Source organism: Dipodomys spectabilis, unplaced genomic scaffold, assembly GCF_019054845.1.
Source record: "Dipodomys spectabilis isolate Male_0828 unplaced genomic scaffold, ASM1905484v1 ptg000009l, whole genome shotgun sequence".
Classification (NCBI taxonomy): Eukaryota; Metazoa; Chordata; class Mammalia; order Rodentia; family Heteromyidae; genus Dipodomys; species Dipodomys spectabilis.
In genome coordinates, this window is record NW_024870686.1 from 22,532,804 (window position 1) to 22,676,982 (window position 144,179).

The 144,179-nt window shown below is 36.2% G+C and overlaps 1 protein-coding gene and 1 non-coding gene across 2 annotated transcripts; one reads left to right on the forward strand and one right to left on the reverse strand.

The window, feature by feature from the left end:
- The first annotated feature begins 15,334 nt into the window (after positions 1 to 15,334).
- Vegfc (vascular endothelial growth factor C) lies at positions 15,335 to 111,922 on the forward strand. The gene is made up of 7 exons (XM_042700638.1): positions 15,335 to 15,524; positions 76,722 to 76,935; positions 78,310 to 78,500; positions 90,317 to 90,468; positions 106,730 to 106,836; positions 107,235 to 107,568; positions 111,411 to 111,922. Exons 1-7 carry the CDS (start codon positions 15,378 to 15,380, stop codon positions 111,523 to 111,525), a joined length of 1,260 nt encoding a protein of 419 aa, XP_042556572.1. The 5' UTR covers positions 15,335 to 15,377; the 3' UTR covers positions 111,526 to 111,922.
- A 2,128-nt stretch (positions 111,923 to 114,050) lies between these two features.
- On the reverse strand, positions 114,051 to 114,127 carry Trnaa-ugc. Its single transcript has one exon. It is a non-coding gene; the product is annotated as a tRNA-Ala (tRNA).
- Positions 114,128 to 144,179: the final 30,052 nt, after the last annotated feature.

Consider the following 144,179-nt stretch of genomic DNA (forward strand, 5'->3'; position numbering starts at 1 on the left):
AGACTGAGCTGAAATATTACCTCTAAACAGAAAGAAATTCAAGAAAAATATTCTAAAGTCACTTTTCTAGAATTTGATGATTGATTAGGTGTGTAGAATGAAAGAATAGAGTTGTAAGAGGATACTCTTAATTTTCTATTCACCAGATATGTTAGTACTGACATTAAACAAAGAGATATGAAAGAAAATCAGGAGACAGTAATATCTAGAGAAATACAGTAAGAGAAAGGAGATGTGAAAACTAAACGGATAGCACAGAACTGCAAATTCGTACTGGAGCTCAGAGGGTATGCATGCTATTTAAAACCAGGGAAGCTAATAAAATCACTTAGTGTACAGAAGGTTGCCACTGGCAGTGTTGAACTTTGAAACTAACCAGATCTACTCCTAGCACATAGATGGGTCTGAACACCTTTGAAGTGTAATGGCATCAGATAGGTCTATTATAGGTCTGCTGGGTTGGAGAAAGCAAATGGGACTCTGTCAAATATCTCTTCTAAAGGGCTATCCTATTAGAAGAGGCAATTTGAATTCTGCATGACTTTAGGTACTTAGACCATCTTCAGACCTAGTTCTGTGAATTTGTGTCATCCATGCTCAATAAATTAATGCAGTCAGAAGAAAAGAGAGGATCAAAGGGAGAAAGAGGAGGACTGGATGGATTGTACCCTCATTGTGACCAAAGAGCAAAGATCAGGGACAGTCCAGGCTGAAAAAAAGGAAGGACACTGTAGTTTATGAGAATTCAGGGGTATAATTTCCACTTGAATGAGAGAAAAAAGTATAAAAGATGAAAGATGGGGAAAGGGAGTAGAATGGGAAAATAGTAGATGTCTTCTTACTCTGGTGTCTGTGTATGTATGCATGTATGTATGTATATATGTATGTATCTACATACACCTATATAATTGCATATATATATATATATATAATTTAGATGTAAAGGAGGCCCAACACTAGAGATGACAAAGGGGCACAGAATATAAGAAGTAGGTAGAGTAAGCTACCAGTGAAAAAACAGAGGACAATAAGATACGAGGAGGAGAAAGAAAGCAACTCTGCTTTTCTAATTATTGAGGAAGAGATTGCCTGGCTCTATCCTCAGAGTTGTCTGGCCCTTCCTGAACCAGTTCCTAGAGGAATCTCGGTGGGTCTAAGTGCTCATCTAAGGGGAGAAACACGTCTCTGCTTCTTTAAACCTCTCCCTATGCCCTGTTCAGGTTGTTCTATGTGAACCTGAAAGTGCTCTTGATAAAGTTTCTAGCATCTTTGCCTCTGTGCTCTCTCTCTCTCTCTCTCTCTCTCTCTCTCTCTTTCTATGGTATGCCACCAGGGCTAGCCCTGCAGAACTGTTGAATCTGCTGCTGGATTTGCTGTGGATGGAGGAGGGTTCTCTGTCATAAGTTGTGTTGGAAAGTATTTCCAGAAACATAGTACTTCAAGGAGAGTTGGCATAAGGCTCTCTTACTTTCTATTGGAATTTTCTCCTGGATTCACACACACACACACACACACACACACACACACACACACACACACACACACACACACACATACACACACCTCTGTCCCTCTTAAGAAGAAAGGAAAGAAAGGAAGGAAGAAAGTAAAGAAGGAAGGAAGGAAGGAAGGAAGGAAGGAAGGAAGGAAGGAAGGGAGGGAGAGAGGGAGGCAGGGAGGGAAGAAGAAGGAAAGAAAAAGATATTAAAACAGAAGCTGTCTAAACTCTTAAGAGAAGCTTAGAAAACTGTTAGTAAGACTTGGTGCTCTTATTCTCTAAAATGGGCAGTTTCAAGGTGAAATTTATTTTGAATCTGCTATGACTGCTTTATATGAATGTAAGAAAAAATTCTATTCAGAGTGGTGGTTAATTAATACTTACCTAGATTGCTTTAGAGACAAAGTATCTATGTATCTAATTTTCAATAAATTTAATATAGATTTCCCCCCAAAATTTATGTACCTGCATAACATCTTTTCTGTGTTTTCATCCTATGTCTTATTTTTTTTGTTGTTCTTAAATGGATTTAGGAGCTTAGGCCATTTAGAAAACAAAGTGGATTAATGGATCAAGAAAATGTGGTGTATATATCTATATACAGATATAGTTATAGATGAATTCTATCCAACCATCAGAAGGAATTATATTGTACCATCATTGATAGGGAAATGGAAAGACTTAGAAAAATTGTATTAAGCAAAGTAAGCCAGAACCAAAGAAACATTGGTTGCATGGTTTCCCTCATTTTGGTAGCTAGAATGTGCCTATAAAGCTACAAGAAAACACACTGAATGAGCGTATATATACACACATATATGAGAGTATATATTAATTATACATATGTGTGTATACATGTATCTATCTATCTATATATATATATATACACACACATAAATACACTGGGGCCTCTAGACATACATACATTGAGGTCAGAGGATGTTAAGCATAGGAGCCGATCACAAAGGCTCAATAGCTGTTTGCATATGATCTCTAAAATAATATTTTATGAAATGGATTCTAAGAAAAGGAAACAAGAGATTTCTTTTAGTTGCTCTTTTGTTGTTGCTCTTTTTGCTTTTGTTTTCTATTGTCCTGTTTGTTAGATTGTCTTTGGGAGGGTAAGAGGGGGCACAAAAAGGTATAACAAATATAACAAAGGTGAACAAATATAACAGTGGTACTCACTAGATACTATGTGGAAAATTAACTGTACATCTTGTGGGTGGGGACAAGAGGGAAAAGCTGGAAGGGAGGGAGGAAAGGAGAGACATGATTCAAAAAGTATTGTACTCATCACCTGATTCATGTAACTGTAATCCTTCTGTTTATTATCTCTATAACAACAAAATATTTAAAAAAAAAAAATAACATGAGAATGCTCACCCTCAAAATTAATTCAAAATTGTAAAATTCACAGCATATTTTAAAGTTAACCAACAATTTTAAAGGAACTTTTACATCAGTCAAACCTTTGTCCAATCTGGTTTATAGATATTCATAGATATTTTTCCTTTTTTTTCCTTTTTGTGTATGACTATCATTCGAAAATACTATAATGTTTTGTGAATTTCTCTAAAAATAAATGTTATTTTTACCCAACAATAGATTAGTGTAGAAAAATAATAAGGTAACAGCAATTATTCATATATTCTGTCAGCTGTAAATGACCTATTCAATACAAACAGCAAGTGATTTTATCTATAGTGTTTTATGGTGTTCTTTCAGAAAAGAGGCATTTCCTGTTATTTTTTTTACTGCTTATCTGCATCCTAAAACATAATAACTATAGATGGGGTCATTATAATTTTCAAACAATTACATTTGTGCCATTTTGTTGCAATGAAATTTCTAAAAAGAACTTTATTTAATAAAATTTCTAAAAAAGAACTTTATTTAATGCCTCAAAAATAACCTGATAGAAAGAAGGGCAAATACGAAATACAGTCATTATAATCTATGTTAAAACAGAACATCTATATGTATGTATATACACTTAGAAAGAGAGAAAGAGACATACATATATATCTTAATGTAAGATGAACATGTCAGAATTTGATTTCATTTCCCACTCTAGTTACCCCTAACTCTCTCTTTCTATTTGAGTTTATACTTCCTAAAGCATTGTGTCTATCTTATTTTCTCTTTTTTTTCTAAACTTACAGATATACAACTTGAATTTCATACATTACAAGAAAATATTTGATACATTCAAGTAGCAAAATCCAGCACCAAAACTCCTGTGTTCGTACTGTACATTTTAATTTATGCAAATTTCTAAAGAATACAAACTTACCCAAAGCACATAAAACATACCAATGGTTACGTAGAGATGGAAGCAGCAGGGAGCAAAAGGGGGTGATATTGTTTGTGGTGATGGCTTTTTGGATAGCTACATAAGTCATATAGTTACATTATACATTATTTTTATACCTAAAGAAGGCTGCTAAAATAATAAATGAGGAAGTAAATTTATGTTTCAAATGACTTGCTCACTTTTAATTAAGTTTAACAAAATACAGTGTTTGCCACAGTGAGGAAAATGATGATAAATGCTATTTAAAGTTAAAGATGAAGGCTAAGATAGGGGCAGAAATTACATTATGAGACTGATAGAGAACAATGAGTGACAGAGATGGAAAAAGACGGAAAGGAAAAAAAAACACGTATTCACTGTTACATGATTGACTAAGTAATATGGTTTGGATATGGTTTGAATGTGTATTCTAAGGCTGCATGAGTTACAATTTATTCTCTCTCGGGAGGTTTGATGGATAGAAAATTATAATCTATACTGTTGAAAGTTGGCATATTTAGAAGTGGTTAAGATTAGAAAGGTCATTAGCCCTCACATTTGACTCCTAGCAATTTCATAAAGAAAGAAAGAAGCAAAGACCAGAAGATGCACAAAATAAATCTATGTGCTCTATGTCTTGCCATGCCATGTCCTGCCTATCTTGGGACTCTGTTGAAGGTCATCACCAGATGGCATTTCTCAATCTTGATGTTTCAGAATAGTCCAAATCAACTTTCTTCTCTTTTATACTAAAATAGCCTGCAGTACTGTTTTGGTAACAGGAAAAGAGACAAAGTCTCTAAGAGCAATACATATGGCACTTGTTTCATCCTTGAGTAATACTCTCAAGTAAACCATGAAATAAATACACAAATAGAACATGAAATACATTGACATACTCTGTGAACACACAGGAGGGAAGAATTCACTCTGGTTTATTAGTAAAGAGTATATAACCTTGACCTTAAAAAGAAGTATATCATTCAGTGAATTGGAAGAGTAGAAATGGAAATGGCAGGAAAAGTTACCAGAAGTAAGAATGTTCCCAATCGTTGGAGAATAATTAATTTTCTAACCATTGTTTTGGAAAAGGATATGTGTAGAAAAGTAATAACAAATTATACTGGAAAGGTGAGTTGTGATCCTGTTGTTAAAAGACTCCTTCTGTGTACCACAGTAAAAGGTTTGGAATCAATTTTATAAATACAAGGACATTTACAACAGCAGAAATTGTTGGATTAGTTATGCAATGGCTCAAAATAATGTCAGTTATTGATAGTATTGGTAAGTAATATACTTTAGAAAGCTGGAGAAGATTTTGCCTACAAGGACATCAAACCTAGTTATGGATCTTTCCAATATCTTTTTTTTAATTTTTATTTTCAATATTTTTCTTAAGTGTGAGGGTTGGTTATAAAATCACTGTGATGAGGTTGTATAATTTTGATAATCCTTGAAATAATTATGGCATCATGTCAAAAGTGAGTGGCCTAACACTGTGTGCATTGTAGGAGAAAAACTGCACTTGAACATAAATGGAAAAAGGAATTATTCTTATAAACAATAGGAATTCCAAATCAGGCAAAAAAAAATCCTGCAAGGCCTTTGGCAAGGATAAAAAGATGAAAAAATATACAAAATGTTAACACATTTTAAAATAAAGACGTCAATATTTACATGTTCTAGGAAACTATAATATGAAAAATAGTTTGTAGAAATGAGCTTGGAGACATCACCAGTGATTTCCACAGACATTTCCCAGCAGTAAATTGAGTCTAGTGTGGTGATTCATGCTCATGTTCCTGTCCAATTGGAGGCTGAGATGAGGAAGATCATGGTTGAGATCAGTCTAGGCAAAAAGTTAATGAAGCCCTGTTTTAATGAGCAAGTTGGTATGTTGATACATATCCATGAAATCAGCTATGAGGGATGATGTACTTAGGAAGGTCAGGTGTCTTCTGGCAAAAAAAAGCAGGAGAGTTTGCCTGAAAAATAACTAAAGCAAAAAGAGATGGTGTTTGTTTGTGATTCAAGTGGGCAATATCACAGTGAAAATTCTTTAAACAATCAAAATAGAAGAATCAAAATATACCTCAAGCAAAAAAAATGATGGGAATGTAAAACAGGTCCTGAATGGGTGGGGTAAGGACACTCGTAAGAAGAGAGAGGATGAAAGGAGACGTGAAATAGGGTGGAAGTACTTCATATACACTTATCACAATAGAACGCTAAAACCTGTTAAAATTGTTTTAAGAAGGAGAAAAAGGGGGAAAGAGAGAAAGTAATGGAGGGGATGACTCTGATCTTGGTACATCGTGAGCAAATGTGCATATGTCAAACGATGCACTAAGATTTTGTAAAGGATATTTACTTACTCCATAGTTTGGTTACTTCAATTATATAATTAATCCATGATAATTTCCAAGGCATAATATTTTAGAAGCACTAAATATGACAGAATACATCAGTCTGACAAAAATATAACCAGACATACAATAGGAACTATAGAGATCAGAGATAATATTATGTTCAGATATCATAGTAGCAATTATTTGATGGAGGAACACGGTCTAAAAATATCTGCAATTTGTTCAAGAAAAAGTTGATGCTCTTTTCTTATATCCATTTACACAGTTAAGCATTGCAAAAAGTAGAAGAAATAAACACATAAGGAAAAGTATAGATAATATATGAGATATTTAATTAATAACACACAATTATATATTAATGAGTAATTATTATTAATACTCTATTCAGAATTTACTGAGACTCTTAAATGTCAAGCATCATTTTAACTTCTTCCCTATATTAATTAATTTAGTGTTTCATAAACCCCATGTGTTCAAAGAAAGGTTCATGAAAGGTCACCTAAGAGAACCTGATATCCCATCAGTTACCTATATTGTAAGCCCTTCTTTTTAAGGTAGGTCCTAAACATAAACCATCTGTTTCTTGTTCCTTTCGAGTCTTTCATGAATGTTTGTTTATAAATGTTATCTCTGAGCAGGAGTGCTTGAGCTTTCAGTGGAGGCAGAAACTACTTTTTTTCCTCTAGAGCTTTAATTTTGATTACTTGCCCTGTTGTGTCCTTTTCCATATAAAAAGTCAATTAGTACATGATTGCAATTATGATTGCAATCAAACATTTTCAGATAAATGAGTGGTATTAACTGTGTGGTGCTCACAGGAAAATGTTTGCCAAAAAAACACAAAGCTTTACTGTTTGTGTTGGCTAGATGATGTTTGCGTTTTCCCCAGTATTTGAGTCATACCAAGGAATGGGTAAAGATTCAGAATTCAATTGTTAATGGTAAGTCTGAGTGTTGACCAGTGAAGCTAAAATATCCTTGGATAACTACCCAGATCCTTGAGTCTACAGGGATGAAAGGAAACAGCTCAAAGGAAAAACACAATAAAACCATGTGTCATCCAGTGTCATCCCTGTGTTCTATGTAGAACAGGCAAAGGTAGCTCATGTCCTTCAGGCGCTCTCTGGAAATAAGGCATACATACACTTAAATGGAAACATGAAACCAAACATCTATGTCCTCAAGTCTAACTGCTGCTCCAGTTAAACTTTCCTTCTGTTTCTCCCCAGCAGTACTCTTGGGAACCTTTTTCTCTGCTGTTTTTCATGAAGACAAATCCTTGGATTTTCCTAATAGCAGCTATGATGAACCTGCAAACCCTTATCTGCTGGTGATAGACTGAGTTTGTTGTTTGAATCTCTTGTGGTGCTTTTTCTTTTAATAGGAATTTCTTTTCTTTCTTTTTATTTATTTATATTTTTTGGGGGGTCTGGTCGTGGGGCCTGAGCTCTGGGCCTGGGCACTGTCCCTCAGCTCTTCAGCTCAAGGCTAGCGCTCTACCACTTCAGCCACAGTGCCACTTCCGGCTTTTTTTTTCTTTTTGCTTATGTGGTGCTGGGGAATTGAACCCAGGGCCTCAGGCATGCAAGGCAAGTGCTCTACCACTGAGCTACCTTCCCAGCCCCTTTGTGGTGCTTTTTCATGTCTGCCTACAGTAAAGAAGAGACTGCAAAGGCTTGGCAATGTCCCCTAAAAGTTCATGAGAACTTCATCCTCCCATTCAGATGTCAAAAATAATTGATGGTGAGATCTTTGGGAAATTAAAATTAGACTTGGAAGAGATCATGAGAGTGAGAATCCCATTATGACTTAATTTGATGCCAAGAGGAAGACACACCTTGCAAGCTGACCCCCTCTCTGTCCTGTGAGGCCCTCCACAAGGAAACATCACACCAAGAAGTATCTCACCAGACACTGGTGGTACTGGCATCTCTTGAACTTCAAGTCTTCACACATTTGAGCCAAATAAGCCTATTTTCCTTATAGATTACTCAATCTGTGCTATTCAGTTATAGAAATAAATAGACTGAAACAGATCCCAAATTAATGGAGAACATTCAACTTCAAAGGGAGATGTCACATTTTCTTTGGGTGAAAGTTACTGAATGCTCTGATTTGACTTTTTTAAAAACAATATCTATCTGAGGTCTCTAGTGTCTATGAAATTCTTCCAGGTTGAGAGCACAAAATCAGAACTATGATATTCCAGTAAAATGGTGTGTTCATTATGGTCAGAATGATACTATTCTATCTGGCAAAAGTTTCACCCTGCTTTGGAAATTTGAGATATTCAAAATCCACGTCAAGGAACGAGTAAGCGGTGTCCAATATGCAACTCTGACACACCTCTGTAGACGTATAAGAAAAGATGATGGTACAGATGAGACACACCCCCACACCATCTCCTGTAACTGCGATAAAGTTTTCCCACCGTAGGGATAAATATACAGTGACCATTTATTTCCTATGGATGAATAATTTCATGAAAATTATTTGCAAGATTTCAGCTCAGCACCTCTGGTAACAGCAAACAGCTATTTTGAAAGTAAACCAGATTATCTTTATGTGATTTTTTTCCCATAATACTTTTCATACTGAAAACAGGTGGAGTAACACACACACACACACACACACACACACACACACACACACACACACACACACATTCCCCAGGAACGAAATAAATATGACAAATCTAGGGTAAAATGGAGGTCAGCCTGTGGATTGTTTGATTGCTGCCACATGAGCAGATGGAGTTGAGAAGGAGGTACTATGCCAATAGCAGCAGGGCTTTTGTTTTGTAGTACAGAGACACTATCAACCAAACATTTACAAAGTACCTTTCAATGATTACATTCTCTGTGGGAAGTTAAGGGTTAATAAAACCTGAGTGTTTGAATCACACTTAAATTAACTTCATTGATTGCCTGCTTCCTTGTTTATGCGTGGTTTTGTTCAATGAGAGTTTGGAGTCTGGCAGTAGGCCAATTTTCCATTCTAGTTTTACTTGTTTATTAAGTCAATTTCCCTGACCTAAAGCTATTTGGAGAAAGTCAGATAGGAGCTGGGCTACCAACTATTCCAAGGTCTATATCTGAATATTTTCTACAGGTATGCAAAGAGCCTTCTCCTTAAAGTCTACAAGGTAGCCATTGTGTCTTAGTGCACAGCTTCCAAAGTTTGCCTACATTCCGCTGATTTTACAATGGATTTTGAGGTCTTCTTTGTTTTTAACTACGGTAGGTAATTGCATTGCTCTTTCCCTCCCATTTTATCATACATGAAAGTTCTAATCACATATAAATCAAAACAGAGCAAGGGACCTTGAATTATAAGTTCCTAGAACCAATGGAAACTGCTCTGTGCATTTTTACCTATGCTTCACAGTATTGGAAAGTCTTAGACTATACCCAGGGCTTAAAATCAACTAGAAGGAGTTTATTCTAACTTGGCTGTTTTAAAGAGACATTTGGATTTTCAGTGTTTCTGCTTGATAGAAAGAGAAGGAAGGTACTCAGAAAAAGTGCTGCTACCTAGATGGCCCTATATGATGGGAGAAGAATGCTAAGATTCAAGACAGAAGATGTCCTTCACATCTTTCATTTCTATCTTCCACGGAAGAGACATTGGAGCAATTGTGGAGTCTGGATTTCTTTTGTTATTTGGCTCAGATGAATCATAAAATAGAGGGCATATATTTATTCACTTTCTATTCTAAGCCATCTCTTAAATGAATAATTTTTTTTTATAAAAGGTCCTGACATGTACACTAAAATCCTAAAATACCATTGGTAAAATGATACAGTTTACAAAGAGTCAAACGTTAAAGTACAAATACCGACCGGAGACAGGACCTGGCCTGAAGCAGAGATGAGTTTGTGTACACCTTGTGTTCCGCCCCCTCCCTCCCCCAGTGGTCACGTGATCTGCAGTGGACAATACTGATAAATCTGTAGGTTTTGGAAGGTGGAAAGTTTGTATTAGAGATCACTTTTAAGCTCATTGTTTCATAGACTAAACAAGGCTCAGAAAGTTTTATAAGCTTTTGATAAAGTGAATGTCAGACTGAGGAGACACTCTGTGAGCATCTAGCCCTCAGGGTGAGCTCAAGGAATTGATGTAACAGGGTTTATACTTTAGTCTCTGTCTTCTGAACTTCCTGTTACCAACTCCCAAAGGAAAAAGTAAACAGAGCAGTGACAAAAAGCAATGCTGTTGGTAATGTTTCATATCTGATCAAATAAGTCAAAAGATCCCTGAATGGTATCTTAAAAAATAAGGTACACTGATCTTTTGGTAGCTTGATGAAAAGGATTCAGGGCTAATTTTAATGCAAGATAAATTCCATCCTTGAGGTCAAAGAGTTCCAAATTATTGAATTCGTGGTCCTGACTTTGAGCAATAAGACAAATACTGACAGGATCAAAGTGGGGCATTTCCAAAGTATCAGCAGAAAACCTATCAATAAACAAAATTCAAGTTTAGTAAAAGTTACAGCAGTGACAGGATATACCACTTTAACAGTCACACCACTGTCTCAGGCACATCAGCAGTAGACTAACCGAAGGCTTTGGGGTCTGGACTTAAGTAGTTTTAAGGTTGGAGGAATATTTGCTATGGTCTTTTTAGGGCTGGTTGACAGAGTCAAGGGAAGGTTGTAATAAATAAAATGGTGTCAATAAGCGATGAGAATATTATTTTCTTCAATACTTCGATTTGCTGGCATTTCTTGAAGCAAATGGAGAATTTCATTACTGATTTGAGTTGTATTTTAGCCAGAATAAAACTTTAAATCATGGTGGTATGGTTTCTAGTTTTATTTAAGTCACATTCACCAACCATCTCTCCTCTGCAAGCCTAAAATTTTGACATCAGAAAGAAACCTATATTTTTAAAACTGGAAAGTAAAAAGTAATAAAAAGAAAATCAGATCAAAATGACACAGCATCAAGGGGAAAATATAATCACAGACACTTGAAGTCATACACAATATTAAAATATTACACAGTACATATCCAAAATTAATACCTAGCAAAAACCACACACACACAATTAGTCCAAACGTTCAGCCATGTATATGACCACAAAGAAAGCCTCGTTATATTTTTGAAATCTACATCATCGTAAGCATAATAGAATCACAAATAATTAACACAACAGCAAAATTCAATATCTGCAAAAGCCTCTCCATGGCTGAAGATGTTAAGAGTAACTCAATGGATTCAAGGTTACAGGAACAGTATGTCTTATAGGCAGATCAACCTGTGATGGAAACTGTCATGGCTGTCACCCATGAGAGAGCTATCCTCCAAAATGGCAACAGAAGCCTTGCCCATCCTAGCTCCAAAGTGGAAGCAATCACCTCATGCAGGATTGGAGGGAATTGAATTGCTCCTTGTTACTGAGTTTCCTGGAGCCTGCAGGATGAGAACTCCCCTCCTAGAGCCTGAGCTATTACCAACCAGATCTCAATTTGACTAAGACTTCTTGATTATACTTGAGGCTCTTCTCAGTACCCTGAATCCAGGTCTTAGGATTCTGTTTCTCCTCTTTCTCCCTAGAATGGCCATATTGAATACATTCTGTTCTTGCTTTTCTATATCTTACTCTGATTTGGCTCTGGAGGCAGCAGGCAGCGGACTCAAACAGTATCCAGTAACAAAAGGACCAGATTCTTTTAAATATTATTTTCAAAAAATTAATTGTCGAGGTGATGTACAGAGGGGTTACAGTTACATAAGTAAGGTGATAAGTACATTTTTGGTCAAACTTGTTACCCTTTCCCTCGTTTTTCTCCCCCCAAATTGTACAGATCATTTCCAACATATTGTCTTGTGAATATCGCTGTTGCATTGGCTGCTTTCTCTTCTGTCTCACCATCCTGTTGTTCCCCTTCCCTTCCTAATTCAGATAAACGTATATACACTACCAGCGTACCAAAATCAAATACAGTGACAACAGGGACTATACCATAGGGAGAAGAATATACAAAAGAAACAAGAAATCACATAGTACATTAAAAACAACAACAAAGAAAAACCTCTGTGTCCATGTCTTGGAGCCCTTTTCGCTTAGCATCATCTTATATGGTCAAATGTATGTAGCTATTGAGCTGTTTTGCTAATTTGCTAAGGTTATCCTATACATAGACAATTTATTGCAAATAAGGGAAACCATGGGACCTATGTTTCACTTAATATGATTTTTCCAAGTCTTTCCATTTCCTTACAAATGGGGCAGTGCCATTCTTTCTGATGGACGCATAGAAAAAATTCCATTACATCACCTGATGTACAGAGGGGTTACAAATACATATGGAAGGTAATGAATACATTTCTTGCCAAACATTGTTACCCTGCTTTGTTTTTCTCCCACTTTCACAATACCCCCACCCCACCACAAGTTGTAAAGTTCATTTCCAACACAGTGTCTTGTGAGTATTGCTGTTGCATTGGTTCACACTTTGAAGGACCAGAATTCTAATGGTGCATCGAGTGTTCAAAGCTGAGAATCTGTTTTGTGGCAGTCACAAGGGAACTCCAACTTCTGTATAAATCTTATCCCATTGCCCTTGGCTGTTGCCTTTCCAAAGTTTTACCAAGGTGTGAAGACAATAAATGTGGCAAATTGATAAATTTGCATATGACAGGAAGACAGAGAGAGGAACTCTATGCGGAGCATGTGAAGAAACAGAATAATCCCAACAAGCTGTGACAGACTGAGAGGAGAGGATTTCCAAAAGACAAATACAAATCTCAAACTTAGACACAGTGAGCCAATCCCACAAATGCAGAATAATACTGATGTGAGTGAATAACAGCACACATGAAAAAATTATGCTGGAGCTGGGCACCTGTTGATCATCCCTGTAATCCTAGCTACTCAGGAGGCTGAGATCTGAGGATCGCAGTTTGAAGCCAGCCTGGGCAAGAAAGTTCATGAGACTCTTATCTTCAATAAACTGCTCAGAATAAGCTAGAAGTAGAGCTGTGGCTCAAGTAATAGCACACTAGCGTTGAGCACAGAGAGACTCAGGGACAGCACCCAGGCCCTGAGTTCAAGCCCCAGGACTGGCCAAAAAAAAAAAAATCTAGTGGAATTTAGTTGACCTAAAATTGGTTTGAGTCAACATTGATTTGGCTGCCAGAAAATAAACTTGATCCAAGACTACATCAACAATTGTGTGCTGTCTGTACAAGGATGATCATTCCCTGCATGCTTCGGTGGAGCACATTAAGCACTGAGCCCTGGTCTTAGCAGTGTACTTTATGAATATAAACATACACTATGACTGATGAGGGGAAACTGGTCTGTCCTCATGTGGAGAGAAAAACATATTTTGGGGGGAAGAAAGCTAACACAGCGAAAACGTGACAGAGTTTTCAGGGCATTTGAGGAACTCATATGTGGAAGTAAGATTAGATGAAGCCTACAAACTGTAGAAGTCAGAAGCAGTGGGAGAGGTGGAAGGAAATACTTTTCAGCCAAGCTGACAGTCAATAGACTGGACAGCCTTTAAGCTGCATATTAGTCTTCAAAAGCAAATACAGGTAAGAAGAGCTCTGAATTTTGTAAAGATCTGAGTCGGATAAAAAAAATCTCTTCTCAACCTAAAGTTTTATAAACGTATGGGACTTTCCATGTTCTAATTTCATAAGCCCCTTATGTCAGTGTACGTAAAGTGGTTTGGGGGGTAAAAGTGAGACTTTCCCTGTTCTCTTTACTCCAAGGATGCCACCAGTGCCACAGCACAATTTTTCCAGCTGGGAAACAAAGCTATTTTTCTGCCAAAGTCATCTCCTTCCTGGAATATGCTTAACACATGTCATTGTCCCTGTTTATGATCTTCTTTCTCTTGTAAACTCAACTTCTTGCAGAAACTTGACCCTCTGTTTTCTTTTCTCTCCAGGAGCATTCTAGCGCTGCTCTTCATCTGCAGGAAGCTGAAGATTCCAAAAGGGTCATTCGCATCTGTCCCAACAGGCAGCATTTTATTCCCACAAGGCTTGTAGCTCTGGCTTCATCCAGCAACTTCAAGTTACCCAGAGGGAGGAAGAAAAGAGATGGGGGAGGGGATGGGCGGGGAGAGGGGAGGAGGGGAGGGGGGAGAGAGAGACAGACAGACAGACTTATTCTATGACTTGATGACTTTCTCTTGAAACTTTTAGAGCTCAAGGCAGTTTCTAAAATGTTCAGGGCGCAGAAGGCGTGGCATGCCTAGAGAGCCCGGGGTGGCCAAAGACAAAAGAGAGAGCCCTCTCCCCCCCTCCCTCTCCCCCTCCCCCTCCCTCCCCCCCCTCTCCTTCTCCCTCTCTCTTTCTCCTTAACCCAACCATACCAACTCTTTCCCAACTTGGCCAAGCCTGGTAACTGATGGATCGCCAGCCCTGAAAGTGAACTTGCACCCCTCCGGCTACCCCCAACCTCCTCACCCTCCCCTTCTACCCCCCTCCCTCCCCGCCCCGGCCGCCCCCACCACCATTCCCCGGAGGGGGGAAAGGGAAGGAGGGAGGGAGGGAGGGAGGGGCTGCAGGGGAGGCGGCGAGGGAAGTGGGCGCTGCAGGGAGAGCTTCCGAGGGAAAGTGCGCGGGGAGGGCGGCCGGGGCTCGGCACGCGCCCTCCCTCGGCCGCTTTCTCTCACATAAGCGCAGGCAGAGGGCGCGTCAGTCATGCCCTGCCCCGGCGCCCGCCGCCGCCGCCGCGCCGCCCCGCGCCCAGCTCCCGGGCCCCGCCGCCGCCGCCGCGCCGCCCCGCGCGCTCCGGAGGCTCCAGCCCCGCGCGGGAGCTCCGGGCCCCGCCGGCGCCCCGCGCCCCGCCGCCCTCCTCCCGTCCCCGGCCACGCCGCCACCGCTGCCGCTGGCCCGGCTCCTTTCACTTCGCGGAAGGGGAGGGCGGAGGGGGACTCGGGCTGCGGGGACTCGTCGGGGAGCGGGGCCGGCCGGCTTCCCGCGAGGCTCGCTACCTGACGCCCGCTCGCGCCTCCCCTCCCGGGTCCCGACGGCCACGAAGACGGAGCTTTGCCAAAGTCGGGAAGCCGTCTCCGCGCTCCCGCCGCCTCCGGCTCGCCCAGGGGGGCGAGGGGGCGCCCCCGGGAGGAGACCCCCGGGGGGGTGGGGAAGGGAACCTCCAACCTCGCCGGGTCGGCCACGCCCCCCCGCCCTGCCCCCGCCAGCCCACCGGCCGCCCCACTCATTCCCCGGGCCCGGCGTCCACCATGCACTTGCTGGGCTTCTTGTCCCTGGCGTGTTCGCTGCTCGCTGCTGCGCTGCTGCCCGGTCCGCGCCAGGCGCCCGCCGCCGCCGCCGCCTGGGAGTCGGGACTTGGCTATTCCGACGCGGAGCCCGACGCAGGCGAGGTCAAGGTAGGTGCTGGCACCCCCTGCGGATCGGGTCACCCCCCCCCCTCCCCGGCCAGGCCCACGCCGCACGAGCGACTGTGGTGTGCGGGGTGCCTGGGCACCGGCGCGGAGCGAGGGGAGGGTTTGGATTCCCCGTGCGCCCTGGATTCAGAGGCAGGGCAGAAAAGCGGTTTCTTCTTTTCTGTTAGTGGGAAGTTGTGACTAGATGGCCAGTTACACGGATGAGAAGTGACACGGGAGCGAAGCGAGTGACACTGTGTCTGGTGGCTGAGATCCCGCGATGGCTTTCAGAGTGGCCTGGGGTGGGGTTGGGGGGTCAAGGGCGCCCTGAAGCCGGCTCTGGAGACCTCTCCGTGCTGATCCAGAAAACAAATGCTCGCGTTTCTTTCTTTTCTTTTTCTTTTCTTTTTGGCTGGGGTCTCAAAAGGTTTCTGGGACCACAGGGATGTTGGTTGAGTCAACAGAGACTCTTTCCTGGGGTGTTCAGGCTGTGTGAGCACCTGGAGCTGGGTGCTGTTTGATCCAACGCTTAGGGAATCTCGTCACTGGGTTTGAGGGCTTTCTGGTTGGTCACGCATAAGCTCTAACTGGAGAATTACAGTCATTTAACTCACCATCAACCCGGGGCTTTTATTTTTCCACGTTGTGAACTCAGCATTTGTAAACTCTGGTAAAAAGAATAGTAACAATGAAAGCAAAAAAGCCCTCAGGCATACTTCTTCCAATTTGGATTGCTGTTGGTTTTCAAATCTGAGGTGTGTAATTATTTTGCATAAAAACATGGTGTTAAGATGCTTTTGAAGACTTTTGGATTTTCAAAAGGAGTTCTCTGTCCTATCTGTGTTGCTTCTCAGCAGAGAGTATGTATTTACTTCCAAAGTTCCTATCTGACTTAGCAATGCATAGTTGATTTCCAAACTCCTGAAGTTTTATATTAACACATGGCGAAGTCTCTGAGTTTAGATACTTGCAGTACCCCTGGCTGGAACCAGACTGCAGGGATTTATTTAACTGGTGGAAAAAGTGGCAAAGTGCCAAAGTGTGTGTGTGTGTGTGTGTGTGTGTGTGTGTGTGTGTGCTTGTGCGTGACACTTGGCTTTCCGTTGACTTTACTGATGAACATATACCGAATGTGTAGAAGTCAATGGCCCTCCTAGTTTCATTTGAGGGATGCACTTTAAACCTTTAACTTAAATTTAGGGAAAATTTAAAATATAGGGATGTATAGCTCAATATAGGGAGTTGAGAGGGAAGAAAAGAAGCCTTTTGAGTAAAAACAACAAATTGCAAAATTTAGTGCGTTATGAGAATTGTAACTTTTTTTTGGGGGGGGGGGTCCGGTCGTGGGGCCTGAACTCTGGGCCTGGGCGCTGTCCCTCAGCTCTTCAGCTCAAGGCTAGCGCTCTACCACTCGATCCATAGCGCCACTTCTGGCTTTTTTTTCTGTTTATGTGGTGCTGAGGAATCGAACCCAGGGCCTCCTGCAGGCAAGGCAAGGGCTCTACCACTGAGCCACCTTCCCAGCCCGGAGAATTGTAACTTTTTAAAGACAGATATGTGGGTATAACTGTAGTGATGAGGATCTCCTTATGTCCTTAAATAGCATAGCAGTATAGTGTTGGGCCCAATAATACTTGCTGTAATTTGAGTCCTTATGCTATACTCACTCATTCACTTTTTGTTTCTGCAGTCAAGCTAGCATGACTTAGTAAGACAAGCTAGTATGACCTGAGTATGACTTAGTAAGGCAACACTGCTCCATTGCCTGGTGGTAACTTACTTGGCACTTACCAATAATCAATGTGGATATTAAGTAAGTCAATAATAACCAGTAAATAAAATAATAAAATAAAATCAATAATAAAATTCAATAAAATAATAAAAATAAAATCAACAATAATAATCAATGTGGATATTAAGTAAAAAGAATTTCCTGATAAGTCTATCATGGATCCACTCCTAGGTAATTCCTGAAGGGATGTACCTCTGAAGTGTGTGTGTTTGGGGGGGGGTATGTATGAGATTGGACCAAAAAAAGTTTAACAATTGTCTTCATTACTGATGCAATCAAGTTTTATCTTTGCCATGCCAATTTTGCAAATGTGGTTTTCGAAATTTAACTGTCTACTATATGCTATAATTGATTATGGGTTGATGCTCTGTAGATGATCCTAGTCCCCCTCCATATCTTGAAACATTACTTACATTTCTGAGTTCCATAGACTACAAAAGAGTGTACTATTGTCAGAGTAAACTTCTTCAGTGAGTAGAACTTTAATAGTCCTCAATAAAATCACTTTGTCTCTCCCTAGTGGTCTATACAAGCACTTCATTTAAATGTAGTAATGGAGAACTGGGAGGAACCAATGGCTGATCTTTTTTAAGGGTCATATTTTTACTCCTTAAAAATTGTGAAATAGCTCATATGCTATAAAGCACGATTAGCCATCCAATGCTTCTTGTGGCCTTAGAGCCAATCAGATAAAATTGGAGCAGAAATCATAGAGTGATCCAATAATTTGCAAAATGAGTTTTGGTAGAGACTCCTCTGGAAAGTTAGAGTTGAAGAGTTTGATCTTCAGTGAAAACCTGGTTGTGACCAAAAAATTAAATGAAAGAATTACTTCAAATGAAGTATAAATATGGAACTTTTTATTCTTATAAGTAGCTAGACTGAGAGTATTAATACCAAGATCCTTATTTATATATATATTAGATTTCACTACATTGGATTTTCTTTATAATCAATAATTCTATGTACTTTTCTACATGTTTTATTTAGTTTCAATTTAACCACTAGCAGAATTTCTTAAAAAACTACATGTGCCAAGTATATACGCGTTGTCTAGATGGCTTTAATTTTTTTTCCCCCTACTCTGAGACCACGCAGATCTTTGGCCTTGGATCTAAGGTTTAAAGATTAAACGTATATTTAGTAGACATTTAAATTAGCATCCTAAGTTCTCCTATGTAATAAAAATATAAGATACAGTGATCTAAAAGCTAATGATTTTTGTTTTTATCATTTGACATAATTGTTTAATTTGCGAAGTAATCTAGTATGCATGGGGCATCTTGAAACTGTACTGATTTTCCTCTCTTCAAGATCACATCTTGGGTGGAAAACTAATGATTTATGAATAGGAATACTCTGAGACTTAATTACTCTGTTGATATGGAATTGGTATTGATGTGCTGGTTTCTGGAATTTGAGTGAGAAACGTCTGCATGTGGATATTTTTTTTTCTTTGAGCTGGAAACCTTGTTGTGGGAGCAGAGTTGTTGTATTGGATGTGAGTTCCACATGAGATGAATTCATCAAAACCAGAGGTCTGATTGTTCTCCCAGATAAAGTGACAAGACAAGCAGAAAAATAGACATTGGGAAGAGTTACGTGGAATAACAGTGAATTACTACCTTAAGTTTAGAGAAGTAATTGGAATGCTGTTGCTCATAGACTGAGAAAGTTTAAGAAGGCTAAATGTCATTTTGTCATGGAGGGTCATGGAGAGTGATTCATAATCTGAGCTGTTAAATCACATAGGTAATTAAGACAGTATTGAGATCATGAATTGGATTGGTTAGAAGTCAGAAGGACTTCTATTGGGCTGGAGTCTGATTAAGAAGCAACAGAGATGTGGCTTAGTGGTAGAGTACTTGCCTACCATGCATGAAAGCCCCAGTTTGATTCCTCAGTATCACATGAACAGAAAAGGCTGGAAGTGGCGCTGTGGCTCAAGTGGTAGAGTGCTAGCCTTGAATGAAAAGAAGCTCAGGGAAAGTGTCCAGGTCCTGAGTTCAAGCCTCAGGACTGGCAAAAAGAAGAGGAGGAGGGGGAAGAGGAGGAGGAGGAAGAAGCAGCAGCAACAGGAACAGTGTAGATGGGAAGTGATGAATAGCCCTGAGAGTGCTGTCAGTGGCACAGATGAAGGAGCTGGAGCTGTTACAAGTAGGAATCCATGGATGAAGATTAACCTGAGTTAATGGACTAGGAGAGAGTTACCCTGGTTTACCCAGAGAAAGATGTTGGTGGTAGTTATTTGAAAGATTACGGTATTTCAGAGGCAATAATGGGTGTTAATGGCTCATCATAATACTCATTCCATGGATCACTTAACCTTTGGCTAGACATAGGACATTATTTGAGAAGCAAAATTAAGCTTTACAAATTTACATCCTATTAAAAGATGAGGACATAAACTGTATAAAATACTTTATGTATTTGAATATTTGACAGGTGTTACTGTAAGCCACATGAAACAATTAAAAGCATCCACATACATTTTATTCAGATAAAATAGGCACCACAAATATAACTGTAATGTTTAATCATTTATTGGTAGCTTTCTCTGCGTTTTGTATTGGGGTTCCTATATGTCTTGGTATTACTTGTCCTGCCCCCATTCCAAACTCACCCTCTCAGTCTTGGTTATGATGTTCAAGATTAGGAAAGGAAGCTTTTAAATCCCTTCACTTTAACCTGCATCAATTTATGTTAGAGGCTCAGACTTTGACTTCCACAAATCCCCTTTCTGAGGAGAGCAAGAGTTTGCATAACCACAGACTTACATCCTTGTCCCCCTTTCCTAAGTTACCTGATTCTCCTACTTATTTTTTTTAAGAGCATGTAATTATTTTTCTCAGTTGTCCTTGTCAACTTCTTTCCTTAATTCCTGACATTACTCTGAGTGATATTGGCTATTTATGGATTTGGACATAAAATGTTCAATTTACCTTCCAGTTTGCTTGCCACTTCTTTTTTAAAGTTATTGATTTTTTTTCAGGGGAAGATGTAGGTCTGGGTGTGAAGTCCTGGTTTCAAGTTTGGTAGGCAAGTGCTCTATCACTTCCGTAATCCCTCTAGCCCTTCACGCTTTGCTTATTTAACAATAATTCTAACATTTCTGCCTTGGCTAGCCTGGAGCCTCCTACCTCTTTTTCCTGTCTACCTGGGAGCTTAATCTACCATACCTGACATGTTCTTTGAGATAGGTCTTAATTAACAAAAGTTTTTGTGGTCTGAACTTAAACAATGATGTAGCTATCTTCATCTCCCAAGTAGCTAGGATTACAGGCATAAACCACTTAGAACTTGATTTCTTGATGCGTAGCCATTTGTTCATGAGACAGCATCAAACTGCTTTATGAGGCAGACAATTACTGACTGAACTCAGAGGCAATTTTTAAAAATGACCCATGGGCCTCTGTTCTTGTCCTTTTAAGTTGATTTGAGTTGAGTTAAGGTGGTAATTTAGGGAAATCTCCTTCTGGATTTCCAGTTCAGGACACTTGAGAGGAAGGTCTTGGTTTCCCAGTTTTCAATGTGAGATTGACTGGGAAGCTTTTCTTAGCTCATTATCATTGGGGGAGGGGGGACAGGAGCTAGGTGCTTGGGATGAGGTCTTTCTGTAGCTACAGCTCTGCTTTTGCCACTGGCAACTCCAGATGCTGTCAAGGTTCAGCTCCTCTTCCATTTTTCCTCTGCATATGGTTTCACAATAATCTGTGTCATCCTAAGTACCTGTGGGTGTCCTGCACTCTGCCAGAGCGTTGGGACTTTATTTTATTTTGGTTTTCAATGCAGCTGTATAAGATGGATGTTGCATTTTAAGATGTTACATTAAAGCTGAGGTACTTAGGATTTAAATAAATTAAATAGGAACAAAAATTGTGGGGGTTTTTTGACTTTTGAAACATGTTCTAGGAAAAACGTAGGAATGGGTTTGATTCTTTGGGGTTGATGAAAGCCTGAACAATCCCTTCTTCCAGAATCTTCCATTCTCCTCTTGCACAATGGAGCAGTGTTCAAGAAAGCACAGAGAAGTATATTACTTTGTAGTTAGGCCAACTTTTTACATTTATTGAGGTCCTAATTCCCCATAATGGGATGAACTGAAATGAACACGAACTTTTCTTGCAAGCACTAAAGATAAAGCGTAGTAAAGTCCCCTTGAGTAAAAGGTAGCTTATAAATGTCCTAATCTACAGAAGTATTGGAAGGAAAACTGGCTACTTGGTGGCCTAACAAGAACTTCCATTTCTATGTCTTTCTTTTTCCCAGTTACACTATTCTTGGCAGAATATATGGGTCACCTTATATGGGCTTACTTTGTGACACATCTATAAATTGTCAATTAACTTATCATTGACTTTTGCAAATGAGAAACTACAAAGACAGCACAGAAATTTGCTAAAGTTTATAAGTTAAAGTTTAAAGTTTATAAGGTAGTTTAAAGTAACCTTATACATTTACTCAAAATACTTTAGGTTTCCATGTGTAATTGTTTATTCTGAAAATTATTTATATACATACATACATACATTATTCAGGTTATTTGACTAAGAAACTAGAGATTTATTGGTTTAATTTACTTTGTTGGGCATCTATAGCAGATGCCCCAACATACATTAAAGTATGTTTGGCTGAGAGATCCTTATTGGTTTTTTGTACCCTGTTGGCTTTTTTTTTCAGTCGTGGGCCTTGAACTCTGGGCTTGGGTGCTGTCCCTGCACTGTTCAGGTCAAAGTGAGTGTTCTACCACTTGAGCCACAGCACCACTTCCAGTTTTCTGGTGGTTAATTGGAGATAAGAGTCTCACAGCCTGGCCTGCCCTGGCTGGCTTTGAACTGTGATCCTCAGATCTCAGCCTCCTGAGTAGCTAGGATTACAGGTGTAAGCCATGGGTGCCTGGCCCTGTTGGCTTTCAACGTCACCCATGATCCTTTCATGGTAATTCTAAAATCCAAAAGCTCGTTTTCATAAGTTATTTGATGGTATCACCCTAATATGAACTGACATAGTTTGTAGTCACTATTCTCTAAGTTTCAATATCTCTGAACTGAAATGCATTTTTTTTATGAGATGTCACCATAGATAGTGAGCTAGTAGATATTGACGTGTATGTACATTTGGTTTCCTGACAGTTTCTGGAATCTGAGACTCATACTCTTCCAAGGATTTAGGATAAGTGATTACATTCTAGAATCTTTCTTGTCCAAACACCTTCAACTGTCATATAAGTCTATTGGTCTGCCTGGCAAAGGCAGGGGAAGGAAATTGAGGATACCAAGTTAAATTGGGAAGAAGTGCTCTTCCTACTCTACTCATTATTTCTGTGTGTCCTGGTCCAAATTCTCATACTCAATCCAGGAGCATTTTAATTATTTCTCATTAGTGTCAGCTGCAACGGAATGCAGGAAACGACCACAGAATGAGGGATGCAGAGGATATAGAGTGGTCTTGTTTACGGTAAGTGCCTATAATTGCCTTTGAGAGACACTGCATACCCGAAATGAGTGAAAGTATGAATGTAGGCAGTTTAAGAGATTTTTTGTGAGAGTTCTGTGACCACTTGTTGGGATAGGCTTCTGAGGTTGTGTGGCAGGCCTGGAAGAAGTAGGACTCATAGACGAAATGTGAAAATGTGTAGATGTTAATTGCAGACACGGGAGACCAAGTCATATTTTGAATATTGAAGAGTAGCAGCGAAATACGTAGGTAGGAATGGCCAAGGATGTTTGGGAAATCGGGACAGAGCCCTTTAACGAGAGAGACAGGAGCTTGAAGGGAAAAAGGAACATTGTGGAAAGTATGAGAAGCCAAAAAGCCAGTCTGCATTTGGGATAAAAGTAACAGGAGCCGCTAAGAGCCCTGAATGGTATGCTGTAAGTGAGGTTTTAGGAAGTTTGATCTGCGCCAAAGTGTCTAAAGACACTGGAAATTGGTCAAAAACTCCTTAGACCCATTCCAATTGCCTTTCTCATTCTGTGACCACCCGTGTGTAGATTTCTGCTGATTTCTGATGATAACAGTGCTGATCACTTTTGACTTATGCGATCACCCATTACTCTGCAATCTGAATACATTTATAAAATATATTAATAACAGACCATTTTGTTATTATGGTTTGCATTCCAGACAGAGTAAGCAGTGTAAACAGTGGTCATGCTAGCATACACACACACACACACACACACACACACACACACACACACACACACACACACTCCTCTTAATAGCATTTTGAACTATTGAGCTTCCTTGCTGGGCTAAATAGTTCATACAATACATTGAAGTGGAACCTTAAAGAAAAGTTATCTGCATACAAGCCTGGATTATCCACAAAGAGCTGTAGGTTGGCTATCAACTCACAAAAGAGAAAGAGGCAATCCTAAAAATATCTTGGGAATTCCTTCTTTTAAAAACCTGCTCGTGCCAGGCGCTGGTGGCTCACCCCTGTAATCCTAGCTACTCAGGAGGATCTCAGTTCAAAGCCAGCCCGGGCCAGAAAGTCCATGAAACTCTTATCCCCAATAAACCACCAGAAAACCGGAAGTGGTGCTGTAGCTCAAGTGGTAGAGTGCTAGCCTTGAGCTGAAGAGCTGAGGGACAGCACCCAGGCCCAGAGTTCAAGCCCCATGACTGACAAAAAAAAAATAAAACAAAACAAAACAAAAACAAAAAAAATCTGCTTGAAAATATCTCTGCTAATTTTAAGATTAGAAAGGTAATTTGAGGGAAGAGGAGCTAAATAAATGATACTTTTATGGAATGTGCTGGTACTAGGGCTTGAACCCAGGGCCTGTTGCTATCTGTAGGCTTTTTTTTTTTCTCACAACTGGCACTCTACCACACAGTGTTTCTTGGACAATGTCTCTTGATCTTTTCTCCTATCTAACCTCGGTGCTGGCTTCAAATCACAATCCTTTAGATCTCAGTCTCTTTAAGTAACTAACATTACAGGTATGAAACACTGGTGCCCAATTAAAATATTTAAAGGTGGGAAAAAAATCACTGTAGCTCAGAAGCTACCTAATAATAAAGTGTACATACTATACTGTAAGAGGAACATTTAGATTTGCAACTTTGTTTAAATAGCAACAGCAAAGCATGGAAGGGTCAGAATTTTCTGCAAGTTGATCTTCTACAAGTTGATCTTCTACAAGTTGCTATTGTTTGAACAGGTGGGGAGTATTTGAAGTGATCAGAAAGACATGGTTTATGGTTTATGTGACATCTATACTTATAACAGTTCTTTAGGCATTTATTTTGTAGTTTATTTTACATTAAAACTTTATCCTCAAGGGACCATTTTCCTTTTATGTGGCATAAAAGCTTGCAGTCCTAAGTGGAGAGTCTGGGATCAAAGCTAGAGTGGGTTTGTTTATTTATTTATTTATTTATTTATTTAGGCACAGCTTCTGCAATTTGATTATCTTTCTATAGTAGGATCAAAAGAACTTGTCAGGGCTGGGAAGTTGGCTCAGTGGTAGAGCGCTTGCCTTGCATGCCTGAGGCCCTGGGTTCAATTCCTTGACACCACATAAGCAAAAAGAAAAAAGCTGGAAGTGTCGCTGTGGCTCAAGTGGCAGAGCACTAGCTTTGAGCTGAAGAGCTGAGGGACAGCGCTCAGGCCCAGAGTTCAGGCCCCACGACTGGACCCCCCCCCCCCCAAAAAAAAGAACTGGTCAATGTTTGTGCTCTGATTTCAGACACAGAACTGTCAAGGAGTCACATAAATGCAACTTGTGTAACTCTTTATATAGATATTCTGCACAGTTGAGAAAAAGGCAGGCTCTAGAGCACTTCCTATAGTCACTGGCCTGCCACGCCTACCAGTGCCACTGAATAAGTACCTGTGTGACCTGATACATATTACTTAGCTTTTTTGTGCTCCTTGACATATAAAGTGAAGATGCTAATTACTGACTATTTCATAAGGGCATATTGTAGAAAGAGAAAGAGAGAAAGGAAGATAAGATAGAGACAGAAAAGAGAGAAGGTGAGAGAGAATATAAGTAGTTAGGACTGTCATAGCACAGTTAGATTTCTATAAACTTTTGTGCAACAGATAGGCTTCATGATGAGAATAAATGGTATGAGTTATACCCTAGGCACGTGAATGTAGCTGGTTCTGAAACACCTCAAAAATTATCCATCGTTTAAAGATTATAAATGATGAGAGTATTTAATAATATTGATGGCTCATTTTGAGATGGGAAACCAGTGTTTAACCTTCAGTGGGCAGAGGGTAGGTTTTATTGTAGTTCTGCTTGGAGCACTTTCCCACTTCTCCTGGGTATTTGGGTTTATGTTCATGCCTCATCCTGTCCATCGAATAATAACTCAGAAGTCTAGGATGATGTACAGCTTCCCACTGAGGTCACTTGAGTAAACACACTTGAGTACACCCAGGACCTTCTAATACCACATCATTTCACATGAGCTCATCCTGAGTACACTCGAAACTTTAAACACATTGAAACTTACAATGCTTATCCAGGAAACATGCTAATGTTGCCACTTTAGTCTGTAACCATCTCAGATCTTCATTAAAGGAAGATATACAGCCTGAATCAGATATGAAATCTTTGCAGAGTATCTACAACATGGAAAATGTGCCTTCTCTGAAGAAAGACGGAAAAATGCAGTGGTACAATGTAATGTGTTAGAAGCCCGCTGTTTCCTCCTTGGTTGCTGAGTATGTGCCTTTCTGTGCTGTTATTGCCATGAATCATGGTGCAGACTTTTTCCTTCTTCTTCTTCTTCTTCTTTTTTTTTTTTTTTGTCGGTTGTGGGGCTTGAACTCTGGGCCTGAGCGCTGTCCCTCAGCTCTTCCGCTCAAGGCGAGCACTCTACCACTTGAGCTACAACACCACTTCCGGTTTTCTGGTGTTTTATTGGAGATAAGAGTTTCACCGACTTTCCTGCCCGGGCTGGCTTTGAACTGAGATACTCAGATCTCAGCCTCCTAAGTAGCTAGGATTACAGGCATGAGCCACTGGTGCCTGGCTGACTTTTTCCTTCTTTATGGGTAAGTCTGGTCTGCTTGGATATTCTAATTTGCTCCAAACAATGCAGTGGGCTTTGTTTAGTAGTTCTATTTGTGATTTTACCAGTCAGGTACTGCTATGAACTGCCTGGTCTTTGTGTGCTGAATGGAACACTGAGGCAGGTGAAATGAGAGAATTCAAAATACAGGACAGATGTATACGTTAGTAGGTCTTGAAGAGTCCACAGAGTAACTGTTATTAAGAATCCTCTTGAAAGTATTCACTTCATAAGAACTAGTGGGAGTTCATTTTGCTTAGCATCATCCTACAGTCATATGCACATAGCTAGTGAGCTATTCTGCTCATTTGGGAAGATTATCTATCCTAGATGTATACCCCCTTTGAAAATAAGGGAAACCTCGGGACCTATGTTTTTTGGGGGTCTGGCATATCTCACTTAAAATGCAAAATGAACTCCAAGACCTGGACACAGAGGTTTTTCTGTGTTGTTTTTAGTACTATATGATTTCTTGTTTCTTTTGTGGGTTTTGTTCCCTCTATGGATTTATCCCCTATTGTCACAGTATTTGATTTTGGTACCCTAGTATTGTATATATGTTTATCTGAATTAGGGAAGGGAAGGGGAACAACAGAATGGTGAGAGAAAGGACAAGGGGGAACCATCGCAACAGAGATATACACAAGACAATATGTTAGAAATGATCCATACAACTTGGGGGGGGTTGGGGGAAAGGAAAGTAGGAGAAAAATGAGGGAGGGTAACAAGTTTGACCAGAAATGTACTTACTATCTTACTTATGTAACTATAAAAATAATTTCAAAAAACCTAGTGGGAATATTTAGGATTTTTCTGGCACATTCTTTTTTTTTTTTTCTCTCTCCCTATATGGACATTTGAACTCAAGACCTCACTCTTACTAGGCAGGCATTCTATTAGTTGAGCCACGCCCTCAGGTCATTTTTTCCTTGTTTTGTTTTTGGTTGTTTTTTTTTTTTTGGACAGGGTCTTGCATTTTTACCTGGGACAGATTTTTCTATTTATACTCCCACAGAGCTATTATGATGGGCATGAAGCATTATGTCCAGCTTGTTTGTGGAGATGAGAATCTCACTAACTTTTCTTTTCTTTTTCTTCAATTTGCCATCCTTCCACTTTCCATTTCTCTAGTAACTGGGTTGACAGGTGTAGATAAACAGGCCTGGCAAGATTTCATCTTTCTACACAAATATTAACAGGCCAGATGTAATAGATACTCGTGTAATATATGAATGAATACACATTTAGTACTATCTTTATATATACCTATATCCATGAAAATATTGGGGTCAGCTTCTTTAAGTGCCATTTTCATCTATTTCAGGATCAGAACTGTATGTAATTATATTAGTGTACATTTCTATCTGTCCATGCTATTTTATTTTCCAAGTTAAAAATTTATGTACTTATGGAAAATATTTTCTTCACAGAAATTTTCCATTCTCATACTAATTTCCTTTTCTGATAAAAGTGCTATCCTTTTAGAGGTTTTTTTTAAAAAATATTTGGTTAGAAATGTGATTAAAGTAGCATGACTTATTTAATATTCTTTCCTGTGTAGAGAAAATCTTCATGAACTTGATAAAACTTTTGGTTCTAACTTACTAAAATGCTAAAAGAGATGAAAAATTAAAACAATAGCATGTGTGATTGTGTGCCATTCAAAAACAAGAAGCACTTTCTCCTTGGAACTTGCTGGAAATGTAGGAAGCTGACTGTTTATCTGCCTCCTCAAGCAAGTTTAATGTCTTTGCTGGAGTGGCAAACCCATTTAGCTTACTTAAAAAGATGTCGTAGTAGTAAGCCTCTAAACTTTTGCCAAGAAAATAGTTCCCATTTTCTTCGCTTTCTTTATCCATAAATCAGGTCAGACCCCTCCCAGTTGCTTTCTCCAGTTAGATAGAGGGAATAAATTTGACACATCCAATCAGTCTGACATCTTAAAGAAAATGTCATTTAGCTGGAGTGATTACACATCTGCTTTGCATCCTGTGCCTGAGTTTCTATCATCTTTGGAAGGCGAAGCTCTTTCCTCTCAGTAAGAGTTCTTTGGAAGTAGCCAGTTCATATCAAATACCAGATGTTGGCCTGTTTAAAACCGCTATGGTTTACTTTACTACAGTATCATCGCCTGCATGGAATATTTTCAATTCTTTCCCTTTGTTTGTGTCTGTTGTGTGGATTTAGTTACTTGATCCTTTGTTAAAGTCTTTTTCCAAGTTTATGTTTTGAAAATAGGACATAGATTCATGTTTGCTTATGGGTCATGACATTAATGACATCCATGAAAAACAAACTAATCCTTTTGCCTCCAAGCCAGATTTTAGTTTCAGAGATGATAGTGATTCATTGTTCTCTTTGAGTTCTTCCAACTTTCTTTTCATGTTGGTATTTGTCCATGCCAAATTAGAATTTTAGGCCAAAATTGCTCATGAGTCATGACGATCACAGTTAAAATTTGGGTAATTTGAAACTTTAGATATACAGATTAGAGCAAATAATGATGTAATATCATAGATTTGAATGCGAGATTTTTTCCCCCTTCACTATTGGTAGAGGGTAGGCCTGCTCTGTTTGTGTCAGTTCCTATTTTGCTGTAGAAAAAACAACCACGTATCTTCCTGCTATTTCCATGTGAGCACAGCATCCTTGTTACATTACTGTATTTAACACACAGTGACCCGTGGCGTAATGAACTTATTCACTAAAGTGATAGGCTCTTTCAGATCTAGGGACTTGTAGAAGGTTTGTAGTTTGATTGGGGTTTGCCTCTGAAGGAGATATTGGGATCATGGTCCTTTCTCTTCTGTGTCTTTTTTCTGACCTCCGGGAGGTGAGTACCTTTGATTCACCATGTAATCCCGCTTCATTACAGGCTCAAAATAGAAGAGCTTGTTGTCCAGGGACTGAACCTCTGAATCCATGATGGCAAATTAGTCTTTCTTTTTTTTTTCTAAGTCAAGATTACCTCAGGCATTTTGTGGCAGTCATGGAAAGTTCAATCACACAAAGACAAGCTTAGAGAACCCTCAGTCTCAGGCTAACAGACAACATCTGTAATTCAGTTTGATGCCTTCTTGGCTATTATTAAAGGCACCATTTATGTTGATTGTATTATATATCCTTGTAAAATACCTGCAATGTCGTAGTGAGGAGGAAGGTGTATATATTCCTGTCAAGTTAATATCCCTAGCCCTCAGAGCATTGGAATATCTTCTTTCTTAGGTTGAGTATAATGATATAAACCTAATATAAAATATAAATATAATTTATTTTTTAACTCTAGAATTGAAATGATCACCTGATGCTAGTGACTCACATCTGTAATCCTAGCTAATCAGAATTTTGAGATCTGAAGAGCTTGGTTCAGGATCAACTCTGTCATAAAAGCTCATGAGACTCTATCTTCAAAATAAGCTAAATCAGGGCTGAAGGTGTGTCACAAATAGTAGGATGCCCAAGCAAGCTAAGGGGGTGAAAGGTCTTGAGTTCAAATCCTCATGACCCTAATGTTTTCCTTATATGAAATGAACTGAAGAATTGAAGTGATATATAAATTATTCATGCGTCCAAATTAAATCTGTGATATTGAGACAAACTATGCATTTTGCCATGTGTCCTATGCAATGCATGTTAGAACTAAATACTTGTTTAGTACATAGGATGCATGTGAGTTTTAACAGATACCTCTGTAAAATGCTCATAGTCAGTTGCTATGAACTTTATTGAATTCCATTTGGTGATATTTATGTTTAAAGTTTTTCATTTTTTAATAAAATATCACCAAAACATCTTAAACATGGAATTTAATGTATTTCTCATTCTAAGTTAATGAATGGCATATGTATCTCTTAAGCTACATAATTTCATTGGAAAGGTACTGAAATGCTATTTTCTGTTCATATTTATGTTCAGTTTTTTCTAAGACAGTTTCTAACTTTCTAAGTGTAAGAAATCATCATTTTATTTAATCAAATCCACAAGGATTGCTTTTTTAAATCTGACTGCCAATAATACTACCTGCCTCTTTCTGTGTATAATAGGAAAAATGAATAGTAATTCCAGGATTATTATGGATCTTGCAGGTTAAAGGCATTCCTAATTTAAAGTGCATTGTTTTACCCTTGAGGAAAGTTTCCCATTTGGTGATGAACTTCTAAGAATATTTATAGAGATGATAGCATTCTTTTTTAATACCAAAATATCAAATACAGTTTGTACAATCTTACTTAGAAAGTATACATTCCAATCTTTCTTTTTATATATCATTGTACTGTAGCACACCGTTCAGTAATTAATTTGGGTGTGTGTGTAGGAGATGGTTCCTGCAATATGAACTCAGGGTGTGGGTGCTGTCCCTGAGCTTTTGTGCTCATAGCTAATGCTCTACCACTTTAGACTCAGCTCCACTCCTGGCTTTTTGTGCCTAATTGGAGATAGGAGTCTCAGAATTTTCCCTGCCTCTGCTAGCTTTAAACTGTGATCTTCAGATCTCAGACTCATGAATAGCACAGGCATGAGCCATCTGTACCTATCTTGCAGTTAAATATTTTTAAGTGGGCGCTCAACCTAATTAATTACAAAATAACCCCCATTCTAACAAAAATATTTGTTTACAGTGTCACATACAGTACACATGTGTCATTTTACAGAAGCACATTTCAATTCAAGTTCAGACTAGATTTCTGTTAAAATTTAAACTTGAGATTTCTTTTGGAATCAGACTTTGCAGACAGTTTGTCTTCATCTCTAATGTATCTGTCCACTGTTTTAACTCATGAAATATTTTTGAAATATGAGAGATTTGATTTTAACATATTATTATGTAGTTTTGTGATGTGAAAACTTTACAATAGTTGCTATACTCCAAAATATTCAATATCACCACTGTATGTGGCATATGCATGAAATATAAAAAAAGAACTTCTCTACTTCTTCTGCATTATTATTATTGTTATTATTGTTATTATTTTGGTGTAGCTCAAGTAGTCAGCCTTCAATATCTATAAATTCACTAAAGTGTTTTTGGTGTTTTTTTTTTGTTGTTGTTGGTTGTGGGCTTGAACCTCTGGGCCTGAGCGCTGTCCCTTAGCTCTTCAGCTCAAGGCTAGCACCATACCACTTGAACTACAGCACCACTTCTGGTTTTCTGGTGGTTTATTGGAGATAAGAGTTTCACGGACTTTCCTACCTGGCTGGCTTTGAACAGCAATCCTCAGATCTCAGCCTCCTGAGTAGCTAGGATTACACGGGTGAGCCACTGGTGCCCAGCTAAAATTTTTCTGACTGAGTCAGTTCACTACTACAGTTTGATATCAGTGGTTTTTAGGGATATCAGGAGTTAAGAAAGACAGAAGTTGAAATTCTCAGGAAGTTGAGAAGGCTTATTGCCTATGTGTTGAAGGTCAGGCCAAAGGCTTTGCAACAGAGGATTTGAAGTCTTTTAAAATGTATCTGGGTCCTGTTTAGTTAGCACATTTTGACTTGCATTCTGACGAACTAGTAACTAAGAGATAGTCATCTTTATAAGTCTCAGTTGTTTTATCCAAAAAATTTAAATAGGTAATACTCACTCACCATTAGATTATAATACATGTATTGGTACTAAATACTTGGGGTTCTTAAGGACTTTTTCCCTTTTATTTAGGACATATTAAAGAATGATTTTCTCTCCAATAGAAGAGCAGCCTATCTACTTATTTGCCCTTTACCTAAATGCATTTTGTCTTTGATTTTGGCCTTGTCTTTCTTGCTTCCAATTACAATTCTTGAGTGTTTGGCAAGAGAAAGCTTGTGTAATCCCTAGCATAGTTTAGTCATGAAACCTTGTCAGTGATTGGGTCGACCAGAAGAAAGTTGTTTGACTCAACTAGACCAGCAGCATGTGAACCACACCATCCTCTGTTCTTCAGGAGTTTTTCTGTTTATCTTTTACTCTGACTAAATGTTAGTGCCCTGGTTATTATAACTATGAACAAAATTAAAACCATGTTTTAGAGTTTCAGAACTACTTTCAAGTTTGATTGGAACTTCAAGTGAAATAAGCAAAAGAACTAGGTTTATGGGCACATGCTTACTATAGAATTAATACACATGCAAAGAGTAGCTATTAATGTGTTCAGTAAATAGTTACTACTTCCTAAGTTCAGGTGTCTAGGTGTTGAAAAGATACTACGTAAAACAGCCTGCAAGATGCCAGTTATATAAAGTATTCCCTATCTTCAAAAGTTTCATATTTGTATGAGACTCATTTCTCAGTGTACACCTCCTAGAAGACAACATCTGTAATTCAGTTTGATGCCTTGTTGGCTATTATTAAAGGCACCATTTATGTTGATTGTATTATATCATTGTAAATTATCTGCAGTGTCGTAGTGAGGAAGAAGGTATATATATTCATGTCAAACTTGAGTCAATATTCCTAATCCTCAGAACACTGGAATATTTTCTTTCTAAGGTTGAGTAGACTAATGCAAACCTAGTATATATAATATAAACCTAGTATAAGTAAATAAATATAATATTTTTAATTTTAGAGTTAAAATAATCGCCTGATGCCAGTGACCCATATCTGTAATCCTAGCTAGTCAGGATGCTGAGATCTGGAAGATCTTGGTTCAAGACCAACTCTGTCAGAAAAGCTCATGAGACTCTATCTCCAAAATAACCAAAATCTGTACCCCCCAGGGTACATAAATATATACAGCATTGAAACTTAAGCAAAAAATAACGTCTGTGTATGTGGTTAATTACAAAATGTATGAAGTTGTTTTTAAAATTCAATACAATTAAAACCCATATGTCCAGTTATGCTAAATAGTAAGTATTAAAGTATTAAATATGTAAACAATACTAACTGGGATATCTATCATTGAAGATATTAGGGATAAATACTTGAACAAATACAAATATCAACCCATAGGTAAAACTTTACATTTAATGCATCTAAAGTATTTATTTTGATATATACAGGGGGGAAAAAGCCAACCTAAAATTGTGCAAATAGTAAAAACTTTCTATTTTTGATGTAGTTCTTGTCTGGAGTGTCATCTTTGTGTCATAGAAAATAGCCTTTGTGCTAGAGCCAAACCTGGAGAGGGGGTCAGGGTCAGTAAGAGATGATTCCTCTCTGTCTTCCTATGTTTTTCCATCCCCATTTCTTCGGCTCTTTTGGAATGTTAGTCTGTTGGAGGCTTTGGCAAAATCCGTGAACTATCACCAGGTAGATGTTCTGCTTTCTCTCCTCACAGAGTTGATTTTATATTGTGTCTTGTACCATGGGTCTGTTGGCTCCAGTTAAATTATTAGTGTAATTTAAGGTATTATTTTTTTCTTTGTCGGTCATGGGGCCTGAACTCTGGGCCTGGGCGCTGTCCCTCAGCTCTTCAGCTCGAGGCTAGTGCTCTACCACTTGAGCCACAGCGCCACTTTCATTTTTTTCTGCTTATGTGGTAACTCTGAGGAATCGAACCCAGGGCCTCATGCATGCAAGGCAAGCACTCTATCACTGAGCCACATTCCCAGCCCTTAATTATAATTTTTAATATGCAGCTGGACTCAACCTGTATTTGGGTACATGGTACCCAGTTGAAAAAGCTCATTCCAAGCTGCCTTTGCAGCTTGTATTGCTGCCATAGGCTAGTTCTTGCCAATACAATTTTAAGAGTAAATTCAGTAGAGATTTATGGGAAGACTTTCACTTTTCTGCCAAGGCTCAGTCTTTCTTATTGTTCCCTGACTTTCTTTCATAAAGAAGCAGAAATCTTTTATAAGTTTAAGTTTACTTTCTTTATCAAAAATAACACTTTTAGACTTACGTGGGCAAAAAAATTATATTTTATTTATACAAGCCCTTGACTATGGAATAACTTTTTAAATTTGTATTGGCACAATCTTCATGGATGACCTTCAAGGTCAAAAGAATTTGTATCTCTGTAATTCAACCTTCTTACATTATATGACCAATTCTTAAAAAATCTCTACTATCCTTAAGCAGTTGTACAAGGAGATGTGATGCGATAAAGCACTTTATGAATACAGTGTGCATTTTCATCCGTGTCATCCTCTTCATTCTCACTTCCCATTGTGTGTACACACACACACACACACACACACACACATACACACACACACACACACACACACACACACACTGAATTATGGACTCCATTTTCTCCTCTTCCTCTTCATTCACCTACCCCTTGGCCCCACCCCTCCTCTTGGATGAACTCATTTCCTGGTGCTGATTTTGTTGGGCCATATTGGTTTAAATTTTATATGCACTTTGAGAACACATGCGTAAAAATCACATTTTAAATAAATAACTCTTCTATTGGTAACACTATACCTTTGTCAATTCTAGCTCTTAAAAGTGTTAATAGCCTGAGGATGACCCCTGACCATTGCTAATTGTTTGGAAAATAGTAACTAGAGAAGAGATGGAGAGCAGCTCTCATAGGATTGAAAGGGAGAAAAAGTTAGATGAGAAGTCTCAGAAGTCACAGAAAAAAATGCAAAAAGAAGAAATTTTCATCTGGCTCATTCAGATCATTGAATAATTAGACACCTATTTTTTTTTTTAAAACTGATTCTTGTGAGTTTGCAGGCCTGAATTTGTCATCACAGTCACCAAGACTAGAAATTAGGAAGGAATGTTAATTTAAACGTAAAACAGCTGGAAATACAATATATGGCTTATAAGCTTATCTCTGCATCTGTCAACAACTGCTTGCAGATGGCACAATGAACTGTTTTAACTGCGATTGTAAAACTCAATGGAATGTTTAGCGGTGACTCAAAAAATGTGATTGGCTGACATACAGAGTATCATTGGGAATAAATGAAATGTCCCACATAATTTTAAATAATCCAAACACAGAATAAGTGTTTTAAGTTAACATTTTGGAGAAAAAAATTAATATCAAACAATAAATAACATATATTGTTAATTAAATTACTTTTCCAAGTAATCTCAAGATGTTTCTCTCTTATTTAAACTTTTTCTCCTTAGCAAGGAAACTTTGGCACTGGAGTCTACAGGGCTGAGCTCTAGTGTATTTGAACTGATTAAATATTTTGTACTTGATGAGCCTTTTCTCTGTAGGTTTTATTTAATTCTCTTATCCTGTGGATTAACTTTCCCTCACTCCAGTACACATGTCTACAATCACTCCTGCCACATTACTTTCCATTTAATTGATTGCTAGACTAGCTGTAAGCCAGCAGAACTCGTTCAGCAAACTTCCTATGTTCAAAGCACTTTGACCATATCAGTTATTTAAATATGACCAGCTGCAATGAAACTTGCCCCAGTCTGAGGATGGCTCAGTTGATTTCTAGGACACCTTACTTGGCTGTTTGAAGGATACAAATAAGACAAACAGAGAGAACAACATTAAGTAGAACAAGTGTTTTGATACATTCCCTCAAGACCATCTAGATCATGAATCATATATATATTTTTTTTTTGGGGGGGGTCCGGTCATGGGGCCTGACCTCTGGGCCTGGGCACTGTCCCTCAGCTCTTCAGCTCAAGGCTAGCACTCTACCACTTGAGCCACAGCACCACTTCCGGCTTTTTTCTTTTTGCTTATGTGGTGCTGAGGAATCAAACCCAGGGCCTCATGCATGCAAGGCAAGCGCAATACCACTGAGCCACCTTCCCAGCCCCATGAATCATATTTTTACTTAAGGTCTTTACATGAGGGTATCAACCATTTAAATTTCTAAGATCAATCATATTTTTTCATTTCTTGATACTTTTAAATTTACTAATTTCATATCTTCAATTTTACATGTTGTCTCACTTAATTTATATGCAAAGACAATTGTTTACCACATTTAATAAACACCACACAGCATAGACTCATTGACATAACTAAACACAGTTGCTGAATAACAAGCAGACATATTTCCCTCATTCATCACAGAAGCTTCTGTAGTTACTCACTATATTACATGTCACTTTCCATTTTATCCCCAGTCTAAAACTCAATTTTCATTATTGTTGAGTTTAATAACTCAAAATTTTAATCAGAAACTTTAGTTTCACTGCATTGACATCATACATGGAATTAAATATAGAACATACATTACTTAAGAATTGCAAATAGGGCTGGGAAGGTGGCTCAGTGGTAGAGTACTTGCCTTTCATGCACGAGGTGCTAGGTTCGATTTCTCAGCAGCACCATATAAGCAGGAAAAGCCGGAAGTGGCACTGTGGCTGAAGTAGTAGAGTGCTAGCCTTGAGCTGAAGAGCTGAGGGACAGAGCTCAGGCCCAGACTTCTGGCCTCATGAACGGCAAAAAAAGAAAAAGAAAAAAAGAAATCCACTGCACAATGTGTATTCTTGATTTTTTTTTCTAGAATTTCCCTAGGAACAAGTAAACTTTACATGCAGAGAATGCTAAGAACAAAGAGTTGTACTAAGGGGTTTCAATTTAACATGTCGATGCATATGTACAGTGCATTCTGATCAATGTACCCCTTCCATCAGTCTCTTCCTCAATCCCATCTATCCCATTCCAACCTGTTTCCTCCATTTTCCCTTTTCACATATGTACATTGAGTATTAGGACTGGGTTTTGTGTAACATTTCTCTTTCCATTCATCTATCTTCTCCCCTTACACTCCACTCCCTTTAGTTAAGATATCTTTCAACTTCTTAGTATTCTATTTATTAAACTATTTGCTAATCATTCAAAGGGCCTATGCCATAGAACCTCCCCCCACCATGTGCATACCATACTTGGGTCAGTTTGATTGTGTATATATGCATATGGTACTGTGTGTGTTTTACATATGTTCATATTTGTGTCTAACTTCTGCATAGGAGAAAAAATAAACATGTACTGTTTGTCTCTGAGCCTAGCTTACTTCACTCAATATTATTATTTTCAATTCCAAACATTTCCTGGCAAGTGGCATAATATTATTCCAGTGCATGAATAAAAGTCCAGCGTGTATGTATGTATGTGTGTGTGTGTGTGTATATGTGTGTGTGTGTGTGTGTGTGTGTGTGTGTGTGTGTGTGTGTGTGGTGTATATGTATATTATAGATAGTCTACTTGAAGTTGTCTTAATCTGTTTATAGGGTATTTAGGCTGTTTTCATAACTTGACTATGGTGAATAGTGCTGAAAAGAACATGAGCATGCAAGTGTTTTTATTGTATCCTGACTTACATTCTTTCTAATAAATGTCCAAAAGTGCTGTTGTTGGATCATAGAGTATGTTAATTCGTTTTTTAGAACTCTTCATACTCTCTTCCATAGTGGTAGCCCTAATTTATGTTTACAATAACAGTATATCATGGTTTCTTTTCCTCATCAATCCCACTAGTATTTGTTGCTGTTTGCATTCTCAATGATGGTCATTGTAACTGGAGGGAGATGGAATCTCAATGTTATTTTGATTTGCATTTTCTTTATGGCCAAGGATGTACATTAAGTATTTCTTCATGAATGTACTTAGCACATCTGAGAAGTTACCCTTTTAAATCATTCATCCATTCATCAATTATGTTATTGATTATTTGGAAGCTTAGTTTGTTGAGCTTCTTTTATCTTCTAGTTATTAGAAACTTGTCAGACATATAGCTGGCAAAGATCTTTCATTCTGTAGGCTTCCATTTTAGCCTAGTGACAATATCCTTAGCTGTACAGAAGCTTTTTAGCTTGACGCAGTCTCATGTGTCAATTTTCTCTCCTACTTTCTGAGTCCCTATAATTCTATTCAGGATGTTCCTATCTAACTATGCCATTGGGTTCTAGTGTTTTTGCTACCCTTTCTGTAGTGCTCAATTTTCAGATTTTCACTGGAATCTCTGACTTAAGTGTTCAATTGGTATAGTACAAGATAAGAGACAGGGATCCAGTTTTGGTCTTCTGCATATGGTTATTTTGTTGTTTTTTGCAGCACCATTTGTTGAACAAGCTATCTTTTTACCAACACACATTTTTGACTCTGTCAAAAGCCAGATGGCATAGTTGTGTGGGTTTATTATTGGATCTTGTATCTTCTAGCCTTTTCTTCATAGTTATGATTAAACCATAAAAACTTAGTGAGCAGCTCACCATTGGTGCATGCGCTCTATCATGTCATCAGTATCCTATATTTCACCAGGTGTTGGTGGCTCACGCCTGTAATCCTAGCTACTCAGGAAGCTGAGATACGAGGATCACAGTTCAAAGCCAGCCTGGGCAGGAAAGTCCATGAGACTCTTATCTCCAGTTAACCACCAGAAAACCAGAAGTGGTGCTGTGGCTCAAGTGGTAGAGCACTCACCTTGTGCTGAAGAGCTCAGGATAGTGCCCAGGCCCAGAGTTCAAACCCCACAACCAATCCCCGCCCCCCATCACTCCCCCCAAATCCTCGATTTCTGTGCTCGGGTCATTTGGTCAACTTTAGAGTATGGCTTTCTCCCTCATGGCGGTCTTCAGTGGTTGGAGGCAAAGCTGACTTCTCCACAGCAAGGTGTTTATTTTCAAGAGAGGACAGTTATGAAGAAGGAATGCTGCTACTTTCATAGGAAGGCAAAAACTTCCTCAGAAAGCCTTTACTGAATAAAATTGTTTAGGGCTATTTTTAGTTGCCAGAGAAGCTGAGAAATGAATTACATGCAGTTTCAAACAATATTCAAATTTTCCTTGTACAGAAAGGAGAATGGATGTTAGATAGACCACTAGGACCGTTTGTCACCATCCGTCCCTGTGATTTCTAGATAGCCTCCCACAGCTGCTTGTATTTATGGACTAACTTGAACACATTATGTTCCGGAAATACTGATTCTCAACTGAGATAAATATTGGCACACATGACCTTATGAATATACAAAAAAGTTAAATTTCCAGTTGGAGAGAGGGTTCCAGCATAAAAAAGAATATATGGAGGTAAGAACTTAGACTTCTATTTTCACTTTGTTAAAAGTTAAGTGAAGTAAGCCAGGCCCAAAGAAACATAGGTCCCATGGCGTCCCTTATCTGCAATAACTAGTATATGTCTGAGACAAGCAGAAACGGTCAGATAAGTTGATGTTAGGTGAAATGAACCCAAGATAAGGATTCAAATGTTTTTTCTTTCTTGCTATTGTTTCTAACATATTTATAAGTTGATTTCTTTGTTGCTTTGTATGTTCCTCCTCCTTAGTATAACCCCTGTTTTCACTGTATTTGATGTTGGTATAATTTGTGGAGGGGAAGGGAAAAAACAAATTGTTTAAATAGGAATACAGGTGGACCCACTGCAACAATGAGATGTACCAGACATTATGTCGAAAAATGAACTTTACAGTTTTGGCCGGGGTGGGGGAGTTGGAGGTAGGAAAGGGGCAGGGAGGTGGGAGGATAGGGGAGGGGGGGTTGGAAGTGGGAAAGGGGGAGCAAGGTGGGGGGGTGGGAGGTGGGGGGATATGGGAAAGGATGAGAAGGGGAAACAAAGGAGGAGCCAACAATGCTTGATAAGAAATGTACTCATTACCTTGTCCATGTAATTGTAACCCTTCTGTATGGTATTTTCACAATAAAAATAAAAATAATAGTATTTTTTAAAAAGTTAAGTGTGTGATAAAGAAAAGAAGAACTTGGGCATTGGTGCTGAAGATGTTTAGTTAAGATAAACACCAGGTTATGTAAATGGAACAATGCTACTTTTCTTCTTTAAAATAATAGTATTTCTTTTCCCTTGTCTATATGTTCAAGACTGAGATTTGAAATAGAAAATCTTCAGATTTTACTTGACTTCTTTACAAAGATTTCCTCCCATTGGTTAATGTGTAAATTGTAACCAGGCTTTCTTTAGCCAACATGCTGACCTTTTCACAGGTGTCTACACAAATAGTAGAGGCAGCTATTGTCAGATTACAGACCACTCTATTAATGAAGAATGCCATAAGCCTGACTTGATTGTGCCCATTCATAGACACATTCTAAGTATAAAAGAGCTACTAATGATTAAGACTCCTTCATTCTCCCTATGATACACAGAGAACAAACATACTGCATCATCTCCATAGAAGAAAATCAGTGGTTCTTTGACTCAGACGGATTGTCTCTTTCATTGATGCCACAGATAAAAGTCTTCATTTGAATAGTGCAGGGTCCTGTCTTTACCTCTTCCCATGTCTCTGAACTTCAATCATGTCCAAAGTAATATATGTATGACATATAAGCTGAGACAAACATATTTAGCATGTTCCTGATGTTAATGGAAACCTTGAACACACTTCTCTATTGTTTCCTTAGTACCCTTGATATTTTACTCTCAAATTTATTACCAAATATATAATCATCTATATGTGAAGCACATTTTTTCATTAAGCCAATGTGGAGAATTTAGTAGGAATTTGACATAAACAGACAAAAGAAAACATGGTCGGAGGTATTTAGGGCTTTGATTATTTTCTCTTTTTTAATTTCCATAAGTCATTATCTGGCACACTAGGGTTTGACTAGCTTATATTATTTAAAACTTTTATCTAGAATGGGATTATCTGACATGAATGTTTTGAATTATTCTGATGTGCCTCATATGTTTTGATCACATAAGCTGATATTTGTAGTGGAGTCCAGATTAGAATTTATTTCAAATATTGATTATTTTTTAACAAAATTAAATGTCTTGGGAGAAAGAAATGTTGCCTGTTTATCACTTATTTGAACTGATATTTGAATAAAGGATGAGAGTAGATTGGATTATTCTCACAGCTTCCTCTCTGAGGTTAATTTGTTATTGCCTTGTAATTAGTAGATGGATTATTGAAGAACGGTTCATACAAAGAAAAGAAGAAGGGTGTAAAGAGTTTGATACTCACCAGTTAAGGTACTGGTTATATGTACATATATATGTATATTATTTATTTATTTTTTGGTCATGGGGCTTGAACTTTGGGCCTGGGTGCTGTCCCTGAGCTCTTCAGCTCAAGGTTAGCACTCTACCATTTGAGCCACAGCATCACTTCCAGTTTTCTGGTAGTTTATTGGAGATAAGAGTCTCATGGAAGGGTCTCATATCTAAAATATACTTGGAACTCAAAAAATTAAACCCCCCAACAACAAATCCTCAAAGAAACAACTGCCCAATAAATAAGTGGGCGACAGACTTAAAGAGAAACTTCTCTGAAGAAGAAAGAAGGATGGCCAATAGACACATGAAGAAATGTTCAACATCCCTAGCCATAAAAGAAATGCAAATCAAAACAACATTGAGATATCACCTCACTCCAGTTAGAACGGCAAAAATCAAGAACTCTAACAACAACAGATGCTGGAGGGGATATGGACAGAAAGGAACCTTACTTCATTGTTGGTGGGAATGTAAACTTGTTCAACCACTTTGGAAAGCAGTATGGAGGTTCCTCAAAAGACTTCACATAGAGCTCCCCTATGACCCAGCAATCCCACTTTTGGGCATTTACCCTAATGTTTACAAACAAGACCACACTAAAGCTACCAGCACAACTATGTTTATTGAAGCATTATTTACCATAGCTAAGATATGGAACCAACCCAGATGCCCCTCAGTAGATGAATGGATCAAGAAAATGTGGTATATATACACAATGGAATTCTATGCCTCCATCAGAAAGAATGACATTGCCCCATTTGTTAGGAAATGGAAAAACTTGGAAAAAATATTAAGTGAAGTAAGCCAGGCCCAAAGAAACGTAGGTCCCATGGTTTCCCTTATTTGTAATATCTAGTATATGTATGAGTCAAGCGGAAAAGGTCAGATAATGTGATGTCAGGAAAATGAACCCTTAGATGTGTATTTTAATGTTTTTTTTCTTTCATGCATGTGTTTCTAACACATTTATAAGATTATCTCTTTGTTGCTTTGTATGTCCCTCCCCCACAGTATAACCCCTGCTTTCACTATATTTGATGTCAGTATAACTTGTGGAGGAGATGGGGAAAAACCAGTTGTTTAAGGATACAGGTGGACCTGTTGCAACAATAAGAAGTACAAGTTGTCATGTCCAAAACGAGCTTTACAACGTTGGTACGGGGGGGGGGAAGGGGGGGAAAGGGGGGGAAGGAGAAGGTTTGGAATTGGGGGGGAGGGGGGAGGCTGGGAAGGGATGTGAAGGGTAAACAAAGGAGGAGGCTGCAATGCTTGGTAAGAAATGTACGCATTATCCTGCCCATGTAACTGTAACTCCTCTGTACAGTATGTTCACAAATAAAATTAAATTAAATTAAAAAAAAAAAAAAAAAAAAGAGTTTCATGGACTTTCCTGCCCCGGGTTGGCTTTCGAACTGTGATCCTCAGCTGTCACCCTCCTGAGTAGTTAGGATTACAGGTGTGAGCCATCGGCACCAGGCCTACATAGTTATCGAACTCTAAATTCTAATCTCCTTAAACTACCTCAGGAGTGTGTCAGTTGCTCAGTACCTCAGTTATTTTTCAGGGGCCGTGATCCAGAAGGTACTAACAAAGTAGATAATTCCTAAGTTGAAAATATATCTGATGCTATTTTTGTTATCTGTCTGGAAAGTCTGCATTAAAGTTTCATTTTCCAGTCTCAGGATATGCCCTATTTAGATCATTGGCAGTACCATGTCAGATTATAAGGTAGATTTCATATGTAGCCACACAAAGCTGCTGAATATATTTAGAAAATCATTCATGTGGTTTATATTGTAAGCTGCTTGCAGAGTAACAATTTTGGTAATCTTGAGACTTATACCTTTTGCATTGGGAAGGACTTGATAACTTTGAAAAGAGACTTTATGGATAAGAGGATATACTTGGTAAATGAGTTTTGAAAAGGTTTCTAATAATATAGAGTTTATTTTTAAAACAAACAAACTATATATCATAGCTGGCTGCCAGTGACTTATTCCTATAATACTCAGGAGGCTGATACCCAGAGGATTAAAATTTGAAGCCAACATCTGCACAAAAAATCCATGAAGCTTCATCTCTAATTAATCATCAAAAAGTTAAGCTGTAGATGTGGCTCAAGTGGTAGAGGGCAAATGTGAGTAAGCCCTGGTACTGACAATAAAAATAGACTCAGTTTTGAGCAATAGCAATGACTGATACCATCCCATCCCTGCAAACAGAAGTTGCCCTGGTTTTTGCTGCAGTAACTCCTCTAAATATTTTGAGTTCAATGTGGAAGATGATGGTAACAAACTACAATCAGAATTTTATGTTGTTGGAATTTCTTCTTTCCTTGTTCTGTTTTATTCTACTACTAGAGATTGTAGGACCGTTGCACAAGCTTCAATTTTGACATCACAACTAGGTTTTAACTTGGCATCTTAGGAACTACTTGCACTTTCAGCCCTTTGGGTCTGATTTTCTTGACTGTAAACATGAGAACTAGTATATGTCTTACAACAATTGAAAGAACTTACTTAAAACACTATCTTGTCTACCAATAAAGGCAAGGCCCCCTTCAAATCCTGTCAAAGTTGTTTGCACCATCAGTGAAAACCAATTTTTTGTCCTCAGTGATCTTAAATATGGTTTTGTGACTGAAGGCTCACAAAAGAATTAAGCCTTGGGCTGGGAAGGTAGCTCAGCGGTAGAGCTTGCATGCCTGAGGCCCTGGGTTCGATTCCTTAGCACCACATAAGCAAAAAGAAAAAATCAGGAAGTGACGCTGTGGCTCAACTGGTAGAGTGCTAGCCTTGAGCTGAATTGCTGAGGGACAGCATCCAGGCCCAGAGTTCAGGCCCCATGACCGAACCCTCCACCCCGCAAAAAAGAATTAAGCCCTATGCAAATACCCATGTTATTAATGTACTACTCTTTCCCATGTATTAATTTATTAAATACAAATAACAAATGACTCCACTCAAGTTAACCAATGTCCTCCATATAACCAAAGCCAATACAAGTCTTAAAATTCTGTTCTACATTACTTTACATGATGCGCTATCCCCTGAAGCAACCAGAGGAGATATAAGAAAGGCAGAAAAGAATCAAGTCCATTACACTCATACAGATTGTCACATGGAGTCAAATGGAGTCTTACCTAGCTTAGGCCACTAGAAAAAAATCTTAGCATGTGACATATGAACAGTAGAAAGGCATTATTTATAGTTCTGTAGGCTAGAAGTCCCAAGATAAAAACATTCACTTATTAAAGATAGCTCCTTGCCTGCAATCTCAGGAGGCTGAGATCTGAGGATCAAGGTCCAAAGCTAATCTGCAAATAATCACAGAAAAAGCTGAAAATGGTGCTATAGCCAAAGTGATAGATTGCTAGTCTTGAGCAAAAAGAGCCTAGGGATAAAGCTCAGGCCCAGAGTTTAACCATCACAAAAAATATATTGTTTTTAAAAAGCCTTCTTTCATTGCCTGACATGAGCTGATGCTGTAACAATTTCCCTTAATCCTTTGGTAAAGGCACTAATCCCATTCATTAGGGTTCTGTTTCCATTACTTAGCCACCCACTAAAGACCCATGCCTTTATCAGCATGCATCAGGTATTTGGTTTCGGGGTTTAAATTTTAGAAGGGCAGATTTATCCCTGCATAGTTCAGAGGAGGTGCCAAGTTTTGTTCAGGTGGTAGAAAGCACTGAGGGGAGGTTTAGGCCACAATATTTATTGGCATTTCCATGAGAAAGCAAGGGAAAACCATTCAGGATTGATTTGTTTGACTAACTTCAGCAGCAAGTAAACTGTAGAGTCAGTGGATTCTAGTGGCACTGGGAAAGTAAGGTAGAGGAATATTGTCCACTGGGATATCAAGCCAGGTAGAAGCTGTGTGATTCTAAATAGGAAATATTTAATAATCTTTCTTCCACACTTGTACTTGACTTAGCAACATTTGTAATACTTAATCTTTCTTGTTCAACTCTGTCTCTAGTGTTTTACTTCATTGATTACATTTTCTCTTTCTCTGTTGCTGGCTATTTTCTTTCTTAGTCTTTTTCATTTTGAAGTTCACCCTGGCCAGTTCACTTATTTAGGCTCTACGCACTGTTAGTGATATCTAAATATTCCACAAATCTATGTATTTGTTCCAGAGCTTCCTGACTAACTTTAGAACATTACTAACTTTCCATTTGATATTCCCATTTTGAAGTTTTACACAGTTGAAGCCAAACTTCTCTTCCCTATTCGTGATAAAATTTGCTCTATCCATAGCCTTCCCTAAATCAGTCAAGGGCAACAAATTATTTTATGTTGTTTAAGTCACAGTTCATAGAGTTTCCTTTAACTTGTTTTCTTACCAACTCCACATTCAAATTCTTCCATATCTGTGGGTAGTCAATCTTCTTGTCTGTGTTCTCAAAAATTATCTAGATTCTAACCACTTCTCTCTTCCTGGTTTACTTCTCTGATTTGTGTTGTGGCTCATGGTAGAGTGCTTGCCTTGCATGCATGAGGCCCTGGGTTTGATTCTTCAGCACCACATAAGCAGAAAAAGCTGGAAGTGGCACAGTGGCTCAAGTGGTAGAGCGCTAGCCTTGAGCTGAAGAGCTGAGGCACAGCACCCAGGCCCAGAGTTCAGGCCCACGACCAGAAAAAGAAAAGAAAAGAAAAGAAAAGATGATAGCTGTCTAAATAGGGTATTCCCAAAAGCAGAGATAATAATTCCTTTAGAATGTAGACCATAATGCAACCCTTTCCTCTTTTTCACAAGACTGTAGAATAGCTCCTACTTAAAAGTAAAAACCAAAGTTTCTACAGAGTAATTGCAGAGTTAGCAGCCACAGGTTTTATTGTAATATTTTTTCTTTATGCTTTTCTATATCTAATTTAAGAAATCTTTGCCTAACTTACAATGTGAAAATTGCTTTATTTGTTTTTGCTTTTCAGTTTCAAATTTGTATTTGTAGTCATCCCATTACTGATGAGTATGTAGGGTGGAATTTGGAGTTTTGGTTAACTCAACATCTTCTTTCAAAAATACCCTGGTTGTAAATGATGACTGTACAGGGAATCCTCCTGGATTCTGTTTTGTTATTGTACGTAGTACACCTTGATGCAATATGCTGTCCTAAATTCGTTAGTTTATATTGAATGTTGACCTGTTACACACACAAAAAAAGCTTCAGTTGGTTTTTGTTGATATTGCTTTAATTTTGTATGTGGGGATTGCATAGAACCTAAAAAAATGACTTAAGGAATATTGACATGTTAGCAATGAGTAACTTCACCTTTGGGCTTTTTAAAACATCTTCTGTTAAGTTAACACTAGATTTTTGTGTGTACATTCCCTACATATCTTTCTTATTTACTTGTCATTTGGGAGCTATTATAGCTGTTACTTTTTTCATTTTTTAAATTTATTTTCTGGATGTAACATTCCAGCTTGACATCAACTTTCTTCCCATAATCTACTTTTCCCCCCCATTATCTTCTGACTTTCATTTTCCATCCTGTAACTACTTCTTTGAAGAAAAGATGATTTTCAGTGTAACCATTTTTAAATGACTTTGGGGTCCAGTAGATGTGTTGTTATAGTATAGACTTTTAGGTATAGCTTTCTTTTGTATATAATTGCTTGAGATTCATATCAATTATTGATCTAGAGTTTGAGGCTTTTTACTATTTAGAAAAACCTTAGACTATTATTTCTTCAATTATCCATCCACTCTGTAGTACTTATCCTTTGTACAACTTATGTGAATCATTTTCATTGTCTCCTTTGTATCTTTTGGTCACTTTTATATTATCTAAGTCCACTAATGCTTTTTTTTTTCGTTTTGCCTCTGACCTACGGTCCAGTTCACTAATCCTCACTTTGACTTCAATGATATTATTAGGGTCTATTCAGATCTATTTTCAGTTGTAGTATCTAGCAGTTTTCCCATCTTTTTTAATATTGTTATTGCTGTAATTAAATTTTCATCCTGACTTCACTTTTCTTAAACTGGTCATAATGCCCTTTCCAATACCTATTTTCAATATTTGGATCATGTTTACTTTCTATTTTTTATAGTTGTCTTGGGCTTCATTGGATTTACTGAATTTCTTAATTGAATTCTTGCTGGAATACATGAAAAAATATTAGCTGTCTGAATTATACCATTTTCTCCTAGAGAGATTTAATGTGTCTCTGTTGTCAGCTAAAATGGGAACATATCCCCATTCAAGTTCCATCAGAACTGCAGTCTTTGTATAGGTCCGTGGATCTGGTTCATACACAGTACCTACAAGTTTTCACCCAGCAGAGTTATGCATTACACCCAGTGGATTTAAGAGTCCTCTTTCATAATTTCTGAACTCCAGTCTGAATATTCTATTTCACCACAATGAGACTACTTTTCATATCTTGGCTTCTTTGCATCTTGTCCTATACTGTTTGGAATTTTTATATCGGAGAAGTTTAATCTTCAGTGCTAATCTTCATGATCTGAACTGCTCCCAGGCCTGTCTGAGATAACCCAAGCTTCAATGCTTTTTATTCTCATCCCAGTGGAAATGCTACCACTAGGGTAGTTATAATAATAATAATAATTATTATTACTTTAAACTTCTTTATTATTCTCTGTCTGTTCTTTCAACCTCTTAATCATCTAAGGACTATCATATTACTTGGGGAAAAAGAAGCTAACCTCCCTGGATTTTTGTTTGTTTGTTTCTGCCCAACATATTGGCAACTGAAACGTTGGCTGCCTTCTATGGTTATATCTTCAAATGGGTGTTTGTTTCTTTATGTTCACCTCATAGTTTCTAGTTGCTCTCAGTAGGAAGCATTGTTTTATCAGATACAGTACTATTATTGTCAGAAGTGGAAATCAATCAATAAACTATCTAAATGATTAGGATGTCACTAAAGGAACACAATTTTGAATAGCTCGTTGGCTCAAATTTCTTTTATTATATTTTAGTTTTTTATTTAAACCTTTTTTATCATCTGTAATCAGAAAACCAGTTTTATAAGATCCTTACAAGTAATTAGAAAGTATACACATAATTTATTGGTCATTATCACATAGTAGATGTGCTTCAAAGGATACAGAAACCTTATCAAAAATTTAGTGTTAAATTAGGTATTTTTGAAAGTAGAAATAATATATATCTTTTTTCCAGTGGATTTTCACCAGTCTCCCTTAAAGCTACATCTATTAAATATTAATTCTGAGTAAAATAATATTTATTATACATATACATATTTAAGATTTATGACAACAAACCAAAAGCAAGTATGTCAGTTCCTTATTTATCTATATAATATTATATAATATTAAATGCATATTATATGTTATATCTAATATATAGATATATTTTTCATGTTTTGTTGAATTTTGCCTGCCCTTAGACCTCTTGTTTGGAATATTACATTTCCTTTCTAGGTTTGTTCATGTAACATTTCTATGATATTTGTAGTTGTAATTCCTTTATTTTATTTTACATTTGCTTTTGAAAGATTACATTTTAGAAATATCCTTCAAATATGTATTTTCTAAGAACGGAAAAATTATACAATTTCTGATTTTCCAATTCTAGAACTTTTTCTATTTCAGACAGGGTTACAAAACAAATTCTGTAGAGCAGATTTGTATTTGATTATTCTGCACACTATAATGTAGATCATGATGTCATACAAACCACAGGTTGTGTTTCAGACTGTAGGCTGGGATCAGAGCTTTTTTCTGAGCAGGTCACAGAAGACCATCCCCTGTTTCACCCAGAACAAATGTTGAGGCAATATCCCTGCTGCCTCTTGTGAGAATGGGTTTTGTTGCTGTTTGACTTTCTTTGTTATTTCCTAGTTTGAGAAAGCGACACTGTAGTTTGGATCTGGAAATAAAAGACATTTAAAACAAGGCAAAGAGTAATGAATGTATTTAATGTAATGAGTTTTGAAATTGGTTAAATGCCTGGTGACATTAGGGATTAATGTCTCTCTCTCTCTCTCTCTCTCTTTCTCTCTCTCTCTCTTCCTCTCTCTCTCTCTGTACATATGTATATTTTTTTCTGTATTTTAATGCCAGTCTTCAGGCTTGAACTCAGGTCCCAAGTACTTCCCTGAGGTTTTTTTTTAATTAATTAATTAATTTTTTTGGTAGTTTATTGGAGATAATTCTTACAGACTTTCCTACCTGGGCTGGCTTTGAACTATGATCCTCAGATCTCAGCCTCCTGAGTAGCTAGGATTACAGGCATGAGCCACTGGCTCCCGTTTTGTTTTCTCTTTACCTCTTTTATCAAATGCATGGCCACCAGCTCACAATTATAAACATGAACTGCAATCATAAACCTAGTGTGGAAAAGATTTTTCACTTCCCCTTGACATTAGCTCATTTAGAGTCATGGCTGATGACTTGATCATGGAAAAATAATGAAGTCTATATAAAACTGGAATAAGGATAGGCATCAGTGGCTTACACCTGCAATCCTAGCTACTTAAAAGGCTGACACCTGGAAGATTGTGATTTGAAGCTAGCCCAGGCAGAAAAGTCCAAAAAGGCTGGGTTAGCGACATGGCTTTTAAGTGGTAGAGGACCAGTCATAAACTAGAAAGCTGAGTGAGAGTATGAGACACTGAGTTTAATCCCTGGAAGCAGCAAAAACAAATAAGTTAGTTAACTTAAAAACTATAATAATAATAATAGAGATAATAATAATAACTATAGAAAGACAGCTGAGAGTACTCTCTACTTTTTTACCTTTTGTGTCTGACAAGCTTTTCTTCTCAGACTGAAGGTTCTTCCAGCCCTAACTGAACCCTAATACCCTCTGGTATTTCACTCTCCAATACATTCTTCTCTTCTGTAACAGTAACGTCCATCTTCCATGAAGCCATTATTTGTCTTTCATTTTTATATCCCATAAGGCATAATTAACATAAATCCCAAGTAATATATATTTTTCTATAGATACATAGGTATGTATATATTACAGGAATCTGGCTGAAAGAGACAGAGAAACATAAGTACATATCATAGTTAACATACTGTCCTTGCTACACCATTGCAAATCCCTACTCCTTTTAAAATGACTCTACGGTACTTATGTTATGGAAATTAACATCTGAAGACATTTATTTTTCTATTTAATAATCTTATTTCAGGATCCATTTGGATAATTTCTTAAAACTTTTGTTTGCTCATATATTGGGAAAAACTTTTATTCTTGAAGTTTAAATATATCATTATGATATGTGTATATATTAATCAGATATTATGGAAGTTAGCTGATAGACTGCTTTAATGACCTTTGAAGTGTTGTCATTATATTGTTCTTTAAATCATATTTACTCTGTAGCTCCTTTTACTTGGGATAAGTTTTCTCATTCTAGTAGGATTATTAGAGATATTTCTCTTTTTTGAGATTAGTTTTATAGTGCTTGTAAATTGTACAGAAATTTTTCTAGGGTCATCCTTTGCTGATACTTTTACAGTATAATTTGCTAAGGAGTGTCTTTTTGGCAATTTTGTCTTAACTACTCTACTCCTATTTGTTTATTCCAATCATCTCACCTTTTCTCATTTATGGACCTTTTTGAATTTTCAGTTCTTTCATGGCAGATGCAGTGAGAAATTTTCAGGCAGTCCGCATTTTGCAATAGTTGTGTTAAAAACTGTGTATTCAAATTTTCATGAGGAACTGTTAGATTTTTTTCTTTCACCACCAATAATTTTTCTCTGATCCACATCTTTAAAAATGAGTGGAAATTACCCAAAGAAGAAGTTGAGGTTGGTGGTATTAGATTTAATACATGAGTTTGTGTTATAATGTTTTTGGTCCAAAATAAAGTAATTTTGAATTCCTTCCTATTTCTTCTCTTTTTTGATGCAGTTTTAACTCTCTTCTTCCTATGTCTTACTCAAAGAGAATCTTGGAGTGATTAAAAAATGCACTCAAACCACTATTTATATTTGTGTAAGATTACAAAGAAAAAAATAAAATGGAAAACATCATCAGAGACTAGCACTCACAAACCATTTTAGTATGTCTCACTTATATTCAACTAAAAGTCCAAATATCATCAACTTTTCCACAAATACCTTTCACTCTGTCTTCCAGATACATTAGTTCAACACTAAAAATACCAATTCCAAGAAGTCTTTCCAAAAGGAAGGCTATTGAATTTGATTTCTAAATACAAGTTAAGCAAAATTTGTATTGACAATGCTAATTTCCATTATGCAGTACATTTTTTGAATTTTTATTTTGAGTAGATTATCTTAGCTTTGTGTTCTATTTTTAAAAGTTTAAATTCATTTGTAATTTTTTTAACCATAGTTCTTTTCTAACAAAATTTTTATAACAGTTCAGTTTTAGAGGTTTCTTGGTTTTTCAGAAAGTCTTATTCTTTCGATAGGAAGTCTTCTTAGAAAGATTAAAATAATGATTCAGTCTTTTGAATAGTCTTGGCTCCATTATCATGGGCTTGGATAGGATAAGATGCTTTCACAAATTCTAGACTAAAACAGAGGAAACAACTATCTAACGCTAAATTCAATGAAGAAACCAGTTCTGTTCTAGGAATGACCATGTGTTGTTCAGTGCAGAAACAAGTTAGAACCAGGGCATCTAAGGGTAGCATGGATATAAAGTGAACTGGGCGTTCGGAAAAGTTTCAGACTTTGCACATAATATATAAACTGCAGTCCCTGGTAACTAGAACTAGAAAAGAATTTTATATTTTGGGGAGTACATTTTTTTAGACCAAGAAAAGCAGCAGGTCCAGAATGTTGTCAATATGGGAAACTCCTTAGTAATGTATCTTGTTACAGTACAGGATGTAGATCTTGTTATAGATCAGATTCATGAAGAAAAGAAGGGGGAATTGCAGTCATAATATTTGATGTATGAAACTGAGAAAATTTAGGGGGAGGGTTGGGTTGGAAGGAATGAGAAAGAATGATGAAATAAAACAATCAAGATGTATTGTGTATATTAACTGATGTGTTGCATGGTAACTCCTTTGTATAACTACTTAAAGATAATAAAATATATAATTAGCAAAAAGATTCATAACCACAGCTAACTCTAAGCATTAGGTAGCACCAGCTGCCAAGACTAAAAAAATGTGTATACTTTAGTTCTAGCAACTGCCTGGTGTGATTAATGCTTGCTACTTGTTCATTTAAATATTAATTTACTACTTGAAAATAAATTAAGCTTCTGGATTTTCATTTGTCTGTTCAGCAAGGTAATTAACATATGACAGACTTCAGAACGATTAAAAATAAACTTTATTAAAAGAAACGCCAACAATTAACCTTATTTGCTCTCCAAATGAGCCCTCAGCTATATGCTGATATATTATTTCCTTTTGTTTATCATTCATCCCTTCCTTCTGCTAATAATTTATTTACAAATATTTTTTATTTCTAACTTTAATGAGAGCATATCTAAATTATTTGCTTCCCTCCAAAGAGGAAGCAGAGTTATTACTGTTACTAAGCAGCGTTATTGCACATAACTCAGGTAATAAATTAGTGTATATTATTGAATGAGTGTTTACAGAAAAAAGTGATGGGAAATAGAATCAATAATTTCAGATTATAAAGTACAGAAAATTGCCAGTGAAATTATGCACTCAGCTTTATGGAAGTAGATGAAATGACAATATAGGGTTGCCTGAATGATATTTAGCCTAAGAATTTCTGAATATTAACTTTCCTGAATAATACCAAATCATTACATTAATTATAATTTTGCCTAACTTAAAGGGGACTATTACTCATTAAACATGAGAAAAAATTATATGATAACGAAGTGTGAAAGAAAAATTAGGGTCTAAAGAAGACAATGAAGAAAGCAGCAAAGTGTTTAGTCAACTAGAAGAGACAACTTGAAAATTGAATTTATGTTGAGTAATCATCAGAAATGTTAATGAGCATATATTTTGTATTTTGTAAAATTTTGGTAGTTGTAATTCTTTGGTTCTGCTAACATAGTTTAGAATTTACATTAGAATTTAGTGATCTGTGATTTTGGTAATGCTATTGGGTTAGCAGTATGATATTGCCTTTTATTTTTGTCTCTTAGATAGTTGTTAATTGATCAGCTGTCTACTGTCATTGAATTTTCTGTAGTTGGTATAGCATGACTGAGAAGAGAAAAGGAGGGCATAATGACAGTGTAAGCCTCTCACAAAGCTGGGGATTCTTCTGACTTCTAACATGTGGAGCAATTATTGCTTCTTCCATTCAAATCAGCATGTAGAAATGAGCATCCTATTTGCTATATGTTTTGCCCTTTTAACATTTACACCTAGTTAGGGCTGGATTATGAATAGCACTTAAAATGTGGTTTTACTAAGGAATAATTATTCTAAGCAAATATTTATTTACACTACCTATCATCATTCTGTTTTCTCCCTCAATTTACCAGAATGCATTTACATTCTCTTGTCTGTTCACATCTGGCTGCCATTTGCTGGATGAGTGCTTAATATGTGCCAGGCATAGAGCTCAGTGCTTTATGTGTAATTCACATGAATCAACAAAACATCCTGGATTTTTCATTTAACCTCATTGTCTAAACCCTCCAGGAATTCATCTGCAAGCCAAAGCTTCCTTTCTTCTAAAACACATCGCAGATCCTTGTGTTTAATTGCATGTTGTTACTCCTTCTTGGCTAAGCTGACATCATCCCTTTTCTCGTGATTCCAACAGGACCTAATTGTCCTATTGTTTCTCTTTATATGCTTCAAATATAATCTACTGGTGGAAGCCAGAATGCATTTCTAATTGTGAAATAATGCTATTCCTTACTTCCATCCTTCCAATGGCTTCCTCCCTTTTCCATTGATACTAAAACTAAAATATGCAGAATGGGAAGAGGTGATACTGATTGAGATGCAGCATACTCACAACTTGCCACGTTGAACTGAAACACCTTTGCACAATAACATAAAAGTAATTCAAGAAATCCCTCATTTATGTTACCATGGCTGATGAGAACTATCCTGATTTGACCCCAGAGAACTTTCTTCTTACTTCATCTCCACCACAGTTTCCTACCCACTCTTTTTCTTTTGGGGTGGGGGTCGGTTGTGGGGCTTGAACTCTGGGCCTGGGCACTGTCCCTCAGCTCTTCAGCTCAAGGCTATACTGCTCTACCACTTGAGCCACAGCGCCACTTCTGGTTTTTTCTGCTTATGTGGTGCTGAGGAATTGAACCCAAGGCCTCATGCATTCAAGGCAAGCACTCTACCACTGAGCCACCTTCCCAGCCCCCTACCCATTGTTTAAAAAGACATAAGGCCAGGGCTGGGAAGGTGACTCGGTGGTAGAGACAAAGAAAAAAGAAAAAGACATAAGCCCTTTTCTTTGTATCTGCCTTGTATTTGCATGCCTTTAAAAAACATTTCACTTTATTCAAATTTTATTTTTTATTTTTTAAGTTGTTCACAAGGTTTTTTTTTTTAAATCAGAATGTCAGTTTATAACTAAAATTCATCTTTATCAATGTCTCCCCTTCCATCATTTTCTCCCATTTCTCCCACTCAAAGGCCCAGTAGTGCTGCCTGACCATGGATTTCTACCTTTCAAAGCTATGAGTTTGTGTGTGTGTATGTGTGTGTGTTGTTTGTTTTTCAGTCATGGGGCTTGAACTCTGGACCTGGACGCTGTCCTTGAGCTCTTCAGCTCAAGGTGTGTGCTCAACCACTTGAGCCACAGTGTCACTTCAGGTTTTCTGGTGGTTAATTATAGGTAAGAGTTTCAGGGACTGGCTGGCTTTGGACTGTGATCCTCAGATCTCAGCTCCTGAGTAGCTAGGATTACAGGTGTGAGCCAACCGCTCCTGGCAAGCTATGAATTTAATGAATCCTTTTAAATATATATTATATATATATATATATATATATATATATTGTTGAACTTTGGAGTTTTGTTACAGCACAAAATAGAATAAAACAATATGAATATTTGTGTATGAATGGAGTCGTGAATTTGTTTTAGTTTTAATATTTTCATAGCATGTCAATAGGTGACAGCAGACACCTATAAACATTTATAATATTCCTCCTCCATGAGGCCTTAGAAGCATAGTTTCCTAGAGGTAGATGTGGAGAAAGAGATTCTGTGACCAAGGAGTTTATTTGGGAGGGGATTCCAGGAAAATGTTAAAATGAGGCAGGAGATGAGAGAATAGTAGCTCAGCATCAAGAAAGATGCTCTTATCTGCAGTTATGGATCTTTTGGAGATAGTGTACAGCATGCAAACCAAGGCCAAGGAACATCAAGAAAGATGTTCTTATTTGCAGTTAACTTTTACTTTGGATTTCTTGGAAATAGTGTAGAGCATGCAAACCAAGGCCAAGGAACATCAAGAAAGATGTTCTTATTTGCAGTTAACTTTTACTTTGGGTCTCTTGGAAATAGTGTAGAGCATGCAAACCAAGGCCAAGGAAATGGGAACATGTACACCTTTTTGCACATTCTTGTTGATCTTGGGTCAAGGATTGTTTTTTGGACTTTAATTTCCAGCATGTCCATCCTGTTGTAAGTGGACATTATTGCAGCAAGAGCCAAAACCAAGGCAACAAAATGTAGATGCTGACAGATGGAAAATAGACTGAAATTGGGAGGATGTAGACACATCAGCTTTGGATTGTGCCATCTAAATTATCCATGATATGCATGGTTACTTATGTGCATTTGTAAATGTCCACAACTGTGCAAATTGGGAACAAGAGATGAATAGTGGCTAAAATAAAACTATAAAACACAGGAGTTACTTAGATATACTAATCGAAGTAAAAGAGACGTGTATATTGTGGTTTATAACCAGATAGTCTGATGAATTTTTTAAACTATAGATATATTTGGAAAAAATTACATTCATAGAACACAGAACACTTATTCAGGATTTTTATTAATAGATAACTAAGAAACCTTTCTGTATTTCCTTAGGTTTATTCACTCTCACCCCACAATTCAAATCTACCTATAGGAAGCAGATGAAAGCTTACCTCAAATCAAAATACTTACACAGTCATAATATGAATGTATATGTGCAAAAAGTGGAATCCAGTAACTTGAAGCAGTGGGTGGGGATGAGAGAGATCACAGATAATGATGGAATGGTTGACATTGATCAAGTTGTATTCTACACATAATCTGACTTGTTGAACCAAAATTCCTTGGTACACCTACTCAAAGATAAAAGAGTCCTATACTTTAAAACTCATAGCAATATTCCAATTATTTGTGTGTATGTACGTATATAGATGTAGATATACGTATCCATATATGTACTGAGTAATAAATTTTCTTACATGAGAAATAATTTGAAACCTAAGTAAATGAAAGTATGTTGGAAGTTTTCCTAATGAGTCTCTATTTGATCACAGATAACTTTTAATTTACTAGGGTTAAGTTCATCATTAGGGATATGATGAAAGTAGTATTTTTCCTTCTCTGGGAGTTGGTTATAAATATTAAGTTGAAAATTCATGTGAAAATTCCTTCTATAACAAGGCATTGTGCCTAGTCTTGTAATCTCAGCTCTTTTAAGACTGGGGTAGCAGATGAGGTCTACATAATAAGAGTCATGAAAAGGAGAGGAAGAATAAGAGGGAAGGAGGAAAGGAGGAAATACAGTTAGCTACAAAGTAGTACATGATAATCTCAAAATTCAAATAGTCAATAGATAAAGGCACATAATTCTACATAATTTGTAGATTCTGGAGCATTTCTAAATCTAAATAGCGACTGCATGTTTACCATGAACAAGTCATAACACTGAATTAAGTAGTCCCTTTATGTGAGACCAACATCACGTCTGTGGCCTCATAAATACTAAACTTCTCTATTTCATCTACTTTGGAGGAATACAAGATTGTGTTCTAGTTCCAGCTCTCTTTAAAAAAAAATGGCAAATTAGTATTCTGTGCTTTCTCTTCTCCCTCACATCTGTCTTAAAATGAGCAGACCCTTTGGGGGCACAGAAAAGAACAAACCCTATCTGATCAAAGGGTCACTCTGGCTGCCAGTGACCAAAAGAGTTGCCTGCTGACAAGTCTGTAGCAGGGCTCCAGGCGGCCACGGACTCATGAGTGAGGAATCTACACAGCTAATGAATTCCATAAGGTGGCTTCTCTGTTCTTGAGCCTTAGGCATAAGGCATTGGTTCTCAAGTGTTTTATCCTTAGACTAGATCATTCTTCGACACCCTTGGCCACTTCCTGCCCCTCCCAAAAGAAGCCTCAAACAATATAAACATTTTTGTGTTGAATGTTTAGACAGCACTGCCATCTAACAGCCCCTTAGAATTCACAGCTACAGCCTTACTATTTCAGTGGGCATTAGGCTGGAGGGAGAAGAGAGAGGACAAATAAAGCCAGGATGAGTCATAACTGCTTCAGGCCATGCCAGCAAGGTGTTTTGGACCTCTTTTCATACACTTACTTTTTTGCCCTCCATCAACAAGTTATAAGTAGTCATTTATTGAATATACTATATTCCGGGGACTATGCCTTAGTTTCTCTGTAACATCGGACATAGTTATAGAATGGGGGCTTCTCATAGACACAAATTCTTGCTAGCAAGTGACCTCTGTGGTAGACTTGAAATCTAAGCTCATTTTCTATTCATTCCCTCTCATTAGCCAAGCCTATTTTCCATTCAATATGCAGAGGCTTTCAGTTTTGCGAATACTGAAGAAATCACCCTAGGAAAGATATTGGTAGAAAAATATTGTAGAATTTAATAAAATTTTATTAATTACATCCCTATATTTTGGTAATAGTTTTACATTGAATTTTACAAAATATAAGATAAATTAGGCTTATTGTGTTTGTCTGTTTTTTTTTAAACATTTAATTTTATCGTTTCGTTTTTATTGTAAAGTTGATGTACAGAGGGGTATTGTCATCCCCTCCCTCGTTTTCTCCCACGTTTTCCCCTCCCCTTGCAGATTGTGTAGTTCATTTCCAACATTGTGTCTAGTGAATATCACTGCTGAAATAGTACACCTGTGCTTCCCCTTCCCCTTCCCAAATCAGATAAACTTACAGGCAAACCAAAAGGTACAGAAGTCAGAAACAGCGACAAAAGGGAAGAAAACAGAGAGGGAAAAAAAGTAAAATAATAAATCCCAGGGAGACAACATGAAATGTGATGTTGATCCATCTGATTGATCAGTTTTTGCATTTTTTTTAATATTCTAAATCTTAGAGACCCGCACTCTCGCTCAGCTGAGATTAAGCTCATTCCTTCCTTACATTTCATCACGTAGTTGATGTTCAGATCCAATGCTTCTGTTTCTATACGTTTTTGTACTATTAGCACACATATACATGTATAGTTCCTTGTTCTTTCTATATACAACTTTTTATAAATTATGTTTTATAAGTATACATTCTTAAACATTATTTACTTTTTGCTTAATATTTTTTGTTTATTTGCTTATTGGGGGTAGTATTTGGATATGAACTCCTGTGCTAGGTAAGTACTCTACCACTTGAGCCGTGTTCTTAGCCTTTTATTTTTCAGATAATGGTTTCACATTTTATCTGAGACTGACCTCAGACTGTAAACCTCCTTCTTGCACCTCCCATATAGATAAGATTACCTAACTTAATGGTTGAGATACTCAGGCTAGCCTTGAACTGTGATTCTCTTTATCTCTTCCTCAGGATAGCTGAAATGAAAGGTATGTGCTATAGTATCTGGCTAGGTTTTTTTTGTTTTTGTTTTTGTTTTTTTGTTTTTTTTGTCAATCTAGAGGCTTGAACTCTGGGCCTGGACACTGTCCCTGAGCTCTTCAGCTCAAGGAGAGCACTCCACTGCTTGAGCCACAGTGTCATTTCCGGCTTATTGGAGATAAGGGTCTCTCGGACTTTCCTACCCAGGCTGGCTTTGAACCATGATCCTCAGGTCTCAGCCTCCTAAGAAGCTAGGATTACAGGCAGGAGCCACCAGCGCCTCACTAGGTTTTGCTATTTGAGACAAGGTTTTACTGTGTTGTCCAGGCTGGCCTCACACTCCAAATCCTCCTGCCTCAGTCTACCAGTGGTGGGTAATGTCTTATTTTAGGAACTGATTATGTTGATGTATATGAATTTAGTACATAAGTAGAAATCTATGGTAAGATCAATTATTAATTTTTCTTAGGTAGATTTATATCTAGTTTGATTTGAAGATTTTGCTATTGACATTAATACTTCATTGGATATCCTATTTCTATAAGAAGTTAAATTTGTGTGTGTGTGTGTGTGTGTGTGTGTGTGTGTGTGTGTGTGTGTGTGTTTAGGGCTTTTTGAATCATTCTGAATGCTCATCCTTTATCAACTATTTGGTTGAAATACCTTCTAATTTATTCACCAGTTTTATTGGTTTTTAGATTTAATTTTAAATTATACTCAGTTTTATTATTTTTGTTGTGCATTTATAGTTACCTCTATTTCCATATTAAAATTCTTTCTTTGTGATTTTTTTTCTCATTTATACTGGTTAGATGACTGTATACTTGGCATATGCAAGAAACACTTTTTTATTGCTATTTTTGTTTTCATTTCACTTTATTCTGTTCTGATTTTATTATTCCTCTCAGAGTTCATTGCTGTTGATTTCTAATTTTTTGAGTTAAACTAACTTGGAATTCATTATATTGATTTATATGTATTTTAATAAATGCATTTTATACTTTTATGTCCCAATATTTTTCCAATTAATTGAAAGAGGGCACCAGCATTGTAAATTTCTGGTTTCTTTTTCTTTTTTTCTCTTCCCTCCCTTTGCTCCTAAGTAGATTCCCTATTTATTCCATGAAGTAATTTTCTAAACATATATGCTTTTTTTTTTTTTTTTACTGTACTGGATTTTGAACTCAGGGCTTCATGCTAGCTTCAAACCAAGATCCTCAGATCTCAGCCTCCTGGCTAGCTAGTATGTAGAGGGGAGCCACTGAGGATGTGAAACAAATAAATATATCTTGAGTATATGGTAAGTCTGTGTTATTGTAATTACTGTTGTGTTGGAACATAACAATGGCTGTGGCCCTCATTTATTTTTGAGCAATCTCCTAAACCTTAGTTTAAGAGGTGAGACTAGAATATGTCCCTGGTGTTATCATGATGACTACCTGTAAATTTATTTTTATATTTATTTTTGTGCTGGTTCTGGGGCCTAAACTCAAGGTCTTGCAGTCTTGTTCAGCGTTTTTGCTCATGAATGTTGTTGTACCACTTAAGCATGTCTGTAGTTCAGTTTTTTGGACTGATTATTTTACAAATAGTCTCACAAATTTTTCTCCTTGGCTTGGATTTGAACCTAAATCCTCAGGCATCTGGAAACCTTTTTATGCCATATGCAATATTTTTCTTTTCATTTATCAAAGGTGAAATTTTAATTTCAGCAGCCAAAATATCTGAATCTGCTATGACTGTAACTATGACTCGTTCCTGTAGTCCTACCTACACAGGAGGCTGAGATCTAGAGAACTGTCATTTGAGATCATCCCAGAAAGAAAAAAAATGGAAAGATTCTAGCTGCATAAAAAGAAGCCGAAAGCCTAGCAGCTAGAGATTATGGCTCAAGAGGTACAACACCAGCTGGGCAAGCAAGCCAATCAATGTAGCCTATCAAATCAAAATCCCTGAGTACAAACTGCAGTACTCAGATTCTTCCAGTGACATGGAATCTCAAAAACTTCTTTGCCCAGATTGGCCTGATCTCAGTTTCCAGGGAACTAGTATTATAAGCGTGAAGCACCAGGGGCTCAGATAGATTTAAACATTTTAAACTCATTCACTTCTTAAATCTTCAAATGCCCTACAAAAGGCAAGAATGTTATTTCTCAAGAAAGCCTTTATTTGGAGATTTATATCATATCACATTTGGTAAATGTTTTTAGTAATGTTTATGATTCACGGAAGGGGTGCTCTCAGAGTGTTTCTGTCTACTCGAGATTTGTGACTGTTCTGGAGAGTTATTTTACTGGCAGATTTAATTTTAAATGAGTGCAGTTTTGGACACTTAAATGTGCATTAGTGCCAAACCAAGCAATCATTTTTTTCTCCATTTCCCTCCTTCCTATCTATGAGCCAAGTGCCGGTGACTTGTGTGTACAATTTAAGCTACTCAGGAGGCTGAGATTTTAGGACCAAGATTTAAAACCAGCCACCAGCCTAGGAAGAAAAGTCTGTGAGACTCTTTATGTCTAATTAACCATTAAAAAAATTGAATGTGGAGCTGTGGCTCAGGTGGTAAAGCACTAAATTAAACTTGAGCAAAAAAGCTGAGAGAACATAGCTAGCAAGATCAATAGAAAGCCCACGGACTGGGAGAAGATCTTCACTAGCCATACAACGGACAAGGGTCTCATATCTAAAATATACCTGGAACTCAAAAAATTAAACCCCCCAACAACAAATCCTCAAAGAAACAACTGCCGAATAAGTAAGTGGGCGAAAGACTTAAAGAGAAGCTTCTCTGAAGAAGAAAGAAGGATGGCCAATAGACACATGAAGAAATGCTCAACATCCCTAGCCATAAAAGAAATGCAAATCAAAACAACATTGAGATATCACCTCACTCCAGTTAGAACAGCAAAAATCAAGAACTCTAACGACAACAGATGCTGGAGGGGATGTGGACAGAAAGGAACCTTACTTCATTGTTGGTGGGAATATAAACTTGTTCAACCACTTTGGAAAGCAGTATGGAGGTTCCTCAAAAGACTTCACATAGAACTCCCCTATGACCCAGCAATCCCACTTTTGGGCATTTACCCTAATGTTTACAAACAAGACCACACTAAAGCTACCAGCACAACTATGTTTATTGCAGCATTATTTACCATAGCTAAGATATGGAACCAACCCAGATGCCCCTCAGTAGATGAATGGATCAAGAAAATGTGGTATATATACACAATGGAATTCTATGCCTCCATCAGAAAGAATGACATTTCCCCATTTGTTAGGAAATGGAAAGGCTTGGAAAAAATTATATTAAGTGAAGTAAGCCAGGCCCAAAGAAACATAGGTCCCATGGTTTCCCTTATTTGCAATATCTAGTATAGGTATGAGTCAAGCGGAAAAGGTCAGATAATGTGATGTTAGGAAAACGAACCCTTAAATATGTATTTTAATGTTTTTGTTTCTTTCATGCATGTGTTTCTAACGCATTTATAAGATTATTTCTTTGTTGCTTTGTATGTCCCTCCCCCACAGTGTAACCCCCACTTTCACTATATTTGATGTCAGTATAACATGTGGAGGAGATGGGGACAAACAAGTCGTTTAAGGATTCAGGTGGACCTGTTGCAACAATGAGAAGTACAAAATGTCATGTCAAAACCAGCTTTACAATGTCGGTGTGGGGGGGGAGGGTGGGTATGATTGGTTGGGGGGGAGGGGGGAGGCTGGGAAGGGAGGTGAAGGGTAAACAAAGGAGGAGGCTGCAATGCTTGGTAAGAAATGTATGCATTATCCTGCCCATGTAATTGTAACCCCTCTGTACAGTATGTTCTCAAATAAAATAAAATAAAATTAAAAAAAAAAAACAGCTGAGAGATAGCACTCTGATCCTGAGTTGAAGCCCCATGACCAACCTAAAAGGAAAAATAAAGAAAGAAAAGTTTTCTAATTGCTTCTTACAGATTCAAAATGAATTCATCAATCCCAACTGAATTAGTTTAATATCTACCTATTTAACATATATATTATACCAATATCTATATTTCTATTTTTTATTGGCCTAGTCTGAATGTTCATCGAATCCAACTAATTATAGCTTAGTCTAAGCTTCTTTCTCCCTCCTACCCTTATTCTGTTCTTCCTCTTAGTAAGCTACTTAAGGAAATAGAACTTGATCGTTAAGAACATAATTCACTTAAGGAAAGCTGTCTTCCATTCTGACTCAGAGCTTGCAGTCACATTCCTTAACTTTGGAGAAAGGTTGATTGTGATATTTCTTCAAGAAAATTAAGGCTTCAATGGTTTTGTCTAATTTATTTCTGCCTTTATCTTAATCTAAACAACATTGTCCTCATCATCTCTATATACATTAATTCAGATCACTACATAGCCCTACAAAAGGCAAACATTTTTGGATTAGACTCTCGGTTTATATGATAGGTTAGCCCTACAGTACATCCTCTTTCCCTATGCTTCAATTTTCAAACCTCATCTCATTCCCCTGATAACTTATGCACGATGTAAAAGCTGTGAATAAAGTGAGTGTATTGCTTCACAGTGCCATCCACAACCCACAAATGCTGTTTCTCTCCCCTTCTGCACGTTCTTAAAGTATATGTCTCTGAAGTATCAAAGCACTCGCACAGGAAGTAAATTTCTACATCTAGTTAATAAATTCAGCAAACAAGAGCTTACCAAAATCTGGCATCTGCTTTACTTTAGGCTTTATATGAATACCTGATATGTGATGGCCTTCAGTGGCTTTTGATAGCTTAGAATTTCAGTAGTGGTTAATATTGTTTGTGTGGTATTATAAATGTTTACTATTGCATTCAACATACTGGAAATCATAGCATTATCCACCAACCAAAGGCTATGTAGCTTTTAACTTTATAGTATATATTTGAAATTTTCAAAAATTGGCCACAACATAATCACCAAAAGAGAAAAGAAGTCAATATAAGAAGGAATTGGAAAAAGTTTTCAAATATGTCTCATAAAGTATTTTTTCTCTCTACTGCCATGTTGCAGAGAGGTAAGTTATTAACTGCATTGCAGTTGTTCCGGAATGTTCCTGACTGTTCCTGGTGCAGTCAGGAACTACTTCCTGCTTCTACCTCTGTATCTCTCTGTGTGTCTCTCTGTCTGTCTGTCTTGTCTCTCTCTCCATCTCTACCGTTTCTCTGACATGTAATATATTGATTCAGGACTCTCAGTTCCAAAGATTGCCCACCTCTGTGTTTTCCTCTTTGAAACACCACAGATTAAACATACTTGTCCTACCGTGTGTTAACATTCTTTATTCTAAGGAGGGGGTAACAGTGTTCGATAGGAAATGGACTCACTACCTTGCTCATGTAACTGTAACCCCTCTGTACAATATCTTTACAATAAAAATATATTTTAAAATATTCTTTATTTCTGGAACCATCAAAATAGAAAGCAGGAAACAAATGCTTTCATAGAATCAGAACAAGGTATTTCTGTGAGTCAAAGATATACTATGCTTATCTCATTCATAAAAATGAAGAAAATAATTATGGTTAATGCCTTATGGTAAAATTTTCTGGTATTGATATTTTGTACACCATTCTCAGCAGATTTCTTCCTTACTAGCTCCTATTTGGCTTCTGTTTGATGCTGATCTCACTCCTTTATATTATGTTATTGGAAAGCCTTATGTCAAAACTATTTCTTACAAGTAGTGCACTAGCCTAGCATGATCAAGGCTCTGGGCTTAATGTTTGAAGTTCTGGGCTCAGTTCCTAGTGTGAAAAAGAAAAAAAGAAAAGGAAACTATTTCTAACATGAAACCAGTTTTTTTGCCTTAGTATGCTGGCTCTGCACAGTAATTGAACTATGTCTTCCATGGCAACACAGTAACTGTCTACATAGAGTTGTCCTATCTCCCTTTAGGTTTCTATTTTTTGTGCAGCATCCTGTGTGTGTGTGTGTGTGTGTGTGTGTGTGTATTAAAGGCACTATGTATGGCAGAACTTGCAGTATCCTTGCTATTTCCCTCAACTGCAACATTGCCCTTTGTCTCAAAATGTGACATCAGGGGCTGGGAAGGTGGCTTAGTGGTAGAGCGTTTGCCTTGCATGCATGAGGTCCTGGGTTCGCTTCCTCAGCACCACATAAGCAGAAAAAAAAGCTGGAAGTGGTGTTGTGGCTCAAGTGGTAGAGCGCTAGCCTTGAGCTGACGAGCTAAGGGACAACGCCCAGGCCCATAGTTCAGGCCCACGACTGGACCCCCCCTAAAAAAAATGTGGCATCACTACTGAAAGTAGTCCTACATTCACGCACTTCCCAGAACAAACCCGAGCAGGCTACAACATTAGGAGGATGAATTCTTGGTAGGCCATAATATTTGCACATTATTTGGTGCAGAGGCTAACATGATCATTTCTTGAACAAGATCTGACATTTCTATAGATATGCAGTGACCAGATAGATACTAGCAGATTCTCACAGAACACACAGTGTAGGGAATACAGATAGTAAGGGGTTCTCATGCTAGTTGGTGTATTTGCTTGTTATATGACCAAGGAATGAATAAGATTAACTAGAGATAGGCCTGACTTTATATCTGTAAACCACAAGGGATGTGTTTTTTGTGTATGTTTAATGTTTAACAGAAGGCTTAGACACACTGACAACGATTTGTTCAGGCAAGAAATTGGCAACTGGGGAACTTTCAAGAGAACTAATAGAGCTTCCTAGTGGCTTCAAGAACATGCCAACATTTAGAAATCTCTAATGATAAGTGGCTTGGTCCAATGTCCCTTCATGTTTCAGGTCATTGGTTCTCCTGGATCTCTCTTTTAACCTGCCAGTATCTGATTTCAAATGTTTCTATTCAGAACCATGAATTTGTTAATTTTTTTTACTATCCTTTACTCATTAATTTCTATTAGCCCAAATAGGCAAAAGTAAAAATTAAATTTCTGTGCAGATGTCTTCTAAGAACCTCTGTCCAAACCATCCAGTGCTGAAAACAAATGTACTAGTGGCATATATCTTAGTCATAATTTATTTTTCTTTTCCTTCCTGTTTTTATACACACACACACACACACACACACACACACACACACACACACACACGACTGATTAAAAGAAATAACAGAATGCTATCATTTTACTTCTGAAAATTAGAACTAATTTTTACTATTCTGAATAATAATACTCTCATTTTTCTTTTCTTTTTTTCTTTTCTTTTTTTTTGGTTCATGGAGCTTGAACTCTGGGCCTGGGCACTGTCCCCGCGCTTTTCAGCTCAAGACTTCTTGAGCCACAGTGCCTCTTCTGGTTTTCTGGTGGTTTACTGGGGATTAGAGTCTCACGGACTTTCCAGCTCCGACTGGCTTTGAACTGCAATCCTCAGATCTCAGCCTCCCGAGTAGCTAGGATTACAAGTGCGAGCCACTGGGGCCTGGCTGTCATTTTTCTTTATTAATTTTACATGTGTTTACTGAAGAAAAGAAAATTGATGTTTAAAAATACTGGAAGTTACATAATTAAAGATAGTTTTTCATTGATACTTGAAAGTTTGATTTGGAGATATTATAGCAGAACTTGGGGAGTTAACAGCTGTATTTAGAGAAGTTTGCAGTTAGTGAGACAGAAAAGAACTCCAATAAAAGAACCAAGAGAGAAAAAGAATAAACAGTGAAATTCCAGAACTCACTCTTTTGAAAATTTAAAAGGAAAGATTATAAAAGATAAAAGTGCTAAATGAAAATCAATGTAAGTTAAATAAAGTATGTATTAAATCAATGAAGATATTAAATAAGTAGTATTCCCATAGAACTTTGTATCACCTTATATAGAATATATGTTAAAAATAAGCCAAAGGTATAATAATTCATTTGCAATATAACAATAAGTTATAATAATATATGGCAATGTAATAGTAATATATAATATGTTTTCCTTTGTGGCCCAAATTCAGAATGTATCTCTGAGATTATCTTTTCATTTAATTTACCTTCCACTAAGGTGAATTAGGAAGAAGGAAAATGCAATTCAATGTTTGAGAAATCTTCCCTTGAAATCTTTGAATCAGAGATCATGTTTTTCCACCTACCTTTCTTCATTAGTATGCTAGTGATAGCCTTGAGCAACAAACAAACAACAACAAAGAAAAACTCCTCAGAGACACTGCCCAGACCCCAAGTGCAAGCTCCACACACAAAAAAAGAAAACTGTGTTTATTTTCCTATGTCTTGGTTCTGATTAAACAATTCACAACTTCTGAAATGAAATTCAAGCTACCTTAAGAAAGTAAATATATCATTACTAGAAGTTGTTTTGGACAATTTTAATTAGACTTGTGTTATATTAATTTTAGATATTTTTCTCAGATTTTAGGAAAGTATTATCTACAATGTTTTTAGGGGACATGAAAAAGGAGATGGTCAGTCTTATAGCTACCTTGATCTTTAGTGTATTCCTTCTGCGAAAATCATATGCTTTGTAACACACTATGAGGAAGAAAGTACACAGAGAGAAAATGAGGTATGTCAGGTTACCAATAAGCCAGTGTTTACAGTGGAAAATGGCATGAAAGAATGAAATATGGTGATGAAATAGATTGGATGAATTAAGACATTTAGTTGTAGTCATAGAAAGCTATAGAAATTATTTGACTTGTCAGGTGAAGTCTGAGGAAGAGAGGACAGACACTAGCGATCAACAGTGCCAGAGGAATGTAATTCCACCAAAGCAAACTGAATTTGCTATGGTTATGTTTGAAAGAAACGGTGAGTTTATGATACATGCAAGTTCTATGAGTGGAGTGATGTGGGATAAAACTGGACAGAACTGGAGAGTTAGCAGAAGTCAAATAATTTAGGGACTTAATGTGTGTATAGGGGAATTTTTATTTGAAGTATAGTGGTAATACATTGACGCAGACTACAGAGGTGAATGGCATCATTCAGTGAGTATTGATCGGTGTTCTTCTGAATTTTGTGTGGAGATTCAATTGTCAGGATCAACTCAGAAGAACAATTCAGAAGAACAGTTGTAAGCATAGTACCAATTATGAGTGCAATACAGTGAATCAGAATGGAGATGATGGCAGTTATACTAGGAAGCTCACAATGGACATGAAAACTACTATGTTTTAGAAGTAGAAGGATTAAGACTTGCTAATAGATTATGTTTAAGAGACAGAGAACTATTACATCAAATTCTGAAACTCTTGAATGAGAAATTGCTTAGTAAGTTTGAAAAAGACGAGGAAAACTGTGGAGAAATGGAATTGGCGATGACTAGTGAATTCTGCTTTTTATGTATTTTAGGAATGAGATGGTGAGAAATCTAATGGCTTTGCAGAGAAGTTTCGTCTGGAAGCACAGATTTCAGTCCTCAAACACACATTATTTTGGGAGGATCAGAAATAAATGAGACTCTGCAGATAGGGGTATAAGAAAGCAAGAAAACAAATTCTGGACCATTAGAACTCCAAATTGAGACTATGTACAGCAAAGGATACTGATCACAATGGACATTAAAGGAGAATGCAAAATAGTTTCTGGGAGACGGGCATTTATTTTCATTGAATAATAAAATTATTAGCACTGCTACATGATGGCACGTAACAGAACTCTGGGACCCACTTGGAACCAGTTCTATTGGAGTACTAGGAACAGAACCAGATTAGAATGCTCAAAAGAGACAGAGAAGTAGAGAATAGTGATCATTTATATTTAGAAATTCAAACTCTGTAAGAAATTAAAAGGATAAAAAAAATTAAGCTCCGAAGGGGAGCAGACATGGCCGTAGTTCAATGAAGATGTAAATGCAAAGACTTTTCCTTGGGCTTGCTGGTATTATTTTGTCAGTAATTTTGTGTTTATTTTTAAAACTTGTGGGAGCAAGAAGTTATCGTGCTAATAGAAACACTATATTTGGGAGGAAAAAGGAAGTGGGGGAGAAAGGATACCAAACAAAAGTAGTTAACAAAAGTAGTCAAGTGTTTCTGCAGCCGGTGTAGAAAGGCACCGATCAATCCCCTGTAGAGAGGATGAAGAGAAACAAGAAATTGCATCTTCCGAAATGAGGAACAAAGATTGGGAGATTGATGTTAACTAACTGAGTTACAGTGTAATGTCTTTTTTTTTTTTTTTTTGATGGACTGTAAGATAAGTTTGCCAACTGAAAGAAGGCATGTGAGGTCTAAGAAGTGGAAATGGCATCAGATTAGTATGGGCATAAATTGTCATGGAATACATCAAAAATGTAAGGAAGTCTTTATTCTGAATTGTTGTAACAGGTGCTGTGTCAAGAATATTGCATTGAGAAAAGATATCAGGCTCACCACAAAATTTGACAAAAACAAGTCATGGTTTGTGGCCACGGAGCAGGCTGGTATGGAGTCAGATGATAAATATTAGTAAGAAGTGACATTGAGATTTAGGAATTCTTGTTAACTCCTTTAATATTCTTATTAAAGGCAGGTCAGGGTGATCAGAGATCATAAAGAAATGCTGGAAGGCATGAGATTTGATGAGAGATACAGGGTGGTACAATACCTAGCTTAAGGAGTACTCTCTGAATTGAGTTGGCAGAATTCTCACAGAGCATGGTGTGTTAGTCCCTGTCTCAAAATACCGAAGATAGTTAATCTACAAAAACAAAAAACAAAAAAAGCATGGATTATTGGATCACAGTTTTGGAAGGTTCAGGTCCTGGTCCTGTGGTTTCACTGCTTTTAGGACTGGGGAGGGGTCCAGTACTTAGTAGAGCAAATCCACTCCATCACGAGCCAGGGAGCAATCAAGAGTGAGGGAAAGCTGGGACCCCAAAGTCGCTTCAAGAACTTGTATCCATCAGAAAGAATGACATTGCCCCATTTGTTAGGAATGGAAAGGCTTGGAAAAAATTATATTAAGTGAAGTAAGCCAAGTCCAAAGAAACATAGGTCCCATGGTTTCCCTTATTTGCAATATCTAGTATATGTCTGAGTCAAGCAGAAAAGGTCAGATAAGGCCATGTTTGGGAAATGAACCTATTTTGAATATGTATTCATTTGAATACGTATTCATTTCATACGTATTCAAATATTTTTTTTCTTTCATGCGATTGTTTCTAACGCATTTATAAGATAATTTCTTTGTTGCTTTGAATGTCCCTCCCCCACAGTATAACCCCTGCTTTCACTGTATTTGATGTCGGTATAATTTGTGGAAGGGAAGGGGAAAAACATGTCGTTTAAATAGGGACACAAGTGGATTCATTGCAACAATGAGATGTACAAGTCGTTATGTCGAAAATGAACTTTACAACTTTGGTGGGGGAGGGGAGAGGCTGGGAAGGGATGGGAAGGGTAAACAAAGGAGGAGGCTGCAATGCTTGATAAGAAATGTACTCATTATCTTGCCCATGTAATTGTAACCCCTCTGTACAGTATTTTCACAGTAAAAAGAAAAATTAAAAAAAAAAGATAAAAAAAACTTGTATCCAATGACCTAACTACTGCTCACTAAACCCCACCTCTTAAAGGTTCTACCACCTTCCACAAGCACCACAGTGGTAGGATAACCAAGACTTCAACACATAGTCTATTAGGGGACATTCAACATCTGGCAACACTTCAAAGATGAACTTGGAAGCCCAAAGGTGAAATGAGGCCTTGTGTGGAGGGAGACTCCAGGGCATGCCTACAGTTTGTTGTTGTTGTTTCAAAGAATTACTGCTGGCATGAAACTCAGTAAAATGCATAGAAGTCTAAATCATTTTATGTATATACGTGTGGCAAAAAAAACGAAAAAGACGTATGTATTTTCAGAAGGATGAAGATTATTTGAGAGTAATGGCCTTGATTTATATGAGAAAAAGCTTTGTTTGCTGCCTGTAATTTCTCACTTTTCCCATGTTGTATTGGACAAAGTGAGAGCTCCAGATTGAGCTTCCTCAAGAGCCTTCCCTGAATACTACAACTAGAAATACTGCCCTTTCTCAGAATTCCTAAAGAACATTCGTATTCTTCGTTTGTGGTTATCTATCTATCTATCTACTTGTATTTTATACAGACGTTCTTCTTAAGAAAATGTTTGTTTCTTCTACAGTACTTGGCACAGTTTTCGCTATCTAAATATCCAATAAATAAGCCTCAATTATATTCATAAGTATGATTAAATTGGTTTTCCATTGGGCAGCTCATTTGTGTTCTCTGTATGTATGTGTGGATCTCTGTCTCTTTTTCTGAAGACAACTAAATTCCTTGACCTCTTGGGAATATATAATTTTTGGAAGGAGGGGAATAAGTAAAGACTAATTTCACTTATCTTAAAATCTAGTTTTGTGGGCTGGGAAGGTGGCTCAGTGGTAGAGTGCTTGCTTTGTATGCATGAGGCCCTAGGTTCTTCCTCAGCACCACCTCAGCAGAAAAAGCTGGAAGGGCGCTGTGGCTCAAGAGATAGAATGCTAGCCTTGAGCTGAAGAGCTGAGGGATAGCATCCAGGCCCAGAATTCAGGCCCCATGACTGGCCAAAAAAAAAAATCCAGTTTTGTAAATTTGCCATACAGAAATGTACCTGGAATATATTGAAAAATATTTAATAATGAATTTTGCCCCCTGAATTGAATCCACAACTGTCTAGTGCTCCAGTCATATGTTGGGGTCAGGAAGGTAATTGCAGAACATTGTACAAGAGGGTTAAGTATCTCAAATATTTTCACTTACATGGACAGTTTCCTCAGGTGAAGCCTAAAACAAGAATTTCACTCATTAATACGGACCATTGTAAAATGTAAATATTTAAATCTAGATCTGTCCTACAGAGATAAGATTTTAAACATGGACCAAAATTTGGCCGGGAATTGTATTTTGTCTTACATTGAAATCTAAGCATCAGGTAAGGAAGACAGTTTCATTAATCAGATAACTTCTTCCCTTATTTATTGGGATCGTATCCTCCCACATACTTCTCAGGGAAAGAAGATAGACACATCGATGTTAAAAGTGAAACAATTCTTCAACACAGTACTCATTTGTCAAAATTGTAATTTTTGAGGGCCAGGAAGGACACTTGAAGTAATATTTGTTCATCATATATTTAAAAATTTTTACCTTCACTCAGTGTAGATCTGTCTTTCTTCTCCATTCAGTATTTCATTTTTATTAATACACCTGATAGAAATAGTAGTAAACCTCATAATTGTTAACTTAGACAACTCAACATTTCAATAGAGGAAATCATAATAATTCATAAATATCATAAAATTTAGCAAGGTACTATGCCATGATTTTCCTCCAGATTTTTGATACTGAACAATAGGTAGAGTGATGCTATTAGTAATCAGTTAGGGACACGGGGGAACTTGGGTTGATAAGACTGTGTTTTGTGGTTTCAGAAAGTGCCTTTTCTAGTGTTGACTGAGTGATACTGACCTCAGTCAAATTTCCAAATCATTAATGATGAATTAGATAGTCTTTAGTCATTTTTCCAGCTTGCTTATTTACTAAAAATATCTTCAGCACATTCCAGTCACCCATGAGTGCACATCAAACAACCACATACTCTTCCCTCCCAGAAACAGCGTGGAATAACTATAAAATCAGCATCATAGAAATGTATGAGTAGTTGGGTAATTTATACAGAAATTGTACTTTTGTTACCTTAAAGTAAATTCTTAGTTATGGAGAGAAATTAGGATCAAGAGTTTGTAATAGTGAAAAATGAAATTTTTGTTCTTTTAGGCACAGGACTTCTGGTTAAATAATTCAACTTTGTTTTACTCAACATTGTTTCATAGCAACAAATTCCTTTCCCTACCACTTTTGTAACTAATCTGGAATCCCTTTTAGACACAGAAGCACATAAGCAGTAAGAAATGCATCTGGAATTAATTGCAATCTACAAAACAGGTATGCTCTAAAACTTGCAAATCCCTTGGAAAGAACAAATTCAAGTAGCTCAAGAGCAGTATTCTTAGCTCCCAAAATAAACATAAATGGTTTCTATCTTATAAACTCTGTAAATGAGTAAGTTTCCAAGTAACATGCCTAGAACATTCTTTGGCACATAATAGTCATTTAACAAAAGTTATAAGACAATCATAATTTTTATTCCTATTTATTTGGAATATTTTATTAAAGTAAGTGACTGCCTTGTGTACCTCCTTCTTACAGTGTGCTTTACAAATTTCATTGTAAACTTTAACAGCAGTTTTGTAAAGTATGTTTCCTTATCTACGTTTTATTAATGGAGCAACATAAGCTTAGAGTAAAATTATTATCATTATCTATACTTATAAGCCAGTAGGATTTTCAGAATGTATGTTGGCTATATTCGTTGTTAGTGGAATATTATGAAAAACCTTTGAGGAATTAAATAGCATCAGAAGGGAAAACAGAAACAGAAAACAATAGGTGTCATCTTCAATTTCCCATATGGCTATTAAAGCAGGAGAATCTACAGCAGGGCTAAGGGAGGAAACCATGGATGGGCTTCACCATTATCATTTACTTTAATTCTTTTGGCTTCTCTTTAACCTTGAAGAAACATTATCATTGTCAATAAACTCTTAAAAACTCCTGACATGGGTGCTTTCTTTGTGGCTGAAGTGCATTGCGTATGTTCATGACAAAAATACTGTTACTGTTTTAAGAAGAAGACATACTCTTTGCATTAATTCCTATGGATTATAACTTTTGGATCCAACCATTACTTGGCCACACTGAGATAGATGAAGGAACGATGGAAGCTCTTGAATTATTGTATTGTCCCAACACCTTGCATAAGAGTAGGCATGCAATTGCCAATGCAGAAATCACTGAAATATCAGGAGTTTGGATTCCATTTTCTGAAACTTTTCATGTTGTCCTTTAGTTCTTTTGAGAAGTCAGGGTGTGCTTTTCTAGTACATCTCCTACCCCCCCCCCCATACTATTTTTTCCTCTTCCTACTCTCTTTCACTCCTTCATCCTTATAGGCTTATTGGGCCCTATATACCCAAGCATCCTTCTCCAACAAAAAAAAAGGCCCTCAAGTCCCACAAAATTTAATAAGGCTCTGACTGACTTCTCCTTGATTTACCTTGTGTTTAGCATATTGCACATATTATTACTTGCCATCTCTATGAATCTTTGCAGCAGGTAGGAATAGATATCCTAGCTGTTCTATTCAAAGCAATATAAACAAAAAAGTCAAACACAAATATTTCTTTGCAAAGGGGAACAGCATATATTATACATATATTAGTTTAATAAATTCAACTCAAATTTAACAAAAATGAAATATAAATTATCCTAGAGAACATACAAAAGTAATTTACCTTGAGTAAGCACAGGGTTATTTAGATTAATGGTGGTTTATTTAATTTTTATAGCATTCTTCTTATTTCTGGTGTAGTGTCCAAGGTCATGCGTGATAAGTGGAGAAGCTAAGGTTCAAATACAATTTTATATATATATATATATATATATATATATGCCCAAAACACACACAAAAGATTTTATTATACTCTACATGTGTGCTCTTCTAAAACAAGTTCTTCTTAGAAAACTCAAAATTGACTATGGCATCGTGTTAGGCATCTTTGGGTATGCAAAAGTGTTATTTTAGTAACAGGTATAAAGGATTGGGAAAATGGACATTATACAAGAAAAACAGATTATGATTAACAGCTAATATGTTTTGGGAACTGACCATGCTATACTATTGAATGAGTATCTATTAATATAATCATTTCCCTTGTTTACTGTTATTACCTCTACTACTATTATGGATGGATGTATAATCATCCTTGAGCACACACTATATACAAAGGACATGGCTTTTCATATGTTACCATTGCTATGAGTGCTATGAAGCCCTTCAAAGTTTTGGAATAAGCAGATCTACACTGAGTCATAAAAGAGAAAGGAAATGGAATTGCAAACAGTTTTGTACATCACTAATATGAAAATTTGAGACCTCCCATGTATCAACCACATAATAATCTTAATTTCCAGTTTAATTATAAAGCTTTCTTGTAGTGTGGTCATAGCATAATTATATACAGAAAAGTTAAGCAAAATCAAAGGTTCAGAAAAACTAAACATAATTCATAGCACAAAAGACCAGTTTGGTGCAATAGCTAAAAAGAAATTTCAGCTTATAACTTCAGGATCAGTTATATATGAGAAAAGAATAGAATATTGACTCCTACTTCTCATTATGCTCAAAAATCAAGTTTAAGTTCAAAGTAGCTCAAATATGAAAGTAAAATTTAAAGGATTCTAGACAGAAAAACAGGGTAATACTTTCATGATTTGGGTAGGTAAGCAAGTTTAAAAGAATATACAAAAAATATTAACTGTGGAGAAAATTTTCAGACAAAAGCATTTCTCCAAAAGTCATTTATGAGTGAGTAAAACACAAATTATACAACAGGAGATACTTACAATACACATAAGAATATTTATTAAAGATTCATATCCAGAATACTCAAGGAGCTCTTACGAATCAGTAACAAATAAGTCAGCCAACAAAAAGGAATAAAAAGCTTCTACTTATCACTTCTACAAGAGCAAATTCCACATCCAGATGAGTGCTCATTATCATCAGTCAACCAAAGACCTTTCAGTGAGCCACAATGAGATATTATCACATATCAATTGGGATGACTGAAAATTTTTAAACAACTGGATTACTAGCTGACAAAGATATGGAGCAAGGGTATGCATATACATTCTCAGGTGTAAGTTGGTACAAGTAGTTTGGAAAATGATTTGGCCATATCTACAAAGAAAAATGTATATTTACTTTGAGTAATAAACTCAATATATGACATTGACTGAAAGACCTTAGACCAAGGATTGGATAAATTGTGGTAGTTGGTAAAGTGGAAAACCAGAGAACAATGAAACAAATCGCTTCACATAAGGATCAATTTTTCACGCGGAGGTTAAGGAAAAGCGACTGATCACTATAAATTATATACTGTAGGATTCTATCTAGCTAAATTCAAAGAAAAATGTGTAGAAACTAGTTAGGGTAGAAGCAATGAGAACAATGTTAATTGTATTTGGTAGAGATATAAATGATAAAAAGACTAAAGAAAACTGTCTGTCTTCCCTTTGGAATGATAACAGCGATGAATCAATGTGTATAACTGTATTAAAGTATAACTTGCTCACATTTCTAATGAAAAATTACACTAATTAAAAATTTGAAGCACGTGGTGGCTTTAAAGCGCATAATAGCTCATTTCTATAATCTCAGCTACTTGGCAAGTAGAGTTTAGGAGGATTGTGGTTTATCATCCCAGATAGACGGTACCTATTAATAATTTGGTTTCTCAGGACAAGAGATGACATATATGACAACTATAAAACTTTTTCCACTTAAAAAGGTTTAGTTAGTTGGGCACTGGTGGCTCTGTAATCCTAGCTACCAGGAGGTGTGGGGATCTGAGGATTTTGTGGTTCAAAGCCAGCCCTGGCAGGAAAGTCCATGAAACTCTTATCTCCAATAAACACTCAGAAAACTGGAAGTGGCGCTGTAGCCCAAGTGGTAGAGCACTTGAGCTGAAGAGCTGAGGGACAGCGCTCAGGCCCAGAGTTCAAGCCCCATAACCGACAGAAAAAAAAACAGTTTAGTACATTTCTTATGTTATTAAATGAATAATTTACCAGTGATCCTCTCTTTTATGACAAAATATATTTATACTGATTTAATAAAATTAAAATATTAATGTAACTTGACCAAGTAGTGACTCACGTAATTCTGGAGGCATTAGTACTAGTATTTTATGATCAAATGTATTATCTATAACAATAAACCTAAAGGTTTATGAAAACACCTGTTTCTAACCCTTAGCTTGATGAGTGACTGATCTTGGATTTTTTTTTGGACAGGCTTATGCTAGCAAAGATTTGGAGGGACAACTGCGGTCCGTGTCAAGTGTCGATGAACTCATGACTGTCCTCTACCCAGAATACTGGAAAATGTACAAGTGCCAGTTGAGGAAAGGAGGCTGGCAACACAACAAAGACCAGGCCAATCCCAACACAAGGACAGAAGACACTGTAACATTTGCTGCAGCACATTATAATGCAGAGATCTTGAAAAGTAAGTAGGGGAGAGAGAAATCTGTAAGAAGCTCATACCAAACTGTTGAAAGTTGTCTAGGTTGTCCTTTCATTTCAGCCTTTGTACTACTGAGTATGCTTTATTGCCTAAAGACGTAGACAAAATGGAAATAAAAGGATTACTTAGAAATAGAACATACTGTGATTTCACTTTGAGTGTTAAAAGGATTTTTGAAAGACAGAGAGAAAACATGTGTATCAATACACACTGGCTTTTTAAATTGAGGTAGTAATCTGTCAGAAAGTTTTAGATGTATACAGTTAATCATTCAAACTTTCTATATCATTGCAAATAGTTTTATACAAATATTGTTTTGGACTTAGAAATGCCTTAATTTCTCACAAAACAAACCCAAATCACCTTTAGAAATGATACTGTTGCTTTGGTGCCTCAAAGATAACTGGATCTGAGCTTGGTTTTTTATAAAGCTGATGAGTTATCTAGTGTGCATTGTCACATATAATGGCATACTCAAAACTGGTTGGTTAATTTAAAAACAATGATCATAAAAACAAGAATTATCATTAAATGTTATATATCACTCACTACAAATAGTGACATTGCAAAACATTTTCAAAGCAAAACAAGAAAAATTTGCTTTGTGGTTGAATATCCAACGGTTCCCCCTTTTTTTTCCAAAACATTATATTCGGGGGCATACCAAAAAAAGAAACTAGAGTTATAGGTAAGCCACAGATCCCACACAGAGAAACAAATTCCAAAGAGAAAATAAAAAGGGGACAGGAAATAATATTTTTTTCTGAAAATAAAAATGCCAGTTTAGGCTACAAGACCTGATAGTTGTAATCTAGCCTTGTTTTGTGCTATGCTACTGGCCTGATACTACTTAAATTTGCCAATTAGTTTACCTGAGAATACTTTTTGAGTCCAAAATTATAGTCCAATTCTCATTTACATCTCAGTTTAAAATGAAAACATACTGTTCATACTTATCAGGACCATGCAAGTAGTTCATGCTGGAGCAAATGAGCATGACTCTATTTTTGCACATCTTGTAAACACCCACATATTAAATTTCCACCTTTATAAGCAAGGAAAACCAAACACAAGTGCTGTAATTTTTAGAAAGCATAACTTTAATTTAGCTTGTTAGACGGCTGTACTAATGAGTTTTTAAAGGAGCTACCTTTAGCTATTCTGTTAAAGATTATATCGTGTATATACTATTCACTAGGCCAGCTATCATCTTTTCAGTTTGTTTATTTTTAATTCCCTAAACGTATGCACGGTACAAAATTGAGATCTGAAAGCAAATGTGACTTCCAACTGCTGTGGGCTCTCCCTGCCTGGTGGATTCTGTGTAACTTATGGAACTTCCCTGTGACTCGACAGGTATTGATAATGAGTGGAGAAAGACTCAATGCATGCCCCGGGAGGTGTGTATAGATGTGGGGAAGGAGTTTGGAGCAGCCACAAACACCTTCTTTAAACCTCCATGTGTGTCCGTCTACAGATGTGGGGGCTGCTGCAACAGCGAGGGTCTACAGTGCATGAACACCAGCACAGGTTACCTCAGCAAGACGGTAGGTACGCCGCATCTCAGCTTCACCTGAGAGCATTCTCCGTGACCTGGAGAACAAGGGGTGGAAACTTCTGGTCCCACTAAAGTAGTTTATTTCAGGTCAAAGTTGCTAACATTGTCTCTGGGAAATGAAGTAAATGTATCCATTATTTTGGCTTTGAGAATAGACTATTAGGAAGAAAGTAATGCTTTATGAATTCTTTACATACAGTAGCAATTCAAACCCTGCAGAAGAAAATAATGAATCTATACCTATACATATATATGTATCTATATGTACATGTATCTATATGTATCTATATTTATACACATACATATATGTGTATAAATGTATTTGTATAACATATATAAGTATGTATGTATCACTATATGAATAAGTACCTTCGTTTGGCACTAAAATGCCTCAAATGGTTGTAGAGATACAGCAAAATTACATATTAAAATATGTAATTGCATACATTTATAATTTGCCCATTTTATGCAAAATGATGTGATATTGAAATAACTCTTCACATGAAACATACTGTGTTTTTTCTGCAGTAAAGATAATTCTGCTTATAAATCTTAAATATTTTTAATAACTTCCAAAGTTCATCACATTAGCCAGGCACTTGTGGCTCACGCCTGTAATCCTAGCTACTCAAGAGGCTGAGATCTGATTGCAGTTCAAAGCCAGCCTGGGCAGAAAAGTCCCGGTGAGACTCTTAACTCCAATTAACCATGAGAAAACTGGAAATGGTGCTGTGGCTCAAAGTGGTAGAGTGCTAGCCTTGGGCAAGAGTGCTCAGGGACAGCTCTCAGTTCCTGAGTTCAAACCGTACAACTGACAAAAAAAAAAAAAAAAGTTCTTCATATTAGATGTAAGCTTATCATAAATAACCAACAAACCTCTTAAGGTTAAGCTTGGATAAGGGTTTTTAGAGCAGATACACAGATCACAGTGCAGATTGTTTATGATGAGGAAGCTGGCTAGTCGAGAACAGTTTATGGACTGAAGTTAACAGTGGAGTATTGTTGTGTCCAAAGTTCCTCATATGTTTGAGAGATTCTGGGTTGTGGATTGGCCTGAAGCAAACTTCTCCATGAAAGACAAAAACTCAAGCTGCTGGTCTAAAGCCTTTTACAAGTTGAGAGTTGGACCAGAATTTGAAATATTTATTCTAAACTATCCTTTGAGCCAGGGACTGGTAGCTCACACCTGTAATCCTAGCTACTCAGAAAAGATCTGAGGATCACAGTTCAAAGCCAGCCAAGGCAGAAAGTCTGTGAAACTCTTATCTCCATTAAACTACCCAGAAAAAAACAGAAGTGGCGCTGGACCTTAAGTGTTAGAGCATAGTAGCCTTGAGAAAAAGAATCTTAGGGACAGTACCCAGGTCCTGAATTCAAGCTCCAGGACTGGCACACAAAACAATAAAGGAAAGAAAGCAAACAAACAATAAAACCTGTCCTTTTAGCATTGTAATAAAGAAAACGTTTTCGAAAAATATGTTCTTAGATTTAATTTGTACAGTGGGAAAGGATAGTAAATTAACATGTTGATTCCATAAACATGGTAGCTGAACTACAGAGCCAGTTGAACCTACTAGATTTTAATATAAATAGATGTGGAAATTAAGATGACTGTTTTAATTCTGCCAACGGCATTCCCCACATTGTTGAAATTTGGTCTTTGAGATTCACTTCAGGCACCAGGAGTTGGGGGAATATTGTGACTCGAGTAAAGGAGGCATAGAATACTAGCAGCATCAAAGTAGGGTTAGTGTTCAGTGATGGTGCAGAAATCATTGAAAGACGTTTAGGCAGGTGACTGATACCAGATTTGTGTGTGTTACCCTATCATCCTGACCAAGCAGGTAGATAGGAGATAGACTTGAATGAAGGGAGAGCATAGCAGAAGGGTCATCAAAAATATCTTGGAGTGATACAAACAATGGTAGACACAGGGATTCCAGATACTTGGTGCAACACTGATCATTTCCCCAAAATACTTCTCACCCAGCTCTGCACTTTTTATCTACTCTCTTTGCTCTTTCTAGTGATGACTCCCAAACCTTGGATCACCAGTTTACCCAACTTCGCTCCTGATTCCCATACTTGCTGCACATTTGGCTTTCTCTTAGATAGATTGAGGTCAGTTGTTTCACATTGATGTCATGTTCTGTCCCATCCTCCCAAATTCGACAAGCAAGTAAATATTCTTTTTTTTCTTTTGTGATTTTTTAAAAAAAATTATCTTTAAGTGCTTATACAAGAGAGTTGCCATTTAACAAAGCAGTTAAAAAAAACAAAAAGCAATTTATGAATACAATGCATCTTGACCAGTGTCACCCCTTTTTCTTTTTTGTTTTCCAGTGTTCTCTCAAGCATCATTAGTCTAATTAAAAGCCCAGTCAGTGACTCCAGTTTGTAGACATGTCTTCCAAAGATCTCTGAGACACACTTAGGGTCCTCATTCTACTGATCTCATTCTGGTGTAGCCACATTTATTTCTCACTTGGACCAGATCAATGCGTTGTCTCATATTGCAATTCTTATTTCCCTCCAATCTGTTTGCTTCATTTTACTAGTTTTCTGAAAACTTTTCAGTTGCATTTCATGCTTGACGCTGAGCTAGCAGTATTAGTGACTGATTGCGTGTCTGCTGTGATTAGGACAAATGCATTAAATTGTTAAACATTTGAAAAGGCATCCTTCTTTAAGATAATTTCCAGTTACCTGATTTTCTGTCTTTCATGTCTGCTTCCTGGTTCTCCACCCTCATTTGTCACTGTTCTTCCCTCAAAAACGACTTTCCACCAGCACACAGGTTCTTTTAGCTCTTAGATTTTGTCAGTATCTCTCATTAGCATGTACATTATAATGTGTGTAATGTTTGAAACAACTCCTCACACAAGATCTTCATAATCCCATATATGTAGTTACTTTCTATTTATCCTGAGGCCAAAATATAAGTGCAATTTCCATGATACCCTTTTGTATAATCCAGTGGCATCCTTTGGCTCATAGTTTGCTATCGTGATCTCATTTATCTGTTAGATCATTTTAAATCCTCCTACCTAAATTCCATTAAAGCATAAATTGAATTCGGTTATTAATCCAGAATATAGAGCAATAGTTGGTACATGGTAAACTTGGGAATTACTAGAATTTAAATAAATAGAAATAAGTTCAAAATCGAAAGCACATTTTCGAATATGTTGATTTTTGAGTCTGAATGTCATTTTGGTACAAATACCAGAAGTGTTGGATGTATTATTCTCATGAAATGATTGTGTTTTTCAATACAAATTTATTAGGAAGAAACATATTGATAAACATTATTTGAAGCCCTAGTACATACATTAATAGAGAATTCATTTAGCAGAAACAAAGAACAAAATCTATTGTCAAACGAAAAGCCAAGAATTATCATTCATTGACTCATGTATTTCTTGGATTTTTAGTATCATAATTTTCTCTTAAAATATTCCATGCAAAAATTTTATTTACACTAAGAGAATAATTTTAACTGAAATTCACTTAAGTAAGTGATGTTTTATACCTTGTTTTACAACTAGAATACAGTAGTGGCCTATAGATATTTTTTCCCAATGAAGTGTACGATATTTCCAAACAACTAAGTACTCACCAAATTCAAAATAAGGGAACCTGTGCAGACAGAGATGTACAAAGATTTTTGGAAATATATCCAAGGAAGTTTACAAAGCTGAGGAAGCTGTAGCGGAAAACTCCTGAGGCCATTTCAATTAGTATTGTGATTTGTAATATACTTAAGAAATTTCTTTATCTTGTTTATTCAAGATATATTCTTTATCTTTATTTATTCAAAATATTATATTATTAAGGTAATATATATGGAGTGTGAGAACTTATTTCAATATAAAAAGAAGTCTTTTTAATGTGACATTTTCTGAAGGAAAAGAAAAATACTTGATTTTTTGTTTGCTAGAGTTCCAGGTAACTTAGGTTTAGTAATTTTAGTCACCATTTGGAATTTTTTTTATGTTCTAAGGATCATGTACTTTATGTTGAACTCAAGTGGCTTTTGTTTTATAGAAGCTTCACAGAAATGTTTGTATGGGGCTCTGTGAAGGGTGGGTTATCAGAATGTGTGCAAAGAAGCCAGCCATTTGTTGAAAAGTAAAACCATATGCATGGAGCATTCCAAAGTGAACTGATCAATAACAACTTCAAAGTCTCCCACTACGAGTATCTAAGTGGCTTTGAAAACTTCCTCCATTGGCTGACTTTTTGACCTCTTCCATAAGCAGATGTTGTATTTTCTTACAAGAAGTTGTATTGTTAAGAGACAAAACTAACAAAGAAATAGCAGTAGAATTCTGTAGAAGGTATGATATTTTGTGAGGAAAATAGAAGCAGAAGGAAGTCATCAGCCTCCAAGTGACAGTTTTTGGGGTTAAAAGTTATTGGAATCCTCCTGTTTGCCTCATGTACTTTACTGAAGATAGAACTGAAGAAAAATTTCTAATTCCATGGGGGTCTTGTCCATCCATTAGTGTCGAACTAAACACACCTATCATGTATGTGAGCTAATTGTGACGGACTAAAATAAATATATAATTCAGTATTTCTGTCTCCAAAGAAACATACCTACTTTTCCACTGTTTTGGAAAAAAATAGCATAAGCATATGTACTGCAAATGCATCCCAGATTATATTTGACTTAAAGAAAGCTATACAGCAAAATACACTCAAAACTAAGTGAACGATATAATGAAATTAGGTGCTGTTATATTGCAGTGTAGTTAGAGATGTTTCTTCCAGTAATTAAATATAATGCTGTAGCAGTCTGAAGTCATAATTTATTCCAATCACATGTATTCACCAAGTAGAATGTGACTCATATTGTATCTTTAGCAAATTAATATTTGACAGACATAGTAGTTGAAAACCAAGTTTTATTCTGATGTGGAAAAGAAACAATACAAATAAGAATGTTCAGAAGTTTCTTTAAGAGTAACCTTTGCCCTAAGAAAACAATGAAGGCATCTGTGAAAAATACTACATTTGTCCAAATAAAATATTGATACTGTTCACAAATTTTATTTTTCTAAAACTCTAGATTTGGAGTTTTAACTTGAATTATAGCACCATCTATGAATTTTAACAATACGCTATTTGGTGTTACTTGTAAATCTGTAGGGCTATGTGCTGTCTGCTATTCTTTCCAGACCTGATCAAAGTTTGAAAAGCTCCTGATTGCTATCCATCTAGTTGGAATGATTGGTTGAAATGTCAACTGAAACTCTCCATTCACATTTTTAATATTCTTTAATATTCTGAGTTTGCATCTGATTTTATAGACAGACATAATGTTCGTTTTGTTTTGTCTTTTGTAATTTAATGGACTCAACTTTGGAATATTTAATCTAAATGAAATATGATAGAAAAAGAAACTAAGATGGTTGTGCTTTAGTTATACAGATGTTTTAAAGGAGAGAACTGGAGGATCACATCTATATTCATGCACACATTTTGAATTTAGTAGGAAACAGTATTACAGGATACTAGGTAAGGAAGTTCAACACCTTTTCTCTTCAATAGCTTATAAGACAAGTTGGAACTGGAATGTTGCTTTACAACTGTTGCTAGGCTGGGTAAACAAACTATAGTTTTATTTGAAGTCCATTCTTGTGGGCAAGAATTGGCCATTTAATATTCCTTGTAAAGAAAACTGGTAGTCACCACCACAGACATAAGATTAGAAATTCCTGCCATTTCCTCTTGTTTGTTTCAGTTTTCAAGAATTCACAATCTAGTAATATTTTTTGTCAATTTCCAGCCTTTTTTAAGTTCCTTTTGTTCTAAGGTTTTAAAAATCTGTTCTAATGCCAAAATTATTTTATTTTGTTGTGTTTTTATACTTTTTTATTGTAAAAATACTGTACAGAGGGGTTAGAGTTACATGAGCAAGGTAATGAGTACATTTTACCTCCTCCTTTGTTTTTCCCCTGCCATCTCTTCCCTTCCCACCTCCACAACTACACCCCCCCCCCCCCCACATCTTGCCGAAGTTGTAAAGTTTGCTTTTCGACATAGTATCTTGTTCATCTCAATGTTACAATGGGTCAACCTGTATCCCTATTTAGGCATTTTGTTTTTAATAGGAATAAACTATCAGTACATAAATATATGTAACATCAATAGTCATATTGAATTATTACTACTTTAATATAACATTATACACTAGTCAGTATCTATTGTTTGGGAACTATTTATAGCATTAAGTCATTTTAGGAAAATCATTTTCAAAGTATTAAAATATACTTATTTATGTTACCAAATAAAATATGGTATTATTCACTATTTACTGAAGATTATATGCATGGAATTACCAATAAGTGCTAAATATATTACATATATTTTCACCCTGAAAGCTTAGTTGTAGAAGAGGAAATGTTTATTCACATATTAAGACACAACATAGTTTGACGAATATTTATATTTTATCAAAATATAAAAGAATTTACCTATCATTTTAAAGAACAGTATATTTCAGATTTTTATATAATGTCAAGAACAGATTTTTTTCCTCTTTTATTTTTTATTTTATTCTATCTGACATTGCCATTCAACAAAGTAATATATGAATAGAATGAGTCATGATCCATGCCACCCCTTCCAGCATTCCCCCCAAGCTCTCCTAAGCCCACCCTTTCGCTGAATTTTCTTTTGTTTTTGTTTTTTTTGGGGGGTCCGGTCGTGGGCCTGAACTCTGGGCCTGGGCTCTGTCCCTCAGTTCTTCAGCTCAAGGCTAGTGCTCTACCACTTGAACCACAGCGCCACTTCCAGCTTTATTTTTTCTGCTTATGTGGTGCTGAGGAATCTAACCCAGGGCTACATGTATGCAAGGCAAGCACTCTACTACTGAGCCACCTTCCCAGCCCTTGCTGAATTTTCTTAATTTTCTAGAATATGGATTAAATTTTATAATTGTATTTCATTAGTTATATAGAAGTGGATTTATTTTTATAGATTCATATATGCAAGGACAGATTTCAGTAGAATTTAAACTACAGGTTTTTGCTTGCTAATAGCATTTGTGGCAAACTAAGTGGTATTTTAGCAATTCTTACATAATCTCATGTATTTGTGTGTGTGTGAACGTGTGTGTATGTTTGTGTGTTCTCATTCACTGTCATTCACTTCATCAGTACTGTTAACTTTGTGCTGCACAAGAGTAGGAATCACTATTGATGAATATTATCCTGAGAATCCAAGATTCATAGATACATATCATATACATACACTTAAATACATACATATGTATGCATAAATATATATTATTGAAAGACTAAACAAAGTTAGGTGTTAAACGTAAATTTTATGACACAAATTGCATGAGCAAAAATTCATCTAAATCTTGGCTGATTATAGTGTTGGAGTAAAGAGGAGGAGGAAAAGGAGGAACCCAGTCCACACAATGAAACCACCATAATCATTGTCTCTATTGTATAGATCAGGAGTTGGAGGCTTAGAGGAGTTAAATGAGTTCTTAAAGTTATAGAAGAGTAAATTGTAGATACAGGGTATTTGCAAAATGTCTGTTTCTTAAAACAGCTCTAGGTTATTCTTACACTTAGTAGGGAATAACCAAGAAGGGAAGTTGCCAGTTATTTGAAAGCCTGTGTTATTTTGAAAAAGATATTTGCGGAAGTGGCACTGTGGGTCAAATGGTAGGGCACTAGCATTGAGCTGAAGAGCTGAGGGACAGTGCCCAGGCCCAGAACTCAAGCCTCACGATCATCAACAACAAACAACAACAACAAAAACAAACAAAAAATTCCCAGGAAAAAGATATTTGCAATGTTAAAATGTACTTTTAGATAGAGCTAGAAGAAATCATGTTGAGCGAGGTAAGCCAAGAGCAAAGAGACAAACGGCACATGGTCTCCTTGATAAGAGGATGTTAAATCCAAAACATAAGGTGATACAACAAAATTAACAAGGCTTAAGAAACAAAGGATTTCCACTCATCTGGCCAAATCACTACTAAATAACCGCATGCTACTGATCACATGTATGGTATATATGTGCACACCGGAGGGAAACCAGGAGGACGACACAGAACTAGAGGGAATCAGGGAAAAACATATAACAGTGCTACCCATCAGCTGCACTGGACATTGACCAAAATGAACTAAGCACCTCAATGGCAGCGATGGGAGAGAGGGAACAAGTGGGAAAGAGGGAACAGCTGACGCTATGTAAAACAAAAGAAATGTACGTATCACCCAATGTGGAAGAAAGAACTGTATTGCAAAGCTCATAGAACTCATAAATGTTATAGACCATGATAGACAATTTGAAAGTTAGAATGTGTTTGTGACTTTAACTAAGCATCACTATCCCACAATACTGTGAAATTTGGGGAAAAATGTAATCACTTAATCACCTTAAAGAATCTGGAAAAAAATGTACTTTTAGTTTATTAATTAAAAATAGTTCATATGTTCTACACACTTATTATCTGACTAGGGAAAAATAATACATTTTTCTCTTGGACCTTGCTAGTGCTGTTGAAAACCCCTTCACTGTAAGTGGTGATTTATTTTAATGCCACTTCCTCAGGCTCAGTATGCTGTTACTTGGGGTACTTACCAATATCAGTCGCTACCCACCTGTGAAAGTGTTTCCTTGTTTTACCATGAAGATGCATCATGTTGTGTCAGTAGTCATTCTCCACTTACCAGAGCATTCTTCAAAGACCCCTTTTCTAAATATATATGTAGTACTCACAAGCAGATTGTGATTGTATGTATTATATTATCCATGCCTGGTTGGTGTTTCTTTACAATCAAAAATATTGTTATTGTGGCTTCTTTCTCCCCTGGAAAACAGACCAGCATGGACCTTGGAATGACAGGTATGGGTGCCATAAGTTGAGGGAGGGAACACATCAATTCTTGTGGGTAGCTGTTATCTATAAGAGCTCTTTCTTCTTCTTTGTCAGGCTGTTGTGCTGCCTCCGTCCCATGAGACAATGCCAAATCGTTAAGTAAAACTTTCTGGTGCTCCTAGCTATCTGGACCCTTTCCCCAGTCACGTGGGCAGCTCTTCTTGTTCCTTGGTTCCTGTTTCTCATCCTCCTTTACAGTCCTTGCCTCCCCACAGTCCTTAGAGACACTGCTGTTACTTCTTGTATCCACTCAATTCCTACTCTATTTAGTTTCACAAAAACATTGGACACATGTGGTTTTAGTAGCTCATCTTTATATATTTGGGGTTTCCTGTCTTCGTAATATTTCTTTCTGGCTTTCCATTGTCATGTTATATTTTCCCAGATATATCAGTAGGTTATTTACCTCCTTTTACCTCTTAAGTGTTTCTGTTATTTAATTTGTGTTATCATAATTTGTATTTCTTCCAAAAGATTAATACAAATTAATCTCAAGTAATCTCATTAATGCTTAACACTTCAATTATAACTTACGTATTAAAAACTTGTATGTGTTTCCTGTAGCTGTAGGAACATATATCTAGCTGCTATTAGACATCTATTCTTAAGATTTTTCTGCTTTGTACATCATTCCATTATTTATACTATTTCAAAGTATAAGTAATACAAATAATAAATTGCACAAACTTGAAGGGGTTAAGGATGTAGCACCATGGTTGAACATTTGCCCAGAATGTTCAAGTCTGAGTTCAAGTCATGTTACCATAAAATTAAATAATTTACAAATGTATTAGAAATTTCTTATTTTATAAAACATCTTGTATATCTTCCATAGTGATAGCTCTTAATGTTAGGCTCATAGATCTCCTTAAAATGTGGGAACTTAACAGGTTTTTATCCATGAAACATTAAAAAAAAGTATATTGATAATCTACAGAATCATAATTCTGGCATAGATTGAGATCATACACTGAAGTCATGTATGTAGAATAGACAACATTCTGGGAAATAACTATAATTGTAAGAATTTTTCAAATAACTCAAATGGATAGCAAACCATATGCATTTTACATTCATTAGGTTATATCAACTTTATAATATCTCATGAAGTAATGAATCAGTTGTTATCAGTTTACTAATTATTAAAGGAAATACAGCCTTGAGAATTAAGTTACTTTTCAAATTAATACTGTTTGTAAATGTGAGGACCAAGAAAAGCACCCTGTCTGGGTACATTTATATTCTGTGCCTCTATCTCCTGAAACATGTCCTTAGGCTAAGAAATTAGTTGAATCTTTAATGAATATATTTCCAGGAAGATATGCATATTATAAATTTGATATGTGCTAGTTTGTCACTAATTACATTTACAATAATGGATATATTAAAAACTATACATGTCAATTGTGTACATTAAATGTTTTAATAAATACACATAGTACAAAAAGGTTAAACATACCTCTTCTCAAATATATGTTATTTCTATAAGGCAAAAATGCTCACAATATTTCCAACTCTTTGTGATAAAGAGTACACAGTCAATACCTGTAACTTGCCCACCTGTGCAAAAGTACACTCGAACTTCTTGCTTTACCTGTCTACCACTCATTCCTCCCAATGCCCAACCTCTTCCTCATTCCTCCTCCTCCTCTCTCTCCCCAGCTTCTGGTAGCTGCCATTCTACTCTTCATTTTAATCAAAGCAATTCTTTAACATTGTCCTTTTATGTGAGGTCATGTAGCACATGTCATTCTTTGTCTGCTCTACTTCATTTCACACAATGCATTCAGGTTACTGCCAGTAACATCATTTTATTGTTTAAAATTCATTTGGAAAGTCTCCCTTGGGTAATTTCAGTGATCTTCATGTGGTGGCACGAAATTATAGACAGGGGTCAATTTTCAAGACTCTAAAATGAGTCACCCTTTGCAACTCTGCTCAGCTTGCCTAAAGATACCAAATAGCTCAGCTAGTGTTAGGTTTCTTTAAATTGATTTTATCAAGCACCTAATTCACAAGGGGTTCACATTTACCAGTCCCCCCCCACACAATAATTTGGTGTTATCCTTAGAAATTTAAATCCACTTACCTTTACTGAAGCAATAATTTGTACAGTTGATTCAAAACATTATATATTGGAGGAAGACTAAAGTTCTCCATAAATAAGTCATTCAGACTGAGACCTTAGTTAAACAATACTTTAAGACTAGAATCATATAAAATGTCCTGCTTCATTTTTATAAGGCCTCTGCCAAAATTATAAAAACACCGCTTTATCTATGAAATAACAAATGTGCCTGCTTTTCTTTTAAACACAATAAATTCACAAGAGATCTGAGACATGTAAAACTGCGCTCCTGGAGAAATTTAATTTGGAATGAAAATTAATTTTATACGTGTGTAATTTATGTCTGTGTGTTCAGTGTACATAAATAGGACTTCACCAAGCATTTCTAGGATGTACAGCCAAGAGCTTTGCTCATGAATCACAAAGATGTTTACTACAGATGATTCGTGCCTCCTTAAAAATTGCAGGAATATTTTACACTTCCATGTTAAGTAATTGAGAACTCGGACACAATTTTCTCTTCTCAAACACATTGGTGTGTCACATTGCTGTTCTGGAATTGTTGGTTGTCGTCATTCTAAAAGGCCTCAGAAATAGTGACATGAGATAAGCACATAAACTATTCATTATTCTGATAAAAGATAGTGTTTTGGGAGTAAAGCAGGTTTACTTTAAAACTATGTATACAAGTCATGTCTGCCAGTGTTTCCCAGCACTGCCTTTTCATATAGAGCTAGTCTCACTTTTTTGGCCTCCGAAATTTACCATAAGAAGTGCTTTACAGCATCTATATAATTTCTTTCTTCTTTTTGTCCCTTCTTTGTAGTTGTTTGAAATTACAGTGCCTCTTTCTCAAGGCCCCAAACCAGTAACAGTCAGTTTTGCCAATCATACTTCCTGCCGATGCATGTCTAAACTGGATGTTTACAGACAAGTTCACTCAATTATTAGACGCTCCCTGCCAGCAACATTACCACAGTGAGTATGAATTAAATGTTTTTTTCTGTATCCTCTACTAATATAAAATTATGTTCAAGTAAACCCAAGCTTATTAAAAGAAGTTCTGTAAAATTTGCTGTGCTTTGCATTGAATATATATATATATAAGAATGACATGAAAATGCATACTATGCTACGAAAACTAAACTGAAGCCAGGTACTAGTTGGCTCACAGCCTAGCTACTCAGGAGGCTGAGATCTGAGGATTGTAGTTGGAAAACATCCTGGGCAGTAAAGTCTGTAAGACTTTATCTCCAATTAACTACCAAAAGCTCCAATGGAGCTGTGGGTTAAGTGCTAGAGTGTTTGCTTTCAGCAAAACACACAGGGATAGCTCCCAGGCCCAGTGTTTAAATCCCTGTACCATCATAAAAATAAATAAACAGAAACAGGGAATTAGAAATCCATTATATAAGCCAGATATATCACAATATAAAAAAGTATCCTAAGGAATAACATCTTATCGCTGCTCACACTATTAGGTAGATTGACCACATGGATAAATATTCATGAAAGTAGGAGTTACCAACTCATATAACAATGTTAAATTTTAAAAGTCTTACTGGGGGTGTGGGACAGTGATGGTACAATGCCTGCCTAACCCCTGTACTGCCAATGAAGCAATAATAAATTAAGAAATAATTAAACCTCAATAAGATTTAAACCTAGAGCAAAAAGTAATATAAATAACTTGACACTGATTAACATTCGGTTACCTTACTTACATGTATAATTATCTATAATTATAATACAATTGAAATAGACATCCTTGTTTCTTCTTTCAGCACAAATTGCGCTATTGAAATAGTGCTTAATTACTTGAAAGAACTTTCTCATCATAATACTTCAAATTAACAGATTATCATGTATTATTCAAGTTGTTCCCCATCTCATTTTTTAATTTGTAAAATACCTGTATTTGCTCAGAGAGAAGGAACTGCATAAAACATCACATCCTGACCCTGGGAAGAACTTGGACTGATTTATTATACATTACCATTTTAGTCTAAGATTAGAGATACAACTCAAGCCTTTTTTCTTTAAGCATTCCTAGTATATATAGAGAGTGTATATATGAATGAAGCATTCATAAATATTTCTAATGCAAGTGTAACTAATTGATGGAAAGGCATCTATATTGCAAAGAAAAATGTTAAGGCAACTTTGCCCTTTAGGAGACTTGACAGTAAACATCATATCCTAATTTTTCCCCTATTGAATCTCTTGATATCATCATTGTTCTTAGTTTAGGAGGTAAGAAGCTGCACTCAGGAATACCTTAAGGGATACTGGAGGATAGCTTAACTTAATTGACAGAGATCTGTCCTCCCTGACATGAAGAAGAGGTCTTTCAGACACCAGTGAATTGCTTCATACTGACACAGGAAGACAATGACCACCTAAAATAAAGAGAAGGTAGTTTGAACCATTTCTGAAGAGTTCTCTTCACTATGCCAGACGACTCTTCTGAGAGCTTGAGCCATGTCTCTATTCTCGTGGTTTCCAAAATTACATTTCAAGGTCCTAACCATATTCTTATATTAAAATAAGATTTTCATAAGCAAGTATTAATTGACAAAGGCAATTTCATTGTGACATTTCTAGATATACATCCTATAAACTCTTCACTCATCCCTTCTCTTTCCACTGCTCATCCTTTCCCCCTTCTTAAAAAAATATCAACTGGGCTGGGCGCCTGGACTTCATGCTTGTCATCCTAGCTACTCAAGAGGCTGAGATCTGAGGTTCGCAGTTCAAAGCCAGCCCTGGCAGGAACATCCATGAGACTCCTATCTCTGATCAACCACCAGAAAACTGGAAGTAGAGCTGTGTCTCAAGTGGTAGAGCAATAGCCTTGAGCTGAAAAGCTCAGGGACAGTGCCCAGACCCAGAGTTAAAGCCCCACAACCAACTAAAAAATAATAATAATAATAATAATAATATCAACAGGGTTAATTTTCTTTTTTTAATTTAATTTTATATATCTCTTTTTTTAATTGTGAAAATACCATACAGAGGGGTTACAATTACATGGGCAAAGTAATGAGTACATTTCTTATCAAGCATTGTTGCCTCTTCCTTTGTTTCCCCCTCTCATCCCTTCCCATCTGCCGCCCTGCCTCCTTCCCCCTACCCACAAAGTTGTAAAGTTCATTTTTTGACATAATGTCTTGTACATCTCATTGTTGTATCCCTATTTAAACAATTTGTTTTTTTTCCTTCCCCTCTACAAAACATCAAATACGGTGAAAACGGGTTATACCATGGGGGAGGGACATACAAAGCAACAAAGAAATCATCTTATAACTATGCTAGAAACAATCACAAGAAAGAAAAAACATTTGAATCCTTATCTTGGGGTTCATTTCGCCTAACATCAACTTATCTGACCGTTTCTGCTTGTCTCAGACATATACTAGTTGTTGCAAATAAAGGAAAGCATGGGACCTATGTTTCTTTGGGCCTGGTTTACTTCACTTAGTATAATTTTTTTTAAAGTCTTTCCATTTCCTAACAAATGGGGCAATGTCATTCTTTCTAATGGAGGCATAGAATTCCATTGTGTATATATACCACATTTTCTTGATCCATTCATCTACTGAGGGGCATCTGAGTTGGTTCCATATCTCAACTATGGTAAATAAGGCTGCGATAAACTCAGTTGTGCTGATAGCTTTAGTATGGTCTTGTTTGTGTAAATGCCCAAAAGTGGGATTGCTGGGTCATAGGGGAGCTCTATGTGAAGTCTTTTGAGGAACTTCCATACTACTTTCCAAAGTGGTTGAACAAGTTTACACTCCCACCAACAATGAAGTAAGGTTCCCTTCTGTCCATATCCCCTCCAGCATCTGTTGTTGAGTTCTTGATTATAGCCATTCTAACTGGGGTGAGGTGGTATCTCAATGTTGTTTTGATTTGCATTTCTTTTATGGCTAGGGAGTTTGAGCATTTCTTCATGTGTCTATTGGCCATCCTTCTTTCCTCTTCAGAGAAGTTTCTCTTTAAATCTTTAGTCCACTTATTTATTGGGCAGTTGTTTCTTTGAGGATTTGTTGTTGGGGATTTAATATTTTGAGTTCCAGGTATATTTCATTTATATATATATATATATATATACATATATATATATATATATATATATATTAGATATGAGACCCTTGTCTGTTGTATGGCTAGTCAGGTTTCATTTTCATGTATGCACATGAAGCACATTTTGACCATATTCATCCTCATTTACCCTCCTCCTTGGCCCTCCTGACTCCAAATGTATTCTTCTGTTTTATATAAACTTACATTTCCATGCAATCACCTCAGATATAAGAACAGGAAGCCAAGATGTTTTTTTTTCATTTTTATCATTATTCATGACAGTGTTTTTGAGGGCTTTGACATCACACTAGTTCTTGTCTTAGGCTATCAAAATACTTCTTATTATTTAGGGGAGGGTGAGCTGTCTTTTCCACCTTATATTTCATTTTCATCCTTCCTTCCTGCATCCACTTCATTCCACATTGTATTCCTGATACGAGTCATTTCTAGCAAACCAGTTGTCTAGTTGTCAGTGTTACTCCTGTATAATGTCATAGAAAGCGTTTTTTTCTTGTGAAGGTGATATACAGAAGGGTTACAACTACCTAAGTAAGGTAATGAGTACATTTATTTTTGAACAATGTTACTCTCTCCCTTGTTTTCTATAGACAAGCTTTTAAGGGCTTCATTTCATTCCTCTGGCCAGAATAGTGACTGTTTACCGCTTAAAACATTAAGCACAAATATTTCACCATCTTTGTCTACTAATAGCCTTACATTTACTTTCTCATTTTGTCTCCCATTATTCACCAAGTGTCTTGCACAAAGTCTGATTCCCTGAACAGCCAGCTCATTTCCTGCTCTGTATCTTGTTTCTCTTCTGGCCCTGCCTTGAAATAAGTTCTCTTTGTTTTCTGCCTCTGCAAGTGCTATCCATTTCTCAGAGTTCAGGTAAAGGTCTTTCTCCTGCATTTGTCTCATCAAAATATCGCAGCCACCTTTGCTTCCTGAATGCTCAGAGCAATTACTACATTCTCCGAGTCCTTGCATGGCTATATCAGGGTCCATAATGGTTGCTTGTGAAGCTAGATTGTGAGAATATTTCAGGTTATGGGCTTATATCCTCTATAATATTCAGTTAATAACACTCAAAAGTAATTGAGCTAATGAAAATATTCCTATTTGAGTATAATGCTTCTAAATCAAATGTGAGGTCAGTGATATTAATGTTATTTTACAGATAAGGTACGCAGAGCACTCCAAAGAGGGGGGTGGGAGCTTAGTAATGCTCTGCACTGATGAACAATTGCTTGTTGAGTATAACAACTTACTTGTCTGCTACATTTCAAGTATTTAGGATGTTTTTATCCATGTTTTCATCACAATTTGTTTTCTTAACTACTATGCTATGCCCTGTATGAGGTCAAGAAGTTTCAACAAACAAGTCTGAAATTGAGAGTAAGCTAGGTATGAATCTGAATTTAGGTCTGCCGCTATCTGACTTTTTATGATCAGGGAGGTATTTTGTTTCTATATAAATAGAAACTACAGAGGTATAAAAAAGATGGAATAAAAGAATGAATATTTATGTAATACTTAGAATAGCATGTGGAATCTAAGAATCATTAACAGATAGATGAATGATCATGAGTAGGAGCCATGTCTGATTTGCCACGTTTCGTGATATGGCTGAAGTTGCACAGTCAGGCAAGAAAAATGCTTCTAAAGCATAGCCGTTTATTATTATTTACCAAATAATACTATTTATTACTATTAACCAAACATTTACAGGTTTTATTTTGCATTCATTTGGTATTCAAATTTACTATGTCAATGCAATACATATAAAAACTAACAAAACCCAAAAGAAATTAATTGGGAAGAATATAAATTTCTCTTGGGTTTTAGAAGGGCAAAATCCATTATAATATCAAGAATTCTACCCTATTCACCCTGTATGCATATGACTTGCATTGCAATTTCAGTTTTATTACACGTGATGGACTCAAAAAATATTGTATGCTTTTTCTCTTTTTTTGGAACTGTTTCTCTTTATTCAATTTTTAATTGTTACCTCAATTTATTAAAAAGCTACCCCAATGATGCTGTAAAAAAAAGTACAGAAAACCCTAGAAAAGACAAACATAAGTACTTTTGAGAGAAAGCAATTCAGTAGTTGTGTAAGGAAGAGAATATTAAGAATTGATTAGAAGGGCCAAGCAATGTCTTTGGCTTATTAAGATGTTCTATATTTTGATAGTGACAATGGTTACATGGTTAAATTTTGAGGAGATCAAATCAGAGCCATTTTATTCTGTACAAATGACTGTCCAACACAAAAATTTCTTGGTGTCTAAAACACCAAGAAATTAAGGTCTCTTTTATTAATTATAATTTTGAAAGTAGCCTACATTTAGAATATATTTATACATATTTATAATTATCTATAAAAGATTTATTGCTGCCAATCATTTAAGATTCTTGAGATTACTGTGGTTGGGAGATTTCCGGAACGCCATTTTAAAGAGTTTGACCTTTCATTCAAATGTGTCAGCCCTACTTCTGCTCAATCTCTACACTATCCCATCATTGTCAGAAGGAAGACAAGACACTAAAACATGCTTTTCTAATAGATGAGACCTGATTTGCTTTATTATGATTAAATAAATAACAGACCATTTGTTTTACATTATGTATGAAGTAAAATTCAATAATTAAACCATTTGGTTTAATAGTTGTTCTCACTCAAAAACTGTTTCTGGATACTGTGTAGAGGACAAAGGTATTTTATTTAAAAAGAAAATGAAAAAGCTAATTGAGAGAAGGCAGCTGGACTGCAAAGAAGGAGGAGGAAATATTGAGGTGGTAAAATATTAGAACAGTTCAATGGTGACTAGACCTAATTCCCTTAGCTAACGGGCGTGAATTGGACAGAATGTTTACTAATACCTGACCATACACCGGGCACAGATATGGAAAACAGTAAGGGACAGCAAGTATGACAAGAAATGTACTTATTACCTTATTTATGTAACTGTAACCCCTCTGTACATCACCTTGGCAATAAAAAAAGAAAACAAAAAAAAGAAAGAGGGAAAGAAACCAAGAGAATAAAAAGACTGATTGCTCTTTGCCTATGAGGAGCTGAATCTAAGGAAGTAAATTACTCCAATATTGACCAACTCAAAAAGCAGCAAAGCAGAAATGGCAACTAAAATTATTTAAATATAATCTACTCTTCCATCGGTATAATCACTGAAGCAATTTTAATTTTTTTAAATGATCAACATGTAAGAAAGTGGATGTATCATATCAATTTGAATTCGAAAACATTTTCACATTATTTAAGTTTAATTACTTAAGTTATTTCCTTCAGCCCGGTCATCAGTCTGCATCCTCCATTCTCAAAGTGACCACTGTGAAACTGTATTATATTCATTCTTGCATTTCTGCCTTGGTGGTATATATCGCTATATTAGCCATATAGAAGAGAAATGAGAATATGATCTAGATCTTTAAATGTTTACATTTACTCTGCTTTTGTTTTGCATGCTGTGTTTTAGAGCTGTAATCATACTGCTGTATGTAGACATCATTTGTATATGTCAAATTCCATTTGGCCAATAACATCTTTTTATATTTTCCTATGAAAGCAAGCTGTAAGGTATATAAACTATCAAAAGAAAGGGCACAATTAAACGATTAAAGGGAGAGTAGATCAGGTAAAGATAAGTTGAAGTTAATAGTGGTAAAATTGTTGGTTTAATTGTTTAATATGAACAATGACCATATAGATGTAAGAAAATAGATCACTCTGTTTATGATTGCTAGATCAGAAAATAGTAAGTTATATTTGAGGTTTACTATGTGGAATGAATAGGGTATAAATGGAAAAGACTAAAGCTGTGCATGCTTCCAGCCTAGAGTTTTGCTTTTTTGTTTTTCTGTAAGAGAAATTAGGGTAGTATAGGAAGTTTTGTGGGTAAACGAATGTGAAGAAAAAGTGCATCATAGTCAAAGTACTTTGAATTGATTTAAAATACAAAACAGATTATTTCAACCTGAAAAAAGGCCATGCCAGTTTTTGAGTCAAATTGGTGAGAAGAGAAAGAAGGAGTTTAGCAAGATGAGAAAAATAAATCAATGTAGTTCTAGGGCTGATTTTTATAGCTTATTATTTTCATATTTAATAAAAATTTTGACACTATATTTAAAAGAGTTACACTTACTGACACTTAAGGGAAATACCATTTTTCTAAAGACTCATCACTGTTGCAAAGAAGACAGTAGATTTATATTCCTGACAATCTTTTCTTTGGAACTTGATTGACTAATATCTTTGGACTCTTGATGTGTAACAGATTCTCAGTCAAAATGCTTAGGAGCTTAAATGTCTGTGAGTTTTTTCCCTTACCACTTTAATGTTCTATTCTTTCCTTTTTAATTTGAATATCATACAGTGTTGCTTTTCTTAAAATATAAACAGAAAAACATGATAAAGTTAACTCAATTACATATCAAAACATAAATATAGACATATCATAGATGTACACTAAGTCAGCACATAACCTTATACCAATTGATGAAGAAATTCCGTAAAATATTTTTTCTACTCTAAAAAATACTCTTTTCAAGTTTAATATCCTTATAACCATGTGCAATTATTTTTTATCCTAATTTATGTATCTATTAAGTCTTTTCTACAAAGCTCATTATATAAATATTGTCAGTCCCCTCCAAACAAGTACTGAAAGCATAGCGTCCTGTGGCTGAAGAGTTCCCACTTAGTCATCGATACTGTGTTTGTGATGTTTCCCAGAGGTAGAGACACATAGAGCAAAGATCCTGGTAAAAATATCCATTATGGGGCTGGGAAGGTGGCTCAGTGGTAGAGCGCTTGCCTTGCATGCATGAGGCCCTGGGTTCAACTCCTCAGCACCACATAAGCAAAAAGAAAAAAGCCGGAAGTGGTGCTGTGGCTCAAGTGGTAGAGTGCTAGCCTTGAGCTGAAGAGCTGAGGGACAGCGCCCAGGCCCAGAGTTCAGGCCCCACCATTGGACCCAAAAAAAAAATATTATGTACATGTAATAACATTTTGTTAGACCAGATCTACCCATCATTTTCTAACAAATGTTAAGAAACTTTAGTTTTTGAGCAGGAAAATTAATTACTAAGTAACATCTTATATGAGCATAGTACATATCAGCCTTTATTGACATAATTAACGAAAGCCTGTAGTTTATATTACAATTCACCTCTCTACTATACATGCCATAGCTTTTGACTAATATATAACCACAAGTATCGAACAAATGCTTAGCATTATAGTGCCCGTAAGTAGAGCTTTGCTGTCCTAAAAGTTTCATGTTCCACCTGTTCATTTTTCCTTCTCCCATACACTTAGTATGTCTAAACAGATTTAAAAAAATTAGTACTTTTCCTACAGGACTAGTTCTCCCATGGCCCAGGTTGAGTGGCCATTCAATTTTTAAAAAAATCAAGCAGTCCAATATTTAGATAACCAATGAGTGACCACATAGCATGACTTATTTTTTATATCCACATCTCAGATAGTGAATGAACTTTTTATATTTCAAAACTAACCTATATTTCCTTATTATTACTTATAAATCAATAAATATTTATTAAAAGTAAGCTATTTATATATCTTTATATGTATATATTCACATTTTTATTGTAAAAATGCTGTACAGACGGGTTATAGTTACATGAGCAAGGTAATGAATACATTTCCTATTGAGCATTGGTGCCTCCTCCTTTGTTTTCCCCCTACCATCCCTTCTCTCCCACCTCCACAACTACCCTCCCCCACCCTGCCAAAGTTCTAAAGTTCATTTTCAACATAGTGTTTTGTACATCTCATTGTTACAATGGGTCAACCTGTATCCTTATTTAAGCATTTTGTTTTTTTTCCCTTCCTCTCCCCAAATTAAAGAAGTGTATATACAAGATGCAGGAGACTGACATCAAATACAATGAAAACGGGGTTATACCATGGGAGAGGAACATACAAAGAAACAAAAAAAATCACATGGTGCATTATTAATACATTAGAAACAATAGCAAGCAAGAAAAAAATATTTATGTCCCTATCTTGGGGTTCATTTCGCTTAACATCATCTTCTATGGTCATATGTACATAGCATTTGAGCTTTTCTGCTTGTCCTACACATGTACTAGTTATTGCAAATAAAGGAAACCATGGGACCTATGTTTCTTTGGGCCTGGCTTACTTCACTTAATATAATTTTTCCAAGTCTTTCCATTTCCTAACAAATGGGCAATGTCATTCTTTCTGATGAAGGCATAGAATTCCATTGTGCATAAGTATCACATTTTCTTGATCCATTCATCTACTGAGGGGCATCTGGGTTAGTTTCATATCTTAGCTATGGTACATAATGCTGTGATAAACATAGTTGTTCTGGTAGTCTTGGTGTGGCCTTCTTTGTGACCATTTGCCCAAACGTGGGATACTGTACAAAGGGGTTACAGTTAAATGAATAAGGTAATGAGTACCTTTCTTTCTTTCTTTTCTTTTTTTTTTTTTTGGTCAGTCGTGGGGCTTGAACCCTGGGCTTTGGGCACTGTCCCTCAGCTCTTCAGCTCAAGGAGAGTGCTCTACCACTTGAGCTACAGCACCACTTCCGGTTTTCTGATGGTTTATTGGAGATAAGTTTCATGGAGTTTCCTGCCCAGGTTGGCTTTTGAACCATGATCCTCAGATCTCAGCCTCCTGAGTAGCTAGGATTACAGGCGTGAGCCACTGGTGCCTGGTGGAGTACATTTCTTATGGAGTATTGTCACCCTCCTTTGTTTTTCCCCTACTATCCCTTCCTCCCCACCTCTCCAACTTCTCCCTCCCCCCCCCCCAAGCTGTAAAATTCATTTTCATCATAGTGTCGGAATGAACTTTCTAAACAGACATATTATGTCAACCCATTCTTAAACTAATGCAACTATATCATTAGTCTTGCAAATAGAGAGGTTGACAATGTTGTTAAAAATCATTAATTCACATCTCTGGCATTTAGATCCTAACAGACTCCAACTCTTCAGCATTCTTCTTGTCAACAGACTAATAAACTATAGGCAAACAGTAGCACAAAAAAGTGCGGGCACTAACCATGAGATACTCCTTAAATTTGATAGAGGGAAGTATAATTATATGCATTTTATTTAGGCATACTAAGCATATGCCTTTCTATTCGCCATTTATATAATAGTATCTTAAAATGAATGATTTCTCATTTATTTACTTATATCTGAAGCAGTTATTTAATGATATTTAAGTTATAGTGTATGTATGTGTGTGTGTGTGTGAGAGAGAGAGAGAGACAGAGAGAGACAGACAGACAGGGAGAGGAGCGAGAATATGACGGGGATTCAACCCAGAGCCTAACACAGGTAAAGCACATTCAACCACTTAAATATGATGCTAGCCTAAACCTCATCTTTACTTACCCTCTTTACATCCTCTGTTAACACTGTTAAAAATATCAGTATATATATGTATATAGACATAGGTATTCAAGGACCATGCTTAATAAATCAAAATGAACAAAATTGTCAAAGCAATGAAAGAATGTAGCCACTCTTCTTGCTACTATCAGATAGCAATCTTGAGCAAGAAGGGTCTAAGTCCACAATCTAAAATGATGTAATAACAAGTTTGATGTCAGATAAATGCCAACTGTTGGCATTTAGGAAATCTGATTTGGGTACTTATCAGAATTGTGGATAGAGTAAAAATTTTCCTACTTGTTTTCTTGGTGGAATAGAGGGTATCATGTAAGATATCCCTTTGAGTTGCTATGGAGACACTGTGAAGGAGGAGATGAGAGCTAGCTCTAAGTGCCAGCTTTCAGATAAGAGTTTTACCAATAGTATTGGATCATAGACTAGATCTCACAAGAGTCAGGGTTGGCTCCTCCTGAGGCAACAATGCTTGATAAGAAATGCACTCATTACCTTGCTCATGTAATTGTAACCCCTCTGTATGGTATTTTCACAATAAAAAACTTATTAAACAAAGAGTCAGGGTAGGATAGCTTCTAGAGTAACATAACTAGATTATAGATAACATCTGATCAGTATAATTTTAATCTGTTGGGTTGTTGTGAAACTACTACATTAAAACTGCTGCCATAAATGTAGTTGATTAATCTGATAGTTTTTAGCCATAGGAGCAAGTTGTTTCTTGAAAGTACTACAGCTTGAATTTTATAAAGTTCTTACTGACTTCGAATGATCTGGGAAATAAGTTAAAGGGAGACTTAGTGAAATTGATAAATAAGTGGTTAAACAAAGTATTGTTAATTTTTTTTCAATCATAAATGTTTTATAAAGGTCCTGACATTTATGACAATCTGCATTTACCTGAAAGGTAGTATGCTATGTGAAATAACTAGATACAGAAATACAAATATTTCATGATCATACTGGTACAAGAAATCAAATCCAAAATCATCGAATTTATACAAACAAATTAAAATAGCTACCAAGCCAGTCAGATGAGGTTTCAAATCATAAAAGTACCTTTATCCTGTATCATAGTTAAAGTTGTTTGGGTGGAGGAAAACTCATGCTTACCTGATTGTCAACATAGAAGTAGTTTGAAATCATTGTGCAACCCTCCACTTTGTACAGAAATGTGCATTTGATGCAATAGTCTTTACAAAAGCCATATATGAAACAACTTATTAAACTGTAGGAGGCACACACCCATTAATGATTGCTCTTGAACAATAATTCCAATAGTACAAAAACGCTTCACAGATTAAAACAGGAAGGTGATAAGCACATTGTATTATCCGTTTGACTTGCCATGACAACATTTCCTCTCATTCTTAAATAACAATATTCTAGAAATTTTGTTCACTCCACCCTTTAATTCTTAACATATTTTAAGTGCTAAGAACTTACTACTCACTTTTGAGCAGATAACTTCATTTAGGAAATATGTGTGTGCATTACTCCAAATAAAGAGTTTTTTAAAAATAATACAGGAATATCTCGCAGGATTTTAAATTTCAACATTAAAATACATTCATACTAATGAGATACAGTTCTGGTGTCACATATTTCAAAGAAATTTACTTTAGATTTCAAGATTATGAATTCATAAATTGCCTTTTTATCTTTTGTCGATCATGTGGCTTGAACTCTGAGCCACAATGCTGTCCCTGAGCTCTTCAGCTAAAGGAGAGCTCTCTACAACTTGAGCCACAGCACCACTTCTGGTTTTCTATGGTTAATTGGAGATAACAGTCTTTCCTTCCCAGGCTGGCTTTGAACCATGATCCTCAGATCTTGGCTTCCTGACTAGCTAGGATTACAGGCATGAGCCACCAGTACCTGGCTTCATAAATTGCTTTTTTTACATGGCAACTCCTTTGTATAACCACTTAAAGATAATAATGAAAAGATAAAAGACCATGAAGCAGACTTGGTATACATATGTAATCTCTGTTGCTTGGGAAGTTGAGACAAAAGGATAGAAGTTCAAGGACAGCATAGAAATTTTAGTGAGACCCTATCTCAATAACAAAATACAAACAAAAGGGTTGTGAATGTGTCTTAAGTGGTGGAGCTCATGCATTGTATATATGTCTGATTCCAAGTATGTAGTATAAGGCATTTCATACACATATCTGTGTGTGTTTATATGACACACTTATGTGTAACACCATTAAAGCTGCAGCAAAAACTATCTAGCACACATTCTAGTAGTCTGTATTTTATTATAGGCCATTATGTTCCATTAGAAATTTTTTTCTGTCTCATATAATTGATTTCCTGATTCATTATGGGCTGCATCTAACAGCCAGAATAGCATTGGCAGAGGCAATAATAATATAAATTACATACTAGCAAGAAGAAAAACATCTTTCTCTGATTTCTGCAACATTACTTTGCCTACCTACAGCAAATGTGACAATGTGCCATTTAATCCATGTACAGGTACACACTAAAGCAACACGGCCACAAATTTTAATATTTGTAAAAGCATAATTGAACTTCAATGGTGATGAGGGTAATGGAGCTACTATTATCATTTGATGGAGGAATGTTAAAGTTTAGATAGGATACAAATAATAAATCAGTTGGTATGGAAATTTGATAAGTACTATCAAAATTGATCCAAAATTCATGATTTACTCTGAAAATAATGACAAAAATCATGTAATTACTAGAAACTTTCCCTTTAGGTTACCTGAAATTGTTACAAAGGTCTAATATGCTACAGAAATATTAAGTAAAGTTTAAAATATTATTTTTACTGAAAACAATTGACAGAAAACACACACACACACACACCTGTACCTCTATTTGCAAAGAAAAGAAAATTCTGAAGACATAAGCTAAAACACTAAGGAAGAAACAACATAGTGTTGTTTTAGACCAGAGTAAACTTCTTTGAGTATTTTAAGTCTGCTAATCACATATATATTTTGTATTTCCAAGATTAAAACTAAAAACTACAAAAAGCACATATGTTTAGGGTAAAAGCAAACAACTATTTATGTAAAGATTATTAAGAGCCAAGATTTTAGAAGAATTTGTTAGCATGAAGTTAAAGTGTACAGTTAAAATCTAAATAATATTAAATTGCATTTTGAAATAACAGCTGGACTTTTTTGCCTAAAAGGATGTACAAAAATTGCTTCTTGCCAATAATCTCTCTCAAAAACATACTTTGCGTATATGTTTATTATTTTACATAGGAAAAATACATTATTGACTATCATCCATCAATATTGTTAAAAACACAGTTGCTTTCTTTACACGGACATTAGTAGCCAGTACAAGAAGTTGTAGGCTATGATAGAGCATAGTAAAAATCACATAGCAGAGAGTCAAAATTAAAATAAATTTAAGGCAATGTTCAGTAATAAACCTTTCTCCAAGCTAAAGGAGAAATGACTTCTAAAGATGTCAACAAGGGAAGAATGGATAAGGATTATAGCAATCATACTATTTGCTGAAGATGAAGTGTGAATTAAGAATGAGGTGGTAATTTTAGGCAAACTGTTATACTGAGAGGAAGGAATAGAGATTTTTCTGTTCAACCTGTACTGAGACAAATAGGAAGGAAAACCTTTATAAATCCTAGAGGTATTATTCAAACTGAGGGCAGAAATGATTATATAACACAAATTTGCGAGTATGGTGATGCATGCCCGTATTCCCAGTCCCTAAGTATCCATGACAAGGAGCATCAAGAGTTCAAGGCTATTCAGGAAAGAAAGAAAAGGGAAGGGAGGGAGAAAGGGAGCAAGGAAAGGAAGGAGGGAGAGTGGGAAAGAAAGAAAAGAAAGGAAGGAAGGAAGGAAGGAAGGAAGGAAGGAAGGAAGGAAGGAAGGAAGGAAGGAAGGAAGGAAAAAGAAAGAAAGAGGGAAAGAAAGAAAGAAAGAAAGAAAGAAAGAAAGAAAGAAAGAAAGAAAGAAAGAAAGAAAGAAAGAAAGAAAGAAAGAAAAAGAAAAAGAAAGAAAGAAAAGTAAGAAGAAGGAAAAAAGGAAGGAAGGATTTGCTTGTTTCAAAAATGCCTTTCTGTGGTGTTATAAGACATTTCGGGGTATTTTTAAAGAAGCATATCATCATATTGATCAAATCTCTAAAATATTTCTTCAAAACAGTCAAAGCACATGCCTGTTTGTTTATACTTGGTGTACTTTTTTAGATATCTACATATGATTCTTATATTCCACCAATTTAGGCTGCAACTCAACCTTCTTTTACCACATACTGCTGTTTACAATTTTGTATTGAGATGGAAGATGCAGGAGCTATAAATAAATATTTCCATTTGATGTCTACACAAACATTTGCTGATAAATCACATAGCGAAAGGTTTATATATTCTTTGTAAGTTAGGAGATGAAAAGCCACATGTCTCTTCTGAATAAACATTAGCTAACGAAACAGTCTATGACAATAGCTGCCTTTTCTAGCTCTGTCTCCACAAAGAGCTAGAGAGAAGCTTGTGCTAATGTGTCTATAAAAACAACATTAAATTATTCCTGTAACCTAATGGCGCTAGACACACTTGGTACAAAATGATAGCTACTTCTAAATGTCATTTTCCAAAATCAAATGGCTTCTCAAAGGAATGATAGGCAAGATTAGCTGGCAACATTTGTTCTTGCAGAGGGCAGACAACCTGGCTAAGTAAAAGGTTCTTGGCATACATACACCATGAAAGAGGTTCTTATTAGCCAGCAATTAGAGCACCAAAGGAGTACTTGAAAACGTAGACTTGATTGAAATTCATAAAGTTTACTAATACTAGTAATGAAGATGAAAAGACATAAAGAAGTAAAGGAGGAAGTGTGAAGAAGAAAGGGAGAAGAAAAAAGTTGGCCAGAACAAAGCAAATTGAAAACATCTACTTTGATATCTTGTTGGTAGAAAGTAGAATAGAACTTTCCCATTGCAGAGACTTTGCAACTTTGGAAAACTATACTTCAGAAATAAATTAGTAGGGCTAGGAAGTTAGCTCAGTGGTAGAGCGCTTGCCTTGCATGCGTGAGGTCCTGAGTTCAGTTCCTCAGCACTACATAAGCAGAAAAAAAAAAGCCGGAAGTGGCGCTGTGGCTTAAGTGGTAGAGTGCTAGCCTTGAGTTGAAGAGCTGAGGGACAGTGCCCAGACCCAGAGTTCAGGCCCCACGAGCGGACCAAAAAAAAACAAAAAGAAAGAAATTAGTAATGATGTATGTATTTGGATGTTACCTAGAATTATTTGAGAAAGCCAAATAAATGAAATACATAATGTTTTCTTGATAGATTAATACATAATGGTAAATCCTTTGGAGAATATCATCCCAATCACTAACTTCATTAAATAGCATATGAAGATGCCCAAGGTATATTTTCTAGTGGAAAGGGGGGTTTTATAGTGCTATACAAGGCTTTATCACATCTTATAAATCTATATGATTACTCATACATGTAAGACCATACATCTAATTCTGGAATTAGAATTTAACATTAGGTAGATGTTTGGGTGTCATGTTTCATCCATATATTCTTATATATGTTAAAACTTTTATCAGTATGTATTGACCTGTAATACACAGAAAGAATTTATTTATCCTATTTTGCATTGACTTATAATACACACAGAAAGAATTGATGTATCCTATCTTCCAACTATTCTATTGTTTAACCCTACCTGTCTCTTCCTAAGGTGTCAGGCAGCCAACAAGACTTGCCCCATGAATTACATTTGGAATAATCACCTCTGCAGATGCCTAGCTCAGCAAGATTTCATGTTTTCTTCAAATACTGAAGATGGTAAGTGGAATCATATTTTGTTCCATATCTAGGCTATATTTCAATTAAGATACACTTTCCTACTTAACCTTCTTGTAAAATCCAATAGTCATTCTTTGAAATAAGTTACCACAAAACAGGACATTTCCTACATCATAGTGTAATTATTTTTAACTTCTTTGTAAAGGAACTTGCCCATCTTAGTACAGTCTGTTTTAAGGAAAAACACAAGGAAAATGTGTTTAAATACACTGAATTGTTTTTGCATACTTAGACTCCAGTAAGGTACAATGAAAAATGTACTGGGTTTTTGTGTTTTTTTTCTGTTTTGTTTTGGTGTGTGTGTGTGTCTGTCTGTCTGTGTGTGTGTGTGTGTGTGTGTGTGTGTGTGTGTGTGTGTGCGTGCGTGTTTTGTCTAGACACGACAAATGGATTCCATGATATCTGTGGCCCCAACAAAGAGTTGGATGAAGAGACGTGCCAGTGTGTCTGCAAAGGGGGACTTCGGGCTTCCAGCTGTGGACCTCACAAAGAACTAGACAGAGACTCATGCCAGTGTGTCTGTAAAAACAAACTCTTCCCCAACTCATGTGGGGCCAACAGAGAATTTGATGAAAATACGTGCCAGTGTGTATGTAAAAGAACCTGCCCAAGAAATCAACCCCTAAATCCTGGAAAATGTACATGTGAATGCACAGAAAATCCACAGAAATGCTTCCTAAAAGGGAAGAAGTTCCAACATCAAACTTGCAGGTAAGCTATCTCCATGAATAGCATCAGTTCCTCTTGCTGAAAATCAAACATTCTCAACCAAAAACAGTTTTCTTAACCAAGCTCATTAGAACTTCCATGAATGAATGCTGAGCTTTCATGACATTGAATTCATTCCCCCCCCCCCCAAAAAAAAAAAAGAGCTAGACATGAATGTTGACATGAATTCTTGTCTCGGAGAATGATGCAAGTGGTGTTTGGTATGAATCACAGAGATTGTTAGTTATATTCACAATATAGCCAAGCAATCTACACTTATACTCACAAAAAAAAAACCCGATACATTCAGATGTAATGTAGGACAAAGTGTTCTAAATAAATTTTAATGTAAAAATTACAAATAATGTGTGTAAATGGCAATTCTCACTGTAGAATGTTATCTAGAAATGAAAACATTTATGTTAAAGAATTTAATGGACTTAGTGAGACATATTAATACGTTGTTTAAATTTACTCAAACCTCATTACTTAAGTCTTGGCTTTTTCCCCATTTTTCATCATGGAAAAATATGATGTTATTGGATCCACTGACCTTCAATATTAATCTATGAAGTTATACCTTTATAAACTCAGAGTAAGGTAAACTGCTATTTAACTAGACCTATGTTTTAACATCTTCTCTCATAATCCTTCAACGGTTTTCTAGCACTCATACCTTCTCACATGAGAAATTTTAATGTCTCCAGTTCTATATTCCTTTTCCCTTAATTTATAGACATTCCTCTCTATATTATTATTATTATTCCTGTCTAATAGTATTATTTTACTCTGATACTGAGCAATCCTATTCTGTCCTCTTCATACTTTCTCAGAAAGTAAACCGGTGTTTTTGTTTGTCAGTTGTGAGACTTCAACTCAAGGTTTAGGTACTGTCCCTGAGCTCTTTTGCTCAAGGCTAGTGCTCTACCACTTTAAGCCACAGCCCTACTTCTATTTTTTGAGTTGTTAATTGGAGATAAGAGTCTCTCAGAGACTTTTCTGACCAGACTGGCTTTGAACCACGATCTTCAGATCTGAGCCTCCTGAGTAGCTAGGATTACAGTTTGTGAGCCACCAGTGCCTGGCTCTAAGCAGGTGTTTTTGAGCTTTACCTCTTCTTCATCTCCCATTTACCCCGTTGCCTATAGTTTGGTTTATGGCCTCTGTGTAAAAGTCCTAATTCAGCTAGGGCTAGCTTCCAAGTCACCAGAGTGGAGAATTTTGTACTGATCTACTTTGTCATTTCTGGTGCCCTTCCTTTAAGATCAGTTCTTTTTAGTCTGATATGAGGTAGTTTCCTAGCTGTCCATTAGATTTTCAGATCATTTACTTTAAGTGACTTTCACTGGATTCTCTCCTCCCATCAACTCTCTAAAGAATGAATAGAAGGATGACATTTCAACGGATAAAACTGAAGTATCATGTATATGTGCTTTAGTTTGTGTTAATGTTCTCTATTACTTTTTCTTCCATAGGAGTAAAGCCTGTCTTTTTTATTTTCAGGAGTTTTGTTCTTTCATTTTGTTTTTACTTATTCTATCGCATTTTCTATTTTCTTTTAAGTAGTTTTACAAAGAAGTTGCCAACAGTTTATGAATATAATGCTTTTTGGTCAGTATCACCCCTTTCAAAGTTCTCGTTCATCCCTGCCAACCTAACTTTTCCCTCACTTTTTAAAATTTTAAAGGATATGTATTGACTTTCTTTACTGCTTTCTCCTCCTCCTCCTCATGCACTTACCTCCTCCCTGTGACTCCATCCTACCTTTTCAAGTACCTATTTCCTGATGTTTATTTTATTGAACTATAATTTAGCCTTTTTAAGGAATTACACTGAGCCCTGTTCTGATTGCCATGTTTCCGTTAATTCATTTGCATTCATTTGCATATCAAAGTATTTACTTATATATTTAAAAACTAATTCTAACTTCTGAGGAAAAAAAGCATGAATCCTTTGTCTCTCTAGGCTTAACACTTCTTTCTAGGGCTTTCCATTTTTTGCAGATTTTATTTCTTTGCAAATGATGAAATATTTTTCTTTGTAATGGAGGAGTAAAATTTTGTTGTATATTTATACCACATTTTCATGCTCCATTCATTCATTGTGAGACATTTGAACTGATTCCATACAATTTTTATTTCTACAACCTGTCACTTTAGCTACCACACAGGCTTCAGTGAACCTATGGATTTTACTGCTTATATTTTTTTTCCTCTCCTTATGTCCTAGAGAATCTTAATACCTTAATTTTCCTTTTAAAATGCTTCAAGCAATAGGTACATTTTAAATTATTTACATATTTCTACTTTGATAACCAATAGGGCGTTTCAAACTACATTATTTTTTTTGTTGTTGTTGGTCCTGGGGCTTGAACTCTATACCTGGTTGCTGTCTCTGAGCTTTTGCTCTCAAGGAAAGTGCTCTTCTAACACTCTTAGCCAAAGCACCACTTCCGGTTTTCTGGTGGTTAACTGGAGATAATCCTCACAGATTATCTTGTGTGTTGGTTTCCAACTGCAATCATCAATTCTCAGCCTCCTGAGTAGCTAGGATTACAGGCATGAGCCATCAGCACTCAATTCAAACTACATTATTATATCCAGAAAGACACTATTGTGTTTTGTTTCATTTGCCATACTGAGGATTGAATCCACAATTTTATGCATTCTAATCTAGTGTTAAGTCAGTAAACTCTGAGCTTCATCCCCTGCACCAAGACTTTCAATTTACTGTAACTTTTTTCATGTTCAGTTTTTCTAAGTGTGTAATTCCCAGGTTGTGACAGCAAATGGAGCAAAAGAGAATTTTAGTATTATGTAGTTAGTTGTTTTTTATTCCATCTCATCCTCTTGTAATATTCATTCCAAAAGTGTGAATGCCATGCTAATCAGCAGCTTTTATTGACCATTGAGAACTGTATCCTTTTTAAGTAGAGGAATTATATTCATAAGATGACAATAGATTTGTATTTAAGAATTGCTTTAAAACACTGAGTAGATATGCTTTCTTTTCTAGAGTAAAAGATAAAATTCAAAACTAAGATGTAGAGTTTTCATTGTAGCACACTTCTAAACTTCCACCTTAGCCATCCTGCATTTTTTTTCCTGTACCCTCATTCTACATGTTGGGCATATTCATCCTCGGAAAAGTTCTTAGAAGAAAGACAATTCACTGGAACTTTTAAGCTGCCAACAGATTAGCTGGTAATTTGCCCTTTCAACAACACTAGAAATTGAGAGTCTAGTATTGAGGGACAGGGACTCCCAGTGATGAGTGTTGTCTGCTGCCTTCCTTTGCTACAGACGAATGCGTTTCACATGGAACCCAGGTGGAGAAAGGAGACTTAGCCACCATCATACAACAAGCTGCTAAGTAGAAACACAAGAGTTGTAGGCAGGGTTGCTCAACAAGGATCACTGAGATGCTGCCAAGATGAAAGTCTGGGTCTCATACAAATTCCAGATTTTTGTGAATCCTGCCATGCTTATGTGATCACAGTAACTCGGCAGACCTTAAATATTCATTTTTTTCAAAATTTCTGTTTTATGTTCACTTTCATCCATGAAACACAAAAGCACTTCAAAAGAACGAATGCTTAACAATAGCCCATCCTTCCATTTGTTCTATCAGCAAGCAAGACATGTTCTGAAAGGCTTTTCCATTACTCCGAAATTTTGTAACTCTGTTCGAAAACTTAAACCTATTTATGATCCTGCAACACTTTTGTGATAAAATTAGTCATTTTTGTTCTAATATAAATTCAGGAAAATATGCTAAATGAAGCAAAGTAGCCTAATGAAGTCAGTGTCTTGGTCTTTAATATATGTGCTTTTCTGTTTCCCTAGTTGTTACAGGCGACCATGTACAAATCGAATGAAGCATTGTGAGCCGGGACTTTCATTTAGTGAAGAAGTCTGTCGCTGTGTCCCCTCGTATTGGAAAAGACCACATATGAACTAAGATTGTACTGTTTCCTATTCTTCATTTTTCCATCATGAAAAACTGTTGCCATGGAGAACTGTCTAGGAACAGAGAGAGCCTGCGGGGCTGTGATCACAAAGACTAAAAGTCTGTTTCCAATCCGTGTGGATAACTTTACAGAAATGGACCGGAGCTTGTCTGCAAAAGGCCTCCTTCAAAGACTGGTTTTCTGCCAGTGACCAAACATCTAAGGCGTTTCTCTTGTGATTTAAAAAGGAAAAAGAAAAGAAAAAATAATGACTATATAATTTATTTCCACTAAAAATATTGTTCCTGCATTCATTTTTATAGCAATAACAATTGGTAAAGCTCACTGTGATCAATATTTTTATAACATGCAAAATATGTTCAAAATAAAATGAAAATTGTATTATAAGCTTGTCAGTTTGGTCCATTACCATTCCTATAGTGTAAGCCAACACAGAAACATACATACACCATGAAAACATGATTTCCTCCTGGTTTTCCAACCAGTTCCAAACCAGTTTTTTTATTGCTCTGAAAACATGTAAATGGAAGCTTTATGGAGGAGAGTAATAAGTCATAACATTTTGCTTAATTTCATCTCAACATTTCACAACTACAAACATTTGTGCACAGGATACTTTTGATTTTGTAACTAAAACACTTCATCACTGGACATATTTTCTTTGGAGAAAATATGTTTTATGTTTTTTGCTCAAGCCTTTCTGGACCCGTCTACTTATTTAGAATTCCCATGTAATGGCATAACAGGCCATATGCCACCAGTTTTGTTGGTTTCATTTTTGTGAAAGACCTTTTTGCTCAGGCTGGCATTGAATTGTGATGCTCCTTAGCCTCCCAAGTAATTAGAATTTTGAGATGAGCCACTACACTGAGCCTCATGATGTTTTAACTTTATTATTATTATGAAGGTGATGTACAGAGGGATTACAATTACATAAATCACGTAATGAGTACATTTCCTTCTATACAGTATCTTCCCTCAACCCCGCTCTCCCAGTCCCTCCCTCCCTTCCCCATTCACTCTTTGTATAGTTCCCTTGCACCAGTGTCCAGTGAGCACCACTGCTACGCTTTTCTATCCTTTTCCCCTCAAAAACAGCTTTTAAGAATAACATCTTCTATTTTCAACTATGTGTTCCATCTACACTGTATTAGCATCCAATTCATGATGTCATACCTTTTCATGTCTAAGAAAATAAAAAGAAAGTGGTCTTTCAAGATTTTTCTCAGAATATGTTTACATAATATTTTCTAATTTTTTAAAGAAAAATTACTCTAAAGCCTCTAACATATATAGAGCAGCATGTGCAGTATAAATCCAATATATTGGATACTGTCTTGAGGGAAGAAATGGAAGGGAAGAAAAGAAGAAAACATAGTAAATTTGACAAAGTATTTTTTAATTTCTGCAAAATGAACAAATTCAGTGGTGATTACAGAATGAAATTGGGGGGGGAAAAATCCTCTTCCATCAGTTGGACAGGTATAGTCCTATTTCATAAAATGAGCACTGATTTTTGAAATTCAGTAAAATCTTTTCATACAATCCAAAATTGAAAGCAAACAGATATTATGCTATCTGTTACTATCATTCTGGTAAGTCACTTTTGGACTCCATACACTGGAGCTCTATTAATTGTTTAGCTAATTCAAACAAAAAGCTAAATACAAGTTGTCATGTCCAAAACGAGCTTTACAATGTCGGTGGGGGGGGGGGAAGGAGAAGGATTGGGATTGGAGGGGAGGGGGGAGGCTGGGAAGGGATGTGAAGGGTAAACCAAAGGAGGAGGCTGCAATGCTTGGTAAGAAATGTATGCATTATCCTGCCCATGTAATTGTAACCCCTCTGTACAGTATGTTCACAAATAAAATAAAATTAAATTAAAAAAAAGCTAAATTTCGATAAGCCACACCAGTCCATGTAAAAGATATTAAAAACTAAATTAGCAATTAAATACTAATACATTAAATACTAATTCTCATCAGTTTGCCAACAAAATAGATACAAACAGACAGAATGTGAGAAAGACAGAGAAAGTAAGAGGGAGTGCCAGACAAAAATAAATAAATAAATAAAGCCATAGCATGCCAGAAATCAAGAGTAGCACAGACAATGATAGTACATTACAGGAGTTAGTTGCAAACAGTTTTACATTGGCCACAAAATCCCACTTCAATTCATTGTAATGAGTGTGACATTGAATCACCAATTAAAATTGAATAGAAAGAAAGCTAAGTTTTGAATATAAGCAAATGTGAACCAGCAAAAAGCTAAACAATTCCATAAGAATGCAGATAAGCTTTGCAAAAGTCTCCCAAGACACCAATAGTCAGCCAAAGGATAAAGTGAAGAAAACACTGGGAGATTCCAGCAGCAATTAATAGATCCAAAACTTGAATTTTTTTTTTTTTTGGTCAGTCGTGGGGCCTGAACTCTGGGTCTGGGCACTGTCCCTCAGCTCTTCAGCTAGCACTCTACCACTTGAGCCACAGCGCCACTTCCAGCCTTTTCTGCTTATATGGGTCCTGGGAATCGAACCCAGGCCTCATGCATGCAAGGCATGCACTCTACCACTGAGCCACCTTCCCAGACCCAAAAACTTGGAAATTGTATTAAACAAAATTCTATGTCCAGAAACTTAATAGTGTGCAACTTGCAACTTAAAAGACTGAGGTCTAAAATGTTTTGGTAAGCAATTCTATAAAATTTAGCTTTATATATGTGTGTGTGTGTGTGTGTGTGTGTGTGTGTGTGTGTGTGTGTGTGTGTGTGTGTGTGTGTGTGTGTGTGTGCATATATGTATATATATGAAGATATATATATATATATGAGACTTTTGACTTTTACTAAGAGCTTGAATGGAAACTGCTTCTACTATTAGAATTTCTAAAAATGACCTTCATCCTCCATGTGTACACTACTGAACAGTTTGAAGGACATGCATTGTGAGGCTGAATTCATCCAGAGAGAACTTTCAGGGAGAGACAAAGGGTCAGGAAGTTATAGGCATGTATGTTAGAGTTTATCTGTAACATGTTCTTGAAGACATTTCACTTGTTGGACAGAAGAAGAGACATGAGCTGAGCTGGTTCCTACTGCTGTTGTTAGGACATTATGTCAACCCTTCCAATTAAACTCCTTAGGTGTTTAATTTCCCTTTTTTATTTGGTCTATATAGAAACTACAAGGTAACAAGCAGCAATGTTCTCTTGGCTCATACTTCTATACTCTCCCCAAGGTTTGAGTTTTCATTGGGAGATATTTCAAAGGTAGTCAACTGTAAGGTAGTTGAATTCCAGAAGGTTCTGAAAAAAAATGTACTATTTTTACTTAGGTGTACATTCTAAAAGTAGTATTACTTTTAAGTAGTAGTATTTAGTACTTAGTACTTTTTAGTTCTTAAAAAGTACTAAGTACTTGTACTTTTAAGTAGTATTACTTAAAGTAGTATTCTCAGGTAACTATATAATCTGAAAATTCATAAGACATCTGACAAATTATAAAATTGCTGTAAAATTACATTATAAATAGCCAACTTATCTGTCAATGTGTTTGAATTTTTGCTACCTTGGAAATTTTTTTTAACTGGGAGTAACTAGCTGTTAAGTTATTCAACTATAAACTAAACTTTATTTTTTCATTCTATATTGTACAACTCATTGCATAAAGAAATATATGCATATATATGTGTATTATATAATATATGTATATTACAATAGAAAATTCCACTCCAATTGAGATTTGAAATCATAAAGCAAGTTTTTAATGTTGACTTCTTCGCTAATGGTATCCTGAGCAAGTCACCCAGTCACTAGAGTCTCAGCATATTTATTTGTGAAGGGAAAGAGCTGGATTAAGATTATGGATAAAGTTTTGTTTCTGATGTTACTAAGTTTGTACTAAACTATCTGGAGGGAAATCAAAACCAAAATATCTTTAAGAACTTCATGGAAATTGAGACTGGTGACCCTCTTAAGGAACTATTTACTTAAAAAAAATGTTCCGTGTAAGAAACTATAAACAACAGCAGCAATAAAAATCTCTTCATTCTAGTGTTATTCTAATTTTTACTTTAATTCTAAAAAATATAGATAAAGCTCAATATGTCATTTTTCTTGATTCTTTCAGATCAAAGCTAATACCTGAAGGCTGAAAATTTTCTTTGTAAAAACGTAGGGAAAAAACAAACCTATATATATTTCATAAAATTATATATATGTATATATATGTCTGATTTCTTGTTAATTACTTCTAAACCTCAATAAGATGCATGTACACTGGCATTCAATCTAGAAAAAGACTATGAAGCAGAAATTGATTCTTTTGGGGGGAATCTTTTTAGGACTGGGCCTGCATCACCAGGAAACTTAAGCAGCATTGGCTGCTGCTACAGGCTGAACCACTGGGCTTGAGACATGGCTGTCAACAGACAGGGATGCCTCTTCTAATTAAAAAAAATAAAATAAAACTCTGAGTCACCATTAAAATCTTTAAGACCTTAAAATAATGAGTGACTCCACATGAAAGAGAGTAATTATATCTTAAACAGAAATACTTCTAGTTGCTAAGATAAAATTTATCAATACCTTATCAGTGTAAATCTGAGTGTTTCAAATATTGGCAATGAGGGAACTGCCATGGAAAATGTCCTTTAAAGTTCCTAAGCTTCACACTGAACTTAGGATAAGCAGCACTAATTTCATAACATATAGCTTGCTAATAAACTTAGCTGTAATTATTATACCACACTACTGTTTAAAAAAGATATGATAGCTCAGAAATGGCTACACTGGTAATTCTCATCCATTTATAGCATATTTGAACTTAATTTTTATTCTTTCTTTAAGAAAAACAAATTTACAGATATTCTCTGAAATCCAGAATAGTTTTTTTAAAATATAAAGAACAGAAGGCTCAATCAATGTAGTTCAAAGCACAGCTGATTACAAGGGGTTAAAGATTAAAATGTAGAACTGTGAGACATTAGGGGAGCAGAAGTATTTATTTTAGAAATATAACTGTAATTTTCTGAGTTCCCGGTATACTTTAGATATGAAACCCTTGTCCGTTGTATGGCTAGTGAAGATCTATCTTCTCCTAATCCGTGGGCTTTCTATTGATCTTACGAGCTATGTCCTTTGCCATGCAGAAGCTCTGCAATTTCATGCAATCCCATTTGTCCAATCGTTCTTTGATTCTTTGATTTGTTGTGTTTCTGGGTCTCTATAAAGAAAATTTCGGCCTGTGCCATGGAAACCTAGGGTTCCTCCTATTCCATCCTGTAATGTTTTCAGAGTGTCTGCTTTGACTCCGAGGTCTTTGATCCGTTTGGAGTTGATTCTGGTGCAGGGTGATATATAAGTATCTAGCTTTAGTTTTCTACATGTAGTTAACCAATTTTGCCAGCACCATTTATTGAAGAGACTGCCTTTCTTCCATTCTATTTTTTTAGCTCCCTTATCGAAGATTGGATGGCTATAGGCCTTTAGGTACATTTCTGGGTTTTCAATTCTATTCCATTGGTCCTGAGGTCTGTTCTTATGCCAATACCAAGCTGTTTTGATTACTATGGCTTTGTAGTAGAGTTTCAACTGCCCAATAGATAAGTGGGCTAAAGACTTAAAGAGAAACTTCTCTGAAGAGGAAAGAAGGAAGGCCAATAGACACATGAAGAAATACTCAACCTTTCTAGCCATAAAAGAAATGCAAATCAAAACAACATTGAGATACCACTTCACTCCAGTTAGAATGGCTATAATCAAGAACTCTAACAACAGATGCTGGAGGGTATGTGGAAAGAAGGAACCCTACTGCATTGTTGGTGGGAGTGTAAACTTGTTCAACCACTTTGGAAAGTAGTATGGAGGTTCCTAAAAAGACTCCACATAGAGCTCCCCTATAACCCAGCAATCCCACTTTTGGACATTTACTCAAATGATCACAAACAAGACCATACTAAAGCTACCAGCACAACTATGTTTATTGCAGCATTATTTACCATAGCTAAGATCTAGAACCAACCCAGATGCCCCTCAGTAGATGAATGGATCACGAAATTGTGGTATATATACACAATGGAATTCTATGCATCCATCAGAAAGAATGACATTGCCCCATTTGTTAGGAAATGGAAAGACTTGGAAAAAATTATATTAAGTGAAGTAAGCCAGGTCCAAAGAAACATAGGTCCCATGGTTTCCCTTATTTGCAATAACTAGCATATGGCTGAGTCAAGCAGAAAAAGTCAAATAAGTTGATGTTAGGGGAATGAACCCTGAGTCAAGCAGAAAAAGTCAGATATGTTGATGTTAGGGGAATTAACCCTAAGATAAATATTCAAATGTTTTCTTTTTCTTTCATGCAATTGTTTCTAACATATTTATAAGATGATTTCTATGTTGCTTTGTATGTCCCTCCCCCACGGTATAATCCCTGCTTTCACTGTATTTGATGTTGTTATAATTTGTGGAGGGGAAGGGAAAAAACAAATTGTTTAACTAGGAATACAGGTGGATCCATTGCAACAATGAGATGTACAAGTCGTTATGTCGAAAAACGAACTTTACAACTTTGGTGGGGGGGGAGTATGGGAAGGATTGGGAAGGGGAAACAAAGAGGAGGCAACAATGCTTGATAAGAAATGTACTCGTTATCTTGCCCATGTAATTGTAACACCTCTGTAAGGTATTCTCACAATAATAATAATAATAAAAAGAAAGCCAACAAAAAACAAAATTAAATGAAACTGCCACAGTTAAAAAAAAATTGTAGTCATTACCTGACTGATGTAACTGTAACCACTCTGTATACCCTCACAATAAAAAGTTTTTAAAAAGAAAAACAAAAGAAATATAACTGTATTGTAAAAGTCTCCAAACCAGGGGGCTGGGAAGGTGGCTCAGTGGTAGAGCACTTGCCTTGCATGCATGAGGCCCTGGGTTCGATTCCTCTGCACTACATAAGCAAAAAGGAAAAAAGCCAGAAGTGGTGCTGTGGCTCAAGTGGTAGGCCGCTAGCCTTAGCTGAAGAGCTGAGGGACAGCACACAGGCCCAGAGTTCAGGCCCCACGACCGGACCCCCCTCCCCACAAAAAAAGTCTCCAAACCAGAGAGTAATTTGAAAACACTAACAGACAAAATCATAAACAAAATAAGTCTTTAATAAATATATCTTCCATGTCTTATGAATCCTAAGAAACATTAAATACTATAATAAGGTTTCTTTTTATTTGCAGATTTGTGTTTTTATAAGCATGTAACACTGTTCTGTAATTAGTCATTCTAAATACATTAGGGAAATGAGCTGGTCTTTTAATTAGGAAATCTCTCTCTCTCTCTCTCTCTCTCTCTCTCTCTCTCTCTCTCTCTCTCTCTCTCTCTCTCTCTCTCTCTCACACACACACACACACACACACACACATAAAATCACCTTGCAGGTCATATTTCAAAGCTTGAAGATCACTGCGTATATACACCTGTAAGCAACTGTGACATTTTGGAAACATATCTGCCTGTGGCATTATCAGTACTTTATATATGTTTAATTCCCACTTAGATATTTATCATATTGTCAACATAGAATGTGAAAAAGAATGAACCAACCCAAATCAGCCATTCTAGCAGAAGTCTATTTAACTTGTTTAAAAGAGCCCATTGTAAATCCTGACCCTCTTCCTTAGCTATGAAACCACTGACCCTCTGTAAATACCAGCTCTTTAATCTCTATTGAGATCACTACTGATGTAAAGATTCAATGTAACAGTGAACCACAACTTATTTACATGTAAGTGATGTTCAATATATATTCATGAAATATTCAATTCATATTTTGGAATTAAATATAAGGAGATAACCTATTTCTTTATCCTTATATTTGTTTCCTTATTTGCAGAAAGGTTTATTTAATGTGCCAAATGGTATTTTATTTTAGAATCACTCAGTGCATGCTAGAGAGGGGAAGCAGAAAGGAAGAAAGAAAGCCACAAATTCTAGATTTTAAGAATGAAATTTACTTTGAAAAACTGAAGATCAAGAACCCAAGGTCTATTTTACATGAAGTATAACCATACTGATTCAAGGAAGTTTTTATTTCACCTCAATTGAGTTGTTTCTAGATGCTATTATTATTTTCTCAATCAAGTGATCTTGATAGTATAGACATGATCAAGTGCCTTTCATCAGTTTACTTTAATACTAACATTTTATTTTTTTCTTTCTTTATTTGCTGTTCCTGGGCTTCTTTGGCTCAAGGCTAGCATGCTGCCACTTGAATCTCAGTGGCACTTCCGGCTTTTTGTGAGTACTTTATTGGCGGTAAGTCTAGTAGTCTTTCTTGCCCAGGCTAGTGTCGAACCACAATCCTCATCTCAACCTCCTGAGTAGGTAGGATTAAAGGTGTGAGCCATCAGTGCTGGCCAAGGCTAAAAATGTTTATAATAGTCTTTTCCGCTTAGAGATTTGAGGAATGTTGGTTGCTTCACCTTTCTCAGGTTTTTTCAGTAAGATGGAGATATCATTCATCGTAACTCTTGGATTTGGGTAAAAAAAAAATCAAAGTAGAGAGACCAAGAAATCAAAGTTTCCTGGAATGATAAGGAGAATATTTGTGGCATGAACAAATTCTTTTACAGCCATTCTGAAAAAAAATATTGTAAATTTAGAAACAGAAAAATCATCATCGGTTTAATAGGAAGGCATAAGAGTTAGGATTAGGGTTAGGGTTTGTGTCAGGCAGCAAGTGAAATTCTCTTTGGATATGAGAGATTTTTTTAATGCTTCAAAAGTGGTGAGACTACATCCTTATTTTCACATTTTTTAGCTGCCCTGAGTGCAAAAGTACTATAAAATCAAGATAATGAAGCAGTATTTTGTTCAAAAGGAAATTTCTTTTCCCCCTCCTAATCACTTAAAATCTGGCTCAAGAATCTACCAAATCCTGAATAAATATGAGAGAGATCTAACTAATCTCTCTCCCATGTTGTTATAAGTTGCAGAAAACAATATTCAGTTTCAGCCCCACACAGTTGCGACTGTAAAGTACATGAAGAATATTTTAAGGGTCCTATACCACCAAATAAAAGTATGGCTCTACCAATGCTCAGACCTGTCAACAAAGGAAGATAAAACCAAGATGTCTGCAGAGAGTATCCTGCCAACAAACACACACAGACGACTGCCTAGAAAGCAGCCGTGAAGCCATTGCAACTGAAACAGGGGTGCACAGACCCTCACAGCTTCAGGATTCCTGTCATCCAACAGGAGGGGATAATAATAATCAGTTTTCAAGTTACTGTTGGCCACAATCCCTCAACCGTTTCATTTGGAGAGTTGCAAGCATACCTTTACCAGGTGACAGGATGAGCCAATGGTCTCCGTGGGAAAACTGAAAGACATATTAACATCAGTAGCAGGGGAGAGGTGATGTGATGGAAGGGGCATCTGTCCTTTAAAGAAGATCGAGGATATTGGTGTTTCTTGTTGAAGGTGCTGGGATCTCATTAAACTAGCCTTCTATGGTGAGAAGTGATGGAAGACCCTTTAATTACTTAGCCCAGACTTTCCACTTCCAAATCAATATTCAAAAAAAAAAAAAAAAGAGTTGAGAATAATTTCTACGAAGGGAAAATTTAATCTATTTGGTGAGTCAGTTCTTCTGTTTGGAAATTCTGTGATTTACCATCTGGTGTTTCCTATCTTGTTCTTTTCTTTAATAAGCAATAGATAAGCCAAGTAATTCTAATTGCCATCTATTAATAGTAGAATGTACTCCTCTTTCTCCTGGAAAAATGTCAACATATTTTCCACAGGCAAATGGGAAATGCTAGCTAGTACACTACTCAAATCTCCATAAAATATCATCATTCAAAAGATGTAGCTGAGGTACTTCTATTATTCAATATGAAAAAATATCTGATTCAGAGGAAGGAATGGTAGAGTGAAAAATTCTCCCAAGCACCTTGAGAAGTTGTTCATAGCTCCCAAAACACAAGACTGCCACAGAATTAGTAATTAGAAAAAGAAAAGGTGTGACCTGGGTATTATAACAATGTTTCTTTCCCCTTAGTTATATTTAAATTTTGTGTAAATAATGCTTTTAAAATTTTTCATTCCTCCAACATTCCAGACAACATGAGGATTTTTCTCAGTTTTTTTTTTAAAAGGCATTGATTCAAAGTTTCAGATATATGAATTGGGAAAGATGTGTGTTGGGGGGTGGGTGTGGGTGTGAGTGTGTGTAAAATTAGCCATTTAGTAGAGAGCTAGATTGAAAAATAGATTGATAATACATGCTACTTTTTGACTTTTTGTATTTGCTTTCTATTCTTTTCATATTAATCTTAATATAATTCTAAAACAAATACTATAATACTATAATAATTACTATCTCCATTTTATAAATGAATTAGCCTGAACTGGTGGTTCTTGCTTATCATTCTGTCTACTCAGAAGTCTGAGATCTGAGAATCGCTTCTCAAGGTCTACTCAGGAAGACAAATCCATGAGACATTTTTATCCAGTTAACCAGCAAAAAGCAAGAAGTGAAAGTTAGAAGTATGGTGCAAGTATTGTAAAGGAAAAGAGCTAATCGAGAGTATGAGGCCGCTGGGAAGGGAAGTGAAGGGTAAACAAAGGAGGAGGCTGCAATGCTTGATAGGAAATGTACTCATTATCTTGCCCATGTAATTGTAACCCCTCTGTACAGTATGTTCACAAAAAATAAATTATAAAAAAAAGAGTATGAGGCCCCAGCTGGGCGCCAGTGGATCAGGCCTGCAATCCTAGCTACTCAAGAGACTCAGATCTGAGGATCATGGTTCAAAGCCAGCCCAGGCAGGAAAAGCTGTGAAACTCTTATCTCCAATAAACTACCAGAAAAACCAGAAGTAATGCTGTGGCTCAAGTGGTAGAGTATTAGGCTTGAGCTGAAGAGCTGAAGGACAGCACTCAGGCCCAGAGTTCAAGCCTCATAACTGACAAAAAAAAAAAAAAAAGAGTATGAGGCCCCAAATTCAAGTCCCAGTCCAGAATCCTCTGAGCTTAGCCTCTTAAGTAGGTAGGATTACAGGTGTAAGCAGCAGTGCTTGATGCTTTGACAGCAGTTACCTTAAAGACAGATAATATATATTAGGATAAAAACCTGGAAATATAAAATCATAGTGTGTGTGTGTGTGTGTGTGTGTGTAAAGTACTATTACTCATGACACTTTGAAGTATGAGTATGTTCACTCATTCCATGTGAAATCTCACCCTTTTGCACCTGGGAGGGCTTTGAAAATTCCAACCAAACAAAAAGAAATACAGAGTGGATAAACTCTCCAAACACTAGCTCAGGATTCTCCCATTCCATGCTGGGAGTATCACAGGCCACAGAGAGAAGCTATATGTGAATGCTCTCGTTGGGATTTCCTGTGCAACACAGGCTTCAAGTCACCATAGCCCAGATACCAGACACACTCAGGAAGAAACCTCTATGTGACATCAAATAACTATAGTTCAAATCAATCTCAGCATACCCTTGAAAAAGTGATCTGACACCTTGCTGGTTTCTACAAAAATTTCTTTTTATTAATTTTTTAATATATTTTTTCATTGTAAGGATACTGTACAGTTACATGAGTAAGGTAATGAGTACATTTCCTATCAAGCATTGATCCCTCCTCCTTTGTTTTTCCCCTATCACCCTTTCCCTTCCCATCTCCCCAACTCCTCCCCCCCCCACCGAAGGTGTAAAGTTCATTTTCAACATAGTGTCTTGTACATCTCATGGTTACAATGGGTCAACCTGTATCCTTGTTTCAGCATTTTGTTACTTCCCTTCTCCTCCCCAAATTAGAAAAATGTATATACAAGATGCAAGACACTGGCACCAAATACATTGAAACAGGGGTTATACCATGGGGGAAGAACATACAAAAGAAACCCCCAAAAATCACATAGTACATTATAAGAATATTAAAAACAACAGCAACAAAGATAAAGCCTCGTTTTTTAATTTTATTTTATTGTAGATAAAACCTCTTGAGTCCCTACCTTGGGGTTCGTTTCGCTTAGCATCATCTTACATGGTCATATGTACATAACTTTTTATCTTTTCTGCTTTCTGGTAAAATTATCCTAGACTTATACTAGTTATTACAAATAAGGGAAAAAAAAAAACAAATAAGGGAAACCATGGGACCTATGTTTCTTTGGGTCTGGCTTGATCCATTCTTCTACTGAGGGGCATCTGGGTTGGTTCCATATCTTAGCTATGGTGAATAACGCTTTGATAAACATAGTTGTGCTGGTAGCTTTAGTATGGCCTTGTTTGTGATCATCTGGGTAGATGCCCCAAAGTGAGATTGCTGGGTCATAGGGGAGCTCTATGTGGAGTCTTTTGAGGAACCTCCATACTGCTTTCCAAAGTGATTGAACAAGTTTACACTCCCACCAACAATGCAGCGGGGTTCCCTTTTGGCCACATCCCCTTCCAGCATCTGTTGTTATTGGATTTCTTGACTATAGTCATTCTAACTGGGACCAGGTGGTGTTGTTTTGATTTGCATTTCTTTTATGGCTAAAGAAGTTGAGCATTTCTTCATGTGTCTATTGGCCATTCTTATTTCCTCTTCACAGAAGTTTCTCTTTAAGTTTTTAAGTCTTTAAGTTTTAGCCCACTTATTTATTAGTGGGATGGTTGTTTCTTTGAGGATTTGTTTTGAGGGGATTTAGTTTTTTGAGTTCTAAGTATATTTTAGATATGAGATCCTTGTCCATTGTATGGCTAGTGAAAATCGTCTCCCAATCTAGTGGGCTTTCTATTGATCTTGCTAGCTCTGTCCTTTGCCATCCAGAAGTTCTGCAATTTCATGCAGTCCCATTTGCCCAATCTTCCTTTGATTTGTTGTGTTTCTGGGTCTTTATTAAGAAAATTTCAGCCTGTGTGAAGGAGTAGCTTTAAAGTTTCTCCTATTCCTTCCTGTAATATTTGCAGGCTGTCTGTTTTACTTTGAGATCTTCGATCCATTTGGAGTTGATTCTGGTGCAGGGTGATATGTAAGGATCTAGCTTTATTTTTTTACATCTACCCACATTTATGAATCACAGAATCCATGAGTGAAATGGCAAGTTAGCTAGAATTGCATACCTAGACACTATATATATAAACAAAAATGAACTGGAAGTTGTTTTGGAAATTATGTTGAGTAGGTATGCAAAAGATCTTGTGGGTACTTACAACACTTGCCCTTCAAAAGATATCATCCCTGGAAACTTGTCCACAAAGCTAATGGTTTTTGCAGATATGATTTATTTAGGTATTTTGTGATGGAGAGATTATCCTGAATTATCCAAATGGAACTTTAATGTCATCACAAACATCTGTACAAGATTATGGCAGATGAAAATTTGATGAACACAGAGATAAGAGTCGTAGTTCTGGAAAACTATGAGAACATGATTTCTGTTATGTTAAACTTCCCAATTCATGACCATATGTTTTAGCAGCCATTGAAAAATCGCACATCCTCAAAAAAGCTGGAAGGTTTGAGAGAGGTGGAGGCCACTGTTGGAATGTAGAGGAAATGAAATTAGCACATAGAATCGTAGGAAAGCTTAATACCACAGATCCCCACAGAAATGTGGAAAGTAAGGAATGTACTAATCAGGTCAATAGTAAAGTTAAGGATGATTCTGAAAGGGGAACTGAGGTGTGTATGTCTAATTCTAGAAAATAAGAGCAGAGATTAACTAAACAAGTTATTCATTTCCAAAAACAACTACAGAGTATTTAGACATGTATTGGTATACCAAAAACCTCCCTAAACAAGAAAGGGCCCTGGGTTCAACTAAGAAGTTCAGATTGCTAGCAGAGAACATTAACATAAAACTTGAAGTGTGAATCCAACTCCCATTATGAACATCTCTGAAAGATTTATGCATGTGCCTAGTAGATATGTGGAGTAGAACAAAAAAGAAAATTGCCTTCCAGGTAAAACAGATTTTCTGACAATTATTTCACAGAACTTCTATCGGGGCCCAAAGTAGAACTAGAATTATCTTTAAGAGATTTGTTCAAATTATTAAATTTCTAAATTTACATAAGAGAAACACACACAGTTGATGCAAGTGATAACTTCTATTTTGAGAGCGAGAGGTCACTTACATCGACTATGACTGGAATGAATAGATATGCTACCAATGAAAAGATGATTTGATCTTCTTTCTATAGGCTGGATACAGATAAAAATGAACAAACCGAGGTAAGCCGTCTCAGTTGTAGACATAGGCTAATAAAATAATGAAGATTGCATAGAAAGTGAAGCAAAGAAGTCAGAATGACTGCAGGAGACACAAAGAATATTTTGGGTTGTTTATTTACACCTTACTTATGCAATGGGTAATATTATATAATTAAAATGATCAGATTTCAGAATTGCTAAAATAAGACAGCATTGCTATATTTCAAGGGAGAAATGACCATCTATATCTATTTGACTGTGGTATGTTTGATGTTTGGGGAATATCACATTCTAAAGTCAGGTTGAGGGAAATCATACTTAAGGAACTACATTCAAGGTATTTATTTTATACTTCACCAAGTTAAATGACAAGATTCTGGATCTTGAGTGTTAACTAGAAGTATAAATTGAATGAGATTTTGGGGGTAATGGGAGGATAAGCTTTATTTGCCTGATTTATTTATAGAAATTGTGGTGGCCAAAGGAAATATTATAATATTCTGTATTTTCTAAAGATGGTCACTAAGAATATGCCATCTAAAAAAAATGTGTTTGTCACATGGATGAGTGTGTAATTAATGGATAGATGAAGAGGTGGATAGGTAAATGGATGGATAGATTGATAAATGGATTGGTGGCCAACTGCCTGGCTGGAGGGTAAATAATGGATGGATTAGTGAGTGGGTGAGTGGATATATTAATGAATGGGTTCTGGGGAAGAGGTGGCTAGCTGGTTAAGTGATATATGGATGGATTGTGGGTAGGTTGGTAGGAGGGTGGATAAAAAAGGAAGAAATTAAATATTAAAAAATGTGCTCTTCTCCCATCATGAAGGTTAATCAAAGTCATCTTCCCTTAAATCTGATAACTGTTGTTTCAACTAATTACACAAAGTACAGTGCTGCCATATGATTTTGAAATAATTAGGCCATAAATACCAGACTGGTTTTTATGGTTTCACACTTTCGACATTTCCTCTTGGTGACTTCTCTTACGGGACCTACACACTGTGCTCAGAGTATCCTAAGCCATGAAGACAAGCTATGAGTAGGTGCTCCAGTGAACATTCTCAGCTAAATCTGGCCCTTATTTAAGTCATGCCAACTCAGACACAGGAAATTGGAGGGAAGTACCCTGAAGATGATTTCAACCCTCAGATATTCAAAGCACCCTAAATTGAGAAGCCAGACATTATGGGACAGACATAAGTCATCCTTGCTATGTCTTAACCAAATTCCTGACCCACAGATTCAAAGAGTGTAGCACACTGTTGGTTGCAGTTTTACAATGGTGAGTTTAGAATGACTTGTTATTTAGCCCTACTAACCAGAACAAGGCAAGATGAAAGAGTACAAAACTGACTGAGGAAGTGACTGAAAAATAAAATTGGACAAGTAAACAGCCACCTATATTCCAAATTTTATTTTTTATTTGCCCAGAACAGTTCCATAATTACACTTTTTATGGGATAGAAAACTCCTGGAAAGGGATAATGAGACCGTGAATGCTCTCTGTGTTATAAACAGCTCTTGAGGGCAGAATCCAATACACACACAAAAGGAACACAAAGAAAACATGCCTATCAGGTGGTTTTTGTGTGATTGTTAAGCAGATTCTTGAGCAAATACAAGCAAGTAGTTTGTTTTTAAGTTTGTCTGATTTGCCAAAATACCAGCAATGTTTTAGGCATGGGAGTTGAAGGCAGGAAAGAGTGGGGAGAATGGAAAGGAATTTTAAATTATCAAGAAAAGGTTCAGCCCAAGCCATTTTAATGAAAACAAGACTTTATAGCAAAAGTTGCCAGATAGTGGCCAGAGGACTCAAAGCATTTTTAATTCTTGACAGTGCACAAAACAGTTTTTTGATAAGTTATTTATTTCACAAACACACACATTTTGTAGACAACACTTTACTTCCACTAAGACTTTGCATCGCTTACTTAAAAATATGGTCTAGGATTTGCGTATACGGGAAATTTTCTTTACACTAAAGAAATTAGGCAAAATTCTAATGTCTAAAAACTGACAGAGTCAATTTAAGGAAATCTTGCTTGAATAAAGAAAAACAAGACTTACAGTCGAAGAAATTTCCTAACAAATAACAATCACAAACATCTAATTATCCAAGTAATCAAAATACTAACCTATGGGTTCAGGGTTTTTTACCTTAATACAACATTTTATTGGTCTGTTATAGTATCATAAATGACACAGAAATTGAACAACCTAAAACAACACTCTAAAGTGGCTTTGGAAACACTGGGGTTTCAGAAAGCTGATTTCTCTACTTCCTATCACAAATCTCTTCATGATGTAGGCTGTACTGGACTGTTGTAAGTTTTCAGTGTAAATCTTCTAAACTCATTCACTTTATTGGTAGACTTGATTTCTTGCTGTTGTAAGACAATGTTTTATTTAACACTTACTACCTTAAATTTTCCACATTCTTTACTGGTTGTCTTCTAAGATTCTTTTGGCACTATTAATTTATCATGTAAGTTATATTTGTCAAAGTACAGATAATTCTAATAAGTTAGACACATCTACTTAATCTTATCTTGCAGATGAAATTTGAAATGGATTTAAATAGCTTTTATAGTAGAAAGTGATTTTTAAAAGATCATGGAGATTTTAGGATACTGCTTCCCCTGGCTGAATAGAGTCCTAATGCTGCCTTCAGGATCATCTCTTCCTTGTTCAAACATTCCTACCAGCATCTATTTGGAGACAACTTGGTGATATAAGTAAATACAAGCCAGACTCAAACAGCCAAATCAACCTGTTATGTTTGTTAAGAGCTGAAAATGCTTGCCAATCCAAAGCACATATCTGATAAGTTCAAAAACATCATATCACCAAGCACATTTATTCTTGTTCATCTTCAGAGAACAACCTAGAAAATGCACTTTGCAATTCGTTGTTAACAATAGTTGAGAAAATGACATGGAAAGAATTGAAGGAAAACTGATGTCACTGAGTTTGGATAGATTTTTTTCTTTGATACTGAAAAACAATCCTAAGAAAAACTTACTTTGCTTGAGCACATTTTCCTCATAAAAACAAAGGAAGAAAGGACAAATTTCTCCTATAAATGGCTTCAAATGTACCAGCAAGTATCAAAAGTCACCAACTTGGTATTTATATAGACTCTTCTGTACTTAATCCAAAAAACTCAGGATTATAGAACTAGCCTTTGTCATTGAAGTTTCAAAAAGTAAAAGGAAAGGTTTTCAAAATACATTATAGAGAAGAACTCTAGTTTTATTCCCCAGTTGAAATTTCTTTTAATCTTGGATATATTCTTTTAGAAATACAAGTGAGTTCAACTATGAAAGAATTTAAATTAGTAATGATCATTTGATAGTCTGAAGAGATACATTAAGATATAGTAGTAGAGACATAATTAAAACTAAAGCAACACAAAATTATGCTTTTACCTTTGGTTATTTTCTCCAGATTCTCTTTAATTCTTCACTCATTGCTTTGCGTATTTCCAGTAAAAACTCTTACTCTGTCTACCACTTCTGTGGGCTGAGAGCTATATTTCCAATGTCAAATCCCTACTAATATAAAGTGCCAGCCACAAAAATACTTTCATAATTAAAGTTAAAGATATGAGCCTGGTACTGGTGGCTCACACCTGTAATTCTAGCTACTCAGGAGGATGAGATCTGAGGATCATGGTTCAAAGGCAGACCGGACTGGAAAGTCCTTGAGACTCTCATCACCAATAAACCACCAGAAAACTGGAAATAGTGCTGTGGATCAAATGGTAGAGTGCTTGCCTTGAGCTGATGAGCTGAGGGACAGTACCAGGCTCAGAGTTTAAGCCCCAGGACTCATCAAAAAAAAAAGTTAAATATGAGTGTTTTCTTCTGCTAATAGTCTTTAAGTACTTGTACACAGGAGTTTCTATTCAACCTGTCAATTCATGTGTGCAGTGAATCTTGATCAGTGCCACCTCTTTGATCATTGTTAAGTGTTTTGCTAGTTCTCAAAGTTAGTAAGGAAGGAGTAAGGAAGATCTGTAGAAACTAACTCCTTGGCAAGTAGTATAATTTCTGTAGAGTCTAACAAAGAAACGGAGTTCTTTGGTTCAAGGACCATAGACTTACTTTAAAAAATGATTCATCTTCTACAGTCTATAAGCTGCTCTAACTCACTGGTGGGTTCGTGCATATCAAATATCCCTTAGTTGAGAGAGAATGGAGCAAACAACCTTGTCCGGTTTCATCTACTCCTCTCTCCTTCACTTTTCACTGTATTTTAAACTGAACATCTGAAATGCTATGGCATTATATTCTCTATCACAATGTTGCTTTTTAATTCACAGCAGAATTTTCCCTTTAACTATAGAAATCCCCACAGGATTTTCCCACTGCTCTCTGGGTTTGGTGAGTGGGGACTGGACTCTCAATTTCCCTTGCATATCCCTTCTCTTTCCCCAGCACTGTGCTTTCGCAATGTCATTTTTGTTTTACAGCAACCAGTCCATTCTTTCTCAATTCTGATATTTTATGCCAAATTTTCTAATTGTTTCTGCTTCAAGCTAGATAGTAAAGCAAATATAGCCCCCTTATAACAATCAAGAAATAAGTAAATATAGTAATAAAGTTTTAAATTCACTTCAATCAATGGAAGCCAGACAGTGCAGGAAAGTCTGTGAGATGCTTGTCTCCAATATATTACTCAGAAAAAGCTGGAAGACTGGCTGTGGCTCAACTTGTAAAGTGCTAGCCTTGAGTACAAAGAGGCTCGGAGACAGCACCCAGGCCCTGAGTTCAAGCCATCAACTTGTAAAGTGCTAGGCTTGAGCACAAAGAGGCTCAGAGACAGCATCTAGGCCCTGAGTTCAAGCCATCAAAAATAAGGAAAGAAAGGAAGGAAGAGAGAAAGGAAGAGAAAAGAAAGAAAGAAAGAAAGAAAGAAAGAAAGAAAGAAAGAAAGAAAGAAAGAAAGAAAGAAAGAAAGAAAGAAAGAAAGAAAGAAAGAAGAAAGGAAGGAAAGAACAAAGGAAGGAACGAAGGAAGAAATGAAGGAAAGAAAACTAGAGGACTAAACTTGCCACATAAATAACCAAATCATATATTTAGATAAATATTTAAATCAGAAAAGACTCTAGAACAAAGATTTGTTAGCATAAATTGAATCAGAATGAGAAAAAGAAATAATCTCAGAGAAAGAAGTTCTTCTCTAAAAAAATTTAATATATCTTTAAAATGATCCATATGACAAAAGGAGTGGAGGAGATATGCCAAACATCAAAGAAATGACTTTCTCTACATGGGATGTGCAAAGAAGGAATTATTCCAAAGCATTCTATATGTTCTTGTCAAGTGCCTTGGGAGAAGAATTTGTCACATACAAGATTAATATACTTAAAGACCTTTTTGGAAGACTGAGCTATGTGATCTCTGCCTCAATTTGTGAATAAAAATTGTTTGTTTGTTTTTATTGCCAGGATAATAGATAAGTGACATGATAAGTAACTGTTTGCAAGAATGATCTCTGGATTAGTGAAACTGAAATGGGAGACCTTTGTGTACTCAGATACAGAAACAATTGAATTCACCATGGATAAGGAACATTAACTAATTAATTAGTTTATTCATTTATTTATTTTGCCGGTCATGGGGCCTGAACTCTGGGCCTGGACACTGTCACTCTGCTCTTCCACTCAAGGCTAGTGCTCTACCACTTGAGCCACAGTGCAACTTCTGGCTTTTTCTGCTTATGTGGTGCTGAGGATTCGAACCCAGGGCCTCATGCATGCAAGGCAAGCGCTCTACCACTGAGCCACCTTCCCAGCCCAAGAAACATCGGTTGTCTTAGCTTCCTTAATCTTTATGTGTTTACAGTTCCCTTAACCCCTATCCCACCTGTAACAATCTTCCTCTCCTATTTCAATCACACAAAGTCATGGAGAGTAGGAGTGGAGAATGTCAATCTGTTAAAGATGTCATAATAATTACGACATTCCATAGATTTCAGTACACACTTTTATATTTTATATTTCTACATTATGATTACTAGCAATTTAAAAAGGGTAGTTTCGTTTGTGGCAAAACTAGTATTATTCCCATTTTGGCTGTATAATTAATGCCATATTAATACTGAATCTGGAGGATGGGTTTCAAAATTTTTCTCATGGTGGTATATGCCAGTAATCCCAGCTGTCGGGAAACAAAGGCACATAGATCTTGAGTCCAGGCCTTATCTCAGAAGAAAAGGTATCAATAATTCTAAATAGATCCAAAGAAAAATCTATTCTATACAATCAATTTTATTTTTAAAATTTCAGAATTAGCTATAATACAAAGAAACTGCTATATTTGGAATTCTTTTGGATAGATTTAGTCTTCTGTCAATTTAAAATTTTCAGTCATAATTTAGCTTTTAAAAAGTAAGCCAGGCCCAAAGAAACATAGGTCCCATGGTTTTCCTTATTTGCAATAACTAGTATATATCTGAGACAAGCAGAAAAGCTCAGATAAGATGATGATAAGCAAAATGAACCCCAAGATAGGGACACAAGTGGTTTTTTCTTCCTTTTGTTTCTAACGTATTTAAAAAGTACCATGTGATTTTTGTTGTTGTTGTTGCTTTGTATGTCCCTTCCCCATGGTATAACCCCTGTTTTCACTGTATTTGATGTTGGTATAATTTGTGGAGGGGAAGGGAAAAAACAAAATGTTTAAATAGGGATACAGATTGACCCATTGCCACAATGAGATGTACAAGATGCTATGTCGAAAAACGAACTTTACAATTTAGGCGGGGAGGGGGGTGAGAGGGTAGTTGAGGAGGTGGGAGGGTAGGAGGGATGAGATGGTAGGGGAAAAGCAAAGAAGGAGGCAACAATTCTGGATAAGAAATGTACTCATTGCTTTGCTCATTTAACTGTAACTCCTCTGTACAGTATTTTCACAATAAAAAACTTATGTAAAAATATTAATATATCATATCACTTTGCTTTTTCTATCAACAACATTACAAACACGTTAATGTGGTAATATTACATCCCCATCAAACCATGCTATATTTTTTACTTATTAATTTATTAATTTTATCCTATTGGCAGTATCTTCAAAGAGATAGTAAAAACCATAACACAAATAAGATATGTCACTTTCTGCTTTGAGATAGAGTCTTCCAGTGTAGTGTAGAGTGCTTTAAACTCTTAAACCTCTTACCTCTCTGATTCTCAAATGCTGAGATTACAGACATGTTATCATCATGCCTAATCACTTTTTGAAAAGATTTATATGCTTTCAGTGAGCAAATGGTTTGGACTTGTAAACCACTGCATGAATGCATCAGAGCATTGCATTTCCATCAGTCCTCAGTGAAAGGACTTTTAGGTCATTTCTGATCAAGGTAGTCATAGAACAAGAGCATGCTTCAGTTTACATCCAGTAAGAATAGGCTATTTGAGATCTTTAAAATTGCTATGTAAACTATGTAAAAAACAAACATATTTATACCTTCATTATTTTGTTAGAATTTAAGATGCTCTTGCCTATTACCTTCTCCATTTCTGCTCCCAATTCTTCAACCTGAGACTATCATTCCAAACCCACATAGCAGGAATGGAATGAGAGTTGGACATTTTTTTCAAAACCAATTGAAAATCCATAGGAATAAATTTTGCCTAGCTAATAGATGTCATGTAGAATTTGGATACACTCAGAAGAAAAACTGTGATAACAGATTAGAATTATGATTTTTGAACTGATAAATGAGCAGCTAAAAACAATAAGAATATTGAAATAAAAGAAAAATGTTCGTTAGGAGTGAAGTGTGCCTATTTATCCTGAAATTGAATATTGGAAGATTTAATCATTTTATGCTGAAGTAGATTTATCACTACATATCATTTCATATTATTATAGGGAAGATGTTAATAATAGAAAAGATATGAAATTCTTCAGCAGAGACATTTTAATGATGAATTTTCTTTCTAAATAGTTCTAACTATCTTCAGCAATGTATGTAAGGTAGTAAGCCTTTTGCTTTTGTCTCTTCTTAGATTCTACCACTTCTGCTGTAAATGGAAAGCAGCATATGCCTCTCTATTTCTTGTCTCAAGATATTGCTTTACCCCCTAAAATACACACAAATAACATGATATTCAATACCATAGAAATATGATTCATTTCCCCAGTAATTAGTAGCATGTCTATTTTGCCTAGATTTTACAGCACTGGAATTCAGACTGAGAAAAGAATAGGTACATGATGTATCCACCACAACTGCAAAACTTCAAATTGATGTGGTTCTTTGTAAGAAAACTTTAAAAAAAATTACGTTCTACATTCAGCAGGAAGTCGTGATCTCTCTTTTGACTGTGGCCTTGCTACATGGCCTTGCTACATTACAGATGACCAGGACTTCTGATATTTCTGCTCATAGAATTCAAGGGTTGTATCTCAAGGCAGTATTGCATGTGAAAACTGTCCCTTCATTTCTGCCGAAGAATTGGATTACAGACTCCGAGATCATCTCTTCAACATTCTCTTACAAATGAGTCATGGCTTTAGTACAAGCAGATGGCTTTTCCAGAGGTTAAATGCATTATACCCAAACACACGGCTTTCTACTTAGCAGACGAGGTTCATTAGAAAGCAACAATGTTACCGCTATTAAACATGTTTAAAAGTAAAGCATGCACATGTATTCACTCAATTCTACCCTTCTTTTAAATATCATGTTAATTCAAAGTCAGAATGACTTTCAGTTGTCCTGCATCTCTTCTTCTCCAGGGCACAAGGCAAAATGATGCATGTTGACTGGCATTTGCATGAGGCGATGTGGCTCCTTCTGCCCAATGGCTGGTGACCAGTGACTGTGTGCCACTTTTTGACCTTAATATTCACAGACCACATAGTTATTCTCCCTAATGTAGTCTTCCAAGGTTCATCTGTAGACTGTCTCAGCAGCATAGGTCTTTATGTAGACATCCTTATTATATTCTTTTCCTTCTTCCCAGCATGTAGCCTCTTAAATGTGAGCTAAGTGGCTGAGGGGGGAAAAGCCTGCTGTTTTAAGGCAGTCTCTGTTCGTTGCTGAGTTTGGGAACCTTGCTTTTGCCATTCGATACACATGTTCAAATGAAAACCGCTCTTCCTCAATGACATGGATTCCACCTTGAGATTCAACAGTCTTTGTTAAAGCAACAACAGCAGTAAAGAACTCATCAGATTCCTTTTTCAATAAGGTTAAACTGTATCACTAGGGCACTAAGTATGAGGCCTCCTGGCTGCTGCTCCTTGGATGTGAGAAGAGGAAAGAGTAGCTAGAAATGCACTAGAAATGAAAACACACACTGTCTGTATCATTGTATTTGACCATGCATGTAAAATGCTCAGGGCAGCACCAGCTACATTCAAATCTGTAGGAGATTGGCAGAGCATGTATTCTTGCATTTTTACAAAATAGGAAAACTGAAGCATAAAGGTTTGTTTAATGGGTAAACAGTCTGAAGCACAAAGAAAAGGCAAGATGCACGTAGCTTCGCCTACATTCTTTTATTATTTTTTTCACACTTCGGTTTTCTTTTCAGGATATTTTGTTGCCTGAGGCAGTTGGTTGGAAGTCATAGATACTCATTTGTATTTCAGGTATACCAGGGCAGGAGTTTGCACCTCTTTCTTTCAAATAAAGTTCAACAGGCTTAAATAAAATCTCTACTTCTGAAATATATTCTAGGACATAATCCTTTCTCTCTAATATTCCATCTTTGTCTTTTTTTCTGTTTTTTCTTTTCTTTTGTTTTGTTTTTTTAGGTCCAAAACTGGGGCTCTAATTTAGCACATGATGCTTTTTTGGCTCATTGGCTAGTGCTCTGCCAATAGAGCCACATCTCCAACCTCTAATATATCTTTAAACAATTGATTGCTCTGCTGCATACTATGCCATTCCATACGAGAGTATGAAAGCTGTGGGTATTTAATTAGAATGTAGGAGTATGTACTAAATAAGACCCATATAAAAAAATCCCCCATGAAGAATAACGTAATAAAAGAAAGAGTGTGATGTTAAGTTTTTAATAGACAAATTTGTAAGGTCACTTTTAGGGATTCTCTAAGCTCAGTGAATTTTCCTTACACTATTTTTTAAAGTCTCAAGGAAAAAAAACAATAAGAAAAATGATAAATAGAATTTATCTTGGCTCATGGTGATTTTTGTTCAGAACAAAAAGAAATCTCCAATCCAATTTAGGAAAACACGTAGAAAACACTCTGGAATTATTAATTTCCCAGGTGTTTGGCTTGTATGTATAATATGCTTGTATAATTCATTTTTATAAAGAAGGACAAAAATGTCAATGACAAAACTAGGGGAATAATTTAATAAGAAACTTATTTTAGGAAGTCTACTCATTTCTTTCCTTTCCCAAGTCTTTCTCACTTGAAAGACCTCTTATTCTGTTAAAAAAAAAATAGGAATAAAAAATTTAAAGATACCAAGTTTATCTTCTATAGCATTTATTATTTTCTGGTATTTTTGATTAACATTAGAAGCAAGAAAAAGTCCATAGGCAGACATATGTAAAATAGTCATACTCTCTGTGATTATATTAACAATTTAAAAATTAATTTAAAATTTATTCCTTGGATGCTGAGATTCCTTTCTTCCTTCTCCCTATTTTTCAGAATTTGTTTTGTACATATCATGTGTGGTTTTACATTGTTTTTATAGAAAGAAATTCAGAAACATGGGTCCATCTTTTCCCATAATAATAGTACTTTTTAATGGTACTATTTCAAAGCATTGTAGGAAAAAATACACTGTAATGACTACTAGTTCTACAACACAATCTCAGCCCCAAATTGGAATTACTGTTGCAGAACTTTCATGTGGAATTGCTTTTGGAAATCTTCCTGTAGAAATTACCACTGATAACATCCTTATGATTAAAGGCATGTTAACACAAATAAAAACTCCATAGGTCAATGGATTTCCACTTTTAAGAATACTATTTCCAAACTACTCCAAAATGATCCCTCTCTCTCATCTTTACTTCTATGGGAAAGGAGAAAAAACATATGATCTAAAGAATGCTTTGCATTATCTGCTTCAACTAAGTGAATTTTCCCACAGTTTATTCCATGTTTGCTTATCATTATTGTCTGACTACATCGATCTGGCTGTCAAGGTAAAAGTTATCTAGAAATCTGTCTTAGGAGAATGAAGATGCTGAGCCATGCACCACAGAAGTTCAAAATGTGCTCTATTGACACTGCTCCAAGTAACTACATGCATCCCAGATAAAGAAATATATTTAATACTTACTATTCTCTTTCCTTTAGGAGACCATCATATCCTCCCAAAATAGATGTGTACAACTAAAATATTTGGTCCTAGTCATAAAAAACAAAGTTGAGCCATGCAGCAGTTGCTTATGCCTGCAATTCTAGTTACTCAGGAGGCTGAGATCTGAGGATCTTAGTTGGAAGACAGACCAGGCAGGAAAAGTCCTTGAAATTCTTTTCTCTAGTTAACCACAAAAATTCAGAAGTGGAGTTGTGACTCAAGTGATAGATTGTTAGCTGTGAGCAAAAAGATCTCAGGGACAGCACCCAAGCCCCAAGTTCAAGCCCCAGTACTATAAAAAAAAAAAAAAAAAAGATAAAATAAAATTTGAGGGTTTCACTGTAGACACTCTGATGTTCAGTATAAAATATAGAACAAAGCCTGGTCTGTTTAAAGGTCATATTTTGTACTATATTTTCTTGAGATCCAGATTCTGAATAAAGTACCTCTGAGCAGCCAATCATGTGGTTGTTTCCAATTATCTCAGTTTTGACTTTATAGAAGCAATGTCATGAGTTTAACATCAGTTTTGGTATACAATAGACAATATATAAAATTTACTGACATATTGAGGAGAGAACTAAAATTGAAATGGGAAAGGTAACATGAAAAGAGCTCATATGTTTTCTAAAAATATGACAGTGTCAGCCTAGGGTGAAGACCGCATATGCATTGTAATGTATAACTTCAGCAATGGGAAGATTGTTCTCATGCTTTAACACCATCTGTTTCCAGTTACAAATCTAATGGTGAGAAAAAAAAATCTACTTGTGACATTTTCATATTAATTGATTTGTATCTTTTTGTGGTAGCAGTTTGACATTTCAAGGTGACTGAAAGGAAAGGAGTAAATTAAGCAAAATGTAGACATTTTCATTTCAGATAAAAGAGACAAAAATGGTCACACACACACACACACACACACACACACACAATGTCCATATTCTAGAAATTTAAGCCAATGTAAAATTCTTAGTTTCTATATGACTCACTTGGACATTGTCTCACTTAATGACTCAATTAACTTAAATAACAGCGAGATCAAATTTCTTTTAATAGTTACCATGCAATCTTTCCCCAAATGTTATAATTGCCTCAAGAACTTAACAGGATCAAGCTTCACTTCCTGCATGAAGCCTTTTCCTCAGAAGCAAATAAATACCCCATCTTACCCTTCTATGTATTCTTACATACACTGACTGTCCTCAAAGCTTTTCAGTTTGACTTTTTTTCAGCTTGATTTTAATACAAAAGCAATAATACATTCTATAAGAACAATACTTCAAATTGTGTGATTTGTGACCTTATCCTGGGGAAGGGAAACTATGTATAACTTTTCATACTTCAGAGAATAAAGCTTCAACTCCCAAGCAACCAACCATATGATCAGAGAGAGAGTGAACTGAAATGCTACTGCACAGTGGTTTAGTAGTATCATTTGGGATATGATGTTTTGTATCTTCACATTCCATTATCTGTATAAATATGTGATTCCATGTCACACAACTACTTTATGTTTCACTTTCAGCAAAGTATTTAATAAATAAAGTATTTAATAAATAAAATGGCAACATTTTCTTATATAGTAAGCTTTGCATTATATGATTTTTCCTAACTCTGGACTACTGCACTGTATGCGCTGTAGTTAAGTTCTCTGTAGGTTAGATTTATTAAATAAATTTTCAACTTAGTATCCTAGACCTACAATCATTTTATGGGACATAACACCATTGTACCGCAAGGTGCATCTGTATTTAAATCAATGGTTGTCAACTGAAGGTGAATTTTTTCCACCCAAGAATCATTAGAAATGTTGTCTCATAAGAATCAGGTTGCTAGTGGAGGGACCTAAAGATGTTGATAAACAGACTACAAGCCATAGCAAAGCCCTTATAACAGAGATCAATTCAACCAAAAATCTCCATATCACAAGATGGAGAAAGCTTGGCTTACCCTTAAGAGGTACATCTGGCCTAGATTTTCAAATAATGAAGTTATTACTTTCTGTCAAGCCTCATTTTTGTCTGCCTTCTATTATAGTATCCAGTTCATCTTCTCTTCTTCAGTTCACACCAGTAGAAGTAAGAGGAATCTCAGGAGCTGCATCGTTGGATTTTAAAAAGTTACTCCTTGGCTTCCACCCAGTACAAGAGAATGAAAAAGAACTCTACACTCTCCTGATGAGACAGAGTGATCCAACTTTCTCTAAAGGTATTTGGCTAGGAACTAAGCATTGTCAAATACTGTTAAGAATGTGGATGTCAGGGATATGTCTTTATTGCATGCATACTTGAATTTTTTACTTTTGCTTTAGAGAAATTATGTTAAGAGCCTAACTGATTTGACTCTTTTACAGTTGTCAAATTCCTACCCTTGTGCCTATCTGCCTTTGTCAGCCAAGAGGTTCTTTGTGAACCAGCTGGACTGCCATGAATACCTCTGTTTTGATACTTCACAGATGCCTTGAGGAAGCTACACTCCCATCACAAGAACACTGTCGCTGACGCTTTATTGTATATATAATAAAATATTTTGTATTTTTCTTACAAGTTCTCTTTACACATAAGAAGATACACACTTCTGCGAATTATATAGAAGATTTTTCTTAATAGACATCATGAATTGATTGATTCATGGTAGAGGACTGTAAGGAAAGCATGTTTAGTTATATAATTGGGTATTAAAAATCATAGGTCCCATGGTTTCCCTTATTTGCAATAACTAGTATATGTCTGAGTCAAGCAGAAAAGGTCAGATAAGTTGATATTAGGGAAATGAAGCCTAAGATATGTATTCAAAGGGTGTTTTTCTTTCATGCGATTGTTTCTAACACATTTATAAGATTATTTCTTTGCTGCTTTGTATGTCCCTCCCCCACAGTATAACTCCTGCTTTCACTGTATTTGATGTCGGTATAATTTGTGGAGGGGAAGGGGAAAAACAAATCGTTTAAATATGGATACAGGTGGACCCGTTGCAACAATGAGATGTACAAGTTGTTATGTCAAAAAAGAACTTTACAACTTTGATGGGGGGGGCAAAATTGGGTTGGGGGACGGGGGGAGGATGGGAAGGAATGGGAAGGGGAAACAAAGGAGGAGGGTACAATGCTTGATAAGAAATGTACTCATTATCTTGCCCATGTAATTGTAACCCCTCTGTACAGTATTTTCACAATAAAAAAATAAAATAAAATAAAAAAGTAAAAAAAAATGAAAAAAAGAAAAAAGAAAAGCAATTATAATGTGTTGATCTAGAAAACGATGTTAAAACTCATTCTTAAAATATCTGGTAGTAGCAATCCCACTTTTGGGCATTTACCCTAATGTTTACAAACAAGACCACACTAAAGCTACCAGCACAACTATGTTTATTGCAGCATTATTTACAATAGCTAAGATATGGAACCAACCCAGATGCCCCTCAGTAGATGAATGGATCAAGAAAATGTGGTATATATACACAATGGAATTCTATGCCTCCATCAGAAAGAATGACATTGCCCCATTTGTTAGGAAATGGAAAAACTTGGAAAAAATTATATTAAGTGAAGTAAGCCAGGCCCAAAGAAACGTAGGTCCCATGGTTTCCCTTATTTGTAATATCTAGTATATGTATGAGTCAAGCGGAAAAGGTCAGATAATGTGATGTCAGGAAAATGAACCCTTAGATGTGTATTTTAATGTTTTTTTTCTTTCATGCATGTGTTTCTAACACATTTATAAGATTATCTCTTTGTTGCTTTGTATGTCCCTCCCCCACAGTATAACCCCTGCTTTCACTATATTTGATGTCAGTATAACTTGTGGAGGAGATGGGGAAAAACCAGTTGTTTAAGGATACAGGTGGAGCTGTTGCAACAATGAGAAGTACAAGTTGTCATGTCCAAAACGAGCTTTACAACGTTGGTGCGGGGGGGGGGGGGGGGGGGGGGGGGGGGGGGGAAGGAGAAGGATTGGGATTAGGGGGGGAGGGGGGAGGCTGGGAAGGGATGTGAAGGATAAACAAAGGAGGAGGCTGCAATGCTTGGTAAGAAATGTACGCATTATCCTGCCCATGTAACTGTAACTCCTCTGTACAGTATGTTCACAAATAAAATTAAATTAAATTTAAAAAAAAATATCTGGTAGTAATTTTTAATAATGATTATAACTTGGGGGCACTGTGACTTACAAATGAATCTTTCAATTTTTATTAGCATAAATTCTACAAAAGAGTTTCATTTTGATCTTTTAACATGTATATAATATTCTTTGATCATATTCATCCCATGTATAGTACTCTTATTTAACCCCTTTTCTTCCTTCTCCTTTCTTTTAAATGTTGGTAGGTATCATTATACTATTTTCATATAGAAATATAGTTTAACTCAAACATAAATATATGTATATAATATTCACTGCTTTATCACTCCCCTAATAGAAGGATTGGCTCCTCTATAATAGTCTGCCTTTTATATTCACGTCATATTATTTTTAAGTATTTGATATTTTGTTACATACATTCATCGTAAACTTTATCATAATTAGATTACCAAGTGGAAATTCATGTACAAATGCTATACCACATTAATAATTTTTTGTACCAGATATGATGTGAAGTACTTCAGACTTTCTTTTCTTTCAGTTATTACTATTTGTTTACTTGCCTTATCCAACAGTACACTCATAGAGGGTAAGAATGAACTCACTCTACAATTGCTATCTACTACAGTATTAAAGTATCTTCTTGCACATGCTGTTATCAGTATCAATAGAACTAATATTGACTGAACTCTTACCATAAGCTGCATTCTATTCTATGCGCTCTCAATAATCAATTCATATAATCTTTACAATTACATTATGAAGTAAGTATAATTTTATTTAATGCTTTGTCAGATGAAAACTAGAAAGCATGGAACAGTTTAACTATTTGATATCATACAGTTGTGTTTGAGGAAACCAAGTATCTGACTCAGGCCGTCAAAATAAACTATATATTTAAATTTTCCACAGTAATTTCATGCCATATGATCATAATAGGCTTTGTTGTGCCACTATAACAATTTAATGTATATCTGTAAATTTAATGTAATCTGTGAAGTTACTTTTCATAAGAATTAAAATTTGACAGTATTAACTTGGAATTTCAGGATATTTTTGTTATGTACTAAATAGACTTTATGTCTTCTAATGATCTAGAAAATCCTTGAACAATATGATTAAGGTAAAAAACAAAGAAGTAATATTACATTTCTGGGAGAAAATATAGTATTTATCAATGATAAATGCCCTTCCTTGGGTTTTCAATGTGAGTGGACTCCATGTTCAGGAGGAAGGGTTTCGAACTACTAAGGTTTGAAGTTAGAACCTTATGTTTGCTTAGCTTACTTACTCCATTGGCACTCTAGCACTTGAGCCATGCCTTCAGCTCTACTTTCTGCTGGTTATTTTGGGGATAGAATTTCATAGACTTTTCTGCCCTGGCTAGCTTCTACTTGGAGACCTCCTGATCTCAGCCTCCTGAGTAGTTAGAATTGCAAGCACAGACCACCAGTGCTTGGTCCAGTGATATATTTAACACCAAGTCTGTGAGTACTTTGGACAGTAAAAGATTAAGAACTTAATATTTCCTAGTCTTTTTCTCTAGGTATTCCTTTCCTTAAATAAATCCTTAAAGAAGCTCATTTGAAGCACTTACAAAATTAGATGTTTTGTGAATCCATGTTAATAACAACTCTGAGAATGTTGCCACTTACGATACACCTACTAAATTTTCAAGATAATTTACACTTAGCTTTTTGACTTTCATACTGATCACCTTGTAATTTTATTTCATCCCTGAAATTTTGGTATTATGATAGTTTTGTTATTTTACCAGGACCAATGCTTTGATATCCATTTACAAAATGAGCAATGTATTGTTAGTGAAATAAAGGTCAATTTAAATGACTATTGAGTTACAGTTTCTTATTTCAGGACTAGAAACAATTGAGTTACTATCTGCCCACATTTTTTGAAGCACTTTATTTTGCATAATCATTCAATCATATTTCGAGTGGGCAGCAGTGGAGCTTCAGTATCTTTGCTTTTTTTTTTTTTGCACTCAAACCTAATTATAATGCATAGCATTGAACACAAACAATCATCTTTCAGATGCGTGTTAACATCTTCCATTATCTTTTGCAAGATACTTATGTGATTAATAGTTTGCATTGCATCTCAGGCAAAGCTACCTGCACTACATGTTGAAAGCTACTTTGTCCTCATCAGCATCAGAAATCACAAAGCCTTTTAGGTGTACAGATGATCTCATACAAAGCCAACTACTTCACAAGATTTTCTGAACAACCTCCTTCTAGCGTTTTCTATGGTAACTTCCATGAGGTGGTTATATTTTTGAGTTCCAGAAAGTTCTCTCGTAGACGAGCTCAGCCTCCATTCTGATTGATACTCTAAATGACCTTCCTTGGGTTTCCAAGGGGAGTGGAGTCCATGACGCAGTTAGCACTTGAGTAATTAGGAGGGAGGCTGCGCTATCCCAGAGGAACTGTCACAGCCACCAGCCCCTCCTTCAGGAAATGAGAGGAAGTGCCAGCCCAATGGAAACGGATTTATTCCACATTTGAAGGCCGCTGAAATAACAAAACATCTCTAACAGGCAAACCTGTGTTACACAGAGAAACAGAATATCCTCTCTACAGGGCAGCGAAAGTCATCCCTGAAAGTATTACGGATAGTTTTTGCACAGCACTCCCCAAAAGAGACGAAGGCAATACTGCGTACATTATGTCTCAGTGACAACCTTTCCTTGACCCAATTCCTTGCAGGAAATTTGTTCAAAGTAGGCCTTGGCACCAACCAGGTCAGAGCAAATGCTTCCCTCTACACATCCCCCCCACCCTCCCCCCCAGGACAATTACATTGTGTTGGGAAATCCCTTTTCTAAGTTCAAAAAAGGTCAAAGAAAACATTGATACAGAGAGTAGCCACTACCCAAATCAGGGGTGTTGCAGTCTTCTTTTCTCAGACCTGTAGAAAAAGAATCTTAGCATTGAAAGTCATAGGTATTTTCTCTTCTTTGCCCAGCAGAGCTGTGCTGGTCCCAGGTCAGGGAACAAGGCCCACCT

What these genes read in the sequence shown, in the direction of transcription:
- Vegfc (XM_042700638.1), top strand. Translation starts at nt 15,378, where the DNA reads ATGCACTTGCTGGGCTTCTTGTCCCTGGCGTGTTCGCTGCTCGCTGCT. An exon ending in CAGGTTACCTCAGCAAGACG is followed by an intron (nt 78,501 to 90,316) that starts GTAGGTACGCCG and finishes CCTTCTTTGTAG; the next exon opens with TTGTTTGAAATTACAGTGCC. An exon ending in TTCCAACATCAAACTTGCAG is followed by an intron (nt 107,569 to 111,410) that starts GTAAGCTATCTC and finishes CTGTTTCCCTAG; the next exon opens with TTGTTACAGGCGACCATGTA.